General features: G+C 33.6%; 2 protein-coding genes across 2 annotated transcripts; one reads left to right on the top strand and one right to left on the bottom strand.

Moving 5' to 3' along the window:
- Nucleotides 1-49,230: 49,230 nt before the first annotated feature.
- LOC106715832 (transcription factor Sox-12) lies at nt 49,231-116,012 on the bottom strand. Its single transcript, XM_014509187.2, has 2 exons — nt 115,463-116,012; nt 49,231-50,040 (listed from the first exon to the last, which is right to left on the bottom strand). Exons 1-2 carry the CDS (start codon nt 115,580-115,582, stop codon nt 49,288-49,290), a joined length of 873 nt encoding a protein of 290 aa, XP_014364673.1. The 5' UTR covers nt 115,583-116,012; the 3' UTR covers nt 49,231-49,287.
- Nucleotides 116,013-123,450: 7,438 nt separating this feature from the next.
- Nucleotides 123,451-123,891, top strand: LOC123721819. The gene has a single exon (XM_045681701.1). It carries the CDS (start codon nt 123,456-123,458, stop codon nt 123,882-123,884), a length of 429 nt encoding a protein of 142 aa, XP_045537657.1. The 5' UTR covers nt 123,451-123,455; the 3' UTR covers nt 123,885-123,891.
- The last annotated feature ends 20,288 nt before the right edge of the window (nt 123,892-144,179 follow it).

Raw genomic sequence — 144,179 nt, 5'->3', positions numbered from 1 at the left:
CGTAGCGGTTTGGAAATACCGCCGAGGACAGACCATTCCATAATGCGGCATATTAAAGATAAGAAAAAATATTAAGAAGTACGTAATATAAATACTTTTTTAATGTAAAAATATGTTCATCTTTAAAGGAACAAAGTTACAAATATGTTTAAGGCAGTATCTAAAGCTACAACATGAACATTATTCGAAATTTTTGAAGTTATTTTCAATGTCTATGTTGAATTTTAAAAATTCATAAAAAGATAGTTGTTGTCCGCGACTTCATCCGCGCGGAATCAAAACAGAAACATTATCTATAGTAATATTTGTTATTTAAAACTATGTCCTATATGTGGCCAAATTTTAATGTTTATGTCGAACCGTTGCTGATCTATCTAGTAAATATGTTAATCGAACTTATCCCATGGGAACCTATACATTTTCGGGATCATAGGTATCCTATGTGTTCTCTTAGACAGTGTTCTACATCTATACAAAATTTCTTTGGGATCCGTTTCTTCTTTCTGGCGATACTTAGTAACAAATATTCATCCATTCAGCTAAACATTAACATTGAATAAGGGTGCTTTATAATTTCCATAAAATGTATTGAACAAGTACAATATTAATTAGTTTAAAAAATAGTTATTACTGAGTGCATTACAATTTAATGTTGTCACCAGTCGTACATCTTCCGTTTCCGCAGTATCAAGTGACGTGTTGCGTTATCTAATCTGGCAAGGTCGCCCGCATTGCCAATCAATTAGTCAATATGAATTTCTTTACAATGACTAAATACTCGATATATTTTATGGAACTTAATTTATCTTGCTTTGGATTCATAATAATCAAAGAAGACTTAAGGTCCTTCAAGAAGCGAGCGTATCACCATCTCAAAGGCCGGCAACGCATCTGCGATTCCTCTGGTATTGCAGATGTCCATAGGCGTCGATGAACACCTTGGTGTTCTCGTTGCTCGTTTGCCCCCTTCTCTTATAAAAAAAATAAAAAAAACACAGACATTTTCAAAGATTATATCTCGTTCACAAAAGTGATTTTGTACAGTAGTTTTGGAAGTTAAAACTCTAAGTACGAGATCTTAAAGTCATACAGTCCTGAAATCTTTAACAGATCTACAGTCGATCTTGTTGTTAGTCATTCTACGCTTCATTCGAGTTTTCTTGGCTACAATTCTAGAACTTTCGATCCACTTAATATTGACAATTCATTCGATCCTATCCTGCGTTAAAAATTGATTCATTTCAATTTAAATTCTGAATTGAAATTAAAAATCATTCAATAATAATAACGTTGTCATTGCGGTCGATTTCCGGTCTTTCTGGCGTTTCCCCGTATCACTTTTGACTAAGCAATTACGAGCAATCTTAACAAGCACGTTTTACATTGAGTATGCAAAAGAAATGGTGTCAAGTTCGCAAACGCGACTCACTTTTACTGTTAATATAGTTATTAACATTTTATTAAATTTCATATAAAATATTATTTAATTGCCAAAAATAATCAGTACATTAAATGCAAGTAACAAGGATACGAAAAGTGATGATATTTCACAAACACTAGCATAAGTTTAAGTCTCCCTTAACTTCATTTCATTCCGAATGAGAAATCTACACTAAGTGTGTGTAACCCTACCCTTTGAGTGTGACAGTTGATATAAAAGCACAATGTAGAACAGCACAATTTTAACAGTGGTAAACGCCAGCAACAACTACATCTGCACAAATTGGTCAGCTCGCCCGGTGAAATACCACGACCACACAGAAAACAAAAGAGGAAACAGTTCCGCGTTTCGTCTGATGAGTTTGGTGCCAGAGGTCTTCTTTTAGACCTCTTTCTCTTTCCACTCTTTTCTTATAAAGAAAGTATGGGAAGGGGAAGTAGAGTTGTCAGAGGAAGGGGAAAGATTTTCTTTCTGTGCATTCCCTCCTCAATTAGAGGTTGGCAACGCTACTGAAATTACGGCTGTCTATGTGCAGCGGTCGCTTCGCTATTTTGGCGAAGTAAGGTGGCCACTCGCTCGTTTGTCACCTTTTGTTATAAAAAAAAATAAGATCAACCATTCCGAAGGTCACGATGTTATAATTTTTTTTTAATTAAATATCTTACGTACAAGTATGAAACTTTATCGAACGTGGCCTTGACACTCAATTTATAAGTGAATGCGTTTCCCTGTTCACGGAGCAATTATCGTAATTTCACGTAATTGTGACAATTAATTAACTTATTAAAACTTATTTACTTGTTTTTTGTCATTCGATTTAAATTATTTGGTAATAATTTTTTTCTTGCCAACAAACTTTCACCTTTTATTCAGAAATTTATACCCATAACTTTAAAATTCCTATACTCATGTATAACTAATACTAAAACGTGCTGGAGGCCTAATTTTAGTCCACGTTCCCTTCCCACCCTTTTCCTGTAAAGAATAAGAAGAATAAGAATAATTTATTGGATTAACACACAATTTTACAAAGTTACACTTTACAAGTATAATAAAATGTTACAATAATATTTTTGCACACATAAAGAAAGGTTGGGAAGTGGAAGTGGATTTAATAGAGGACGCACAGAAAGAGGATATATCCTATTGCTATATTGTCGATTAAATGTAGGCTACGCATCTGTAATTTCGGCTGTCTATTGCCAACGGTCGCTTCGCTTTTTAAGCGTATTCAGATGGCCTTTTGCTCGTTTGCCACCTTATATAAAAAAAAACTAGTTACTAATTTAATTAGTTTTCTATCTCATAAACGTAACTGGTTATACATTTCCTTAGCTACCCTTAAAAATACCTTAAAAATATACATTATTTTAAAAATAATTGTTTAAAAAACTTGATCCTTTTGCTAAGGCAAACATCATAAAGTTATTAAATAATGTTTTATTTACAAAAGTACATAATTTAAAGTGAAAAGAAAAAGGACTTCGATTTCCACTTAGAAGTTCGCAATAACTTCTCAACTCCAAACAAACGCCTACGGATAATGCTTTTAAAAAAATCTCTCGTACTTTATTTTTATAAAAGGCCGAACAGTTATCTTAACAAATTGAAGATCTCCAATTAAGAGATGACTTTATTAGGCGGAGTCCCGAAGTCGATTAACTGATTTAATTTACAAGGATGATGTTCTCTCGCGGGGCTTTCTCTTTGTTTTTCAATAATTTCATTTCCAAAAGTTCGTATTCGTGTCATCGTTCAATTTCTGATTACAATTAAAGCAAAATTCTAAATCGCTGCGATTTTCAACGAACCCTACCGGTTAACGGTAACTCTGTATGTCGAAATGTAATTTTATGCCTTATTTTTAATTTGATAAAGTTCAATATGGGTTTGTGTATAATTTTATTGGTTTCTTGACATTTTAATTATTTTTTTTTTTTTTCATCGGTAACGGCGCAGGGGATGTGAGTCAGTCTCACTGATTCAGGTTACGAAGATGAGTTGGTACAATTCATTTTTTAATAAGTACTTTATGATGGTACCAAATATGGGTACAATTATTGGTCTTAACCACCTACACGGTTTACTGATTGTAACCACAGATAATATAATTTAAATATTACAACTTTTAAATTAATACGTTATTTAATAAATTTCGGACAAGAAAAATAAATGATTAAAAATATAATCCGACTCAACCGACAACGCATCAGGATTTCAAAAGAACAATAGTATGGAATAATAGCGATTAATATAATAAAATTTTATATGACAAAGATTTGTGCGTATTATGTAAAAAGTCATACGTCGAAGAATAACAACAACGCAACATGTTCCAACATGTTTATTTTCATTTATCTCGTATTTTTTATCGTTTGTTAACGTTTTCTGTATTTCATACATTGCATTTTATGTTGCAATAAATTTTACAGTGTGATAAGAAAAGCTGCAATGAATTCTTATCTTTATCAAATCAACATTTTAATTTATCAAAATGAAATAAAAACTTATTTCATATTAACGCAATTCTCATCAATTTAATGTAATTATTGTGTAATATATAATTAAAATGTATTTATTTTTAAACAGTCGTCGGTTAACTTTCGATGAATTTATTGTAATTTTCATATTTTAATTCTAAATCCTTTAAAAATTAATTAATATAGAAATTGCACAATTAATATCAAATGTTTCAATTCATGAGAACGTAACTGTAACATTCTTTGATGACAAATTGTAAAATTATGCCTTATCAAAATAATAGAGTTTAGGATAGTGACATAATCAGAACGATCTTTGTAACATAGGTAATTTTTTTGTTATGAGTAATATTTTTGTTATCCTTTTTTTTATTGTGCCAGTTTTCAAAAAAAAAAACGATGTGATTGTACAATACATCTTCTAACATATAAAATTCTCGTGTCACAGTTTTCGTCACCGTACTCCTCCGAAACGGCTTGACCGATTCTCATGAAATTTTGTGAGCATATTCAGTAGGTCTGAGAATCGGCCAACATCTATTTTTCATTTTTTTTAACTGCGCGCGGACGGAGTCGCGGGCGACAGCTAGTAGATAAATAAATAACTGCTATATAATAACAAGGCTTGTACATTTCACCTTGAGTCTGAGTACATTTGTCATTGCAACATAAAGATGTGGTACTCTTATGGTAATTTAAATACGAAATTCAATTCAAATATCATTGATACGTTAACAATACAGACAGACAGTAATCAACCTTATTGTATATAGATCGCATTTTGAATTATTACAAGATATATATTATTAGATTGGTCAATCATTTCTCATTTTGTTCCATTCATCTGGACGTTTGAAACGAGGCCAGTTTGAAACTTTGAAGCTCTCTGTCAATTAACTCTATGGATATTATGATTAAATAATAATGCTTATAAAAATTACGAAATTAATGATTTATTTATTATATTCTTTGTGAAATGTGAAAGATAGTTTACAGGTCAGCTTGATTTTATTAGGAATGGAATATGGAATATGTACGTGAATGTTTTAGCCGTTCCTATATTAGTTAAGGAATGAAAATCGTTTGTCAGGTGTTTTTTAGATTGTACTTATATATGTAAATACATTTGTATATAATGTACTAACGTTCATTATAGTTTGATCTCCCGATGTATATAAGACTTGACAGATTTTAAAAATTCTATTAATGTATAATAATAAATAACCAGAGTATCGTAGTGATAAAGTTATATTGTTTTTTTTTATTAAATTAAACTAAATTAAATTTAATATGAGATTGAATATGGATGAATATAACGGTGGAGGGAGACCAAAAAAGTATGGATAGATTATGTGAAAGAGGATATGTGTAAGAAGGGAGTAAATTCAGATGTGACGGCTGATAGAGATGTATGGAGGAGTAGTACATACTGTGCCGACCCTTCACAGGAATAAGGGCAGGTTGATGATGATTAACATAAACTAAGTTAAGATTGGTGATGATGATAATAATGATAAAACTAAATTCTTATTTTCATAAATTAATATTTCAATTTTAAATAACGTTCGGTGATTCAGTAATCACTCATTGCTTGGTGTTAACAAAAAAGTCAATTATGATATTTTTGTGCGCTTTGTGGCCACATCTCAATCCACGATAAATGTAGAGCAATTAATTTTTGTGGTAATTTTTAAATATCTTCATATATATTGTACATTCCGAGGTTGGGTTTTTTCAGCTGTTTTTATTGCCGGGTTGATTGAACTTTGTGTTACATTTGTTTATTTAGAACACAAGTTGTGTTCAATGACGGAGAATAAAAAAAATAAATCCATTAAAATTAGTTATTTGTTTCAACTAAAAAATGTAGATAACTACAAATACGTTTTATAATTCTAGTTAAATAAAATAAAATCTGTTGCACGAATGGGTCAGCTCGACCGGTAATATGACCACAAAGAAGACATGCGTGAAGTGGAAGCAGTTCCGCGATTCGTCTAATCAGTGTGCGTGCCAGAGGCCTAAAATTAGTCCTGTTTCCCTTCTCCCACTTTTCTTATAAGGAAAGGATGGGAAAGGATATCCTGTTGCTGTGTGTCCCCTTCTTCGTCAGTTAAATGTAGGCAAAACATTTGATATTACAGATGTCCACAGTCAGATGTCGCTTCACTATTCTGGCGTATTCAGCTTGTCCGTTTGCCATATTGTGGTTTTTATAAAATCCATTAATTGTGTCTCTCATATACTATTATTCCCATTTAAAGTTTTGCAGTAATATAAAATTTAAACTACTATTAAATTACTACTTAAATTTACTATTTGATATGGCATTGTAAGTAGAGAACGAGAACGAGTGCAAAGAGAACTTTAAGTATGAGTGTGGAGGTACACCGGTAGAGATAGGCCTAGGAAGTGATGGATGGATTGCGTGAAAGGTGACATGATCAAGAAGGGGATGACAATGGAGATGACGACAGACAGATTGATTTGGAGGACGGAAACCTGGTGCACCGACCCTACGTAAGTGGGACAAGGTCAGGTAGATGATGATAGCATTGTAAGTACCTTTAACCTTTATGTTACTAAACATTAATTAAACCTTGCCCTACAAAAGTTACGTTTATTAATAGCACGTTATAATTAAAGTAATTTAATTAATACATCACTTGATCCGTGGCCGCATATCGTGTATTAAATCGATCTTTACTTGTTTTTAATAGACATTTTATTAAAGCTTTACATACGATATTTTGTATATTATACGTAGTCATAAAACTGTGTATACAGTAAACATTTTCGCTATTAGTTTTAGAACTAAGTCTAATAGTGATCGATACCTAAAACACATATGTTTTTGCTCAATCTTTATAGATAACTAGCTTTTACCCGCGACACAAGATAAAAAAAGTTCCTATGTCCGTCTCCTAGTTCTAAGCTACCTCCCCATCAATTTTCAGCTAAATCAATTCGACCGATCTTGAGTTACTAACACAATACACAAATAAATATTCAAAATGTTTAAAAAACTAAAAGACCTACTACTACTAAAATACCAGCTTTAAATAACACAAGTAAGAAAAATCTTATTTACTAATATAATTTTCCTTAATAAAAATTGGAAATAAAAAATTGAATTGTTGAAATTTAAATTTAAAAAAACCTCATTCGTTCGTTTTTAGAAAACCTTGGATTCGTTAAAAATGAATCAGTTACCCTGAGACTGTATACAAAATTATTAAGATAATAAGCGGATACGTATATTTTGGTCACGAACCAATTGACAATGATCGGTACGAACAGATATTAGGGATGGGGATGTGTCGATGTTTCTAAAGTTTTTATAAAAAAGATGTATCAACTAAATTTATCGTGGGTATTACAATTATCTAATATTTCAACACCAATTCAAATAAACAGAATTTGGAAAACTATTTTTGACGATATTTTGCCAAAATGACGGCAGAAACTTAAGTCGGTTTCAAAAAAAGAATTCAAAATTTTAGGCTCGTGGAAACATACAAAATTTTGTCACAAATAAAAACTACAAAGTCAATTATTTACTGCTAAAACTTTTTCATTATATTATCATCTGTATTAATATGTTACATTGCTTTTTACTGTAAATTGAGAAAAAAAAATTAAACTATGAATATCGATCGAGTAAAGGCGTCACTAGTACTGACTAACCTTTACTCGACTGTATTTTGCTTTTGCAAGTTTAATCATGCTCCGGAGCGGGCTCGTGACGCAACGTTTCGCAAGCTTAATCATTATTTTATCTTACAAATTGTATTCATGTCGAGTCGCGGTCTATCGATACATTGTTCGTATCGATCGTGCGCCGTCGTATCGACAACAGAGGCAGTATAGTACATCACTAGAGCTATGTTTGTAATTGCTGGCCCGGTACTGACTTCCAAATAATGGGAAGCGCACGGATCAATGGATATTGCGAACATAAATCATATTTCGGTGACGACCCAATGCTTTGATAATGCATCTGTCTATTGTTCCCCAACTTCCGTGTTTGGATCTATATTATTATTGTACTGGATATCATCGTATCCATATATTGAGAAGCCATTTCTAAAAAATTAAATTTAGAATATAATAAATTCGTCGACTAACAGAATGTCTTCCATAACATTAAGGAGGTTAGAAAGATAACTTACGCCAAATTAATGCTCGCATAAGTATTGCGAATAACTTTTATTCGTACAGGTAAACCTCGGGGCAATGCTAGTTGTGTACATGTAATAAAATGCATTTAATATAAAAATTATCTATAACTTTGTCTGTATGCATTGTTAATACGTTGATGTACAATACGGTCACGTGCGTAGAGAAACATTACGAATAAAAAACTGTTATTAAATTTACATAAAATACAAACGCAGCTTTTGAAAAACATTATTCAAATCACATATTCCAATAGCAAACAATAGAGTCATTATTGTTACCCGCTGCAGTTACAAAGCATGCGATTATCGCCTTTATGCTATATTAAAATAAAATGTATTTCACTCTGTCTATATTTAAATTATACTTTAAAAGTTTTCAGTAGAATTTATTGGAAATAAATGTTTACAAATTTATACGCATAGCAATTTAAGTGTGGTCTAACCGCGTAGTGATTACAAAGTAAATGTTGTAAGAAAAATTGTTTTAATTTCATACAATACAGAATTAAAAGCGTTTTTAAAGTGAAACTCAACTAAATCTATGAATAAGTAAACATATTACATATCGTAAATAATAAAATACTACTGTATTGAGTTAAAAGAAGTCATTTCGAAGTCTAATTTCATTCAGAGTATCGATTTCTTTATTAAAAAGCGATCTTTACAATGGCAGAGATCATACAGAAAAGCGATTCGATTCAAGTTAAGCATAGATAATAAATAACAGCGACAAAGAGCGCGTATGTTGCGGCAGCGAACGTTAAACCTTGGCCGAAATCGCCTAATGAGCCTATCAAAGCTTGCGAAGGTTCAACTCATTTCAATGTACTTTTAACATTAAAGCTTAAAGGTAATCTAACAATTGACAATCATCAAAGTTTTTTCTTCACAAAACAATAGATAAATATCAAAATAAATAAAGATAAAACAATGTTTGCGTAGATTTATGAATGTAGAAAAGCAAAAGAGGATTAATTTGTTATATCTACCTAATTCCTAAATATCACTATATACGTGTAAAAGTATACGTGTAAAATATCACTATATGTACTGGAAAACATAGTCAAACAGTATAGAATACGTTAGCTAAAAGATGAAATCGGATTTAATGCGATTCGTGTTTTTACAATAAAATCAAGATTCAATTTGTCGAATATATCCGTACATAATTGAACAAAACATTGATTGCTTTTCCACGAAAATCTCCCGGAAAAATATATTCAAAGCGAGAAATCATTACACGAATGTTATATCAAAAGTTAACGCTCCGTTGCTGATAAAATCAACAACAATAAATCAAATCGAGTAATGTTTCACTAAACGTCTGCACCATGCTTAATCATAAATTGAATAATATAAATTTAATACGGACTCCCCGTGACCATAGCAGTGCCACTAAAGTAAGAAATTTTGATTGTATACAAATTAAATGGTATAAAATGCGGAAAATTACTTTTATAATGTGCCTATTACAAGTAGCAAATGGCAATTATGAATAAAAGGTGTCACTCAGGACTCCGTCCGCGCGGAATTAAAAAAAACTTAATTAGTAGCCTTTGTATTATTTCAGACTATGTTCTACATCTTGGCCAAATTTCAGCGATATCCGTTTAGTCGTTCTGGAGATACCTTCTAACAAACATCCATCCAACCATGCATCCATTTATAATATTAGTAAGATATAAAAGATAAAAAAATAAGATAAGTTATTTCTTTTTTTTTTTTGTAAAAATAAAATTTTTTCTATTCTTTTGTCACTAAATGTATATCAATAAATTAATTTAATGATAGGAGGAAGGAATCGGCTCCTGAAACACAGGGCTTCGCCCTCGTTCAGGCACGAAAGCTTCCACATAATTATATATGAGTGTTACAATAAAGCAGTTATTTATTTATTATTATTATTTATTTATCACACCTATACAATAAGATAGCAAGGGTCAATGGAATCGCTACTTACAGGACGACTTACCGAAGGTCTCTCCAAAGATGAATCGAGGATAACATGTGGGTTCCTAAAATCGTATTGGCTACGACCTACAATAACTTAAAAATTACAAAACATTTTTGGTTGAAATTGTGACATCCCCTATAACCAAATAATGGTGTCGAATTACAATGTTTCACATTCTTTAAACATTAATCATATGTTTCTGAGACCAAGTTAAGTAATGTCGACTAAATATTTAATTATGGTTTAAATGCGTATAAAAGGTACAACATAAATTATTGTCAATATCCGAGTGAAAGATTTAAAAAAGATACACTGTGGGCATTTGTATGTAAATTTAAATGGAAGCCTAGAATAGACTGCAAATAAAATGATGATTATCGAATACAATATTCCACATTTAAATAAAATAAACAACGCAAATTTACATTAATATTAATTTTTCAATTTATCATATTCCAAGAAAACAATATGATTTTTTTGTTTTATTTTTCCAAGAAAAAAAAATCGGTTAGAAGGTAAGCGATTATTAGGTTCTTTGACCCGAAGCGTTGAAGCCGGCGAGCCAACAACCTGCGTCAAACGCATATCCGGTCGAAGAATTTAATTCGCTTCCCACTTAAGATCCATTAACGTACAGCAAACTGTCACAATAAGAGCTATAATTTAACACTATCTAAGTTGCTATGACAAGTTTTTGACCTAATTGCATTCATTGGAATGGACAAGAACAAACTTTACGGATTGTCTCCGGATGTCTGTAACTAACTCAATAAATTAAATACTCAATTTTTATAAAATGTTTTAATTATAAAATGTTTTTTTTTTCATAGTTTAATTTTCAAATAATATTTGCTTAACGTCATTATTGAAAGAAATGTTTTACTGTGCATTTTATAAAGTAATTTTATTTAGTAATTATGGTTACATAAAAATTATTAGTTGATGTCAAATATCATTAAGTAAAAAACATTTACCAAAAACCTAAAGCTGCTACAAACAAACAAATAATTTAATTACTGGCAATTATTTCATAAAAGTGTTGCTACTCGAAAGCGCACGCTCGTTGGCGGATCGTATTTTTTTTTTACATTTGTCATTATTATGTATATACGTCAGTCGTCGGGAAAAAGCTGCGATCTTTATGCAGAAAAAACAATTAAGAAATATAAATATCGTTTATTGACCTCACCTCGCTAAGATTCATGCTAGTTTCACACGAGAGCAGAACAATTGACAGTGAACAGATAGTGAGGTAGACCGTAGATAGATTCATAGAACGGACAAATACTGCCACAGATAAAACAACTAACAGTAGTACAACAGCGATATCGCTAGTAGGATCATCAAAAATAATTAAAATATAAAGAAATAAACACACCAATTGGACGTATCAGCGAAAGACATTGTCAGTTTCATAGATTTTGCAATTTACGATAGTTATTGCTAATTAAATTATTGTCTACGGGTCTTGTTCTGTATTAATTGTAGTACTGCATAGTGCTACTGTTCTGCCTAGCTATAATGCCCTTGTGTAAGGCTTGCATAAGTGCAGTGTCGCATACTTCAGGAACACGACACGGTTTATATTGAAGTCAACCATTAATACACTGTCTTATCGATATTGAAATTGCTTTATTTCGTAAGTTTTAATACTAATTTATTACCTGATTGATCGGTTTAGTTTGTACAGTTTGAGAATATTTGCCATACTATAGGAACTGACATTTATCAAAGATATGAACCCGCAGTTACAATTTATTTGATTAGATCAAATGTCTAAATACATGTTCTTAATACTCCTACTATTTAAGTATGTAGGTTAGAAATAAAACCATGAATTCATTAATTTTACGTGCAAAATTATAGTGAACTGAATGTAGCTTCTGTGAAAGGTATTTTTAAAGTAAAAAATAGTACCTATAATTTTTGTCGACTTTTTCACCGTACAAAAGCTAGTCGTCTAAAATAAAATTCAGCTTTAATAATTATAAATTTAAATTTTAAACTTTAAAATCAAAGGTTTTTTAGATATATTATCTATAAACAATAACAAAAAATAAAAACTTGATAGGTGTCAAGGGACACCCGGATGGAACGAAGTTCCTATGAATTTTCGTTATATATTGTCACGTCGTTGCCATGGTTACTATAGCAAAAAAGTGTCGTGACAACTTTTCGTAAGAATTTTTTCCGTCTAGCCCCCTTTCACAACGCGCGATAAGGAACTTCATTCCAATCGTTCCAATAATAATAAAAAACCAGTAAGTTTTTCGAACATTTAAAGTTGTTCATTTTTATGTGCGTACCCATATAATTAGTCGCGATTTTAAGTTTTTACGATAGCATCGAAACGAGAAGGGAGCGTGTAAATTACACTGATGTTGAGCGTATATTACGAACTATTCTAGTTTAGTTTAGTGCAATAAACTCAGTGACGCATATCTATAAGTTCAGAGTGAATCGCAAAAGGTAATTGATTAAAAATGTCAAGATTTAATTACAGTAATAAAATTTATGGAGCATATATCTAATGGTTATTCAGTTTTTAGTATTTAAGGGGTTAATTCAAACGTAAATTAATGTGAGCTTTATTACCACACGATGACCCATGACTTATCCATTATCAAGGGTCAAAATACTAGACGCGAAATTAATTATTTTAATAAAATGCATTCGATATTTTATTTTGTGATTATAATTTATTTTAAAATTTAAATAAAAATTAAATTTAAATGAAAAATAAAAATGAAATCTTTACAAAAATAAAAAATAAAAATTAAATAATTTGATTTTTATTTTTTAATTAATGTGTGTTTATTTTATGTTTATTTGTAAATAAATAATAGTTCTTTCTGTACAAAAATAAATCTGCAAACATGTTTGGTTAAACCAATTTATTGAATAATTTAAATTTGACAATAACCAAGATTAAAAAAAAAATAATAGTTATTAAAATGAAAGATTTAAGCCAAAACTACCGATTTTTAAATTTGCTTCTAAATCTATATTTTAGACTATCATAAGGGCTTTTTTTTTGAGATTTGAATAAAAAAAATTTCACTAGTACAGTCGCATCCGTTCTCACAATCAATGCGGCAAGTCGACAATATATCAAATTTTCTGAATGTACAAAAACGTATTATTACGACGAAATGATTTCTTCTATGTGTTGCATCAGCCCCTTGTTAAAGTGATTCAGAGGTTGCGGTCACTGTCTGCCGTTTTCAAGAAATCCATAACACACATTCTCAAACCTGATGAGTAAACAGGAATGCCGTAGATATACTACCGGTTCAGGTCCTTTGTAAAACTAAATAAAAACAAGACTTAATGGATTGGATAGATTGTATGACGTATTAATTACTTTATTCCAAAAGATAGAATTTCATTGGAGTAGTATTTGGTGGTATGGTGACATTCGAATGATAGTCCAAGATACCTTTTACGAGTAATAAATAAATAGAACCACTCAGCTTCGCTGGCTCAGAGGGGTTAAGCACTTGATTTCTTAGTCCTGGATTCGAATCCCGCCATTATACATTTATCCGACAATCTTGCGGCGAAGGAAAGAATCGTGATGAAAGCTGCACATATCAACGAAGAAATTCAGAGATATGTGTGAAGTCAACCCACACTGAGCTAGCGTGATTGACTATGTTCTAATCACCCCTAACTTAGGGTAGGCTCAGAGTCCCTCAGTAGGCTATAGTGAGCTGAAGATGAAGTTATACAAGCAAAGGCAGCATGTAAATCACGCCTGAACGTTGGTTAGTTACCTTATACAAGAAAACAATTATTTTAACTCTGTTAGAACACTTACTTTCATCAACATCGATTAAAATTATACGATTTCTTAATAATTTTACACTTAACGTCTCACAAACCTTTAAGATTATATCATATAACAAATGTTTAAAAAGAAAATTTATTAGTTAATTATTTTTGTCAAGTTGCAATTTCTAGAGGCATTAAGTTAATTAGGTTGAAAGCGCGGTTCATCGACTCGAACAAGTCGTGACTTGCGCCAGCGCACCGCAGCCGAGCCTCAGCCGTGGCTCGGCCGTGGCTCGGCTGACTACGTCGTCCATCGCCTGTCCTACACGATGCATTTGTTTTGTACTTGTACGAGATAAGCGAAGGGTTCTTTTTTGAATTTACAATTCGATGTCAACGACTTGTGTACAAGGACTCTTACAACAGCGAAGATTATCTACAAATCAATATATTGTTATAAATGTCTTACTTGATACTGTAATATACGGGTAATATTTTGTTTAGCATCAAGTTTTCAAACAACTTACTAACTCCTCATCATCATCTTACTGGTATAGTCCCACTCACATGAGGTCGACGCACTAGGTTTTATAAACCTTAATTTACGTCTTATTTTTTTATGCCTGGCCAACTAATTATCGCTAACCCTAATTGGGAGGAAAACATCATGATGTAATCTGTAAATATCTACGAAGAAATTCAAAGATATGTGTAAAGTAAACATGTACTGGACCAGCGTGGTAGTCAATGGCCTAGCTGATGGAGGAATAAATTACTTACTCCTATATTACTAAAGCTTGCAATTTGCCAAAATTCCGATTTAAAGATAGACATACACATATAGAAACCCCCAAATAGAACAAGACTTAATCTTGAACGGAATTCGGCAAGATTGTGTGGTGATGTTTTACCTTGTCTATGCTAAAATGTGAGTCTCTTCTAACATTATGATGATTACCTGTTAACTAGTAGACATGCAACTGGTCACAACATGTTGACACGAGTCAGTTTAATACATACATTGTTGTAGTTTATTTTTGATAGCGAATTAAAAATTTTACATATCGTCAATTTATTCCAATTAAGTAACGCTTGCTTAAAGTGTATTTATTAAATTAAGCAAATAATGGACCGGATGGTAATAAAACAACGAACTGAATCATCGTTATGTAAATAAGATAGGTTATTAATTATTATCCTAAAACCGCAGATAAGCACCGCTTACGAAAAGGTGAGCTCAGCGACTGAGACGAGTACTAAACGCAAAAAAACATGATTTTTAAAATAGCACAGATCATAAAGCAGACTGATCATTCACTCCTAACCTTTTAAAGATCGATAACACGACATTTCATATGACCGTCGTCAGGCAGGACATATGACCGTGAAGGTTCTTAAAAGTAAAAGAAAAGAACACAGCAATAAATTTGTATTTGATCTAAATCTTTGCAAAATAAATTTCAAAGGAACTGATCTGATAAATGTCGCCGTGTGAGACCAGCTCGGACACTAATTAAAGGTTACCCAAATCACAGTACTGTTGTAAAGTGTGCGATACACACGCAGGAGGTAATCGAACCCAGGTCCTTGGCCTCGCCCTGCTCGCGAGCCGACAGCCTACCTGACCGTGCTTTACCTTACGCTGTCTTTTAAAACTGGAAGCGACACATAGTGTAATCTCTTTTATTCCAAATATGACATTTATATCTGATAACGCTGTTTCCTATCAGTTGAAAAAAATTGCACAAAAAAAATCCTAACAACCTACTACAGATTAAAAAAAAAAACTTGAGAGGTGTCAAGGGACACCCGGATGGAACGAAGTTCCTTTCGATTAATTAGAGAAGGAACGTGTGTTCAATGTTCAATGTTTATTCTATGAATAAAAAACTTAAGTCTTCACAAGAAGTACATTTTATTTCTATGAATTTTCGTTATATATTGTCACGTCGTTGCCATGGTGAAGTAGCGCTCATTCGTCGTTAACATACTTACTATAGCAAAAAGTGTCGTGACAACTTTTCGTAAGAATTTTTTCCGTCTAGCCCCCTTTCACAACGCGCGATAAGGAACTTCGTTCCAATTATATTTTTCAGGCGTTGACAAAGAAGTATGAATATGAAGGAGTGTTTTAATTTGTGACACAAATTCAAACTATAAATATTTTAAATCTTAAAAAGTTTTATAACACTTTTTTCACATCCAGCGTACAAACTACATCTGCGACATTCAAAGGATGAGCGGGTGACGAACGGCCGATGACTTTTGTTTAGTTTAGTTTAGTTTATTACCTGAATAAATATCGCACGGTGAGCGATGCTCGTTAACTTATAACAACAAAATCGTTACCTACCGTTAACTCGTCACTTCCGTTACGTTACTCAAGTTTTAAAGCTTCTTTTACTTGATTAACCTTGAATAATTTAGTACGATATAGGAATTATATCTCGGAAAGTTAAAAAACACAAGCTACATTCATAAATTCCCATTACTTTGATCATTTGCACAAACAATAGCGGACCCAAATGTGACCCTTGTGGCATCCACTCGTGTTACCTTGACATTAAAGGATAGGCATATGCGTATATTACGGTTGGATTTTGCTGCTCGTTTTAAGAGTAATCTCTCTTAAAATGCGTGCCCTCAGCTATTATCTTTAGAAGGGTGAAGGCCTTTGATCGCCAACGAAAGTATTTGACTCAATCTCCATAATGGAGTCGCGTCCTGAAAGCGGCCGACGTCGGCGTGGTGTCTGGCTGCCTCTTGTTTGTTTTAGCACTTCCCAGTCTATAGTCACAGGTGGCAATAATTCGTCTCCTTTAATACCTCTATTTATATACAGGATGATTTTTAATTAATTTACACTTTACACCCTTCAAGCTTTAAACATAAGTGATTAAAGTGAGTTTTTTTTATCAAAAACATAAACTTTGTATGAGAAATGAATTAATAAATTTTTAATTGTCATAGTATGTTTTTTTGCATTATTGATATATCATAGTAATGAAAAATAGAAAAAAGACTTTTATGAAATGTACTGGTGTTTATTGTCTTGAACATTGAAATAGTATCTATTTTTAATATAGATATTAAATATACGAAAAAATAAACAATGATGATGATTCAAACAATAAAGACGAATCCTTGTAGTAAAATAATAAATAATACTAAGTAATTTAATACTTTCTTAAATTTTTAAAACACCTTTTATACAATAAGAAATGTTATTGGAAGGAATGAGACTAAATCGCGAATGCAATTAGCACGTACACTGAAATCGCATTATTGAGGGTTGTGAGAAAAAAGGATCAACCTGTGTTTGGGAAAAACAGAAAAAATAAACAAACGAACCCTTGGCGTTGCGGTCGCATCAGCTATTGTTATTCGAAAACCCACCGTTCGCTTGTTACAATAATACTCTTTATATAAAAATAGATTTTTATCTTACGTTAATTTAATTTGTAAGTGTCATCGGGGACTAGACAAATTGTGTTGGTATTGTTGTCGATTTAATTCTAATACAATGTGACTATCAGAAATTCAATGAGAAAATTAATTCTCAAATTACATAATACAATTAATAAAGTTGAATGCAGTAATAATAATAATCTTTTTTATTTAAAACTTAACACAATTTATGCATACCATTTTCGAACTGTAATATTTGAACAATAATTATCTAAAAATAACTTTGTACAAATGTACATAAACATGTATATAGTTAAAAGCATATATAATAGAGAAACTTGAAAGTATATTAAATGAGCTTAAACGTTCAAAGCTTTTTCAGTCGCCTAAAGTTCAATTAGCTTATACTGAAATTTGATTGCGAAGTTCCACTCGTTCGAAGTTTTAAGGGGCTTATGTCTCTCTTCAAGTTTTATTCAGTGACGTTGCTTTTATAACATGGATTTTAAGTGACGTCGCTTCGAGTCCAGTTTGGCTCTGGTATTTAGTATTTGCTCTTTTTACTAGCATTTGTATTTGTCTGGATCCTAAAGACTGACAGATTCAAATCTGCATTTTCTACGTTTAGAGTTTTATGCTCAACTAGATGTTCTACATCTGTGCCAAATTTCATTGAGATCCGTTGAGCCCTTCTGGAGATACCTTCAAAAAAAAAGAGCGTTTTAAGATAAATCGCGACATGTTTCTAGGAAAGAATAGCGTTATTAAATTAACTTTAAGCAGTTTTTTTAACAACGGTTATAAATTTCATTGAATTAATTGAAATATTAATAAATTAATGACCACCATCATCATTATCAGCTCACCATACGTCCTTACTGAGGGGCTCGGAGCGTACGCCAAGTTAGGGGTGACTAGGACTTAGTCAACCACGCTGGTCCAGTGCGAGTTGGTGAAATCAATGATGTTTACTAAAAAATAAACAAATAATATGTATCATATTAATTGGGTAAAGAGTACTAACATTGATATAAGAACAAATGCAAAATTATACTGTGAGTTTACACTGACGAAATATACAGAAACAACATATTTACATCTCAGTTTTTATAATTAGAATGAAAGAGATGATATCTCATATTTGGACTAGTTTTTCGGCAGTGTAAATAAATGCCTAATCTAAAGTAAACATACCTGTAAGATGCTTAAAAAACAAAGCATAAAATCTATTTGGAGTATAAAAGTTCGTTGGCAGATATTTAACGAAAGTACAACCCCATTGTAAGCAGAGACGTGTCTACCTTAGCGCTGTTTAAGTTGAACAAAGTGCAAGGAAAAGTTGAAGTGTTGTTGAGTGCAGTCAGGCGCAGTTGACGCAGTCTGCGCAGTTAAGGTGGGGGCGTAGCACGAGCGGGGAAGACGCTTGTTGACGAAACAAACATGCGCAATAAAATATAGCTGTTTGTCTGTACACACTTAATTTGTGTGCACCACACGACTACTTATTGATATTTACTTGAGCACTGTCTGTAGGTAATGCTCTGTGATTTCAAACAATCTATATTTTCAAGTTTACTCGACGTTTTCCTTTAAAAGGGTTTCTTAAGAACGAAGTACTAAATTTACGAAACATAAAGTTATAATAAACGGAACACACAAAATAACTATGATTTAAATTTAATAAGAAAACCAAAATCTAAAAAATTCCTTATTTCCTGAGAAAAGAAAAAAGAGTGTACTATTAAAGCATTTAAAAACAACGAACATAACTGGAATAAAAGCCAAAAAAATTATACCTTAATATCAATTAAAAAAAAATCCAGTACAGAGAAAAATAAAATTCTATCCAAAAAATAAATAAATAAGAAATGACAAACGTTCTCTACGTACAATTCAACGTACGTACAATATTTACATGCTGGCAACGGATCCGGCGAAATTAATATCTATGAATAAATAATTACAGACCGTTCATAAAAACAATTGGAATGAATTTTAAATGATTTGCTTGTTTGTGACATTCTCTTTGTGTTTGTTAGCTGTGAAGAGTGAATTTTAGTTGAAATCTGAGAGTTTTTTGATTACTCTACACATAATATATTATTAATAACATAGCTTTTAGTGTATTACTTCATAATTATCTGTTAATTATATTATGATAATAGAAAAGAGATCTTATGCTGTCAAGGAAGTCGTACTGGCCACATGCACACGTCCTTGAAAAAAGATACATGAAGAAGAGACAATCGGCGAGGCGATTTTGATTCGTTTCAACAACCTCAATAGTCTAATCTGTTATTCAATTCATAGGTTAGGATTATTAGAAAGAAATCATACTTATTCAAACGTATAGTTTTTCTTTCATCTATTCTTTCATAATATTTGAATTTTGATATGAAATAGGTGCATTTCAAAGCAAATGGTAATAAACATTTTATTATATACTAATGCAAAACGGTTAGCATGCTTGAAAACTAGTAATAGCAATTTCTGTAACCTTTAGCTTTGCCAAGGACAGCTCGAACAAGAGGTCAAAGATCGCGGTCAAACTGAATCGCAATTAAAATTTTATTATTCGCAATAATATTTTATATGTAATGCTATGCGACAATTAGTGTAGTATTTAAAATCAATAAAAAAAATATTACCTTCGCTACAAGTATCTAACTACAAGTCAAATTTGGCGATACAAAAAACACTATAGTACCAATATATCTACATTATAAAAAACAATTTGTTTATCAAAAAAGTATACTATATGTTTTTCTTAATATATACATCATAGCTTGGATGTATTCAAACTTTTATAAGACGGTCTCTCTCTCTCTAGGTGCCTCTCCATTAATGGAGGTTGGCTGTCAGCTCAACTTTTGCCGGTCTTGTGCCAAGCGAAATAAATGTTCTACGCTGGCAATATTCGTCCACTCCTTGATATTACGCAGCCAGTCTTTCTTCGTCCAGTGCGTCTTTTGCCTGCAATTTTGCGCATCATAATAAGTTGGAGAAGGTCTTCCTTGTGTCGCAGAACATGTCCTAGATAGGCGACCTTTCTCTTTTGGAAATCTGCAATAGTTCGCGGCATAAGACAGTCATTGCATTGTAAATTGTTAATGTGTTGTTTTTTTCCATTAACACAGCAAGAATCGCCCGATAGCATATCTCCGTATCTGTTCCGTCCTAGAGCTGACATTGCATATCTATATTTATAATTATCCGTCTAGACATTACGCAATTTTTGCTATGACATTCAATAGTTCATTTTGTTCGGTCGACGAACTAGCTACTTCAATATGTGATTAGAATTACTTTGATGTTTGTTGAACTCGTTTGTATTGGTTAGTGTATTTTTAATAAATTACTTATGGAGATCTCATGGTTCAAGAACAACAAAAAATGAATTGTTCCAAACGAACTAATCATGGAATTTCAAAGGAGAAAGATCTTCATAAGCAGATATCCTTGAATAATTAGGTATATATGTAAGTCTGATTTGACTTTGAAACCAAAGTTTTATATCTATCAAAACGTTAAGGTGGTCACAATAGCACGGACAGACATTCTTAAGCACTGTCACTCAAACAAAAAATAATAACTGGTTGATGACAACTACATATATCAAGCAATCAACGTGTTCATTTCCCCTTTCGCTTAAGAAACTTTGATATGTAATTATAATTTGTTATCGGCCAGTGCTTCATTATTTCCACACCTACGTTGTTTGGGAGGCGCGTGTTTGTTGAGGCGGAGCCCCGAGCCTCGAACACAGCCGACAACTCAACAAATCCACCTCAATTATGCAGATAACATCGGCTGGGGCTCCAACAATTACTGAACAATCTAGAGACAAATCAACATGTACCGCACAAATAGATTTTATATCTTTCGCCGCTGCCCAAATTGTAAGCGGAAGCAAAAAGTAAATGTAAGAAGCAAATTATAATTAGTTATAAATTTAAAAAAAAACAACTAAAATAGGAAACATTAATTTATCTCTGTCTTAAAATTAACCATGTTAAAACTTCATTGTTAATAATCTTGCAAATAAAAAAATACATAGATTTTTAAATTACAATAACTAGTTTTATGTTTGTATCAACAAAAATAAGTGTCGCTAAATGATATTTCAGTTATGAATCTTAAAAGTAACTTTTTGATTTAATTTTTAATTGTACAAAGTCACTTTCGCTTCCGCTACATCTTATGTCTTATGCAATACATATTCCTTGCCATAAATATTTATTGCTCACGTCAGTTTGAGAGACTCAACGCGTCTACAGATTCCTTACATTTTATCCATCAAACGTCTATTTTTGTCACGCGAATTAGATTTACTTCAAACGTATTTTGATCCTTACAAATAAATCGGAAAATAACATAAAAAATATATTTCGGGACATGTTTCTGTATTATAAAAAACCTTTTTTAAACAGTCAATTATTTAGTAGTCCATTGCTAAAACTAACATACGGATGATCTTATATAAGTTGTCTTATCGTAAAGGCTTTCCGAAGTATTAAAGTCGATAAGAATTGAGTGTTTGCATTTTATAAGACACTAGCAATTACTAAAGCAATAGCAATAGCAATTATGAAATAAACCTATTAGCAAATAATGTATTATGAAGTGCTAAGTAATGTAATGTTCCAAGCCATTTTTGTTTCCAGCCAACATCAAATAATATAATCAAATCAATTTTTTTGCCTTATTTTTATTTTCACGCTTCTCACTTGTCAGATTTGATTTTGTGTTTCATTGAATGCTGTCTAATTACTTATTCACCCGGTCCATTGTAAATCGCTTTGTACAAAACAACTTGATTTTTTTTTGTATTTTTGTTTTAAAAATATATTATCACAAAAACAAGACAAAGATATGCATATCATTAACAAGGTAAAACATACAAAAAAACCAAACATCAAAGATACATCGAAGAAAAAAGCTTTAACTTAATAAGGACTATTACGTCATCATCATCTCCCTGTCATTGTCCTACTCACGTAGGGTATGCGCATTAGTTTCTGTCCTCCGTTTCGATCTATTTTCCGTCATCTCAGTCGACACTCCCTTCTTGATCATGTCACAGAATTAAGGAATTAAATAAGGAAGTTAATGATTAAAATAACATTAAATATTAATTTTTTTTTTTCACAAACAATTGATTCAAATATAGCAACAACATTTACGGCAGTCAACTTTTTCCACGAATGTTTACAAAGAACCGGTTTAGACCGGTTCCCGGCGCTTCTCGTCCAGACCAAACTGGATTTAAAAACATATGTCTCGTAGCTCGCAGCTCGCGGCTCGCACATCGCACGGTCAACTTCCCTACCACACTAGTTCAACGATCGATCTTATGTTATGACTTCGCTGTTATTAAAGTCAGCTGTGAACTGTGATAGTAATTTAGTGTTTATTATTTTATTTGGGTTTTTATTTTATCGGGTAAAGTACCTTTATTAATATTATCAAACTGCAACCGAAAGAAACGCACAACATGACATGATTTTGGAAATTTAGAAAATTTAAAAAGAATAAAATAGAACGTAAAATACATAAATAAACAGTCTCCCTAACGAAGAAGAGAATACACTATTTTTTCTACACAAAAAAATCTTATATGTAAAGGTCTTAAATCAAATTTATAAATGAAAACTTGTAATTGAGTTTAGAAATACACAATTAATAATATACTTTGTTATGTTCATAATAAAGATCAGTTTAAAATGAATTCTAACAAATGTTACATTTACGTAGATATATGAGTAACGTATTAATTATTAAGTGTACAGAAATAAATGTACAAAGCTTTTTAATTAATATTAATAATACTTAAACAGCAATTTTTAAGATAACCTAAAACCTTAGTATCAAAAGAAATAAAAATTACCAATTACTACAACGAGCAATAACTAAATGTATAACAAATATTTAAATTGTAGTCATACATCGTTGTTATTGTAATTGCGGAATCTGAAAAAGCATTCTTATTATAGTTTATCTTAGTTGTAAATATATTATTAATGTAAATATCGTATGAGAAGTTGCGTATAATTTACAACGATGTTGGTTCTCTTGCGATATCAAAGGTGGCGGTAATCACTACGGACCTACAACCTCATGTTACCCGTATCGTGAAAACAAACAAACACACGCTATCGTTCGTTCGACGTCGTCGAGTCTGCGAGCTCGCACCTCGGCTTTGCCGGCTGATCGTGATACCGCTATCGCTTGTGCTATCTAGTCCTGTGGTACAGGGGTAAAAGAAATAGCGAATTTATATTACTAAAAAAAACAAATACTACCAAATTTACTACTAAGTATAATTTTTATTTTGTATTAACTCACTGTTTTTTATTGTAATACACAGGCAAGACGATACTTTTTGTTAAAAGTAGGGAAAAATCTATTTATTCATACAAAATGTAGAGCATTGATTAAGCAAACCCGAGTAATAGATTCGCAATGATTAAGGTACTGAAAATCCTGTTTCAATTTACAAATATTTTAATTTTCAGTTGTACTTCCATTTCAGGAAAGAAGACCATACTAATTGTGGACATTAGATCTCAGTTAAGAAATCACACGTTTAAACTCAAACTGCTCTCGCTTCAGTCTATGACTTGTGTTCTCTCCCGCAGTAGCTCCGGGGTATCGTCCAATGAACCTTCCTCTGAAGGACAGAGGGGAAAGTATTTTTGTTGCTCCTTGTATTATAAAAACCTATTTTATATAGCCAAATGCTTTCCTTTTAATATTTCACATTTTGTTTAGAATTCAATAATAATGTAGTTACTTGAAAATTGCGTTGGTAGGGTTAAAGTTTGAATTTGATAAAGTTGTTCCTTATTAACACAAACTTTATCGCTACTATTTTTAAATAATTAAGTTGACAATATAATTTATGTTTTAATGAAAAATGGCAGGAATTTATAGTTTTATTTAAATAGATTAAGTTAGATATTTTTACTTGAGAATAACAACTGTCATGATTCTTGAGGTCATAGATTTTCTGTTAAAGTCGATTTACAACATTAATAAAAAGTCTACGCCCTGGATAAGAGGCAGAGCTTAGTCGCATTTGCAAGTAGGCGTTAAAATTGCGATAAGATTAGGCCAAATGATGTCATAAAGTAAAATTACCTTCTCGAGTGCCTTTCAAATGTCCCTCGGTGTCGCTCGGACCCGCCGGTGCTCGGGGACCCGCTCCATTGTAATTTGTACACTGTCAACGACATTAAAAAGTATTACGCAATTTTATCACACACTTCACCTCGCTACCAAAAATGAAAGTCCGCCAGAGCCCAAATCAATTAATTGAAATTTAATTACGCTTCGAAATCACAGCCTCATTTTTAAATATTGTATTTTAGATGAAATTATTAACACTAAATCTTGAGGCTAATAAATTTCAGCAAATATTTTAGAATTAAAATATTTACACTTGTAATTTAGACATAGTTTTTTTACTGTAATGTCTTTTTTTGGTAGTGGTTTGATTATAAAGTGTAAACTCTTTATAACGTTATCCTTTATAACAATAAACTCCCTGTAGCGTTGAAGTGAGCCCGACTTGGTTGGTTTGCGTTAGAACCCACGTATTGAAACACTCTATAGCGATACGCCATTCTCTATTACGAAGAAATGTGTTCATATTTGTAGACAGTAAAAATTTATTATCGATATTATTGTTTAGGTTATGTTATCTTGTTAATTTGGTTGTTTTTTTGTTCACTCCATATAATGATAACTCTCTATAACGACAAAAAATGATCACGACCAAAAATCAGTCCCTTGAGTTTCGTTATAAAGAGTTTACACTGTATTTTCAATCCTCGAAGAGAAATCGTGGACTTCGTTGGAGATTTACTTTCAATGTAAAAATCATGTGAACATCAAAATTAATCAAACATTGAAGAGTTATAAACTAACAACTCTTATAGACTTATCGTGCAAAAACTTAATTCAAAACTGCTTGCAAATTCTCGCACCTGTTTCGTGCTTGTTCGTTAAAAAGTAACAATAAAACCTCTTCACCTCTGGAATGAAGCTAAAAATGACAGCGACAAAGAAATTATCAGAATTGTTGTCTGAAAGTGTAGCTGGGAACGACAGTCGACGTTGTTATTTTAGGCATTTTCAATTATGTAGCTACGTACGATGGGATTTTTTTTTTTCAAGTCGCGCTCGTCGACTGTTATGCGACGGCGCGCTTTGCATTTGTACATAGATGTACGAGTGGTGCATATTCGGATTTCGTAACACGGAACTCTGTTTATTTTGAATTAAAAAAATTAGAGAATTTTCGTATAACAACGACTACTACCTAATCTATAAAAACCTTACTTTTTTTTTCAGAAGATAACTTTCGTGAAGATGTTTTATCACAATAATAATCTTCATTTTGAAATATTAGTTGAATAACTGTTGGTTTCTGAGACTAAAGTCCCTACCTGTATAAAACATAATATTGTTATCTCTGTTCTGTCAAAGAGAGGGATACAGGGATTCTGGTCTCAGAAACCAAATATTACTGAAATTGTCAACTTACCTTACATTAATTACCTGTTAATCTGTGCAAATAACAATCAATTGAAGCATTAAAAGTAATAAAAGAAACAGTAAAATAATCATCATTTTTAATTAAATTACATTATTTTGAATACGAGGCGAAAACTAGTCTCCCCCATTTAAATAATGTAGTTAGAGTGAGACAAGTCTATTATGATCAAAATAAACCCCAGGCGAAGTCTACCAAAGTTCCTCAGCATTGTCTTGTAAAACAAAACAAGAGAATTTTACAGAAGCGAAACTCTGGACTTTAAAATTACAAATGCTGCATCCAATAACAACTTGAAGGTAGTTTGAATTTTAATAAAGTCGTTCAAAGTTGAGAGCCGACGGATCGGCAACTTGATCGTCTCACTTCGGGGTTAAGGCTTTTTGTATTAAGTTATGCTAAATTGGCTACTGTGATTTTAATGTTACTCGAACCGACCCGAGGCGAAGTTTGTGAAATATTTTTAAGCCGCCACTTATTACTTGAATATTTCTTTTATGAAAATATGAGACAGCCTCCAGCTTAGAGCCTTCTTAATAAGATTTATACTAACCTGAATATTACATTCGATAAAGTAATTACTTTAATTTAAATATTAATTCCAATCTTATATCTTAATTATCACTTAAAACAATAATTATTATCTGTCAGACTTAGAATTTAATAAAAAAATATATCTGGAAAATTTGTTTATTTTTTATTAGATATAGCGACTAGACAAACAGGACGATCACCTGATAGCAATCGATACTAACATTATCTGAGATATAAAGATATTTATCAGTATTTAGTGCAGCAGTATCGCTAATAACTTGATGTACTGGTTCATAAGTTCAGTTCTATTACTCTTTGGCACCATGCACATAGAAACTACGATGTGAAATTATCTCTTCTAAAAGGATTTCTTGACATGAAATTAAAAACGAGCGACTATAATTAAGGCTTTATACGAATTTATTTCAAGAATAAAACATATTCTGCTAAAAAAAGAGCTTTATTTCTTTAGATCACAATTGAAAAAGTATCTAGAAATGAAATAAACGAAGTGGTAAAGCTCCTTCATTCAATTCAGCCTGTTTCGCCGGGAGTCATAACTTAAGCCGGCCCTGAAACGAGCCTAAGTCTGCATTCTGCGAAACAATAATAAAAATAATAAATCCCCTTCAAAGCGGTCTGACAGCCGCGAAACTATTCGCAGGCGATCTTAGTGTGACCATACGGTTAGGAGACCATGTATACTTCCTAAAATAAACTAAAATTTCTTCCCTTTCCTTGACATTTGATTTAAAATACATAAGATAAAGTATATAAATTCGCTATCTAATTGCACTAACTAATCAGATCTTAATCATGAGACTTATTCTTTTATATTAGACATAAATGAGTACGTGGTTTTTGTAAATAAAAATGTAAATGACGGAAACTGGTCGGGTGTCGATTTGAAATATTTTATAAAATAAAAAAGTATTAAATAATAAGTACTTTTACAAAAAAAAAAAAAAAACAGATTGTTTAGACAAAGTGGATACTTATAATATAAAAATACAAATGATGTTTGTTTAAAAATACATTTAGTTTTTTTTATTGCACTTGCGTAGAGTGAGGCAACTAAGTCCACTTGATGCAAATTGTTTTTGTCGTAACTTTTGTAACAAAGTGGACACCCTATTGAAATCCCGTCACCGCCAGTGATTTGGTGTGAACGAATCCAAACGAAAATACGGCACATTTTTGTTTTACATGGTAAAATAGAAAATTTCGCTCTTAGGGGTCCAACGCGAGGAAAATAACCCCCAAGAACAATTGAACGTTGACATTTCAATTTATGCCTGCCGTCTGACAGGTCATCAATTGTGAGGAGCAGCTTTGATTCCAATGCTGTCAATGTCGCTTTGTGAAATTCAGAATAAAAAAAGAAAAAACAAATAAGACGATGTTTTGTTAAAATTATACAAAACCTTTCTGTGACCTTTCAAAGAGTTTGACTGGGTAAAGCGATTGATTCGGGCTGAAAGTTGCAGTCAGACAACAGTCAGTCGCTTATTAAGCTTTTATCAGTGACAGTATTAAAAGTGAGCAAATCTAAGTCCGTGGGAAGCGATTCTCAGGACTGTTGCATTGTTAAGCTGGCGTGTGATTGTCCTGCTCCAGCAGCCTTCACGTCTGCTGCACTACGTTTGACTGAAGACAAGCTCAGATTAGAACTACTGACATCTTGTTACATATCAATTGAAAGATTTGCTTCTTCTAATAATGTTAACATACCAATAAGCTTTTTAATATCAAATTTTAATATAAACTATAAGAAAAAGCAATTTTTAGCCAGGACATACATGTCATCTTTGTGTTTGGCATAATTTTTTCATCCAGACTATAGTCAGTATATTTTAATGATCTTCTAATTTGACACTTGAGGCAAAGAGGAAACCTTCGTTGGGTAAAATCCGGACATGCTGTATATAGGTATTTAAAAGTGATTAATAAGTAGATAGTTATAAAATCAAAATAACAAGAAAAATGAAACAATGTGTTAAAAGTTGTAGAACGCAGCAGGTGCGGTCGCGGAGCTCTTATTAAACTTTATTTTAAAGATAAATAAACATCGCAGCGAGCGGATTCAATTTGAAAATTCTCCAACCGTTCAGTTGCAATAAAATAACTCACGTTACATTATTTTCTGTTTGCTCAAAGAATACCTTTACTGAAATTGTTTAGAAGCCACGTATCTGTCCGGACTATAAAACCTTAACCGGACAGACATTCTAATATCGCTTGGTGGACGTGGCTCGTCGGGACGGTACCCGAGTATGCTGTACTAGAATACCGTACATCTAGGGTTGCTGGGATTTTCTTAAAAATTCACTTTCAGAACATTTTCGATAGATATTCCGAAGTCTTCGTCGTCGTCGTCAGTCGACTCTGCAAAATCAGAGATAACTTTATTGTCTCCTGCATAAAACTCATAAAGATATTTTTAAACAATCACTATTTTCTTCAAACTCAGCTTTGATATAAAATCTCTGGATTCACTCAGAGTACATTTAAGAGAAATATTAAAAAAAACTAAATCCTTTTATATAATTTTATTTATCCGATTATTGCCAAATATACTCGTAGATTGAATCGTATGAAAGGTGATTTAAAAAGTAAAATTTTAGCTTCTTCGTAATTAAGTTGCTTTGGAATTTTGTTTTCAAAATGATCTAATTAAAGCTAAAATACGTGATTGCAAAGAATTTAAAACAGAGGGTTCTGCGACCCTACAATAAAAGGACTAATTATCCAAATATACGTAATCGTGCCAAATGTCGTGACCCGAAAAACGATATCACGTTGCAATTATACCTTTTATCGCCCCCTGTGTATTTCAAATGAATTTATTTCCTGATGTCTACATCCCACATATATTAATACCGGGCTCTAACTGTCCAGGCATATAGATTAGATAAAATTGAACTGTTGTTTTTAAAATGTATTAGTGAAGTTATTCGCGCGAGACGAGACGCCTGCACTAGCGATCCGGTACGATTATATTTTAACCTTATCTCGGATACTGTAACCAGAGACCCCTCTCCGCTAGTAGCCACAGAGCAGATTTGTATTACATTTAACAGGACAAATTAATGCAACTTTATTCTATCTCAATTTAATAAATGACATAATTAATTAATGACACTTGAGGTGTTACAGTTTTTATACTTTTTTGCAACTAAATTATTTCATAATCTTGATACGTAGTTGAAACTATCCTATCAGCTTTCTTAACTTCTTAGTAAGCTTCAATTGGCGAGAGAAAATCTTTTTTTGGTTTAAAAATTACCTGATCATGGTAATAAGTAATCGTTATTACTTATTCAGTTCGGAAAACGGATATTCCAACTATTAAAACATTACTAGAAAAAATTTGTTGTAAGGAACGTTATTAATTTTGGAAATAAATTTGCTGTACTGTATGTAGTTGGAAATTCGATTAATCTGTGACACACGTCGAGAACGAGGCGAGGCGGCACTGGGCATGTTTATATGCACAGGAAATGCACAAAAACTGCAATGTTCCCGGATGCCTCTTTAACATAATAATAGATTTCGGCTTTCGAGAATTTATTTTTAAATGGCTGGAGCGATACATTGCCCGTAGTGGCGGTGCTGTAAAAACTGCGCGATAAAACCCCTACGACTGTCGTTGGTCTGCGTAATATTACCTTTTAAAAAGCAATTGTTAATCCCGCCTTTTCTCTCTTCGTTCGATGAATGGAAATGACTTCGACTGTGAAATCAATTCTCTCAAAAAGCTTGATACATTTTTGTCAACGGTTTCCATTGTATTCTGTATGTGAAATTACTACGTTTTTTTAACAATAGAGCGATAACAATTCAACTGATTTCAGACTGACATACCATCGTTTGTTCTAGACATGTACAAAGTGGATTTACCCATCAATTTTCCGATCTTCATTAAATTAACTAATTTACCCATAACATACATAATACCCTAAGTATAATGTTGGACACAAAGTTTAAAAAAAAAAAGAAAATAAGAGAATATAACCAGAGATATGCATGTTATCATATGCCATTAGGTAAACATGCTCACTCGCGCCGTCGCTTTATGATATTAAAAACGACGAAGAATAGCAAAGTAAATGCCTCGGGCGTCATTTTCCATTAGAGCTGTATGTTCATTTGTTAGCCTTATTTCGTACACAACGGTCTGCAGTGAGCTTTATACGAAACGCGTTCGTCATTTCGAGCGAGTTTTTTTTACGATCGGGCCCAAAAACGCCGAGTTAATCAAGTGAGGCCGGTAATACCGCCCGAAAACGTTTTTAATTAAGGTTGATTACACACTTCTTTCTCTGTTAAGAATTTTATTATAGCATTGTAGCATTTGACGAGCGATTTCCCCGCTTTAAACACCTATACAATGGCTCAAATCTTGGCATATGAATGCCTTTCGGTGCGGGGCTTTATCACAAAAAATAAAAAGCAATGGTCACGGAGACTTTGCTGATATTGCATTTTTCGGTATAATAACACGACAGTAGCTCGTAAAACGTTTTCATTTAATAAAGTGAAGAACTTGAATAAGGTATATATGCATATATCTGGTGCTATGAGCTCCCCGCTCGCTGGCTGTATCGCTTCGTAGCGTTTATAGCTTTTACTATACGATGCCTGAATCATTTAATATACAGTTATGTATTTCGACGATATTAACTTTATATAAATAACGAAAATACCGCATTTTATAAATACTTTATATAATGTTTAAATTAAAAGTTTTTAAGAAAGGTTTTTGATTTGCAAAGGATTTGAATCCGTCTCCTCATGTTTACTTCATCCGTTTAAATTAAAGAGGCTGTTATTATAGCGATAGAAGAGGGAGAGAATTTTCCAGCATATATGCCACAATTCGTAATTTATCCCTCTTGTTATTGTGATATGAGTATTTCAAAACACGAAGATCCTCGTGATCCATTCGCCCTTCGCTCTCGCGGCCCCAAGCACGGCCCCTTAGCCCCTCGGCATCATGGCCCCTCAGGCCCTCTGTACTCATCGGGCCCTTGCAGTATTTGACGGCGTATTGTTCTTGACGTGTTAGCGAGCGAATACTTTAAGGACGGTGACAGCTGTCAGAAGTATACCTTTTTTTAATTTCGCTGAAAGATCTATTATTAGACAGACTTAAAATATCGAGAGTCCATCACGTTCTTTCAACGTTTAGAGACGGAACCCGTCCTAATATTGACTAATTTAATTTGCAAAATATTTCCGGCGGGTACTGAGTTATGAAATTCCCTCGTGCCAATCCTGCCGAAACTGGGAAATCCAATTACTGAATAAAACACTCACGCCTAAACAAAGATCACGTAAAACGTCTGCCGGAGAATGCTAATCGTCGCCCGCGGCCGGCTCAGCGCGTGACACGCCAGCTTTGGCAGGGGAAGTGTTATTTCTTCCGTGGACGGAAGTACTTGCGCTTACTTGATTGACAGTATTTATTCATCCCCTTACCCTTAAGAAGGGTGTTTGGTTTTACCCTAACATTATCAACACACGTGAATTGAAATGTATTTTAATTTTAATTGCAAAACAGAGCTGATTATCATCTCAGTGTTCTTATAAACACAGAGTTGTTTAAAGGCTCACTAAGCGAGATTTTTTGTGTGGATTTAGTATGAAATCTAAACTTTCCATAGACAGTGAGTGATTTTTTTACCGATTTCTATTTCTAATTAAATACACTTTATACTTTTGTGTGTTCGTTCAACATTTAAATGGCAGGACTCGGAACGTAACATATTATATAAAGCAATTAAATTCGAGAGTCTTTAAAATCTAACTAATATAATAAATGGGAATTAATTAATTAAGAAACGGCTTAACTCACGTTTTGATCGTCCGGTGGCGGCACCGACTAGTAAATATATGGTAAATATATAAAAATAAATGGGAATGTTTACATGGATGGATGTTTATTTGAAGGTATCTTCGGAACGGCTCGATGGATGTAGATGTAGAACATAGTCTGGATTGAACATAAAATTTGAATTTAGGCTATTATAAAGTTTTTTTTTTAAATTACGCGCGGACGGAGTCACGGGCGACACCTAGTATTGACATATATTCAGAATTTAACATCACTTCAATCAATAAAATATAATCTTGCTGATAAAGTATTTTTAAATCCCAGTAGCGTCATTGTCCTACTATCTTATAACCTTACTGTATGACCGATACAATAGTCCTTGCACGCTGAAACGCTGCAGTATTAATGCAGATTTTATTACGTACTTTTAATTATTTAGAATTGATGTCGATGACCTTAATTTACTTATAATAAACGTATATTACCTAGAAGTGTACTTATATCACGGATTTTCATTTTGTTCTATACTAAATGTCGATCATTACATATATTTGAGTCATAGCGTCGTTTGACTTGCCTAACTTTATAAAGGACGCATTGCATTTCAGAATTAAAAAAAAAAATACTTTTTGGGGAATTTAATCATTATTAATTGTATATGTTTACGTATTAGTACATACATATTACATATGAATTTGTAATTTCATTCATAATGCATACAACAAAGATCTTTCATAGTATATATCGACGCTGGAAAGCATAAACGCTGTAACCCTTATAGCAACCCTTACAGGGTTACAGCGTTTATGCTTTCCAGCGTCGATATAGGTAACAAGTTGCCAACGTAGTCGTCCAACTATGACGGATTCTTTCAAGGGAATAGTGGAAAGGCTAACACTAAACCTAAAGATAAACCTAATAGACTGTTGTTTTACTTACTTACTTGGGACTTCATTTTACTGTACCCTGACAAACTCTTTAATATTGCCGGTAATTATAATCCTTGTCTTTCGAGTAGCTTAGACGTTTCGCAATTTGCCGAGCAGAAAAGTCAATTAGTTCATCGGCTTTCAATTGCATTGCTATGGTTTTTCTTACAAAATGCTCAATGAGTAAATACTCTGATGCAATTAGACGTTCACTGCACGAACGAGCGTCTCTCTCCCTAACCGTACTAGGGGAACTACTTGTTACAATATACCACACTAAAATACTTTACCATTGAACATTTTCAAAATCACAGTGGAAACGTACTTTAATAACATACAACATACACACATATTTTTAATGAATGGAGAAACTAAGAATCTTTAAAGAAAAGTTGAGAATCGAGATGCAGACTTAGAACTAGGGTTAGATTAAAATTTGTTCGACTAGATTTTTATAATTATGTCTAGAAAGTCGTAGAACTTTATCGCAACACTTTCTTTCTTGACAACGTGACTCAAATGATACGATACAAATTTCCACATTTCAAGATAAGTTATTTTAAAATGATTTACCTTGTTTTATAGACATTGTTAAATCAACTGGTCCGTATAAAATCAAAGTAACATTAACTAGAGGATTCTAGACTCTTATATTTTAGATGAATAAATTCAGTTAGGCGTAAGTAAATATATCTCGTTTTTATCTAACACTTAAATAAGTAAACAGAAGAACGAAAAGTTCCTTGCATTTTTTCATTACAAAATTTCATAAATAAGATATTGGTAGCTAGTTTACACGAATAAATAATTTACATATTTACCTATATATATAAAGGAATTTCGCCAGTATTATTTTACTAACTTTAGGGCAATGATCAGTTTGTCTATGTCTTAGGGTTTTGATTAGAAAAAAGGTAGTTAAATAACGTAGAAAGAGGTTAAAAGTACAAAGAAGTGATGATAAATAGAACCAAAGAGAAATAGAAGAAGACCAAGAATAACAATGCAACAGATAAAGCAGAAAGTGGACGTTGAGTCCGTATCAGGAGGTCAAGGAATAAAAGAGAAATGACTGAAAATTGCTACATTGACATAGTCTTTTTTCCAACAATGATCTAGTAATATATCTTAGCCAAACGTAGGATAAATGCTCTGGTGTAATGTCTGGTATGAAATAATGTAATTAATGGCGAAGTAGCACTCAGGTAAACAAAAACAACTAAGGTGACACACTGATAAAAAATATGTTAATCAGGGTTCATTGTCCCCTTATCAGCGACCTCTGTATCACTGATAGCTCTTATCAAAATCTAAGCTTCGGTGCACGACAGTATCACACTGCTTAAACTCTTTCAAAAGAGGATTTAAGACTTGTAAGAGAATAATTTAGTGTGTTTGATAAGTCTAGGAAAATCTTAACACGTTTATTTTAGGACACTAGTATCATTTGAAACAAATCTATTAAAATAATATTCATTGTATTATTACGCTTAGAGAAAAATGAGTCCTGTACTTTTAACTCCTTTTTTATGTTATAAGGTAAAAATCGAGCAAGCGGCCACCTGAATTCGCCGAAATAGACAACCGCTGCTCTGCACATTTGCAATTGTAGATGCGTTACCTACTTTTAATCAACGCACAGAAAGAGGATATTTTCCCTTCCTGTGCGTGCCCTCTTCCGTTAAATCCACTTCCCCATCTCATCATTTCATAACAAGAAAAGGGTGAGAAGGATCGTGGACCAAAATTAGGCCTCCGACATGCACACTCACCAGACGGAACACGTAATTACTTCCACTTCTCTTCTGTCTTCTGTGTGGTTCTATTAGGGATACATTTGTACATGAAAATTCTTAAAACATCTTTTATTATCATGTTTTTGAATCGTTGTCATCACTTTAACAGAAATGCTTCACGCAATTTATTTTCAAGATTTAAATTCATCACAAAATATAACGATATGTCATTTTTATCTTAATAATGAAATCGACATTATTAATGTGTCCAGTACAGTACAGCAAAATAAAATTACTGATTAATTTGGATTTAACGAATATAACACACCTGTTTGGGTCATTCAAGAGGTAGTCTTTAATTGTCTTTAACTTTAGCTAAGGTTCGTTGGGTCGATTCGCAAATCTAGCTAGTTCTTTAACTTTAAAACAAATTGATGATAGTTTTATATTTTTGTCTTCTTCATTTAATATTACTCTGTGTACTAATATATTATGTAATACAACTGATGTTGTGTGGAATTCAATATGTATTTATTTAATTATAACAATAGTAGAAATAAAAAGATAAAAATCAGCATTACAATGTAACGTTTGGTACGTTCGTAGGTAAAGTTACGGACACAAACGAATGACCAAAAACAAATACAATCGTCGGCCGTGAAAATAAAACAATTAACCCAGATACATGTGGATCGGGTGCGCCATGAAATTATAAATGATGTAGGAAGTAGTGTTGTGCGGGGCTCGCGTGCGCAGCGCAAATGCACGTCTCTGTACTTGAATATTATAATTGCACTAACAACTAGTTTCACAATGAATAAAAAGAATAACAACATGTTTAGCAAACAGCAGAACACTAATAAACTAAACTAACCGTTGGTTTCTGAGACCGAAATCTCTTTATAAAACATATCGTCACTCACGACATTAACATTAACAAAACAGAGATAATAATATTTTTAACGGGAATTTCGGACTTTGCCTTTAATGCTTTGTAAGTTACTCGCAAAATTAACATATCAAGTCTATTTTAAATACTTATTTCAAAGTACCTGCTTGACTCATATTCCTTTGCGATGTTTAAGCTTTCAAACTTTGTCGTTTCGAAAGGATTACATCAGTAACAGTGAGGCGAGATCAAATGTCCTTCATTGTTACTTCTTGCAATAAAAGGACCTTTAAATAACTCAACAACTAAGCGACATAAAATCTTAACGAGTTAACACGGGTGGAACGTCTAGAACGAATTAAAAAAATAGTTGAAATTTTCACACTAGTTTATTGCAACAGAATAAGCCAATAGTCTACAACAATAATTGTTATTTATATTATACTAGCGACCCGCCCCGGCTTCGCACGGGTGCAATGCAAAATATACCTACTACAGAATGTCCTTATACACAACGTTCACAGCGTTCACATTAGAAAACTCTAAATTTATCAGTGTTTCTCTACTATATTATGCATTTTTATACATACAAACCTTCCTTAAGAATCACTCTATCTATTAAAAAAAACCGCGTCAAAATCCGTTGCTTAGTTTTAAAGATCTAAGCATACATACGGACATACAGCGAAAGCGACTTTGTTTTATACTATGTATTGATTAATCCACATATCAAATGTTCAAATACTGAAACGCATTCAATATTACATAGCATTTAAAATATAATAACTGTGCGCAAAAAACATATAAAAGTTCCCGTTTGCAGCGCATGCGATATATAACCTTGTAATTTATCTAAAAGTGAGTCAACGGTCGTGGTCTTCTGGTTTCTTCCACGCGCCCTTCGCGTCGCAAAACTCAACAGCGTTAGATCCACACACATACATACATACAATATACATACAAACTTAATACACGATCACACGAATTATAACAGAGGTTATCTAGGTCGATGATTCGGTCAAGATTTTCGATTAAGGTTTTATATTTTTTTTATTTCAAGGTCTCATGCAATTCCGCAAAACGAATTAGGGCCGCTATTTGATTTATTGACGTTAATTTATTTATTTTTTGCTTCGCTCTAATTAATCAGCATGAATTAAACGATTCTTGTAGTTCATGTCTGCCTGATATAATTATAGTGCAGTTTTTAGAAACATATTTTAATTAATTGTTTGTATTGCAGGTATCATTAATAACGATAAGTTTGTATTCATATTTTTATTTGGGATGTGGCAACAATTTTAAAAATAAATATAGGGCATAAGAGCATGCTTTTCTAAAATTAGCCCGAAAGATATTTTGTCATAAATTCGAATTAATAGCTGATGCAAGTAGTTGCTACGTTTTATTATATTTGCTACGTTTATTATAAAATAAATGTTCAAAAATAAAATGACAAAATATTTTATCATTGTAATGAATTCAAGGATGGAAATGGATTAGATTCTTTAATTTTCCATTTACAATTATAACAGTAAGACGCAATAACACGGCACGAGTAGAAACTCACGCAAATGACTAAGAAAAACAGGACTTGCAAAATAGAACGTCATTATTGATGTCACGTTGCCCTCCTGTTGATGTCAATAACCTATTTCCTGACAAACCAAGGTCGTGCCGTCACACGACGATAAACGATAAAACGTGTTTATCTAATTTCATTTTATTATCGCATTTCATAATCTTAGATGTTCACCAAGAATCTCTTATGAACAATTTTAATGCCGATTCATAATTAATTTCTCTTTACCATATCATTTTTAAATTTTCCCGTTTTCAACGATGCATTGGCATCGAAAACAATGAGTTGTTTTTTTGCGTGTGAATATCACTTAAGTATCAGCATGATAGGTATTTTTATGTAGCGTCACTGATACAGTTACTATTATCATTTCTCTCATCATTTACAATTCTCCATACAATTTAAATTGGAATGCAATGTTCATTGCGCTTGGCAACACATAATGAACATAACGCCTCTAAGTTACCCATGACCGAGTATCTTTAAAAACAAAAGAATATGTGCATTACCTGTCTAACTTTATCCATACTCTATTTATTCAAGTCATTAATTATTTTTTTTCCTACAAAAATAATACCGTAGTTTTCCAATTGTTGCATGTTAATTGCAATTGTTTGTATCCATTCTTTTGTTGTGAAAACTTTATCAATATTTTCAACGCAAGATAATTCCTTACCTTATAATGTAATGAATATAAATTAGTAAGTTTATAAGGCAAGGAATGAAGCAAGAAGGCGGATGGAGATGTCAACACGTGTTAACTCCGTCAACGAATTCTCTAAGATACGTAAACATTCTCATTGCTTTGAAACATGTTTTGGTTATAAAATAGTACGGGCTTTGCCTCGATATTGGAACATCATGTCGTTTAATAATAAATGTTTCTTCCCTACTTTAACAGGATGAGAATAATTTCTTGGCACCGAAGTAGACTTAAATAAAATTACTGATTATTTTTGAATATTCACCAAATTATTTCTGCTTACTTCGAAGTCAGTTAAATATAATAAAGACTGGCAACGCATCTGCGGTTCCTCTGGTGTTGTAGATGTCCAAGGGCTTTGATGATTTTGATGATATTCATATCAAAAATATATTCTACTGAGCATATATTGTCGTCTATATCGTCTATTGGAAATCTTTTATCACTGCTGACTCAAGGGTTGCAATTTTTTTTATTTCTATCAACACAGATCTACACTAGTATTTAAAATACTCTGAATCAAGTTAAACAGCTAAATATGTATGACGATCTACTTCCCCGTGTTATCAAGCGACAGTCGACAGATTGTCTGGCTCGGTGCAGCGTCGAGTGCGCGATAGCGGCAGCTTAGGACCCGATAACACGTGTAAGGACACTCACTTTTATGAGCAACGTGACGACGTTGTGTTAGCAGGTAAATTTTATACAAAAACAGAGGCAAGCTATTAAGTGATAGATTTTTTTATAAAGCATCAAATTGCTCTTACAAACTAATTATAGATCTGACTTGTAATTCTAATCTTAAGCTATTGTTTTTGATTCTATGATTGATGTATGTATGATTTTTTTGACATTTTTATATCTTACAAATTAGACGTTTCGAACACCTCGTTTGTTTCGAGTCTTTTCACTATAAAGCACCTTTAAATAGCGCTTAGATGACTTGACTATGTTAACTAATAGGTAGAAATATGATAATACAGTTGATCTTTCGTTATAATAACATATGCAAGTAAAACGATATTCTGTAAACATTTTGCCCGTATGAGAGATCAATGCATGCGGAGAGCGTTGCACCGCCATTAATAATACACGGACTTTTATTTGTCCATTCGATACTCGGATGTAATGACGTGTAAGTCGCGCCAGAGGCCGATTTTAAATAAATATCCAGGGATTTATACGTCGATTCCATGTCACCAGTTTGACGAGGGAATGTAAAGTGTATGATATTACACGTGGCAATTGGCCAGATTTCGAGAAATTTACCATCGTTATTATCAATCACTTTTACTTGTCCTCTAGCATTTTATTGGCTTATTGTGTTTTTTTTTATTAAAACTTTGGCAATTCATCATTGCTCGGTCTGCCAAAAGCAAAGTAATTGCAGTAAAATATTTACGAGCTTGTTACGGATTTGACATAGAGCCGTGGTCCTTGGTTCGAACCTGACTATGTTGGAAATAGCAAATATTTGTTAACCTTGGCTAGATGTCACATTAAAGATTTTCTATACGAAAAGAACATTATCTATTTTATCCTTCTTTCTTTATCTATATATAGTTAGGAAATGGGTAAGAGAGAGCGTTGCATTGTCCTTTCAATTACTATAACACAATTCGTGAATTCGTGAGTCCAATCGAATCGAGCACAAATCTACGTTACATCGTCCGGAACTTAATATGTTCCTTATAAAACCTCCCCTAACAGGAGCGGGGGCAAATTAATTTAGCCTCAGCTATTTGACATTCATTTCGGACCGGCGGCACCCTTGTACGAGTACGCCTTAATATGTGCCAATTGAATTAATCAACAGACGTATCTGATAGTTGGTATCTTGTGTCGCAAACGTAAAGGGTGCATAGTAAAACCAATTAGTGGGGGAATGTGATTTGCCGATAAACAAGAAGTTGTATTTCAGGATCCAATGGACGATGTATCGTAATAGATATAGGCTTTACTCACTGAACATTGAATGGATATGAAATGTTTTGTTATAACTTTTTTTTTATAGGAGAAGGGGGCAAACTAGCAACGGACCGAAAGTTATTTGATCCGACGCCCACGGACATCCGCCTTTAACTGCTCGCATGTTTTAATTTTAACAGCCTTAAGAAGGTACAGGGGCCTTAATCTCTTTGAAGAACTGTGTTTTCTGGTATCGCACTCGAGAGTGAGGGTGATTCTTCGGGTGAAGTGATTGAACACTACCATTCAATACCATCACGCAGACTACATAAGTGTACTTTTAAGAACTAACCAAAACTTTTAGGGTTGTTTTCCAACTTATATTTCGGTTAACAATAAGTATCTTAGGAGGTTTGTTTGTTAATCAATGATTTCCTCGGAACAGTGTATTCTAAGGTCTGTAAGTCAAGCCTAAGGACGTTACTTCGGCTGCTGAATAACAAGTCCCCGATTAGCATGCAGTCCGCACCGACACTGTCGTGGGACGCGGTCAGAATCGAGACCAGAGACCAGAGACAGGCGACCGGAGACCGCAGACGGGCCGGTCTCGCTGTAAAGTGATCAGCTTCCAATTTATACTTTGACATGTGATTTTTATTATTGATGCCATCTCACCTAATATACACTATTTACTAAAGTTAAGGCTTGCATTGAATTTAATATTTTTGTATGAAAAGCCAAATTTAAAAAAAATCTTATTTGACCTAATTTCTAAGTTTGTGCGCTTTTCTTATTTAAACTCTATTTTTATTTTAATTGATTTTTTTTTTGTATAAAAACGTTATTATTTTTAGGCAGTGAAATTCCCTGTCATCGAGCTTACCTCCTGTATTGTGGATATGACATGAGTCTCGCGTATTCTTTGATAGGTAACGAAGGGTCCGGAGGGGTCAACGGACCCTAAATGGCTTTTATAAAACTTTCCAAATTGACATTTGCTTAATTGCTGTTGACTGGATGACTTCAGCCCACGTCAAAGATATGAGTGTAATAAAGTGTTTATTTTTTTATAATTCATCTCTCGAATGTAGCTTAGTTTTTAGTTGCTCATGATAAGATTTTTTTCAGCTTTTTAACACCTTAGCTGCGGCAAGTAAAATCTTAAACGTTCGTCTGGTGCGGCGGCGGGCCAAAGTGTGCCCCCAATGATTTTTCCGCCAGTGCGTGGCAGGCCTTTCTCGACCCACCAGCATAAGGTTAGATTAAATCGCTATAACTTTGCGAAAACATAATATAGGTGTGTACTTTTTGGACTGTTAGAATAACCTTGAACCCACCTTCTTTAGAGTTGATTCGCCCCGGGATCTGCCAAACAGGAAATGAGAAATGAACCAGGGAAAGTGGCGGGTCGATATCGACCAGCACCGCACTAGAAAGTATTTTTAGTAGTGATGGTAAAGACAAAAATAAGGAGATATCGAAAATAAAATAGAATCGTAGAAAAGAAATGAAAAATAGTTTATTTAATTATTTATTTATGCTTGTCTTTAAAACATTTCGCACAAAGATTTTGTGTGCACATCCTATTTTTTTTTTCTTGAAGGAAAATATCTATTTTTTTCTTGAAGGAAAATATCTATTTTTTTTCTTGAAGGAAAATATTTCCTCACTGCTGTCACTATCACTTTTGTCTGCCTCGCAAATTAGTTTATTTTCCAAAATTTGTATTTTTCTTTTGTTTCCTGCCATCGTGCGTCGTTAATTTTACGAAAAGAAAAAACGCGACGCCGACGTTCAGTGAGATGGCTCAACACTAACTAGCAAAGCGGGGCGCTCCGTGCGGTATCGGGTCGCCAACCGCCTGTTGGGACGGCGGGCCGCGATTGACCCCTGCCGCACCGAGTTGATATTTTTCACCATCAGTGCGTGGTAGGCCGATAAAGGCCTGCCGTGATTTTTTATGAGATAATCGTACCGCACCAGTGAGAGGGACATAGTTTTCTTCGTCCGCACCAGCTGAAATTCCGCGGCAGGTCGATCTGGGCCTGATCCGCAGTGAACGTGTTAAGGATTAATAAAAGAAAAAGTAGCCTTTCCTTTACACCTTTTTATGGAATTAATTTTTTCAAATATTTTCACATTTATGTTATAAAAGATGTCAAAAATACATTGTTTTTAAATAATAATTTGTAATTTAAAATGCTTATATATTTAAAGATCTTTTTTTTATACTTACCTAACATTAGAACATCATTAATATGCTATATCAGTAATTCATCCTGACCTTAACTTATCTGACAGATCTATTTACCTACTGGATGTAACGAAGGTTCGACATCAGAACATAAGTGTATATACGAGTACATAAGTAACACATAAGGTGTGCGACCACAAACCTGTACTTAATTAGATAAACATCTTCATTATTTATTTAGACTCATGAAGATTTGCCAGAAAACCAGTATACGTGAAGATAATGTAATTTATATTAAACTAGCTTTTACACGCGACTTCGTCCGCGCGGAGTAAAAAAAATGCACACAAGATAAAAAAGTTCCTATGTCCGTCTCCTAGTTTTAAGCTACCTCCCCATCAATTTTCAGCTAAATCAGTTGGACCGATATTGAGTTATAAATAGTGTAACTAACACGACTTTCTTTTGCATATATAAGACTAACTTTTACCCGCGACTCCGTCCGCGCGGAATAAAAAATAGAAAACGGGGTAAAAATTATTCTATGTCCGTTTCCTGGTTCTAAGCTACCTGTTCACCAATTTTCAGTCAAATAGATTCAGCCGTTCTTGAGTTATAAATAGTGTAACTAACACGACTTTCTTTTATATATATATAAGATAGATATTACTGCATTATCGAAGTGTAACGCGTTGTTAGTAATAATGTTTGAATTGTAAAGCATATTTTCTACGTATTCAAATGTTTTTTGGGTCTTTTACATTCCAAAAGCGAGTGGCAATACCTATGACGACCTTCTAAAGATCGTTTAATTAAGCAAATTCACAAATAAGATTTTGAGTGCCCCCAGCGAACCCGCCTCGACTATTATTCAAATTTATTGCTTTAATTTTATATGCCCTTCCTTATATTAGGCGTTTCATTACTCCGTTTTGATGATAGCATCATATTTTGCCACTCATAATTTCTACTGTCCTCGAATTTTATGTTTGCACTCAAATTTTATACGTTCTAAGGCTTTAGATAATTAGGGGTTGTAAATTTTTTATACTTAAACGATGGGTGATCTTGGAATAAATTATTTTGGAAGTGTACGGATTCATTAGTTCTTCTAGTAGCTTATATTTCTGCTGATGATGAAGTTTCGTTGAGCGTTTATTTTATAATACTTACTTACTTTTAATTAATAGAATTGCTCTAGTGTTTGTCTGCTGTTTGAAACAAGGTTATTTTTTCATCTAACATTAAGGATTACTTAATGAAATATTAAGTGAAGTAGGAACGCTATTTATATTGTATTTTTATATCTACAAATATACTTTTGTGTGTCGTATGTACTTACGAACTCAAATCTAATATAACTATTTTTTAAATGAGTCAATTTGCATAATATAAAGGTTATTTTTAATGAGTAAAATATTGTATAGGATATGGAAAGGATAATAAAAAATCAGGTTATTTTTTATAAACTGGATGATTTATTTTTACCATATATAATATTAATATATATTCATTATTGAAACAAATTACGATACAAAATTTACACGTTCATCTTAAATCCATAACTACAGTATCGTTATTCCATACTTAACAGTTTAAAACACTACGTACATTATATGCAGTTACTTAAAAGGTTAATTTATAATTTATACAACGGACGTGGGGACGCCATCGCGTCGACTGCGGCGCGGCTAACGACGCCACGACAAACTTATACTTACAAAATAAACTATTGCAGGACAATAGATTATAATAAAATAAACCCAGTAAAGGGTAACATTTTTTTTTTCATTCGTTCAAAAGAACCGTGCGTTGTATTCATTTCGCTTAAAACAAATCTGTTCTTCTAATATGTACAATGTTTTTAGAACGGATCGCTTGGGGCGCTAGGGTCGGGCGCCTCCGCCCACGCTATTTGGTAAGCCGAAAATCAGAACAACTGTTTAGAGCTACTTAAAAGAGATCCATCGGTAACGGTATTTAAGAGCTTCATTAGTTTTTGGTATAAATTGAAAAAAAAAAACACTAATTAAAAATCAGGTATCATTGATGCAAGGCCACTACTAATTGTAAACGCGTACGAAGTGAGACAGCTCTATTCAAAATAGACGGAGAGAAGAGAGTACGACAAACTGAATTTGTCTAAATTCGACCCAAAAAATGTTACAAAAGACTAGAATTGCTCGGAACACACGGTCGTTGTGTGAAACAAAACACATATGATGTGGCCTTATGAAGTTTATCACCAAGTTATTTACAAAAAAGGAAACCAACGAGTGCATTTTGTTGACAGAAATGACTTCAGTCCAAATCCTTGTATACTCGTTAAAGCCTTGTTTTATTAGCTTCGAATGTAGGAATTCGTTTGCATTGTGCCACTACTCGTATAACCTTAAAATTACTTGATAATTTTAATGGACCATTATTATTTTTTTTTGTTCCTAGAAAACTTGATCAAATAAAGCATATTTACAAATTAAAATAAACGAATAACTTGTAAATTTCAAACTTTAAAAAACTGCAAAAATATAATCGTGAATTAAATTGTAAATTGATTCAACAAAATGTATTGGAATTTTTGTAAAATAATAATAATAGATATTAAGACGCAGAATATTTTCCTTTTTTTTACATTAACTGAATTGACAAAAATATTTAAAGAAAAATGTAAAAGAATTTAAAATTACTTTCAAAGAATTTATTATTGTAATGTTTAAACTTTCGTCGCTAATATTATTATTATTATTAAATATTATTGTTACGCCTATGTTAGTTCCTTGATTCTGATTGTGCGAAGTTTTCCTTTGTTTTATAATTATTATTAACTTTATCATTATACCAATAAATATCAACGAGACAGCTACTTCAACAAAGACTTTATTATACCACATCTCTAAAATATCATCTACAAGTTGTTTCCAACGTACAATAAAATGCTTAATTATTGTTTAATCTTATAGACACCAATTAGACACAGTTAATTACAATTAATTAAACACAATTTATATGTGCCATAGCCGTAAAACAATATTTGATGTGTAAAGGAAAATAATTATAGAGCCTACGATAAACAGCTTAACGATTAAATTAACAAATACATACATATTATACAGGTATAATTACGTTCAAAAATCTTTTTTTTTTTTCAAATAACATAACAAGAATATTTTTAACTTTTCAGTTCTGTGAATCAATCACTAACAGTTTTTTTTTTCTCAATTGAATCGTATTTATAAAACTTATACTACGCATATATATGTTTTATACATTTTAATTGATAATGTTTTAATCCGAGAATGTTGAACTACTTGTAGGAGAAGCGATTTAGAAAGCTTTTGTCAAATGCTGTTTATGTGATCTTAATCGTGAGTTTGCACTACCCAAAACATATATCAGAAACAATTATCAGAACAATAAACATAGTTATCAAGATGTTAATATCCTGTTGGATTAGAACGTATATTTTTGACAAGCGTCATCGTAGCGTCGTCGACAAAATTAGTATTTAAAATCGGTTGTAAAGTACACCAAAAACGTCATATTAACTTTCAAAATAATTGACGATGAAGATACGAAGGAGCTTGTCGCAAATATTCATGTTAGGCCCACGGGTATTTAAAAGTGGAAACTCACGGCAACATTAAATTTCAATTATATTTTAAATTGCACACTGTATTTTTAAATAAGGTAAAATATATCCGTCGAGACTCAAAATGTTGAGACCACAAGTTTGTCTAACAATTGATTTGTTTTATTTAAAAAAAAAACCTAAAACGAATCAATTGTCAAATATTTGAGTTAGAGCTGATTACACTGATAGATAACATTTTTCTTTATATCATATTATATCTACTAAATACATACATTATACCCTACAATAACTACCACGTCTTCTATGATATTTACTTTCTTTGAGACGTTTATATTACCCTCTAATTTTTTGTCACAGTATCGCTTTATTTTGACTTTCATTTATATTAACAGTTTTCAATACTTATTTACATTAAAAACAATACGACAATTTCAATGAAAACTTTACAAGAAGGCTACGAAGGAACAAAGCCTGTGATTGAAGCACAAAAGATTTAACTTCGCGGGACATCGGTTTATACCGAGAAAGGCATTCAATAACATTTTTTTAATTATTTTTCAAATGGGACTTTATACAATCTAATATTTAACACAAAATATCAAAACCCTGATAATTCCAAACATTATTGAAGAACCACAACAAGAAGCGCTAAATTCCGACATTAAATTCGATGTTGTGCTAAATGTATTCGGGGTTTGTCATATTTTCTTCTTTCCACCGATAAAAATTGAACACACAATTTACCACATCTGTGTTCAAATACCACGGCTCTAATTATTTATCAATTTACAAAAACAATTAACGGTTTCATCTTAAAGCATTCGAACTGTATCATATTAATATACAATAGAAATATACAAACTACAAAATTTGAGCGTTCGTGTTACTATTTAAATATATTGCTTTTACTCGATGAATCGACTCAGTGAAAGCTGAACTTACAATACTTAGATAAAGGACTGCGAACGGAAGAGGACAAACTCTAAACATGTATATAAAGCGAAAGTTGTCGCTAACAGAAAAGCGAAACGTGAATAGGTCGAAGTTTGAAAACAAGGGGGAGTAGAAGTCGAAGCAAAGAAATGGCGGCCGTCAATACCAGAATAAAGAGATCTCTTCACGGAATCAACGGAGGTAATTTGGTTACGAGAACACAAGTTATGATACCATCTGTCGATGCAAAGGAAACGTGAGTTCGAGGCCGGCAGGAGGTAGATGTAGTGGGTTGTGCGTGCGCGACTTCTTGTCCTAAGCGATGGTAATAAGAAGTAGAATTGCGTGCGGCTTGCGACATGTGAGCTGCGGCGTTGAGGGCTCCAGCTGGAGCAATTACCTCCGCGTACAAAAGTTCCGTCATTAGTCGTCAGCGGTCGTATGACAAAGCGCAGCGCACATGTCGAGCCGCGAACAGAAATCAATATGAAATGCAAGTCTGGCTTCCGAAGAGACCTTAAATATAACATTACAGAGTTCAACAGCATCTATTATAACCACTACTCGCTTATAAAGATATCTTGAGCATCGCTAAAATATACACATCATGAAGAGTTCCGAGTTATTTATTAGGCACAATATTTTTTTTTAATTTAATTATAATACATGTATATGAAGTAGGTATATCGCTCTACGACACAAGACAATATTTACTTACGGTTGCATACATTTATGTAAAGATAACGCGCATTTTGCGTATTACTTTAAAAATAATTGGATTTCCATAGACACTTACTAAGAATTACATGAAGTTTTTACATAATATATTTATAAGAATATAATAATATAAGTAAAGCATTTTTCTTCTTTATCGATTAGAGCACAACGGATCCCATACATGTACTATCATTTAGGGACACAGAATATTTACAAATATTGGGACTTTGTTATCTGAGACAGTATATTAAGAAGGTTTCTTAGCATATCTTAAAGTGACCGAGGTAACATTACCCCTCTAACTGACAAAGTTACATGGAATTGACAGATTTCGCGAATTTCTTATACAATTTAGCGGTGCCGCGCTGTGGAGGCCGGGCCAGCAAACGCCACAACATTAAGTACAACATTCGCCGACAGACGGACTCGTGAGCATGCAACTAACTACTTTTATTCATAAAAAGTTTTATTAAAGTACAGACTAATTCGTCGAACGGACGCCCGACTTCCACAGCAAAGCAAATTATCAAAAATAGTTACATTATTGTTTTCCTTCTTTAAAATTATGCCCAGTTCTAAAAATTAAAAAAGTTAGAGAAGCTAGCGCAGCTAAAACTAATCTATGCGATATCAGTCTCCACTAGAACCTTACAATTTAGAAATCCATAAAGTAAATCACAGAGTTTGAAACAGCAAAACATTTGAGTGAAATAGAACTAGTGTTTTGTTCATAACTTTACTTTTACCACCGTCCCGCGATACATCAGCTCCCCTCTTTGATATGTATCATCCCACAGACGTTCTCGTCGAAGTAAGCTTGAAAAAATTAGAGGAATTTAACAGTGTCCCTTCGCATACTGATGGGCCGTCACTGTACGTGGATACGACGCCAGAAGATCATACCTTATCACCGATCGAAGATAACCTTACCTTAAACGAACTAACGTACAAATAGCAAGACATATCAAATCGAAACACCTGCGAAGGCTACACCGAGAGGGGCCCCGCGGGCACCGCGCCGGGAACGACAAGCAGCAGCACTGCGGGCGCGGGCCGGGAAACCACGCTCGGCGTCCCTACGCTCACTCCAATGTGCCTACTCGAAATATCCACACTCCCAAATTCTTTCAATGACATACCGATTAGCTTCCGAAAAGGAAATTATAAATGTACTATCTACTATGTGTGCATCAAAGTATAAAGTGAACTTACGTACAGTTAATAGAACGCAAGGCAAACTTGACTATAACCTAGTCTTATTTTTCTATTTGTCGAATGATACATATTTCATCTATTATTTCAGAACATAAAATCTTCCTTAAAGTAAATATAAAATGATAAGACGACTGCAGAGTTGCAAACGAAGTGTTTAGAAGCCAAGTCGAGTAATGTACACGTAGAGAAAAGGGCGCGGGGCGCGGGTCGAGACTCGACTGGGCCGGGCGGCCGGCGACGGACAGATGAGACGGATAGTTTACTGAGATGCGTCCGAGACGTGCCCTTCGGAAATCGAACCGATCGTGTTCGTGTCGAACGTAATTCAACGAAAGCAACACCGTAAAAAGAATTAACTCACAGCCTATGTATAAAAGAAAACTCTTCGCTTCTCGTCCTCGGCACACTCGTGTCGCGGCGCTCTACAAACACTAATTGAGAAAACAAGGGAACCGAGGAAGAATGCGGTCGCCGGCGACCGGTCGACGAAACTATAAAATTTCACCCTCGAACCTTATTAAATAACTTTGTACATTAAATCCAAAAGTCGACACGTGATTTTGGATGTAGGCACTCTCTAGGCGGGCGGCGAGCGGGTGACGAGCGGGCGGCGAGCGTGCGCGGAGCGGCCCGTGCTGCCCCGTGCGGCCCCGTGCAGCGGCTCGGCAATGAGATCAGGGGAGTGGCGGCCGCGCCCGGCAGCGCGCCCGGCACCGCGCCGGCATTACGTCAGGTACGAGGAGAACGTGTGGTCCACCCAATCGCCCGCCACGCCGATCTCACTCAACATGTCCGACACGTCGGGCGTGCACGAGAACTCGAAGTGCGAGCCCGACGACGAGGACGCTGTCTCGAACGATTCCATGTCGGTCGTGAGCGCGTCCAGGTCCACCTCGCAGTCCGCCGGCAGCGGCAGCAGGTCCGTGATCGAGTACAGGTCCGTCAGGTCGGCTTGCTCGCGCCGAGTGCTGTCGTCGTAGAAGCACGCGGACTCAGGCGAGTCGGGCGCGCATGCGGGCGAGGCGGGTAGCGGCGGTGGCGCTGGCGTCTCGACTGGCAGACCGGGAAGGCCGGGCGGACCGGGCAGACCGGGCACGCTAAGCACGGCTGGCGCTGCGGGCGCAGGCCTCGGACGCCGCCGGCCGCTTCCCCGGTTGTTGTTGGAGTCGGCGCGCTGCTTGCGCTTCTGCTTGGTGACGGCGCCGGTGCGTTGCGCAGGCTTTCCGGTCTTCTTGCGAGGTCGGTACTTGTAGTCGGGGTACTCGCGCATATGCAGCTGTCGCAGACGCTCCGCCTCGTCGATGAAAGGCTGCCGCGCTTCGTCGTTAAGCGTCTTCCACAGGCGGCCCAGGTTCTTCGAGATCTCGGCGTTGTGCATGTCAGGTGTCTGCTCGCATATTTTTCTGCGCTCGATTTGCGACCACACCATGAACGCATTCATCGGCCTCTTTATGTGATTAGGGTTGTTCTTCTTCGTCTGCAACAAAAGAAATATCGTTCGTTAGTTAAAGTCACGATTCCAAACGGAAAACGGCTCTACGGATCGTCAATTTAGGTTAAACTATAAATCGGAACGATATTCCAGTCCGAAAATCAGCGTTATCTGTTTAATTGTGGCGAGCGTAATTATTATTTCAGGCATGTCCGATCCGCCGAGCGCGCCGGAGAGCCGCTCGTGGCGAATTAGTATGCATGACGTTGCACCATTAAGTCTGCGTCCTTACTATTAATGATATTGTTATCATAGGAATTATTATTATTATTATTACAAACAAGTCGAAATCATAATATATTCTAATAGATCGACAGCGGAAAACTTTACGTCGCTCTCGGCGTCGGAATAAGTAATGGAGCTAGTGATGGTCGGCTTAGTGCGCGATAGCGGAGAGATGGGCGACCTGATTTTAATTATATTTTTAGGGATGTGGTAAGGCACCACGACGCAACGAGTCGCACTTGCCCCGCATTCGCGCCGCACTCGCGCCGCAGTCGAGTACGGCGACGCGGCTAGCCGCTTCCGTATCGGATGTACGATGTAAACATTGACGAACGAGGATAGTAAAGGACGGAGGAAGTTATTATCAAATCGTGTAGGAAGTGCTAAGGACGCGCGCATCGAAACGTTCATTTTATGTTACTTCTAACGTCGAACGGACAGCGCCCGTATTCGTATTTGTCTAGCGTACTTCGAGGCATCTCTAAGGAAAAAGTTTATCTCCCTATCTTGAAATCCTCCGAGGACGTATAAAAGTAACACCGCACCATGAGAACATAAGCGAATATCTCTTTTATTATTCAAATCTTACTTTCGCTAAACTACGTCCCGCTGGTAACGGAGAGAGGGAAAAAAACACCAACTCGTCTTTTTTTGTTCATCTTATTTATATTCAGTACAAAAAAAGGGTTTGTCAGTCGGCGACTAAATCAAGTTCGGAGCTCGCTCCGGCCTGCGCTCAAGGTGAACCGAATAGAGGTAGACCGTTTTTTGCTTCACCACTAAAAGGTAGCCCGGCTGACGCGAAAATTATTATTACTAATTGTGTGATACGAACATATTGGTCATGCGGAATACTTTGCTTCACAATATTATCATCAACCTACATTTCTGTTTCAAGGACAATATGAGGCTAATGGTTGTTAATACACGTGCCATTTTTATTAATTTCATTCACATTAATTATAATGTTAAAATATACTCAGTTTTAATATTTACAAACTTAAATAGTTTATTTATACCATTAGTAACGTTTGTCTTAGTACAATTTTGCTTAAAACGTTAGAGTGAGCGAAACAAAACTTGTTTAATTAGTATAAATCTGACAAAACGATCATGAAACTGCTTAATGTTTGTTTCACAAATACGTCTCAGACAGACGCGTTGATCTCTTTGCGAACAGACGACGTATTAAAACAGCTAAGGAGAACAAAGTGAGAGTAAACTTGTAGAAACAAATGTGTAGGATGAAATAGTTACGAGGGAAAGGAATAAAAATTTGGAGTTTAAAACATCCAAAAAAAAATTTATACGAACTTTCTGTAATACATAGAGTAGAAACATAGAGTGTTCGCGTTTTAAAAAGTAATCAAAGAAACCTAGTCCGTATTATACAAATGTAATCCACAAAACTTCAAATTGTACAACTATATTGATAATTGTTTGTGATGTTTTTACCATTTTCATAATATTAAGATTGATTATAAAATCATTTGTACTGCGCGGAAAACACTTCAATATGTTTGATGGCATCGCTTTAAAGTGTGTACTCACAACACAACTCTTAACACTTTAATCCTTCTATAAATAAGATAATGAAATCCTTGCTGATTACCAGTAACGGTCATATTAGATAACAACTATATAGAAAATTCTATGCAGTATCCAAAAATTTGCAATTTCTACTATACTAGATAAATTACAAAGCTTGTTTTGTTTTAAAACATAGCGAGCACAAGATTAACTTAATTTAATTTAATTCAAATTTCGAATTCTTTTTCGATCCCTTGTTCTAATCCCAAGACTAATAACGTGTATTAATAAATCAAACTTGTTGTAAATAAAAAGGTCCGTCGTTTAAGGGGCGACGTGGACATACGAGTGCACGATCTCAGTTATCCGTCATGTTCAGGAAGCGAAGTGGTCGCCCTTGCAGCGGCGCGGCTACGTGGCCCTCATACAGACTAGATACAACCAAATAGAAGGTTGCTAAGCCATACCTAGCCCCAGGATCACGGCCTCTCTACTTTTTTTACCTCTTATCGTATCTCGTGTCTTTCGCTTTTTATGTCAGGAAGACTTGTATGATCGATGTATGTAGACTATATTTGCTCTGCATATGGACATTGGTTGGCTTGTTCCGTCATAAAACTGTTATATGATTTAGGTATACGTATTTGAAAGGTTGTTATTATAATTGACTAGTTCACTTCCTTTTAAAGTCGATATTATACTTGTCTGTTATGGAACTAAATTAAATTTACTCCATTTTTAGATTCTACCAGTACTATAAGAAGCAACTCGATATGACCCTTGGTGATTTAATTTAGTACAATTCAATAAGGAATGAAACAAGTAGGTAATCAATGATAAAATCACATACTTGGATACATAACAAGCAATTAATCTGTTCCATATATAAAAAAAACCAAGACGATAATATTCATAGAGTTGTTGTTTAAGGTAGGAAAAGTCCGCATAAATCATGAACACAGAAGTTCATTAAATCACAGCCGTGCATTGCCCATAATCGCTCGCCGATTGTTTTTAACAAAACGAAAATGCCAACATCGAACAAATTAATAAATGAATTTACGATTATCAAGCTCGAAAACACGCAGTTGAAGTTTCCGCGTATTTAAATAGCACGTTTATTCAATTCCGGAGTTTTCGCAAACCGAATGGAGGTCAGAGACGCGATAAGGCTCTTATAAGATGATTAATAACGACTTCCTTCGAGGGAACTGGTTTTAGCTCATGTAGACAACCGGTCTCGAAGTCGATTCCTTCGATAATATTTTTGACATCGCCTTCTTGAGGCCTATTTGTTAATATTATTATTTTGAAATTTTAGTAGTACTTATAGTACAATTAAAGCAGAATCGATTTAAATACTGATCGAGAAAGGGTTAAAAGTGGAATCAATTCCACAAGGAGAAGGCATAAACGCCGCAGTAGTCATACAAAATTTGATACTCTCCATCAAAGGCTTAAGCACTTTAGAGAGGGGGGATTTTAACACATTATGAGATCTACGTTAAAGGGCACGAGAAAATATTAATGAAGATGTTAGACAATCCCAAGTCCTTTAGACCAGAACAAAGGGCCCCAGGGACGGCGATTAGGCCGGGCCTCATTGTAATGACGCCCCGCCAGATGAGGCCTTTTGTGTTCCCTGATAATGACTTATAATAGTCGAAATGAAACTTTCTGAAGATACGCAAACTGCACGGACGACTAGATATTATTGTTACTGTTTCACTGAACTGAATTAAATAAACTTCTGATTTGAATTGATGACTTTATTTTGTTGATACGCGGATTACTTTTTTGTGTGTTAAATAAAAGCCAATGAAAATTACTAATAAATATAATACTCTAAATATAGAAATGTAAATTAAAATCCACAGAAAAAGTCTTATTGTGATATTTAATTTGTTTAAAATGTAAAAATAGAAAACGATAGATAGAGGAGTGGGAGGTGGGGGAGAGGGTTCGCGCTTCACCGATCCTTTTATTAACACGGAGCCTTATTACCGAAGCAATTGGTTCGTTCGTTTCAGAATAAAGAATCGACGACATCTTGCGCTTTATTAACTTGGAATCGTCGAGTTTGCTGGAATTATTACTGTGTTAAATATGAAAAGCATCCAGAGCCGGCGTGCTGCAGACTTTTATAAAGATATAAACTCACTGAATATTTAAACAGTCGCTTTTGTCTAGCGATGTTTATTCAAAACTTACAACGCTACGTAAATGAACTTGCAAACTTCGAATTGTCTTTGAATAAAATTTCCCGACACCGCAAAATACTTAATACTACTACATTTTATGTTGAAATGACCTCGCTGAAAAGAAGTCGTCTTTCATTTTATAAGTTGACAGTTACATTGCTGAAGTGAAACAAAAGAACGATTGTAGAGAGCAAACACAAAGAAACAGACCGCTCGCGTCGAGGAAAAAGCTAGTCTCTAAATAGAGAAGAAGATATCGAGAGGTCTTGGATTGTTTTAAATTTAAATGTCTGTCGCAGTCGGAGCTCGAGCCGCTAGTGTTGACGATATATGTTAAGTAGGGCGTCTAGAGAAAAGGCTGCGGGCTATCGCTGTATAAGGAAGAGAATATAAATTGCTTATAAGTCAAGGATTCTCGAACGACGCAGTAGGGACATATCAACTCGTAACGCGCAATTATTAACTCAAGGGACACTCACGAAGGTTTATTTTACATTTTATTATAAACTGAACGTTTTGAAATCTAGCTAATTACGTTTATAGTAGGCATTATGTTTATTTAATAGAGTAAGTCTTTACAGTAATGTGTAATAACTAATCTGTACACATTACATATGGTAAAGTATGTTAATATTAAATTACATAGTTAATGTAAATTACTCTGTACTTTAGAAGCTGAGATAATCTTAAATTATCAGAAAATTATCATCATCGACATAGATATAGTCAAAACAAATTGTGAGTGATAAATCGCACAGCGTTGTGAGTTTTGAGCAAGGCTTTTTGTCAATCCAAAAGTCAGAAATGACAGCGAATCAGAATGAATTTGAATACGCTGTAGCGAAGCAATTATTATTTGAGTTGAACGGCTCGCAGTCAATGCGGTGGGCGTCGCAGCCATCCATCAAGTTTCGTAACGCTCAGGGTTACGGAATGTACTTCAATAGATAATCATACCTACTATTGTTGACTTATGGTCCTAGATCTAATCATTGTCCGATTCCCTTGGGATCGAACACTACTTCAACGTTGGCCAATATTTACTGCTTCTAGTTGATAATTTAATTTGCATAGAAAACTAAACTCTTTTAACTTAACATTAGATTTGAAAATTATATACTATATTATTTGTTCATTTGAAATTTATATTTGAAACAAGGTCTTCACTTAAACAGTTAAATGATACAAGAAACTAGTAACTTTTTACTACAGAATCAATTATAAAATTCGTTGCATTGAACGTGCTTTATATAATTTCAAAGAAACATATTACTTTTTTGCTACAATAAAACTTTCGCAGTTCACCTTTGGAATCATAGAGCGTTACATGCGGGCCAAGGATTGTTATAATGTAATGTGTAACATCACGTACTGCCTTTTGCTTTGAGGCTTTTTATTCGTTTGAGGTAATAAATCAGTCGGCGGCTTTGCTCGCCTACATTGAAATTCACAAACGGTTTATTTTCAATAAAGGATGCCGATTGAATTTTCTGTTGTTATACGAAAACGAGGGTGCCTGATGGCGGCTTACAATTTTCTTCGAAGATTTTTGGTAACAAAAATGCTGTGACTTAACTTTCTATAGCTTTACTGAATTAAAACATAGTTTCTTTGATTTTTTTCTTTACTTTTTTACTGATCTTATATAAAGGGTTCTTTTTAATATGTTTATTACAAAGTACTTACTTGCTTAATATATTTAGACCCGTAGTATTATTAATTGATTGAGTACTTATATTTGATTGTTTAATATGAAAGGTTCAATGTTCATTATCTAAACCAAAAAAGGGAAGTATGGAGTGTAATGTTAAACCGCAGAAGCCAGCTTAAATGTTTATATAAAATAGTGTTAATATGCTACTGGTACGAAACAATTTTACATAAATAAATTTAAACTACAGCGGAATGTATGCTTTAAAGTGTTGTATTTTAAAGCGCAAAATCCTTTGAAATGATTGATACGTTGTAATGTTGCTGTTTGTACATTGAAACAATAATACTGGTGTGCTATATATGGTGACGCCAAATTGGTAAACAGAGCCATGCATATCGACATACATTTGTATACGATTGTGTATGGACTGAGGGTTTCCTCGTCTTTAATCATTATCATAAACTACTCGCGTGTTTGTTAATTTATAATTTATAATCTAATATATAAAATTCTCGTGTCACAGTTTTCGTCACCGTACTCCCTCGAAACGGCTCGACTGATTCTCATGAAATTTAGTGAGCATATTCAGTAGGTCTGAGAATCGGCCAACATCTATTTTTCATTTTAAATGCGCGCGGACGGAGTCGCGGGCGCAGCTAGTTTTTCTATAAATGATACTATATCCCTATGACACTCAGGGAAAGAATACGTGATTGGCACCTAACCTGTCAATATCGTTTCTAAACGGTTAGATCAAAATAAATAGATATTTATAACAAAAACACAATAAAACAAAACACAATTCCCATTAGCATTTGAATATTGAATAATATCCAATAAACGTTTGATCCATCGGATACGTAGTTATTAGCGCTGACATTAATATAGACAAAGTTTCGTGTTGCAAATGTCTGCGCCAATTCCGGCCGGGGCACGAGTGGCTAATGAAACTCCCCGACTTGTCATACTACTCACTGTTACCATAGCAACCGCATAGATCGCACATCTCGCCCCTTTGTTGTACAATAATGAGATGTTGATTTACATAATTTTGTTTAACTAAGCAGTCAAGTTTGAACAAAGTATCAAATCATCTTAATCACATTACAATATCAAGTCTACCAGACATTTTTCTTGACAACGAACTAACTGTTGCACTGAATAACATAAGAAGTGACATCAAATGACTATAAAATTTGATCTAATGTTGATTTGAAATTTAAATAAGTCAAGATTTCTGAAATAACAACAGTTGAAAATAAAACAGAACCCGAGTTAGAATAAAGAGAGGGATCATCTTAAGAACAAGTTGTGTGGCCTAAACATATGAAAATTGAACTGTCACGCGCAGCATGAATGAGAACGTCTCACAGTAGACGCGACTCTAGATGTGCAGTTGAAAGTTGCTTATGATAAACTTTGTGCATCCCTTCAAATTATAAGACATATAGTTAAGGAATACTCTCGTGTATTTTATTTTAATACAAGTCAGAAAGCCTGTCTTTGAACTGGTGACGTTATAAATATAGTACGCAATACGTATTGAGATTAGGGTACAATATACCTCACTTTATGTCTAACTCAATAACAACACGACATCCGATACTGGAAAACGGCCATTCTTATCTTTGTTGTTTCATATAATATTTAGTGTGGGTAGAATGCACACGTATCATATCATACCAAGTTGAAAGTCACATCGTCGTGTAGGTACGTGTACAGATAATCTTAGATCGGACCACGCGTGATGTAGGTCACAGCTAGTTTGAATTCACGGCGCGTGTCCATATGAATAGACGATTATGGAGGAAAGGGGTCAAATTGACGGATCTTTAGCGGAGGTCCCCGTGTGCCCGCGGCGCTCGTGACTGCCGGGACACGTGTCGAATTTCCAAGCACATGTAAATGTTTTGCTGGGTACGCTTTGTTCGCTATATTAATGTCAAAGGTTGGGGGAAATGAAATCCGGTAAAACTTTATAGGTTGGGGGAATTTGTTGACAGATATTCGTACTATATCTAACTTATGCAATGTTGATTTTAAGTAATTTCTTGTCTCACCACCTCTCAGAGAAGTCACGTCGGTTCCAAGGACACCTCTTAGTGTGGATTAGCTACACTAAGGGACGGTTTAGGTAAACTTTAAATTAAGACTCAGTGGGTCAGTAAGTCATAAATGTATGTTGCACAAATAACTTAAACGATTTAAAATATAACAATATTAATAATGTATGCAAGTCTGTTTATAATCACTTCCCGACAGCTGTTCACCAACATGTGTTAATTTGCCGATATCGTTTTTAAAGTAGGTCAATAATGTATTCGACAATCCACTAATTGTAACTTGAATAAGTAATTATTTAATAATGAGTTCACATACGTCTAATAAGTTATTGATTATTTATATAGATTACATTCGACTTTCAGAATATAATATAGTTTTAAATATACTAGATAAGGTATTATCAAACACATTTAGCAAAATTCTAGGCGTTTAAATTTTATTTTTCTTAAAAAATCACATTTGCAATGAAAAGTTGAAATGAAGCCAACTAACAAAACTTTGATGGAACTTTAAATAATACTGGCTGGATTTTATTTCAAGTAAAATACGAAAAAACAAAATAAGCACGTAAGAGCAATGGTGAAATTTTACTCCCGATATATATGTAATAAAACATGGTATTGTCTTTGTTTCTATAAATGTTTTTCTACAGTGTAAACTTACAATCAATAAGGTAAGATGTCTGAAAGCGTTAAAGTCGTGCACTGTGCCACAAAGGCATTTTGCTTTTTGTTAAGCTGCAAAACATGAGCAAATCGTGTTTTACGAACGCGCCTACGGGACCTTCATTTCACCTACTGCAGTGTTGAGTTACCGCCGGCACATTATTTGTGGCCTGACTCTAACAAAAAATATAAATCCGACTTTATTACTTCTCGCAATGATTACACAGTTTATGGATGGATAGCAAAAAAAAAACAGCTGCTAACGAGGTTTAAAAGTTTTATTCTGTTATAAATATTGCTATAATTAATAGTTTATTTGACTCTGGATAGGTTAATGAATAAATCCTACACTTTTGTGTTCATTCAATTAACTTCTTTATTAAAAACTTTCGGAGTGATAACTCCAAATTAAGAAATTATGTTGTGAAAATAGTGGTACTAACTATTTTTTGCTACACTTTTTTTGCTTACTGTACTTACAATAATATCATATATAGAGAACCCGGTTATACTAAAGTATGATATTTATAATTTTTGTCTACCATATTATATGGCTTGTAGCGTTAGTTTGACCTTGGTAACTTGTCTGTTGGTACTCGTACCCTCCGGCGACCATTGTTGCTCTAATTAATGTCAAAATATGTCGAGATAATTCAGCATTATGTTTCTGATACGTTAATCAGCAAATCATCATATACCACGGACATCGATGTAATTTACCGCAAAAAATACTAAATGTGACGTTGCAAAAATAACTGATTCGGCATTATTAAAACCACTTTATTTTCTCATTAACTTAATTTTTATTTCAGCCAGTGTTTGTTTTTTTTTCATTCTTAATTTTCGTATTTTGGTTATCTTATCATTATGTTACTTTTCATCTTAAAAATGGAGTAACTTTTCGCTCTTATATTTATTTAAATAAAAAAAAACCTTTTATCAAATTCTTGTATTAGTTCCCTCACTTCAAATCGATTCGGGTTAATGACACGAGACGCTTCTCTTTCCTAACTAATGATTGTTATTTCTACAGTGAAAGCAATTCCAGTGTTGGGCAATTTTATTAATACGTAGTTGCCATTAAGAAATTCGACTTGATTTATATTATAAAGGGACCGCCCGGGGCTGGGATTATTTACGTAGTACCGACATCGACTTGCTAGCTTCGTAATACGGTATTGCTTTATCCTTACTATTGAAAAATTATTGCACCTTTCTCTCTAATGATGCACAGAACAGAATTAGTATTTTTAAAATGTCCTTTAGTGGAATAAAATTGGCATAAAGAGAATGGTGAAAAATATATAAAATAGGCGGGTTGTAGATCAACAAAGAAAATATAAAAACAAAAAATAGAAAGGCATTTCCTGACGATGTTACATGACCGCAAAGCGTTCGTCACGTTGCTCTTGATATGTTGGCTGTCTTCATCTTTTGCTTTTTCTGAGGCGTTTTAAGTTTGAAATAGAGCCAAAAGTTACGAGGCTACGCCCGTGGAGCCACTGAGCTAGCTCCCAGTCATGTCTTTGCCAAAAAAGAAGAAAAAAAAAACATCGGCCTAGCGCGAAATCGTACTTGCCTTTGATTCGAGGCGAGGTCTCGCGCCAATTTCTTTAAAAGCTTCTAATTTGAATAGAACCAGCAAGATTTGAACTGTTTTCATTTGAAATGCAACGTTTTATAAAATGTTTCTCACGCGCATTTCGAGAATAAATTTATAATAGATCATGTCTAACAGTTGGAATATTTGTTTCAAGATCACGTTAACTTTTGAGATCATCGATATAAATGATTTATTGTGAAATATTATTTAGTTATTACTAAAATATCTAGGAAATTGAAATATTGCTAATCTACGTATAGATTTTTCATCTAACGATTAAGTTAGTTAAGATTAGTTTACTATATTTTTGTCTTTCTGATTACTTTGAAGTCTAAATCATAACTAAGTGAGCATTTTAAATATCATATCAAGTGGATAATGTGATAAAACATAAGTCTAAAATGATGTGGCAACAATTCACATATCATTGAGGTTCACAAAGCGATGTTCATTTGAGTAGTCAGAGCGGGGCGCGCAGTATTGACATATTTATAGTGTACCTGATAAGGCCGGGGGCAGATAGAGCCGAATGGGGGTAGAATTAATTCAATAGGCAGTTACAGACAGCTTCAGTTGACGGGATATGAGACCCCGCAGGGTGAACTAAGCCCCCGGTTTATGCTCACTACTGTATACGAAGGTAATCAACCATCAGCATATAGTTCAACTTGACACTTTGATGTTCAAAATACGATTAAAACACACTAGTTTCTTGTTTATTTATAACTAGCTTTTACCCACGACTCCGTCTGCGCGCAATAAAAAAATAGAAAACGGGGTAAAAATTACCCTATGTCCGTTTCCTGGTTCTAAGCTACCTGCCCACCAATTTTCAGTCAAATCGATTCAGCCGTTCTTGAGTTATAAATAGTGTAACTAACACGACTTTCTTTTATATATATAGATAGATTTGAGAGAAATAGAAGAATAGAGTGAGAGAAATTGGAAGTCTTTAGTAAAATATATTTCAGTTTTATTAGTTAATAATTTTATATATAGGATTTTGTGATAGAAAAGAACGAACAATCTCAGATTTTAAATATATTTTTGTTGTTAACAAACGTGTTCAAAGCTAGAAATAAAATTATAAATAAACATACACAACTACAGTTGATACTTAAATACTGATGTGTTATTTTTATGTATTTAGTCTTCATAAAATGTCTTGATTTTACTTGCATTTCGCATAAATCGAGAATGTAAATAGTTAGTTCCCACAGCGGCGCAGCTCCTCGTTTATAATTAAATAGTCGGTACATTACGCAGATAATCCAGTTCTCAAGGCACTGGGTCAAGTTAGAAACGTACAGGAACAGAACTCGAGACGCGACAATTATCGATTATTAACCACTTAACTGGAGGTGAAACTTAATATTAACCAGATCTTAGACGCCTTTCGCCGGCCAACAGCCGCTGTATCGTTAGGTAAAATTGTGCTCTGCGCAACTTGCGATATCCAAAGTGAACCGATTTGATATTAAAGTTGAAAGCATTCAGAAAATGTTACCTGTTTATGATAATAACTGGAACAGTGTAAATAAGGAATTTAATTCGAAGTTAAATGTATACTTAAATGCTTAAAACATGCTTACTCCCAGTAACTTAAAGTTGAAAAAACATCTGAGAAGTGTCCAAGGATATTATAGTATATTCGAGTGCTAATTTAAGATTCTAGTAGTGTCAAATCCGGGCACCTGCAGAAAGCAGCTGATAATCAACAGGTGATTTTTATGGAAATTAACTTTACATTTTATATGATCTACTATCGAGAATCGTTTGAAAACATTTGAGAACGTTCAAAAAACAAGAAGTTGACAATTTGCAATTATTTAATAACAGTCCGAATTTTTCTAAGTACAAAATGTAAACAAATATAGAAATAAATGGAATAATAATGAATAATTCCAAGTGTATCGGATGCAAAGTATCATTACTGTGAAATTTATGATTTTGGAAGATAAATTGAATGCTGGAGCTGCGGCTTCCTGCATCGTAATGTGTGCGAGAGCGGCCCGCGGCGGCGGCGGCGGCGGCGGCGGCTTGAAGGTTGACATAGATCAAACAACCAGAATACCGAATTTTTTTCCTTTTTGGAATTGATTTTTATTTGGTATAAATTTAATTAAACTTCACTTTCAAAACAGCTTATAATTAACTCAGAATAGTCTTATAAGAAATATATTCCTAAATTCACATTTAGATCCTTCGAGTCGGATTTTAAACTTTGACTTAGAATTCATCTAATAGAAGTACCTCATACATAACAATGCTATGTAAGTATTAATATATTTGGTAAAGGGCACATCATTTCTAAAATTGTTTTATCTAGGACTTCAATATTGGCTTCTAAGAGTCAATGGACAATTAGGTATAAAACGATATTCCGTGCTAAACGTTCAGTTCACAGATCACGTAGCATTTGGATGTGTGCGGGGTACAGATAGGTGGTTTTTTATGCCCCACCACACAATGTTTATTGAATCTTGTACCGCGTTGCATAGATCAATCTTACGACTTGACTTGCACAAATGATAACGTTAAACAATAAGCAAAAACATAGAACATACTTTTATGTATATTTATTAGGACAATAACAAGTTTTGTATCAAGAAATAAAACTCTTTAGATGTCTTTAGTTCTTTAACTCTATGACTTAAATGTAGACAAAATTCAATCGCATCAACTTTTATTATGTATCCTGAATATTACGAAATGTACGCTTCTTTACAATCGAATGCTTTGACATCTAGAAGATATCCGAATGGGATCGGACCAAAGGTTGTATCGATGTAACTTTGAGCTTCAATTTATGACTATGTAAGAGTATACAGTCTGTCTGGGGACTCATTTTTATGAGTCCGACCACCTCTAAAAGTCATTTAGTGCGCTTCGTAGATTTTACTTTGTGTATTTATTAAAAAAAAAACAATTTCAAACAAAATGCACTCAAAAGTAACGTAAAAAAACAATTTCAAACAAAATTCACTCAAAAACAAACATAAAAAAAACAATTTCAAACAAAATGCATTCAAAAGTACCATAAAAACAATCTCAAACAAAATACACTAAAAAGAAACAAAATAATGTCATGAAAACTTCTTTCTTTCTTTCTTCTCTCTTTCAAAAACCCTCTAAACTCTAAAGAAAGTTCTCTTCTTTCTTGTAACATGTCTATATTGTATAATTATTGTTATTTCGCAGTCGGTGTCGGCCGAAGTAAATAGGTGACATTTTATATTTGAGATGTATTAGACATACTTACGTTTATGTCCCTACTTAGGCCGAAACCGACTCCAAAATAACAATAATTATACAATATAGACATGTTACAAGAAAGAAGAGAACTTTCTTTAGAGTTTAGAGGGTTTTTGAAAGAGAGAAGAAAGAAAGAAAGAAGTTTTCATGACATTATTTTGTTTCTTTTTAGTGTATTTTGTTTGAGATTGTTTTTATGGTACTTTTGAATGCATTTTGTTTGAAATTGTTTTTTTTATGTTTGTTTTTGAGTGAATTTTGTTTGAAATTGTTTTTTTACGTTACTTTTGAGTGCATTTTGTTTGAAATTGTTTTTTTACGTTACTTTTGAGTGCATTTTGTTTGAAATTGTTTTTTTTTTAAGTAACTTTTGAGCGCATTTTGTTTGAGATAGTTTTTTTTGTTTTGAAGTCGGCTATTTTTTTTTCTTAAAATGTTTGTTTTATTTCTCAATTTTTAGTGAATTTGAAGTTTAATTACAAATTTCCTTAATACGTATAAGGACATAAATAAGACAAATAAAGAAAAGGACTTTCCTATTTAATATGTGTGTACTTCAATTCAAAAACTAATTTAGAATACACCAGATAACCACTTATCCTTTAAACAATGAAATAATTATCAAAATCGGTATACAAATTGAAAATTAACGAACTAATACATCGTAGCGTGCCTTTAATTTTGTCCAGCCGCGCGCCGCACTAGCATTTTTCGAATGCGCGTAGTTTTTAATAATTTAATATCTTCCAAACTATTGATCAGAATTACATAGTTTAAAGGCTAATGTAATCTGCATTTAATACTCTAGCCATCAAACATATTTATTTGGATAAGGATTCATATCGAATATAATATAATAGCGCCGTAAGCTTACGACGCTGTTTTTCGTGTGCAATTTAATCGAAGTTTGTTCATAATAACATGGTTTTTGTGAGACATCCATAGATGATAGATATATGCCACCTGAGACTTTTATTTAGCAAATTTAAGGATCTATAATTACTCGATACATCATTTTAATGTAGGTCATATAGTTTGACCTTCGTAAGCCCAGAAAGCAAATTTGTGCTATTCATTGTAACGCGATGTAGCATTTTTCGTTTCCGCGTAATTTTATTCTTACGATATCTCCTAAACTATTAGACAGAATGATATAGTTTCAATTGCAAATATAATCTACATTAAATTCTCTTGATAATGAACATATTTATTTACATAAGGGTTAATACTGAACTTGAATAATAGCGTCGGAAATAGGGCATGAATTTAATTAATGTTTCTAAAGAAAAAAATGGTTATTGTGAGAAAACTATAAAAGATAGATATATGCTATCGCGGACTTTTATTTAGCACATCTAAAGAGCTACAATTCGCCATACATCATTTTTATGTAGGTCCTATAGTTTAGCCTACGTAAGCGCTGAAAGCAAAAATGTCCCTAATTTCCGCAACAAATTTTGAAGCTATATTCAAAATCTACTAGTCTTCTAGTATTTAAAAAAAAAAACAAAAAAATGGGACCCACCTGCAAGCACTTCCTTTCGATTAAAATAATTTTTATCAAAATCGGACCACCAGGGGCCGAGTTTCGCGGTAACACACATAAAAAAAAAAAAAAAAAAAAAAAATACAGTCGAATTGATAACCTCCTTCTTTTTGAAGTCGGCTAAAAATAGTTGTAAAATTATTTCCAATCTCGCACACATACACGCTCTCTGCCGGAGGGCTATCAATCAGTAATAAAAGTCAAATAATAAAACTTCAACAAAATTAAATTATTTTATATGCTTCCGTTTTGAAAACGTTTGTGAGGTTTATGACTTTAACATCAAATAACTGAATAAATATCAGCAAGAGTTTAACGCACCGAATGTTCTCGAATATAACATGGAAATTAATTATATTAATAATTTTATCCATTGAAATGTACAGATATTCAAAAAACTTGATATTTGATCCTCAATCCATCGATTGCTATAAAAAGAAGACTAGATTTACAATCAAATTCCAATTTTTTAAGTGTTCACATATCTCTTCATGTCAAATGTAAGTGCTCAAGTTAGTACATCTGTAGTTAGTACAGTCAGAGAAACTTGTACTGTAGTGGTGGCTTTAAGATTAACTCTAGGCGTTAGGAAACAGCGCGACTATGCATAATGCAGCTAACAGGTTGAATTGCACACGTAAATCCGCAACTGCATCTAAATGTAAATGCAGAAAACACTATCCGAGACGTGACCGCGCCCGTTATTTCATCTTAAACAACTCTGTTTGCCCAAATGCGATCCCTCTCTTTGTGTTCGTGTTTGTCCATTTACTTGTTTATATTATATTTCCTATGTTTCCTAACAAATAGCTGAATTATTTAGTTCGTAATACTTTATTTGTTTCGCAAAACGTCTGTAAATTGTGCGAACACGCGCACTACAATTGCCTTTCATCATACACAAAACTGTTAACATTTTAACATTTTCTACCTCATAAAACATAGTGAGACTGTTGATCCCACCGTCTGGATGGTCTGTGTAAACACGCTCGCTTGCTCGCTTGTCTGCCACTACACAGAACATTTGCCCGATAAGACATTTTAACAGTATAACCATTATCATACTTTATATGTAGATGTGAAAAACTTCTACTCTGTAGCCTTAACTATTACAACAATATTAAAATAAATGATAAGATTCGTTTGCAAGTATAATTTGAACATTTAAAAAAAAGGCAATGTTACACTAAACGTAAATAAACAATTTTTTTTTAAACAAACGAACGGGCGAAGTAATATCTTAAGGAAGCAAATTCGAAAAGTTCCGCGAAATAATAGCAAGTTACCGTTGCGTTACAAGAAAGAAAATAAGGCGATCGCTCGACGATGACTATAAAACTCTGTGGAAAAAGATAGAGCAAAAAAAAGTTGGAAACAACACGACCGAAGGAAACTTCGCCGCCCGAACTGAAAGCTAACAACTTTACAAACGAAATGTATGGTCGAAAAAAGGCCAAGATGAAATGTTATTTTCCAAATCAAACAATTTTCAAAGAGCATTTTCTACTCGATTTTTAAACTTGATTGAACTGAAATGAAGCTGCCAAAAATTATAACTTAATAAAGCTATTTGTCTGAAATTAAAGATTTATGAATTATTTTGAACTAAATGAGCCTCACATAACTTAAAAGCAAAAAAACATAAAGTTTAATGTTCGTAAGAAACGGGATTCTTACCACGATTAGGCTGTTTGAGCTCCCGATATTTCGGCACAGTTGCATGCGCCATGTTCACGGGTTGACAGCTCAAACAGCCTAATCGTGGTAAGAATCCCGTTTCTTACGAACATTATATAAGTAAAAACCACGAAAGTTTGAAGTTAAACATAAAGTTACCTAAAATAAGTTGATAACAAACAATGCTTGAAAATATGTAGAACTACTCTCCCCAATGAAGTGCAGAACGTTCGAGATACGAATTAATTCTCGCAGAACCTTGCCTTCTTTACAGCTGTATCAATAAGTTAGTCCCTATCCGGCGTATGAAATATTAAATTTAAGCTAAAAATGTTGAGCTCATCTCACAGACAGAGAGGGGAAGTCTCGTAAATTCCCGCCGCGTCGATGTCGCGAGCGGCGAAGTTTGCGCGCTGTCTGACACTTTTTTATTTTATTACAAAGTCAAAGAATTTCTTCAAGACCACAAGCAAGCAACGCCGCCGTCGCTTGACGCCGTTCTCTTAATATGAAACTTTCCAAAAGGTGCTCCTCCTGTAAACTCTAACTTACGACTTATTACATTTTCTAACTGAAGAGTATTCATTTAAAATATATTCCTAGAATAGAGAGATCTATGAACTATATGTTATATATCAATCAATGATAATGTTATAAAGTTATCACAATATCTTGAAGTACAGTATTAAAAAGACATTTAACCGGACTTAAATTATCTGAAACATATGTAAATGAATGTATTTAAACGGTGTACATTTAAAACCTAAATTACTCGTATTACGATTTCACACTGTTAATTATGAAATCAAGGCTATTACTGTACGATAAAGAGGCGTGTTAAAGAAGAAAAAAACGTGAAGTTATTTACATAAGAGTACACGGCACAGAGATTGAATCTCCTAATAACAGCCGCAGCCTACAGCGAGGTAAAAAACATGATGGTATCGACAAGCAAAAGAATATATTTAACACTCCAGAGAACTTAAGCGTACGTAAAAACTTTTGACTGCAACCTTGAACTTATTGCGTATGGAAGAAGGCAATTTTTTAATTGTTTTCGACTAACTGAATTTTTTTTATATATCTTGTGATTTTATATTAGTTTAACTAGTACTTAATCATAGTAACTCAAAACTTAATAAATATTAACAAAATAATTTTAAGGTATTTTATAGTAACAAATTTAGAAGAAGATCGAAATAAGTAAGTTATTTTAGTTGTTCCACATATGACAAGAACAATAAACTCGTGATGCATAAAATTTTAAATTAAGTCCAAAAAGGTATTGCTTTGAACAATTTCTCTCCTCACCGCAATAAGTAATACCGTTGATACAGTGGCCTTAATCATGTTAGGAACAAAGGCGTTAATCTACATAAATCACAGACGTAGGCGCCGAAAGCTGTTGCCACTCGATTTATTACGGCGAGAGAAAACGTCATTATCGCTGTATTATTAATGTTTATTACACGAACGCACCGGCGGTGTTAGGACGTCCGGAGAGAAGACACAATGTCTCTATCTCATAGCTTGAACTGATCTCTGATACATCTTAAGAAGTTATAATCGCACTTAAGCCAACACTAATTCAACTCTTAATTAAGTTAGCTGTAACTTTCACGAATGCCCCAATTCGGTGCTCGGCTGACGCGAGCAAAGTTATCAGGGGGTTTCAATGAAAATTTATTAGTCCAGCAACTATTTGTCAAAATCCTAAAGGGGTCCGGACGCCGGAATTTTAGCAAATATCTACTCAAACGGTTTTGTTTAAAGGGTCTCAGAGAACCTCGACCTTAAAATATTTTGGTAAGTATTCTTGTAACGTGTTTGAATTTTAATTTGTATTTACATTTTTTGTTTTTTTATAGCATATTTAAAAAAAAAACCGTTGTGCTACGAAAAATCGTTATTGAAAAGGAGCGATTCGTTTGTTGGCGCTAAGAAACGATAAATTCGTAGCAAAGATGTCTAAAGAGATTTTCTGAGCAATAACACTAATGTTGATGCATTTCCCCTTTCGAACATATTCCATAATAATGTTTGGGTTGTAACAGCGTGTAGGAGTTAGCCGACGCAACAAACTGTTGCCTGCATTTTATTGTTGCGGCAGGGGACGGGAGAGGTGCGACGGGCGGCGGGCGGCGGGCGGGTCGCGGTCGGCCGGCGGTGGTCGACATGCCGAAGTATCGACAGGGAAACTTTAAAAACTCGGATGCATTTAATGCGGTGCCGCCGCTCGCTCGACTTAAATAATGTACACACAGAAGTCGTTACAAAGTCGCGGCAACCCGCCCCGAGCCGGGCCGACTCGCTTTACTTCCAGCCATTGTATTTCTTCCTCTTTTTAAACTGAACTCTTTGCATGTCGGTTACCGTCGAGGCGAATGGTTTTTAAAGCGGACCGTTCGGAACGCTTTCGAATGGAAGCTTATTGCCTTTAGACATTCGTGATTCTTTTAGAAAGACGACCGCCGATTTGCCTTTCAACTTCCGTCTCGACTTCAAAATGTCCTACACTTATCTATTTGTGGGTTGATGTAAGGCTCATCGTCGACTTATAAGTGATGAGAGTAAACAAAAATCAGTACAATTTGTATAACCGAAGTACACAGTATTCAAAACAGAGGGCGGCCTAATGATATTCATGAATGTTAAATCGAAACACCGCCGTTTTGAAATGTATAGCTGAGCTTGTAAGTTACAAAACAAGTGTCGCGCCGCTCGGTCGGGATGAAACGTTGTGCTACATCGCCAAGATAGCGATTATATACAACAAAATCTTTATATTACATTATATTGCACAAGTTTTAATAAAAACTTAAAACGTTTAACTTTCTAATTAATTTATTCAATTTCATTTATCTTATTCAAACTATTAGTACCTAAATTATAAAAAAAAACAAAGTAAATCATAGAATAAAAAAATAATGGCGTCTGAATATAAGCTCCGGTTTAGACGCTTAAACAAAATCAGCTTTTATAATCTCAAGAAAGAAGTAAACGGATAAACGCTTCAGACAAACATAAAAGATCAAGTGGCCTGATCCGCGTCGGAAAAGAGAACAAATTAAAAACACGAAATTGGTACATTGTTGTTATTACTTCAACGTTATTATAATCCGTAGCTAATACTTAAATACGTTCAAAATAGATCTTTCATACAAAATTGGCTCAGTCATTCAAAATAAAACTGCGAAAGCGAAACGATTTGAGGATTAAAATGTTCTGAAAGAGATCTAACAGCGATTTATATGCGCGTGCGATTTACCCGTCCGTTCCATCAGGGGACAGGGTACGTGATAAATATTCTGGGCCTTCAAAAGAATGGCACTATAATCCCCTGGTATATTTCACAATTTCCACCGGCCGGCACCGCTAGAATAGTGTATACGCGTCGTTATCTCCGCGTCTGCGAAGGTTCCTCCCGACCTTTTTAAAGTAACGCATTAATAACGAGTCTAGACCATCTATGTTATGTCTCTGTCTAGTTTTATGTTCACATCATTTATGCAAAATACACATTCAACCGAAGTATTCTCGGTGAATTTTCATTTTAACAACTGATGTATCGGGCATACAGGAGTTCACTAGAAATATAGCTTTTTCATAATAGTATTGATGTTGTAGTTTAACGTCTTGTTCATAGCTTTTTTTAAGACGATGATTTTGTATTCGTATACAACTTTCCAATAGCGAAATTTCTATCTCAAATAAGCAGACGAGAGAATTAAAAAGTCTAAAAAACATAATGCTTCCAGAGAGTCCATTTAGCAATTATGCCAGTAATAATAATGCATGATTAATGCAAAGACTGAATGCATATTGCCTTTCCATTTGCCGGCGGGGGGAGGGCGGTAGTCGGGGGGCGGCAGTCGTTGCATTAAAACAGCCTGCAAACGGAATTTTATAACAGCGACTTATTGAAAATAAACGTATAGAGTTTGGTGTCGGAGCGGACGTTCTAACAAAACCTACCACTGGATACAATTTTCCATTTGCAAATGCTTCACTTGGGCCGCTATAATTTAATATTACAGTAGAGGGGTTGAGGGGCGCGGGCGTGGCGTGAGAGGGGCTTTGCTCGGATTGCGAGAGTGAATAATTTGACTATGGAGATTTAGTCAGCGTGCCGGCGGACGCCTCGGGCGCAATTTGTTTCTAACTAACAACTAATAGGACATTTCTATTACATTGTTTATAAATAATTGCGCGATATTAACGAGATATAAGCAGACATTCAGTACCATTCATCATACGAAACTATTGTAAAAATACACTAACTGTACTTTAGGACACTGCTAGGTTACTTTTAAATGCAAAAAACAAATATTACCGAGAACATAAGATCTAATGTAACAAACTAACAACTAAACATTGGTACTGAAATGGATTAAAGTATAAAAAAGAGGCTGCCTTTTCGTTATGTATAAGGTTTGTTCATAAAAGATTTGTACAAGCTACCGCAGTAAAGCAATCATTCAATACTTTATATATTTATTCATATAGTTGCAATAATGATTATCAGAGTAAGCGAGTGCAATCTAACTGGCATTAGTTTCAATAAACTGTGCGGTTTCGGATCGGATGTGAGTCTGAACATTGTGTAATATCTGCGTAAATTAATAAGTTATATTTATTAAACCTCCGGCTCCATAGACTTTATGATTATGTATCTTAGATAGACAGAACATTGAGTTAATTAATATTTTATTTAACGTTGTTTATTTAAGAACTAAATTAACACCAGTAGCTGATCTGATACGTTTTCTATCGGAAATATAGATCAAAGTTATAATAGAGGTCCACATGATTGGATACTAGAATACTTCTCGATATAATTAAGATGTCGAATGAACTTCCCGAGTGCGTGGTAAGGGCTAGTGGTATGACATAAACCTAAAGATTGTCTTAATGTAATTGTCATTTAAACATAATTTTTATACGAGCTATAAAAATTAAATAAGAAAGTTATAATTAGTGAAAATCAATTTGCTTATAATAGAGTATTGTTAAACAATATATTAATATTAAAATAATAGACTAGTAATAGTTGGTCCGTCGTGTTTCGGCGATTGAAGACTCGCATAAGGCAAAAGGCTTCCATTACGAGTGAGACAATGTTGACATTTGAATAATTCAGCGATTATTATTTAGGTTAAGCGGAATAATAAATGAACGGTCATTAGTTTCACTTCATAAATAAGCGAATGCTCATTCAGTGAGTTCCCTGACATCGGTCACGTCGGCCACGTCGGCCACGTCGGCCACGGCAGCCACGTCGGCTAAGGCGAAATATGAGTTACGTCGTTACACTATTCGTGTGCGTACATCGTCTATAAACAGTTATGACAGTCACTCGCACACACACAGGTCATTCACCCGACAACCTTGTTGTTATCGCGCCCGCGATAATATTCAAACTTTATTTTTAAATCTTAATATGCGTTAAGAAAGATCGATGATCAGCAATCGATGTCGCGGCGAATCGATTCCCGATGTCAACCTTCTGATCGATTAACAATACGCCGGCCCTAACTGGGCGCGCATTTTTTGTTTGTTGTTGACATTTCACGGTAGTTCGTTTCGACTTTGTTTCAACCTGTCACCGAAAACATCACGTCTTCTAAGTGACATTCGAGTTTTCGTTAATTACGAAATTATTCGTGACGATGTCTTCGGTTGTCGTGTTCTTTTTTTTGTGATGATTACGTTTCTTTTTTAACTTCGGTCGCCGGTCGTCGGCTTCGGACAGGAAAGCAATCTTGTTAAAATTTAATAAAGCATAGTGTCCGCTGCATCAACATGAGTTGCGCCAACATTTATAGTGGAAGCAAGCCGACAGGCGCCGCGCCGCCTCTCTTACTAACGTTACTTTGAAAAATGAAAACAGCCCCGCGGCGACGTCGTCAAAAAGGCTTCCGCCCAATCATTTTAGCTGGTTTTAGAAATATTACTGCTTCAAACATAGAAATAGTCGCTGTTTAGTTACGGAAAAAATCGTTTCGTGCACGCACCTCAGTCAATTTATAATCAATAATGTTCTAGTATAAATAAAAGATATGTAAAATAAAATAACGTAAATCCATACCCTATCTAATTAAAATAAAAGCTCGCTATATCATTCAGTTAACATCTATTAGGAATTCAATACATCGAGCTCTAATTTGCCCGAGGCTTCGGATTTCAAACAAACCACACGAACCGAGTACTGCGAAAATTAATTTACCGCAACCGAACACGGCTGCGTTGATAAATAAAATGCAAAAAAAAACAACACATAGCTACTGGCAGTTTCGTATTGCAGTCATAACAGGGTAATAAAAAGCCTGCGCCAGATGCGAAGCCTCCGATTTCAGAGGAATAATATAAAAGGAGCATAAAAAAAAGTTCACTCGCAGTTACCTGCGCACGTAAGGTTCGGGGGTTGTGCGGTTGTAGATATTTGACTGAATTTACAACGAAGCCCGCGCCCTATTGGGGGATGATATTGCAAGCCTTCATCTTTATTCGCAGTGATGGAAATGATTCAACGAAACTTATTTTTATAACATCTTGTCAATTTGAGTATAGTTTTATTCAGGTGTTCTGCTGTACATGGAAAATATACTGTTTCTATTTACTTCGATCTTCAAAGTTTTATTAAAAAGTGTTCTTATAAAATAAAATTCCGCGTGACACGTTTTGAGCGGTATCTCTTTAAAGTAGAGATGAGTTCTCTAAGGCAAAGACAATCGATCCTCAACGCTCCGGTACTCGAGTAAATTTTCTTTCACGGGTTATTTAAGTGTAACAAGAGCAAAGGTAACCTAAAAACAATAAACAAGTAGATACCTAAAATAGAATTAAAAATAAATATCAATTAATAGATTAATTAAAAATTTGTAAAATATATAAATAAGTAAGAGTACTAACTTATAATTAATTATTTCATAGATTAAATTTATTAACATATGTTAGCATTAACTTATTATAACTATTCTTAAATATAAACGAAACCCTTTAAGAAAAAATCACGACCATAAAACTTTTTGTGTTTATGTTTCTCTCTTTATTTATTTCTCTTGCGATGTCAATAATTTTAAGTGCCCTTTTAAGATATTGGCAGAGGAGGGGATCACTCTAAGCTGTCCCCTCCCTTGAGTTAAATCGAACGTGCAGCACAAACATTAGTCGATTCCACGTTCTCCTCGATTATTTACACTTCATTAATGTTAGCTTTTTTTTAAAGCGTTTGTAAATGGATCCCGCGTGACGTCACAGAACGATTTATTTGTACATTACTTGAAATGGTGTTTTAAAAATAATAAAAATACTCGATGTGTTTTAAACTAATAATAAAACACAAAAAAATATCGAAACGCTATATAAGTACCTATAAACATAGTATTTATTCTATTTTTAAGTTCGTATTTCGTCGTAGTCGTTAAAAAAACTTTTTATTTTTGGATATTTCTTGTTTACAATTAATTTTATTTTAAACACTAATATTAATATTACTACTGCCAACGAATAATAGTGACAAATTAATTGTAACACGCGGAATAAAGGATCAAAAAAACAAATCTAAATTCTTTCCGTGTTAAAGAGCCGGAATTTGTATATATCTTTAAATGATAATGAATCTTAAACTGTTGGACATAAAGAGGGTAGTATTGAAACAAATGGGCGTGTAATCATCTCTAGGGGTGAGAGAGACATTTATCGGACGACTGCGTGTAATGACAACGCACGACATAGCGGCGTCTTTACAACGAACACCAAAATTGAGGACTCGACTAACGATAATTCTGAACTTTCATATTATTCAGGGCATCCAATAACATAGAAGTACTAGTAATTTTACTTAACAAAAGCTCTTACGTAACATGTTGAACAATTTCAGAGAATTGTCTCCCTTTTGTGTGATACTCTACGAAACTTGTTTAGGTTCACATTTCGCTTTATAACTTTATTTAGTTTTACGCAACTGTTTAGTATTATTAAATGAATGCATGTTTATTTATTTAAATCTTAATGTTCTTTACTGGAAATATTTTGTTTTTATTCCAAACAATTTATACTTTTAAATCATTTGATTGTCATCTCTTATATCAACCATTTCAATAGGTATCAAAGGCAGGATTAACAAAACAATCTTGATTTAAAGGTTAAAAAAAAACTAACATCATCGTCTCTCGATAAAATTCCAGAAAGTAAAAAAAAGTAACCGGATACCGAGATTAACAATATCATCCGGGGTGTACGTCGGTGGAAAAATTCGCGGAATTTCGTTATTGAACGAGACATCGACGGGACGAGCCGGGACGCAGGGACGCGGGGACTCCGGGACGCGCGGATTAAAATGTCCGATGTCCGGCATCGAGTGCCGCTGCCTGCCTCGCAACGATAAACGTAGATTACACCCGCAGTGATGGCAGCGTAATCCAATGCTGATTTAATGCTACGATTTTAATATGACATACAATTACGTAAACGAGTCATATGTTATGCAATAATTTTCCTAACTCCTTTCACCTAATTATGTTTATTTAGTTAAGGCATTCATTGATACTATGTTTTCAAATAACTAAGATAATAAAAACAAGGGGAGTAAAACCTTCAAATCACTTGCCAAAATTCAAATTTAATTGTAAAGAGTCGCAAATAGTCGATGTTATAACTTCTACACTTTTTGCTAAAGTAATAGAAGTGGTAGGTATATTCAAGCTAACTGATGGCCGACCATCTGTAACAACAGTCGCACAACTTTCCTCCGTTCGATCGCTTTGAGCCAATCAAGCCAAATAAATCACCCAACTAAATGACGTATACTACAAAAGTTTCCAATATCAATCCAATTTATTAGTTCGCCAAAGAGACGAGACGTCTCACTTCTTTACGATTTCCTTCTCCTTGATGTTGTCATTTCTGTAATATTCAATGAATATTTATGTAGATCTATTGTTATAGAACTAAATGTGATTGATATCTTTGTCTACTCCACTATGGTTAAAAGTCGCATATTACGGAGAACTAAACAAAATTTATTTGATTCATTCTATCATCATCCCGTCCTTTCACCTACTTAATGTCTACACAGTACATATATACTACGAAATAAATAAATATCTAACCAAGGTTTGTATATATCTCTATTACCCATAATATCTAATCACTCTATAGGCATATCCTCTTTCGCAAAATCTATATATACTTAAGTTAAAAAAATATTCATGCTTCCATTTTCCGTCAACTAACGCCATCTAGTTGAACGAGTGGAAGTTAAAAGTTAAACTTTACGTCAACTTAAGGACCTTATTATTACGGAAAATAAAAAACATTAAGCATCGCATTTAAAAAGAATAAGTTATAAATAAATATACTGAGATAATTCCAATATATTTCATAATAGAAATTGTTACAATTTAATAGGATTTAACGAGTGTATCCATTTCACTGATAAGTGAAGTGCCCGTGGAAAGTGATAGACAAGTGGTGTAGATAAATACTAGGTCCATGTTAGGTTATCAATCCGACACTGACGGTCTTACAGTATAACTAGGTCGACGTTAATGTACTAATAATATTATTTAACTAGCTGCCACACGCGACTCCGTCTACGCGAAATTTAAAAAAAACTTAATTAGCATGTGTTCTTCCAGACTATTTTCTATTTTCTATTTTCAAATTTCAGCGAAATTCATGCAGTCGTTCAGGAGATACAACACAAACATCCATCCATCCAACTAACAAGTAAGATTACATTTACAGTCGCGTAATGACCAGCTTTCCGCGAATTCTCCCTCAAAATACGACCAAAGAAAATGGTTATAACAAGCTATTATAATTACTTTTAATTTCAATATTTGGTGTATTTAAAAAGAGTGACAAAAAAATCAACTTATTCAAAAAATATATATAAAATAGTTACTTAAAAATTTCCTTTAATTGGTCAAATTTATGCAATTTAACTAATATTAAAGCACAGTTATGTGTATGAATTTAAAAATGTATATATTCTGTAAATGTTATTTTTGCGGTGCCTTGAGATTTTCTTTAACTGTATCCTTCCAACCAGAACTAACTAAAGTTATTTAAATGCTGATAAACACCAACTATAATTTCATCTTCCTTAATTATTTTTAATACAAATTTAATTTTTATTTTACATTATATGACTAACGTCCGTCAACAAATTAAACTTATAAACATCTTAAACAAACGTGTTTAACAGGAACCTTTTAATGTTGAATCAACAGCTAATTTTAGATTTAAAAAAGATATCGTAATGATTAAAAAAGTGTAAATTTTTATTTACTTTTGACATTAACAATATTACACATACGTTAAGATAAATAACGTGAACATGGAAATATGTTTAAAGATTAACAGCGCAGAAAATATTTTTTACAGTTAACATCGCAACCATGCATTTTTATGTAATATTAAATATATACTAAAAGTTTTTTAAGGTGACACCAAAATGGTGTCAAAAGAGTTTGAAATAAAAAAAGAACTAATCAATGATTATTAGCAATTAAAAAATCACGCAAGGAATTAAGCGAGCAGAACACAGCTGTGCACAATGGTGACCAACTGTGACACCGCAGGAGGCCAACGAACCCGCTCTTTAACTACGCAATTGTTGAAAATAACAGTCGGACAAACATACGGAAATAGTGAAAAATATTGCAACTGCCGACCGATAAAACTGTCTGCGTCCAAATACTAGCTACACGATTTAAAAAAAACAATATTGAAACAATTTCACTATTTAGTTGGCGAAGTCTTGGATTATATTTAAATCTAAAATGTATTGGCAACTAATATTTATTTATTGTTTGGAATTTTAAATTAATTTTTAATATTTGCAGTGACCGTTTGCTTCTTGTCCGAATCAACGATCCTAAATAAATATCAAAGTGAAGAGTAAGAAATCAGTACGAAAAATTCAATAGATGTTAACTCTCAAATGGAATGCTGTCGCCACAGAAATCATTTACCTCGAACGCATCACTCAGTTTAAAATGTAAATAAAATCAATATCACATCTGTCATACGGGATTTCGGGTTCGTATTATAAATCGTCTAGCCCCGGAGACGAGAATCGTAATTATGTAAAACGGGCCGTGATTGTTTTAAATGTAAAGTCATTGAACGTCCTCCCGCGCCGGTTATTAACCTTTAACCTTACGCCGACACCTCGTCAAATGAATCACAAAAGTGGACACATTATAAAAATTCGAATCGATCGTCAACGAGTCTTGTGACGAAATGTGTCGAAGTCCGCGCGAAAACTGTCCTATATATTATTCGCGAGAGGATGATAATGAGGCCAATGAACTCGAGCCGTGTTTTGGTAACAATCGTATGCGATATACGTTATCGAGGAATGAATCGGACCGCGCTCACACTCGCGTAAGAAAAATTTTATAGTTGACAAAAATTTATTTGCACATTTGTCGAGTGTCGCGCTATCGATTCTGGTATAGGAAAAGTTGTTTGTAGGACACAATGATATTTATATTTCATACTTACGACCGCAATTTTCCTCGTGTATTGCTTACCTGAAACATGCAATACATAGTTAGAGACTATGACAACATGTAATATATAATATATATACTTATATGTGCATGTTAAAACATCGCAGTTGAACGACCGGCTAAATTTTTATAAAGACCCGGCCAGATTTCAAAATCAAAAAGATGATAATGTTATGTATCGCAATGCATTATTCAAAGCTTACAGGCCATATGTTCGGTGCGGTGCTGTCTCTATTTTTCACGTGAACATCATTCATTTATTCCGACGTTTCCGATCTAGATATTTAAATTGTGATAATCTCAGCCTGTGCCGTATAAAGAATGCGTATTATTAAAGTTTATGGTAAACCGACATCGACGTAATACAGGCTGCGAGCAAGGCGCGGGGCGCGGCGCCCGTTACGGCTCCGCTCCGGTCTCGTATCCATTGCATGGTTGGCTGCGCCCCGGCCCCGGCTGCGGCTCGCCACCCCCCGGCGCTGCGCCCCCCATGGCTACTCCTGTCCCCTGTTCCTCTAAATTACAGCGATGCTCAACGAAAGGCGGAATTGCACGAAGTTAACATGAAATTCGCTCCGCTTACCTTACCTTGTGTATTTGGTATGCTCCACGTAATATTATTGAAATATTTCTGACTACGAGTATCGTTTCGGCTCAAACAAATATTTCCATATAATAAAAGATAAAAGAAAACACGCAGATATCAACTTTATTTTTATCGTTGAGTTAAAATGCTTAGAACTTTTATCTTTGTTGACTAAATATAAACGATATTAAATTGAGAATTGCCACAATGAAGACCAATTAATGTTTTAACTTTCCGAAATAACAAACATAAAATTCAAGTTTCTATTCGAGTGAGCTTTCTAGAGCATTTTTTCTATATTTCTGTCAAAAAAACAAGCTCCAGTAAATGTCTAAAGCTAAGCCGAGACAGTGTAGGTACAGCTTCCAAAGTATACAGAAGGATATAAGCAAGTATAATATGAACATCAAATAAAAAGAGAAAGTCAACGTTCCATAACAGATACGGTACTGCGTAAGGAAGCGTTTAAGGAAGTTACGACGATCCCCGTTAAAGCGCACGCCGACATAACGAAAGAAAAACATTGAAGGCTTTTAACATGGTAATAAGTGCTCGGGGAAAATATCTTTTAACATTATCTAAATGTACAAAAATTGTAAAAGATATGGAAGATGAAATACCTAAGGTATTTAGACGAATAATAATATTATGACATAAAAAAAGAAGCCAAATCTTTAAGGTTTATAAAACCTGGTGTGCCGAACTCACGTGAGAGTAAGACCTTACTCCATAGGATCATGTATATAGTAAGTTCTTCACGAGACCCCACATGTGTAGGATAAGGCCAGGGAGATGATAATCTTATGACGTCATAGAAATTGATTTGTTACGAAATTATAAATTGAAACATTAATATAATTCAGTCATTCGATATAAATCAGAGTCTCTACCTCTTCACAAAAAACTTTCAATACCACAAAAAACTTTCACCAAACTTCGAGGAAAATTGACTCTGACATTATAGATTTATTGCTTGAAGTGAATATATAATTTTTTTCAACAAAGGACAAATAGCTTTGACGTTCAGTAAAGTTTAACGTAAGGAAAGGTTCATACTATTTCAAATACACTGTATTGATTTTAAAAAAAAAACTTATAGACTACAAAAAAATCTACAATGATTGTTTTTATTCCGACGTCATAGTTAGATTTGTAGGCATAATAAAAATGCTATTAACTGAAATATTAAGTCTAAAGAAAGATCTGAACTTTCATATAGAAATTTCCCGTTGTAGTCAAAACAAAGATAAGCCAAACATACGAGTGAGTAATCAATTTATACGAAAAATAATGTCTTAACACCGTAATAATTAATGCCTTTAGCATGAGGATGTTCAGAGTTCAGCGAGCGCCCGTCCTCGTTTGAACACAGCCGTATAAGGCAGCCTGTACACGTGGGCGTAAAGAACCATATTATTTCACACACGTTCAAGTGAACGTCGACTTGTACAAGGCAATCTAATCTTGACCTTACTAGGAAAATTCTTGACTATAATTTAAGACAACATTATGAATTTTCAACGGGTATAACAATGTCAAAGATTTAATAAATTTAATAACAGAAGCTCGTGTTATAAACAAGTGATTGTTATCTAAATAATATTTGTTTCGTTTTAGCATATTTTTAAAACATAACACGGTCACTTATCACTAACACTTTAAATGTAATCTTTACCTATCTAACTCTTGATAGGTAAATTGAATTCTTCTCGAGTGCCTCGTCCCGTATTTAACTCTGTTCGTTCGACAATAAATTGTAAGATCTTTATTATTATAGAGAGTCGCGTTCGGATGCCAAGTGATACGTGAAGCGGTGCGTTGGTGTGGAAGAAACGATTAGTAAACGGTCCAGGGATCATATTTCGAAGACCTTGGCTCGTTAGATCGCTCCGATAACGTCCGTGTTGTATCAGGCTTTCACGGAAGAGATTAATAGTGATCAGTTGCTGTGGGTTTTTTGTACTCTTTACGTTCTATGAGCGATTCGTTGCGGGTACGAGGTTTTTGTCACTTTGTTAGAACACTTGTTTTATTTTGTTATGACATAAGACTCTAAGTATGCTATAATTTTGTTAAGGTAACGTTTTGTTTTTCTTACGGCATATTAATCTAATTTTGAAATGAGTTTCTAGTTTCATTTCTGGATTATGATGGCAGATGATAAATATTTCTTAACACTAAAGTAACGTAACGGTATGCATTATTGTAGTTGAAAATAAATTTTATCACAATAATAAGCGAAGTGCCCAAAGTTGCTTTATTGGGCAATATATTGCGGGGCTCGAATTAAAGCTAACTTTTAGTCCGCTCCGCCGGCCGCTTACACATCATAAATCTCAGGACATAATTTACATTTTAGTGAGTTTTAACAGCGACACAACAATGCTATAGCTGCCAGGGGGAAAAGGACGTCTTGACCGGAATTTTTGTTGTTATATATTTACCTAGGTACATAAGACTTTATTTACTACACGGCAATTGTGTTTTGTAGGAGTAGTGATTAGAAAAGTATGACAAATAGTACGTAAACAGTAACGCAGCTAAATAAACTCTAGAGACAGAAAATCTTTAATGCGATATCTTCAATTGCATTTCGACAGTGTAATTCTGAAACAAGTCTAGCCGGAAAGCGATACTTCACAGTCGAACATTCCTTCTCTTTTTGCCAGAGCAGATGGCACACGAGCATACGATCGAAATGTTTTCTTTTTTCCCCACTCCCACAAAGAGCTCGGCGGACGGCGGACGCCTAATTGTGACTTAACTCGTTTAATAATAACCGAGAGTTATCCGAAGGTCGGTCGGATCGTGAGCAGTAGCTTTAAACTGGTCCATATGCCTATATTATTACGATAATCCAGTAACCATGAATTTGGTTACTATGTACTAGGTAATTAGGTTCAAATTTTATCGGTGGACATCTCACAGGTGTTGTTTGGTACCAATTTTGTTTCTTCCTAGTAACATAATCTATTTAAAGCAATGATTAGGTTTTAACGACCTCTCATATCTGATTTGTAAATCGCTTATTGCTATCTTTTAAACTCAATTGTGATGTGATTTGAACATACTTCGTTCAAAAACTTTATCTATGTTATGTTTGGTACATTTATTCCTATTGTGTACCAAGGCTGTATTACCGATCCTAGTATCCCGAAAGACAGCCTTTTGCAAGGAAAACCTACTCATTAAATGCTTGTGCAGTCACTTATGCGGTTTCTTAGGTTTTACATTTTAAAACCCATTGAACGAGTAGTCGTTCAACTAGCGTAAGACTACGTTGATAAGATTAGTGTCGCACGGAAACCTAAAACTAAAGAAAGGATAAATTAAAAAAAAACTTGCACGTTGTATGAAGTTATAGTTCTATTGGGTGTCTTTTTAATTATTTACTGTGGGTTTCTGAGTCAAAAACTTCCGTTTTAAACACACTGTTATCTCTGTTTTGTTAAGTATGTACAACTAAATAAGTAATTCTTCTCAAATAATAATAGATACACGTAAAAAAATTCAACTTACGTTGCCTAGTTTCAGATTTCTACTTACAAATATAACCTTCAGTGAATCGTGTTTTGTTTTTTTAAATCCATTCCGTAACTATATAACCATCCATTGAACAGATAAAATCTTTGGATGGAATTACTTTGCGTGTTACCACTTCCATGTTCACAATTTAGAGGGGAGCTTGTAGTTTGTTAAAACGATTCGTAAACTCTGACCGCTATTACGAGTTTGTTGAAAAAAAACGCAACGATTTTTCAAATCGACCGCCATCTTGTTATGGAATAATTTGCTAGTTAATAATTTAAATAAAAAATAAGTTGTAGATGGCATATCAATTATTTGTAAAACTTTTCGAGTAGAATAGTAGTGTAAGAAGGTATAAATAGAAAAAAGGTCCTCAATACTTGAAAAGTTACAGATGTGTTGACAGCTCTTTTTGCAATAAAATACAAGAAAAAGATACAAAAAAGATATTAAAAATGCGAAAGGTGCAAATTTAAAAAATCTTCATCTCTGCTTAGATCCTGAGTTTAAAACAGTAATTTTGAAGGTATTCATTTAAAAATTACATTTACAATTTTAAAGAATGTTGAAATTACACATTAAAAATGTTTATTACGTAGTGAATGTATTATTTTGGTTGAATATAATTACAGTAATTACTTTCTCGCGTCTGTTAACGTTACTGTGATACTCGTACTTGTCCTATCCGCTTTTAGGGATTCCACATTCGAGTTTTACCTGAAAACTTCGAGTTTGCATGGTACATATTCGAACTATGGGTCAAAGTGACTTTGAAGCAAATCACTAGATACCTATTCTTTTGTTTCGTCGACTGCTAAGGAATCTAGGGTTGACAAGTCGCTACTTTTCTTTATTTTTTCGCCGGCAATATTTTGGTTTATTAAAAGTTGGCAACCCTATTTACTGCAAGTTGGAACATGTTTCTGTCGAAGCCTCAAGTGACTCACGAACAACGCATCGAATATAAAACAGCTATTTTAATATTATTATTTTTAACCCGTGCTTTATCAATTATAGCTACGAATGGTTGTTTATTCGTTTGCGGTTACTTGTTAACGTTTCCGTTTGTTATTAATGTGATAAATTCATTTAATTATCCAGATTTATAAATGTAAATAAAACCAATAACAAATAATTGATTGGATATGTTTTCTGTGACAACCATTTTTGTCTGTGCGATGTAATAAATCAAGTTTTGCTTCAAGTTACAAGATAAGTAGCGTAATTAAAAATTCAATTCAGAAGTTTTCTTTTAAATTTGGTATTTGTAAGATAGTTGAGAATAAATCAAAATCAAACAGGAAGACGGTATTCAAATTGCGAGCACCGCCGCCGCCGCGCCGCGGAGACAGTTTCTCTAAAAATCCAATTTACTTGAAGCACTTACTTAGGACTCACGTACATACGATTTGTGTGGCTGGAATACTTGACTTTTATTGGCCGTTACACTGATAATATTAGGAGAACCGTGACAAAGGTTGTACTGCCACTTTTTAAGTTTATTTCGCAAGACCTTCAATCTCTAACCTTTAATATGACTATACCTACGTATTATTACAAGTATCTTATTAAAAAAAACCTTTTTAATAAGTTAAAGTTTTCACTCCCTGTTTATATGTGCGTCAGCATAGTTATATTAAGTTAAATTAAGTCTATATTAAGTTTACTAAAACAGCAAGAAATAGAATATTATTTGTAAAATGATTGCAAAATTAAAGTTTACAAATTGTCGTCTCTATGTATTTCGTAATTCAAAACCATACAGTTAGATAGAGTCGACACGATAGAAAGGTGCGATGGTATTTAAATTTCAAGGCTTTATTCGCTCCGTTAACATATAACATGACAATATTATATTAAGAATATATTACAGAAGATAATATTTGACAATAGTACAGAACAGATACTATTATTGCCAAATATATTCTACTGAAGACTGTAGGAGTGAAAGAGAGATAGTTAAATTACAGACAGAGAAGATAAGAGATGAGAATTCATATATCTTTCGAGTAATTACCTAAAATGTGCCCTAAAATTCTATTCAGGCATTTAAGTGACAATTTAATATTTGTGTTCTCACTAATATAATGATTTCTAATACACTTTGTCATGAGTTAGAAAGAACTAGCTATATATCTCAATAGCTTACTAAAAGAAACATGGCTTTTTAAATGTCGCAACAGTAATTTAAATCTTAGTTAATGTTAGTTAGGGTTCAACAATAAAATTGAATTATTAAGAAATATGATTTCTTCACACGGATTTGCGTGCAAAGTTTTAGGTCGCGTAAATTTATGTGAATATATTTTAAATTAATGTAATTTATTAAGTAAAGCGAGCTAGTTTTGCATTTTAAAAGCTTTCGGTCACTAGCTTGGTGACTGAACCTATTAATCTTTAGCTTTAAATAAAACTAGAATAAGTTGTGATGAAATTATAAATAAATTTGATTTCACACGCTCCCCTTTTTTCATTTAAACGACCATTAAGCGATCACTAACAAAAAAATAATAATAATAAAAACGCATTCATTATTTTGCATTAAAATTATATACAAAGCAGTGAAACCGAGCACTATATTTTATATTAAAAAAGTTATAAATTTACTATTATTACTGAATAAAATTAATTCGAAACGATCATTTCATTATGTTTGTACCAAAGAGAAATCATTAATTCTGTTAATAAAAATAATAATGACAATAATATGGGGAACCCAACATGTTAAAAAGCGTTCGGTTTCTAAAAAGTGTTTGTACCATTCGGACAGTACGTTGATTACATGACGTGGTGCGTTCTCTCATTACCAGGGCCAAGCGAACTGACGCCAATATGACCTTCTTAAGTTTTTTATCGCCCGATTAGGAATTGTGTGCATTTAGAAAATCAACGCCCTTTTTTATTTAATTAAATCAAGTGATTTTTTACATTCTCTTGTAGATACTATTTGACTTCTGATGAATTTAAAAGCCACTACTTTATCAGGAAATGTATGTTAAATTGCGTTTTATAGAGTTTTAATTTAATTAAATGAATTTTTAAATGTTTTGTAATTGAAAATTGACTTTATTATCTTAGTTTAAATGCATGAAAATAGAAACATAGTAAATGTTAGGATACTAACAAATTGAATATTCATAAGATGAGAATAAATTAAATTAATTAACTTAGTAACATAACATGTATGTAAAATAATCATTTAAAGGCGAATTAAAATGATATACGGTTTATTTGCACTATATTAGAAGTTGCTAATTTTTTTTTCTGTTTAAAAACCAGACAAGTTGAAAACCGGTCTTAATTTTTACATAAATTCAAGAATTAGTAACTGACTAGATTTTGTTGTTCATTTAATGTCTCATATTATTATAATCCAAAACTACACTTTAACAACACATATATACGAAATGAACACTTAATACTTGAAAGGTGTGCATCGCCATCTATCGGTAAGCGGACGTCATCTAATTTATGGCGGGTCAGATATCCGATGCCGGCGTAATGGGCCCGATGGCGCCTAAAACCGGTTACGAACAAATCACCGTTAATAAAAAATATCGAATTTAAATATTTGATCGAAGGGCCGGCTTATTGCGAATTGATCCGCGCATAAATAACAATAAACCTTGGACTGTGGCACATAAAACCACAATTAATAAACAGATTAGCGTCGCGTCGTGTTTACGTTTATGATGCGCATAAACTAAACAGTCAGCTGTTACCGCCTACAACTGTTTCCAGCGAGATAATATTGAATATTATTGTATTTTTTGTTTATTTATTTTTAAATAAATTGATAAATATAAAATGACATCAATATTTTATCTTTATTAACGTACCGTTTTTATTTATTTAATTAGCAATGATTTAACAGTGAAAAGTCTTAAAAAAAACTATTTTGTTATCATCATCATCATCAGCTCACTATAAGTCCCCACCGAGGGACTCGGAGCCTACCCCAAATTAGGGGTGACTAGGCCATAGTCAACCACGCTGGCCAAGTGCGGCTTGGTTGACTTCACACATATCATTGAATTTCTTCTCAGATATGTGCAAGTTGCATCACGATGTTTTCTTTCTCCATAAGAACGTCGGATAAATGTACATATGAAAATCGAAAAACACATTGGTACATGGCGGGATTCGAACCCTGGACCTGCAGATTGTACTGCACAAATCAAGTGCTTAAGCCCTGAGCCACCGACGCTCTCGTTCTATTTTGCTATCGTCTTTGATAAATTAATAGTTGGTGTACACAACTTCGGCTGTTTATTACAAATTGTTATCAGTAAGAGACCAATCCTGTAGTATAATTTAAATTCGAAAGGTCGTTTAGGCAATTTGCTGAGCCTAGACATTATGCATAAACTAGGCTAAGGTCTTAAATTATAACTTATGAACCTTTATAATTAATTTCTAACTTAAAGCTGCCTTAAATTTTCAATTAAAGATTACATAACTTTTTTTACTTGAATTTTAATAAATTAAAATAAGAATAAGTTTGGATTTGGACGCAGATTACACAATTCCTCAGTTATTGACCTTTTTACGACTACTATTCTTTAAAACATGTATTTACGAATTATTTTTATTTGAACAAGCGTTTAACTTTAAAGTGTTACAGAATGTAGTGTGTCATTTTACAAATAAAATATATCCATTAGACTTTAAAGTTGAATATAGCTGTAACAAATTAAAACTAGGTAGAGTAAACCTTCGAACAATAATCTCACAATTTAATGTTATAGATTATACGCAACGAGCGGAGTCGGGTACTTCTGGTGCGTGGGCGGACCAACATTCGGCGACATTTCGCAAACCTTTGCGCAAACATTGGCCCAACTAAAGGACATATTGCCCAATTACACTTATACCTTAGAATTTATACCTTATTTCTTAGATAATAAAACAGTAAGATATTTAAAAATACACATTATATAAAGAAAAATTGCCCAATTACACATATATAAATTACATGAATTTAAATGATATTAAATTGGCTTCAATTTCACAGAATTAGAGTTAAAATAATTCAATTAGAATTTATACCTTATTTCTTAGGTAATAAAACAGTAAGATATTTAAAAATACACATTATATAAAGAAAAACAATTTTAAATACTTTTTACGTCAGCAATTACAAGTAAGTTTAAATCGATATCAAAATACTTAGTCAGAAAAATATTAAACGAGTGATAAAACTCGAACGAGAGATCGTAAAAGCTTCGAAGGTAAATTTAAACGAGAGAAAAAAAGCGCAACAAAACTTTTCAGCTCTAAAGCCTTGAAAGTTAATAAAAATCGTTCCCAAATGACTCCGACAAAGTTGGCCGTAAACAAACCGATACTGTGCCGATACCGTATATCTCCCCTAGCTATAAACAAGGAAAGAGAAAAAGTAATTTGTCAAGTAAATCCTCCAGGTACCCCCTCTCCGGTTAGTGAGCACGCGACTCGGAGAGGGAGGACTCAGAGTTGTCCTGATTTATGATTAATGCTTCATTAATGATTAATGAGTCTCCTCTAACACGAGACGTTTAATTCACTTAAACACAATGATATCCTTTCAAACGGCAAATAGGCGCCGGATTAACAGACGTAGACACAAAAAGATCCGATTGCTGAACGAAGGAGCATTTCATTTGTCAAATTATTCTGAATCCCGACTCAGTTTAAGATCTCTAAGGTTTCTTTTTTGTCTGGAGCCACTCGGAAAGTGACTTATTGAAAATTCTTTTCAATTCGTCTTTTTACAATTCATTCTAAGTGAATATAAAACTTCATTCTCTTACAATATGAATATTTCATCGTTTAAAATATACTCTTAAAACTATAAGCAAGTAAAAACATAAGACAATGTATAAGGCAAAAGTAAATTAAAAAGAGAAGCAAGAAACAAATCGAAGCAGAATTTTACGCCATTTGTTATTTCTCACGAAATTGTTTGGACTACACCCTCGGCACTAATGAATAATGTCCCGGATGAACCGAAGCCCAACAAATACAAAACTTCGCATCATTAGCAAATAACTTTGCCTCGCCTAACGATACTCCGCGACCGTATCGCCCGCCTAAGGATTACACGACGCAAAAAACTGTAATCGCTTACGTTGAAATTACATTATTTAGGTTACAAAAATATATAATACTATCAAGGCTAATAAGACAAACTATTCACTAGTCATCTTATTCTTTAAATCACCTTTTCCATAAATAATGGTCGTATTATAAATCAATTTTTTTATCATCCTGCATTATCATATTAGCGTGATAAAATTTCGTACCGTCACAATAAAAATAAAACTTTCGTGTCCGTACACACCGGAGTAGCGGCGATCGAGCAAGGCGTCCCCTCCCCTGTCAATTACCGTGATTAATGAACTCGCTGAATATTGAAACGTTTATTCGACCGACGCGAAAGTATTATATTACTTGAAGTGGCCGCCGTTGTTACCTGTTACCTCCCCTGTGTCGACTTTTAATAGAGTCACTTCGAAATTTACACCCGAAATTAAAGATGTTGATTTTATTAAGATTGATCACTTAATAGTTACGATAACTTAACTTATTCTGAATTGTAAACAGTTTAGAAAAATAATATTAGGTCATTATGGTCTAGTTATTGTTGCAGCTGTTAGCTTGAATTCTAAAACTGTTCTGATATTTTGAAATATGTGTTTATTTCCATTTAAGTAATAAATTGTCATTGTTTTATTAAAATGTTCAATTGCTTTATAACAACTCTCTGATTTAAAGTATTCTGTTATAATTAACAATGTATTGTTTGATTAGGTCTACTTATTTTAATAAATAAAAGTTGAGTCCAGTTAATATTGTATTGTCTCAGAGGTAATGTAAAGTGAGATGAACAACGAGCAGTATCCCCGGCGTGGGCGCGGCGTGCCGGCTGCTACAGCTCGCTTTATTAAATATTTTCAAAGTAACGTTGGCTGATTAATTAAATTATAAATTCAGAATTGATGCCTCTCTGCTGTACTAATAAAATCTTTTCTACTGAAAATGGATTTGAATACGTCTTTCCACGGGCTTTATTTACGGTTAGTTTGCTTAAAAATAATGATATGATAAACCTCAATATAAATATTTAAAACATAATCTTTGATATCGACAGCAATAAATATCTTATAGAATATAAAGACGTCTCAAGTGGAACCGATTCATATGCAAAAGTATAAATAGAATAAAAGTTTTTCCATCAGCAAATTCAATTTCACACGAATAAAGTTTGTTGTTGTTGCTGAAAGAAGGAGAGCATCAATTCTCGACCACTTAAAGCCTTCCTGAAGGCAATCGTCTAACAGTATCAAGAGTCTGCCAGGAAAATAGTCACTTTACAGAGGCATCAGTTTTTTTTTGCAAGTTGGCAACATCGAGACATTTTATGGCGACAGTTTACCGCAATCAAGGGGATCATTAGGCCGGAGCTGTCTGCCAAATATCTTTACTCCGTTCGCAATGTTTTCTCACCCTTCCTCAGAAAGACGTTGTAACACACACCTTCTTTAGACAAATCTTTGTTTTCCTGCCAACTTTAGCGCACTACTTGTTAGCCGTTACAACGGAATGTTTTCTTTTACTTCGTACTAAAATATTTTTAACTGAATGTTTTGTTTGCGATGTCTTTTATTTTTAATTACCAGTGTAAGTATTTAAGAACGTTAATATTTAGATAAATTAATTAAAGCAAGGCAACGGAGCAAATCAGACTTTGGGTTACAAAAAGTCAAATGCAAAAGCAAAGAAATCACTGTCGGTCGGGCGACGTAGGAAAAAACAAAACATCAATTTTAATGAGTCGAAAACCGAGAATTTTCTCTTCCATTTAGAGAGCAATATTTTTTCTACAACATTTAATCAGAGTAAGAAGTGAAATGGTAATTTGTATGGACCGCTCGATGTAAATTTTATGCAAGAATTCGCCCGCCGCTCCCCTCTCCCTAAAAAAGGGGAAGATTTTTGCAGCGGACATAAAATTTTGCTTAGCCAAGTGAAATTTTAACTGCCTTGACAGAGACAGGTCTGGAAATGCGAATACTTAATGCTAACTTACTACCCGCCGGTTCATTATACTATATAATTTTAGAAGGAAAAAATGAAATCTAAAGGGTGACTTGCTTTTGAACATTTTTCTCTGTCAATTATTCTGATCGATCTCAAGATACTTTGAGCATTCAATTTTGGTAGCATTTTAATGTTAAATCACATTACTACCAATTATTATCGTCAATTTCAAATATTCAATTCTCTCTGTCTACCCTCTCAGATTCAAAAGGCGCCTAAGGCTCAAAGTTGAAGTAGGATAAATATTAGAGAGAATGAATTCAAATTTGCAGTATATTATTTCAAGTCTTCCATTCGGCTCTCGCAAAGTTTCAAACTCCAAATTTCCAGTTTGTTTCAATTTGTCAAGACTGATGGAAATTCAATGGGCATGACAGCGGGGCTCTGTTCTACACAAACAGACCATAACCTCTTTTATATAACTTTAAGCAACATTATGCTTGTTACGTTTTCAATTATAATTTTACAACGAACGAACTTTTGAAGTTGAAATGAAAAAGTTTTGTTCTTATAAAATTTAGAAAATAAACATTGTCGTAACAAAAATTTATAGGATTAATTACCGTTGCTAATATGTTTCAAAATACAACTCGGCTAATGAGGACTAAATGTTCTATTAAATATGAAGGTAAGTTCAGAAATGGAGTTAAGTGGCGGCGACAGAATAAATAATAACAAAACGGTTAATGAGGATGTCGCTACTTAAGAGCCGACGAACGAATTAAAATGTCACTTAAAAACGTAGAACAGGAAACGAATAATGTTTAACGCTAAACCTAGTACTAGATTAGCACTTGTTAGTGCCGGACGGGAGTAAATGTAATCTGCATTCATCTATGTCAGCTTAGGTAATTGATAATGAAGATTAATAGCATTGTGCCAGAAGCCATCGAGCCGCTCCAATACACTAATATACTCAATGTACAAACGAACAAACAGCAACAAAATCTAATAACGTAGTCAATAACAAAGTAGGCCAAAGTAATAAACACAATAGAAGTTTAAATGAATTACACAGAGTAATTCATAACTTTTTAAAAGCAAAAAATTAACAAGAGATTTAATTGATGGAGCGAGTCTATAAAAAATGTATGGAGAAGTAGCGGCCAAGAGAAATATTAATCGAAACTTTTGTTGTTCATTTACAAAAGGAATTGCTGTTAAACGCCGTTCGTAGTGCGGGAGAAGTTCCTCTAAATTTATTGTTATAGTTTAGTTAAAAAAGGCAATAGCTCTCGCAGGTAACACCGCTCCGAGCCGCCACTCGTTAAGGACTCGATATAAAATACGGAAAGGAAAGGTTAACATACGACCATCTCACCGTAATGCTAGCTGTAGGTACACCGGAACTGTTATTTACCTGAAAATAAACATAAATTACAATTAGAAAGTTAATTCTTTCATTGCCAAAACATTTAGTAAATTACATCAAAGAATAAAACTTAGGTATGTGAATTTAAAAAACATATCAATTTCTAACAAATTATAGTTTTCTTTAGTTATCGTAATAAATAAATCATATATTTAAGATGCATCGCGTTTCTGAAACGAATTTATTTCACAGAATATAGACAAAAAAACATAATAGCCTAGAATCAGTTGTGCAATTTGGTGTTTTGAGCGAACGTATGATTTATAAAAGTGAATGGATCGTTAGAGTTTCCTTGGATCGGAGCAATTTGATGTACGACGAGATGAACAAATACATCATTTTAACTTATTGAAACATTATTCTTATCCTCTGCAAATACTTAATCAATTGACTATCTACAAAATGCTGTATCTTCTGAAATGATTCATAATAGTTTTTACGAACATTAAGTTTTAATTTTCATTACGCTTCTGCTAATTTATATCTGATTGTATAATTAACACTTTGAACATGATCTATGTCAGTTTATTACAAACATGCGGAATTAGATTATCGTGTATTTACGTAATTGTGTATATAAGTCCGCTTCAATTACATAGATCTGTGCGCCTTTGATCTTTTCCATATTCATGAGTGATTAAACGTCATTGATTGCCACTTCTCATCTTTCTGAATACGTTAGCTTTGATACCGTTTTACTTATCACATGATCAGATTTCTTATTTATTGAACATAGATACATAATATAGGATAGTTTAAATAAAAGCGACAGATTATGTCAATGTTTGGTATCACAAGTACAACAATTAGGTACAATATATAGACTGAATTATTGGTGACTACATCTTTAGGTTTATTTTCGCTTTTCCTTAATTTCGAACTCTTCATCCTTATTCATTTTAAATGGATCAAACAAAATTATTCCTTAAAATTGTAACGGAAAATGCTTAGTATTATATTCAAATTATAACATCGAAATGAGGTAAAACGGCCAATTTGATTGTTGGAAACAATGTCGATGAGGTGTTGGAAAGATTCGATAAATTCAAAACAAGTACACATTAACATGAACGAGCCAAATACAGCGGCGTTTGAACGTTGAGGCTAAGTTATGCGTTGGCACGGAGCTGGCCGAGCAAGGAGCGACTCACAAAATGAGAACACCCCGAAATTTCCTTTGAAGAGGTTTATACAATAAATCTTTTAATCCTCTTATACAATTTTATCGAGATTGCCCGGACTCGGCTGAGACTCGTTTTTATTTTTTACTGTTTTGTTCATAGCTGGATTCGTTTTTAGTTTTTCCCGGTATTCCTCTTTAGTAATTAATTTGTTTCGGATTTCCACGAATTAGCCGTAGTTATTTATTTTCTTCAAATAGTTTCTGTTTATTTTAATTTAGAACAATAGACTATATCTCCAACATATAAAAAATGTATGTACAAGACAAATTACATTAGTAATCTGTTAGGATATAACAAAATAGGATAAGATACAAGTCCTTGGTGGGTTAGTGAGCACATCAATCAATATGGCAGCCGTTAGACAATGTTAGACAGGAACTTGCTTCGTAAAAAAATATTATTGATGGAGGCAGGTAAGCCGTTCATACGTCACGTGTACAGGATGTTCAGTACATCACCTCAGTCACACTTTATTTTAAATACAATTTATTTTACTAGCCTCTTAATACACATTACACACTAGCCTTGCAAATATAAGAAGTTTTATTATGTAATTAATTCATATTTAAATTTTAATTCATAAATTTAATTAATTCATTTATTTCACAATAAAAACGTAATTAAATTTTATGTTGAATGTCTTTGATTACTATTAACATAATTATTTAAAGTTCAAATAAAATAATAATGAAGTCTCCTCTCTTTTATTTCTAAGAAAAAAAGTAAACATAAGTCAAAGAAATTTAGAAGTAACTCGATAGCGAGCCTCCTGTATAGAGCCAGTTTTTTTCATATGTTTTGTCGCGCCCCCATGTCGTGGCATAATAAAACGTGGCCTTATCTTCTCCACTATGTTTTCGTTTAAAAACATTTTTCGTTCCTTCATTTTTTTATTCTGCGCTACCGCACTTTACACGGCCCACATCGTATCTCGATAAATTCATACGATTTTATGCTTTATTACCTTACAATAACAATTATATTCCATTATTCGTTTTAAATAAAGGATGGATCTTTTGTATTTCGCTATTGCTCGTTTTGTTCGTATTAAGGATGTCTATGCATTTAGTGCACCATATTTCTATTGTTTAAGTCTCGCCTTTCACTTCAATATAAGTTCAATTGTCTCAAGAAGTTGTAAAATTCAGTGCGTTTATAAAAACAAGTATGCAGGAAATATACCAAATGTAAAGCTGAAACAATATTTAATCAAGTGTAGTTACAAACTATACGAAATTTTTGCACTAAAATTTTACACATGTGTTTACAAGTGTTTCTTGTATGGAAATCATGTCAGATGCATTGACAACAAAATTAAGTTCCTTTACTTAGTGACTAATACTTAAGCCATACATTATTGTATTAGAAAAGCTTTTATACACATTTCCTACTCAAATACTTGAAGTATCACGGACAGATATTGAGGTAAGGCTATTATGAAATAACGTCAGTTTCATACAAGATTAATACTACGATCCTAAAACAAATATTGGTTAAAGTAAGAGATTAGGTAATGGATTAGAAGGCGAGTATCACTTAGTTTTATCTGGGGGGCCTATAAACTTTTATCGCAATCATTCAGCGAGCGGTTTCTCAGTGTAAAGCGGTGTTTAATACGATGTCGACATCAAGTGGGGGCTCGCGAGAAAATATTGTTTGAGCAAACATTTATGTTGGGCCTTGCAGCCTAGCAGCCTTGTGCTCCGCTTATCTATGTGCAAATACTATATGCTGCGAGAGAGCCGTAAACTACAAGCCTTTGATAATTGCGATTCCAATGATTGCGACACTATTGTAAAAAAATCTGACTTCCCTAAAATTATATAATCATGTCAGTCTTAACCGACATACTTTACAAGATCCTCTTCTTATCCACACTATTCTTTAGGGTCTAGTGTCCTATCCACGTTTTACAACTTGACAAAATATTATTCTACAATTTATAGTAGACTAGCTGTACCCCGCGACTCCATCCGCGCGTAATTAAAAATAAACTTAATCATCAAGCTCCGTTGAGCCGTTCCGGAGATACCTTCAATCAAACATCCATCCATCTAAACATTCGCATTTATAATACAACTAGTAAAAATAAATGTAATATGTACTTCTATTTTATTACCAAAATCGAGTACCATTGGTATTTATTAATTGTAATTATTGTAGTCCTTTACAGAGAAGAAATCTCTGTCGGCTTATGACTTTAGACACAAAATTGTGTCGGTTAGTTAACCATCAATCGATATGAAGCTCTTGATTTAATCTTCTCGCATAAAGGCAGTGTACATAGTACTTGTACAAGTACTCACTTGTACAACTATTAATAATTCCTCAAGGATAATTGTATTACATACGGTTGAACGGTCGTTACGATCAGGATACTCTATCGATCGACAATATATCTTATGTCAAAGTGATTAAGTTTAAATTGATATAGCTACGAAACGCCGGGTACGTAGTCGAAACTTAGATTAGTAGTTAGTTGTTTTAGCATCAATTATGTACATATGTTAGTGGTCTATTAATAATAGGAGAAAATGTAAACATTACTAAAAAGTTAATCTTTATATTCTAAAGGTTAAAATTTAACAATAACTTTAAATAAAGTTAAACGATGTAATTTAAACTCTAATCCTTTTGTCAATAAAGTTAATTCGTATGAAATGCAGTCTTTCAGAAACAAAACTAGCTGCAACGCTTAAAATCGACTAAATAACTACAGTCAATTAACTTTTATACTGCATCGTTGGTGTACTGCTTATTGAATGAATCAGGTAAAGAGAAATGTAATTGACTAGATCAGTTGCCACATCAATGGAGCCGCGTCAGATATTTCCAGCACGCTTCATTAGTGCTACGGTAACGAGCTATAGAATTACTCTTTATTAGCTTAGCTTTGCTATATACATGTTATGTATTGTATATTATATACTATACTACAGTGTAATTTACTTACGAATATTGTAGCTTTTATTAATTTTGATTAAATCTATGCTTGTTTTATCTAAAAATATTTTTTCACAGACTGAGTGGTAAGAAATAAATATTGTAATATTGCAAATATAAATACATAAATATTTATTTTATTCCATTATTTTTACACGCGCTATTTAGGTCTTGGTTTATTAAAAATGTTAGCACATTTTGCGAGACCTATTTAATTAATAAATTGATTTTGTAAACATTAATATAACAAAAAAATACTACTCGAATTAATTTTAAAGAGCGTTAATAATTTAATAATTAAAAAATAAAACATATTAAGGATTTAACGCTCTTAGCTTAAAAATAGAAAATGTTAAAGAACATTTTAATAAATCAAGTTGGAAAACTCCAATTTCATAAGAATATTAAATCGCGACTTAAAATTAAGAAACTTAAAAGTTGTCGGGCGCGGAAAGTTTTTAATCTTTTGGAGTCGCGGGACAAGATATTTTACTTATGCCGAGATAAGTAATCTTCACGTCAAAATGTAAATCAACTCCTTAAATTCACTCTAATTGTAAGTTTTGAACGACTCTAGTTGTTTTAGTTTTGCATGCTAATTTTATTCGAGCGAGTTTTATCTAATGCAACCATCGAAAATTATACAAAAGATAGGCAATATTCCAAAAACGGTCGTTGCCCATATTTATCATAAAGTTTCATGCAAAATTTTCCAGTAATGCCAGACAAAAGATTTCTACTTTTTCTTTTTAAAGACACTGACTTATTAAGACTTTGCAGTAAACTGAAACACCCAGAAAATAAACGTTGACAATCTTTATGAATATTTATTAGAGATAGTAAAAGGAAATGTGAAGAATACAGGAAATTTGTCCAAAGAAACGGTAAATTATGTTTCACACGGCAGTAAGATAAACTCAACATACATCTCGTATTTATTACGCGAGTGTTTTTCCACAAAGCTAGTCAGCCTCGTAAAAAATTACACACTAGAAAAAAAACACCGACATAGGAACTGGTTCGGTCAGGAATCGGTATGCACTAGTCAATCAGCAGTTGGTTTACAGTACTTAGTCAGCAATTGCTTCGAAAGTCAGTAGTCAGCAGAAGTCAGGAGTTTACAATCGACAGTCAGCAGTCAGTTACTGCACGAGCGAACGTCTCGTGTCCAAACTAATAATAACAATGTTTAGGCCTTGCGCTTTACACTGACTCAAGGCGTTGCCACAGTGTACGGTAAACAGATGTTCCACTATCTAACTATATTAACGTTGAACTTCATGACTGTCGCCTATAAATAACGGTATTACTAAATTTGTAAATAAACAATCCAACGGCTTCTAGATTAAATTGCAAACTGTAAATATTAAACAGTTTAGAAGTAGTTTTTATTGTGTATTTATCCTTATTATGCAGTGGATCTGTATTCACTGTGCTAGAAATTATAGATCTCTTAAAAAATATCAAATTGTTTTACAATGTACGTCAACATATTGTATTCATTCAGTTCATTGTTTACTCAAGATTAATTGAACTGATTGAATTGATGCAAAGTTCACGCTATTTAATAAAAAACAATACAGAACTATCCACATATACATCTAAAAATCTAACTGTAGGTAAATCCATATATTTTATATACATATATTGCTTGCACAAATCACTACCATTTGGCAGGGAATTTCCAATTTAAAACGTCCACTTCGTCCATTCTCTTATCAACGTTTCCTTATGTTAACAGTTGCAACAGATATATATGTAAATATATACTATATGTTAATATAAACTAAATACAGCTGATATATAACACTGAGCTGTGGCGTGCCACTATCAAACTAACACGAGATATCAGTGGCAGCTGATATGTTGCGCCATCTAACGTAATTAAAAATAAACTAAATGATAAGAGATGTCTAGGGTATAGAGTTGGTTATAATTTAATTTTACAATCTTTACAAAGGTTTACATTTTAGTGTATCAAAAAAAAATAGTATAATATTAGTACAATATTCTTTACTTCACGTCTTCACGTCTTCATGTATAAAAAGTAAAAGACCAAAATTGTTACCCAGCTTAAGTCACTTGACTTACTAACCGTGGGTTTTTGAAACCAAAACATCCGTTTAAAACATATTTTTTGGCAAAAATATTAATAGGGATGACACGTTTCATACAGAGATTTCGGACTAAGAAGCCCACGGTTAGACTAGAAGAATTTCACTATAGCAAGAATTAATTCTCCAGGGAAAAAAAATCTATTTAAAACAGAAAGCGTTATAACACTTTGAATGGTGTACGTTTTAGTGTGTGTATAAATGTGTTTATAGTAGGTATACCTATCCGCTACTCCTGGTCCACTAAGCGCACACCTTTAGTTGTCCACGCGCAGAGGTATCGCACGTGGATGTTTATTAATACACCCGCGCGGCGCGGCGCAGCGGTGCGCGTGCGCATGCAGTGATGTAACTCGCCGCACCGCGTCGCTACTGCATTTTGTACTACACAATGTTGTTAGTCTATGCAACACCACGATGTTTGTATTGTACATTTACACGTACGACATTATTTATTCAATATTAATTATTTACTTGCATATCGATAAAGGAACAAACAGTTCTAAATTAGGTTCGAACTGCGCAATTAAAAGTTTTTACTCAACATATTTATTTATTTAATATGTGAGTGCATCAACCTAATATTAAATATTGTAAAGTTATTAAAATAAGTATTCATTGATACTAATAAATATTGAGTTTCAGAATAATATCAATATAAACTAAACGTAAATTCTCTTCGAAAGGATTTAATAAGCCATAAAATCGTTCTGGAATAAGAATTACATTTAAAATTACAATAAAAAGATAAATGCTTGCAATAATAATCGTTAAATGCTTGAATTTAATCACCGTGAGCGGGTACTTTATCGTATAATCACTTCTAACTTTATCCAGTGGAAATTGCATCGGCAACTTTTTGGTTTCCAATTTTAGCATAATAAATCTGACTTTTGGCACGGTCTAGCCGGCGATATCGACACAGGATCCTACTATTTCCTTGTAACCAATCTTTTACCAAGATAACGAGAAATTGGAATGGTAGTATTCTACGTATATGGTTCTAGTTAGTGTTCTAATCTCTTATCGAATGTAACGCCTCTCCGCCAATGCTTTAGGATTTAGTACATTACTCTAGTAGTGTCGATTCTACCAAACTTTACTTAGGAGTACAGTATTTGTCTTTAAATTACTTACAAACTAAGTTTATGAAAACTATATGTCGATAAACACTATTTTGGTCATTAGGTTTTATTTATTTATTTAGTTTGCAACCGCAAATATTGTTTATATCATTTGCTTATTATTATTATTTTTTCGCTATTAAATTACAACTTAGATAAATCCAGTACGAGAGCTTCTTTTAGTTTAGTTGTTACGTTAAATTCCGCAAAATACTGAAGCGGGTAAGCATTTGAATTCCAATTTAGTCCAATGTTGCGATTCGATCTTCATTGCTGAACCATAGACAAGATGAGCGTCATGGGAGCATCGAGAATGCGAATTATTAACGTAGTGGCCAATCTAACGTAGTGGCCATACTCTGTGCGTAATAGTAGCCGATTTGTGCGCAGTAAAGTCCGCGGTGGCCACACGTTTCGTCCGACACGTGGCAACGCTTTCGCAGCGAAATGTTCTATTTTCGTGGGCGATGTGTACCATCGAATTCGATCGTTCAGATCGCTCGTGTAGTAAATACGACGAAAATTTAAAGATCGGATGCGGTAATTTGTTACAAAGACACTGAGTCATACAATAGCTACAGTTTTCATGCATTGTACAAAACTTAACACTGTTAGAAAAGAACATTAAATGTAAAATAATATTTGTCCTCTTAAAGAAATAACTTTAAAAGGCAAAATAAAGGAAAGCAATAAAGTTTTATTAGTGAAAGGTGAAACGTAAGCTTCGGTTACAGACACAGGAGACAGCGCTCGTGTCTTGTGTCTGATAAATTCGATGTCTCGTAGACAATAGGCGACTCCCGCGGGACACTCGCCTCGCTTCGGCCGGACAGCTCGGAGCACTTATGATCGTTACTATCGATTACGTTGTTATTTAAAAACAGCCTACAATAACTCTGGATTACTTTCATTTCTATTTATTATTTTTACTTCGATTAGATTGAATTATGGTACGTTTAAAAATTCTAGGGTACTCGAATGAGATTCCGTAATCTTTAGTTATCAAGTTGGATAGGTGTCGCGCGTGCTTCAAAATAACAAAGATTTAAAAGCCCACTTTGTAACATTATCAAGAGTCCAACCTTCGAGTGAACGTTCGTCGATACCATTAGCGGATGACATCATTACGTATTAATTTACAATTTCATTCGCCATCGTCGCACCGCGCATGGGAACAAAAAAATGTCGGTCTGTACACACTACAGTAATTTTCCATGTATTACTCGGATAATTCCAATGCGACGCGCACTATATTTGTCGTAACTGAGCTAAATGTGGCAGCGGCCGTCTCCCGTATGCATGGGAACGCACTCGGCCCGTTTATTGCACGCCGCCCCTTACCGACCGTTTAACACTGGCTCAGGGATTTAATTACAAACGTTAATGGCCATTATATAGCGAATAGAAATTTCATTAGGTTCCAGTCGGTCGCTACGGCGTCACCCGCGCGGAGAGACGCTTCATTCTTTGCCAAGTCCACGGCCAGTCTCTATTGTTATCGCGATGGCAATTGCTGAGCGATGAGCGTCTTCAACGACCTCGCCACTCTTCTGACGTCGTGAGCCCGCACTCACCACGCAATTATAAACACATTAACCTAACAGCTCTATCGTACTGCAACTCGCCTGGAACGAAGTTTCTTTTCTCTATATAAAATGAGGCTCATGTTTCCAAAAGTGCTTTAAAATATTCCAACGGGATCCCTTTTAATCTCTAAACGAATTTCCGACGAAATATAAGCGTTGCCGCCTCAAATGTCAATTTGCGAAATAGGCGCTCGCGCTAAACTGCTTCGTATTAAAACTTGTATACTCTTTTCACGTGATAGATAAAAAAAAGATTTTGTGCTCAAAATTCAATATCTCCAGAATGATACGGCAGGAAGGCAAAAAAGAAATCTGTCGGAGCGGCCAACGGACAAAAGGATAAGGGGGCCGTAATAAAGAAATCATAGATGTCTCGTAAGTAAATTGTTCGATCAGCTAACGCAGGCGACACAACAAAAGGGGAAATCAAATCGAATATAAGCGAAAAAAAATTGTTGCCATCAATGAGATCGTTGTAGTGCGAAACAATTACTTTAATGACGACATTAGACGGGAGGGCGACGACGACGCTACCGCTGACTCGGATTCACCTTGATTTCATTCCTCGTTCGCCTCCATTCATTCCCCGCACGATCGACACCTCAATTCCGTCTGTTTAACGAATACAAATTAAATTCATTAACATTCAAAGACGAAAAGGTAAGAGGGATCAAATTAACAAGTATTCACAATAGACTTATTTTGTCGTAAAGAGTTTCTCTAAGTTAAAATTAGTCGTTGGATTCCTTGGGGTAGCAAACAGATGGTCGTGTCCGTCTTTGAATTCGAGTTAATTCGAACTTTCGGCTCCCGGATCAAAGGTATTAAGTTTGGGTTCGCATCGGAGCGTAAGGCCTCTTTCTTTCATTTCCTCACCGAAGAGGATGTCGGAACTTTTCTGATTCCGAAAGCCGGTGTTCGGGAAATGAGAAGCATTACCGAGTAGATGGGCTCGCGTCTATCGAACGAGACTACGAGACTCTACTGAATTCTCAAAGAGCAGCTTCGTAACATTACCATAATTACAGATAATTACGACTAAAAATGTAAACAAATTTACTTATCGAAGTAAACAGATTCTAAACTATTACAACATGATTAGTTATATAATTTATTACAATCAATACTGATTACAGTTATCAGTGTCGTGACTGAAGTCAGGAAACGCAAGGGAGAAAACAAGATAAAAGATAGACACGACACGGAATTATTGCAGTGAGTGCTCTTGGAAATTCCTCAAGATATAAAGAATTCTTTTTAGTAGCATGCCTTGCGCCCTTGGGATATCTCCAGTCCAAATTTCTAGTAGAATACTTCAAGCTGAGATGTCGCAGTATCGGTAATTCGACGGATGCACGCACGAATTGTTACTGGTCTTTTGTGAATTCAACTTCTTATGTCTCAACTTAGAATATAGAAATAAAAGTATAATAGGATATAAATTATAAATGAAACGCGAAGTTGTCAAGTGCAAAGATTTATGTCAAACCATTTAATTGCTTTGCACTTTTCCATCCGTTTTTCTTACTACTTGCAAAGGTTTCGAACTTGAAAAAAACAATATGAAATTAAGTTAACTTTCGTAGAAAAAAAATGTTTACATTATTTATTTTTTATTTATAATTTCATGTAATATAAAATTGCCAATTCTAAACTTAATGGCATTATAATAATTGTTTGAAAGTGATTCATGAATATATTTGAGAGTCGTTTATACAAAAGCCATAACCATTTATTTACATCTTTCCTGCATTGGACAAAGTGGTAAGTGGCAACGTTTTGGACCTACGGTATAAATGCTAAATTTATAGCTCGCGTGCGCTTCATAAAAACGTAGTGGCTCATAGCTCGCTGCGAGTCGAGTGCTCGAAATGCGAGTGCGTTTTACGTCCATTTGCTTATTAATGTATGAGTTTTAAAAACTCACACTAATTTAAATATATTTTGTTTATGATAATTACCTTTTATTTTACATTAATTTAACAATTTCTACTTAATGTATGTGTGTAATAAATATATTACAATGTAAGTTAAACGTATGAGTGCAAACTAAGTGTCCTATCTCTTTATATCATTGGTGTGAAGTTTTTCATCAGTGCAAAAACATTGAGCTAACAAATGTGAGTCTCTCGATTCCCGCAACTCATTTCGTGCGCGATTGTACGTCCAATTACGAAACAGACAAGTTGTCAGTTAGTGTGAATTAATTACAAAACGCATCAGAGAACTGACATCGATACAATCGTTAATGTCAATTCACATCGCATACGTTTTTTTATACAATTTGCGATTATAATACAGCGGTAATCGCGTTTTTATTCCTTTATTGAAATTAATTCATTCGTTAAAATTAAGATACATTTTGATATGTCACCTCTAGAAGTTTCTTAGTACTACATTGTAGTTGTTACCTCCAGCTGCATATCAATGTCGGACAAACAGTAAAACACGATGGTGTATTCTTAGCACAATTAGTGTGGACTCCCGCGGGACGTCTCCGTTCGGAACCCATTCAAAGAGCAGAGACAATGTTTGTGAGGCGGACGTCCGCCGGCCCGGGGGAGCAGCGGGCAAATATTGCCACTGCATTACCGCCTGCAACGACTCGCTTCTGACCCTAAAACGAATTACCTTGACTTGAACTTTTTTCCCATAATATGTACAACGCCATCTGTTATTATTTTTTTTAAACTTTTGATCGTGAGTATCGGATCTTTTAAAAGATGTTACAAAAAATATAAAGAATAACAAATTGGAGACTTCGTGCTGATTATTTATTTGAAACAATGTCTTAGATTTATGTTTCTTTGAGTTGTTAGTATTAATGATCGTTACAAGTTTTATTTAGAAGTTTGTACATGAATGTCTCGCCGTGGTTTTGTTTGGCAAAGAATTCTATATTTAGTTTCTACTCGGACTAACGATATTATTAATATTGTAAATTTTACTGACGATCTATGAAACGTTAAATAACGTATATCAAAGGTGAAATGTTGGCGTAATTAAATTTTACTTAAATTTAAAAATTAATTTATTTTCTTCTTGGTATTCGAAGAAAAACAAGTTTACGAGGAAATATTTACATTTGAATATAGTCTGATATAAATTCTGGCGTCGGGTTGGTCCTCCGTGCTCTATTTGCAAATTTATCTTTCATCGAAAGGGGGGAGGCAGTAAAAAAAGTTTTGTGTCGCGACGAAGCCATATTTCTCCCGGCTTTCTTCATAAATCGTCAGCATGAAGTGATCTACATAACTCCAAGAATTCCGCACTCTCGGGAACTCTGTATTATATTTTTAAAATCACTTCGAAATCGCAACTGAATTCATTCCATTCACTCGAGAATTAAAAGTGTTTTATTCTTAATTTATAAAAAAAATAATACACGTTTGCTATAATAATCAGGCCAATGTCGTTGCTAAGTCGAAACAAAACCGTTCATTACCGTAAATATAAAATAACTTTTCTGTTAAGTTACAAAGCGAAGTTAGCGAGCTCCGAATTATAACTTCGCCGGACTGCCGAGTTACTGGGGGCGGCATTTTGTAAAGCGACGAAGACATCGCAAGACTTCAAAGATATCTTAGTTTAATACTCCTTTTGTTTTAAGCTTACATTTATGAGAAGGTCGGAGGTGAGGGAAGGGGGAGGTGAACATTTTCTTAATTAAATGAGAAGAATTGTTCTTCTGTAATCAGACGGATTGTTCGAATTAATTGTTAATATTTAAAGACGTCCTCAGGTTCCCGCCATTAACTGAGCGCAATTCGAACGCTCTCGTCTTCTGAATATGTAATTATACTCAAAGTGCTTCGAGTTATTGAAATCTAAATCAATCTTATCTTCGTAAACATTAATTACTTTGATATATCTTACTATGTTACTAATATTATAAATGCCAATGTTTAGATAGATGGATGGATGGATGTTTGTTTGAAGGTATCTCCGATACGGCTCAACGAATCTTGATGAAATTTGACATAGATGTAGAACATAGTCTGAAAGAATACACAGGCTACCTATTAGTTATTTTTCAATTCCTCGAGGACAGAGTTGTGGGTAGTTTCTGTATAAAACACAAATGCTATTTACCAATAAAATTTATATCCTAAATATTTTCTGCATTTATTTAAAAACCGATTCTTTGTCTAACGCACAACATTTATCTGTAATCTAAGTCCGCTTTGAATTCTTTTGAACTTGATCAAAATTCGATTAAAGAGAAACAATGGGGTCCGACGTATCGAGCAGACACGTAACGTGGGAACGGTTCTACGTTTGGGAGTCCGTAAATAATCGAATCGTCTGTTACTACCGACGGATTTGTTGAAAACTAACCTTAATATGTTTATATCACGAACGGGCACTCGAACTGGTAGCCTGCCACTGAATTAGAAACGCCTCCGGACGTTTTTCGGATCGACTATCGAAGTCGAAAAGTTCAAGGTCAAGCAATTGTTTCATACTTGTTCAAATATCTTCCTTATATCGGCTGACGTCATCTTTAATTATAAATAGTCACGCTTCTTGTTACTATTTCAAAAGTATAGAATTTACTTAATAAAATACAGATTGTCGTTTTTATACCTACGTGAAATTATTTAAAACTAGCGCCTTTACAAAATCGTAACGTAATCAATCTAACGACAACAGTATCCAATGCTCGTTAAGTGATAGCATTAAAAAAGTAAACAAGTCAAAAACCGCAATGTTAGTCGCTGTTATCTTGAAGCCGTAACTCCAACGATATACTTTTAACCGCGCGAAAGCAATTTTTATTACCATACTTCCTAAAGGGATGCTCTCAATTCAGTTTTTATGTCCGTACTGACGCAAATATCGAATTGAATTGATTTAGATGATAATACTTACCTACAGATGTATTCTCTATGGCTTAGTGACGCGGATATTTATTATAATATTACTAATATTTATAAATACAAAAATTTTAATGTATGGATGTTTGTTATAAACTATCTTTAGAACAACTCAACGGATCTCGATGTAATTGGACGAATAAAGGCTGCAAGTTTTTTTTTGTTTTGTGTCGCGGGACAGAGTCGCGGTCGACAGCTAGTTATTCATATTAAAATGAAGACAACGACTCCAAGTTAATACAGATGTTATAAATTAATTAAATTTATACAACGCTTCGTTTGCGTCTCCGCAACAATTAATAAACGTAACATAAACAGCAATGAAATTGTTCTGTATTTATTTAACATGAAATAATTATATACTAGTAGTCACCTGTACTTTTTTATCTCTTAAAAAAAACAAAAGTAATATGTAAAATTATTGAAAATAGTTTTGATTTTGTAATTTCATAATCCTATATAAAAAGAAACTAAAAAACTTCTGCTGCATTTTTTTTCCGGTTATTTGATGATAGGTTATTTAACATCAGAGGGAATTTTAAAAAGTAGGTCAACGTAAATTTCCTATGAGATATTAATAAGCGGCTTTAGTAAATTTATTATAATTACACAAAATTGTTATCGAGAAGCATATGTCAGTGTGTGATAATTGTTAAATCACTTGCCCCAATTAACTAAACTGTACAATTAAATTATTATTAAAGATTTCGATGCTAACAGTATTTTTTTTATAAATGTATAGTGATTTAAAAAATCATGTTAATTTTATAAATATTTCTAATTTACTGTAAATTTTAATACATTTCAATTAATTAATTCGTAGTTATTAAACATTAATGGAAATATATTTAATTATTATATTTTAAATGACTTTTATATTTTTAAATACAAAACAAATATTTTTGGACTATAATAATAAATTCCATTTTTAAATGTGTTAATGTTAATATTAAATAGTAGTAATAGTAATAATAGTAGTTGCAAAAGCGCCATACTCCGAGCCGCCAATTTAATCTGGTAGGATTATATTATTATGCGACTAATGCGGCGAAGGGGTCTGAAGTGCGGGGGAGGATGCGCCTGCACACTGTGCGGGGTGTCGGGGTCACTCGCCCAAAAGTTCTTACAGCGGACGGCCGTCCGTTGTAACCGAAGAGGAAAGTTCCAGAAGTCAAGGTATTCTCATCAACAAAATGTTTAATTATGTGTATCCAACCAGTTTATAAAATTGAAGTGATCTTTTCGATTTAAAAAAAATGTCTCATTTTAATTTGTATTTAAAATTGTATATTCGGAACTGTTTAAAATATATTCATCTATCGTGTTACAAATTCGCGTCGTTATCCCCAATAATGATAAAAGATGGTGAGAGCTTATATTTCATAATAAGGTATTAGGATAAAGGACATAACAACGTTAAGATTACGAGTATATTCAGAAAGTCCATAATCTCGCAGCGGCGCTATGTTAATCGCTCGGGTCTACTTTGATAAATTGGGATTTTTATTCAACATGAAATTACGCGCAACATAATCCTCGCAAAAACTCTCTAGCAAAAGCTCCTCCCATTACGAAATTTATGTAATCCTCCCCGTCCCCAACAGGTAGACTTATCTACCTGGAACAATATTGTCTCTAGCTTGCTTTTATTTATTTTTTTAGTGAATGGAATCGATTAGTTGCGTGGTATTTCTGTAGGCAACGTGTGGGATGCTTTTGAGTTACCGTTTGATGTTCCATTTTGAAACTAATTTGTAAATAAAGACTCGTAATGTGTACGTACAGTTTACCATACGTGGTTTTATTTGATTGCTATGAAGTAAAGTTACATACTTGCTGAAATTTTTTTATAAAAAAAAATTAACCAAATGTCATTTTAAATGACAAATTCGTGATCAAATTAGACATTAAACATTATAAAATAAAGTTTAAAAACATCAACCCAATTTAGTGTAAATTCATCAGCAACATTGTATAAGACCTAACATTCCCTTAGCGATAAGTTAACCGATTTTCACTTAGTTGAGATCGTTAAAAGAGAATTTTGAATCCCGCTTTCGCGAGGGGAGTTTGAGTGATTAATTTCCACAGGATTCGTTCGCTCTTGTACACTTGCTGACGTCAGCTAAATCAAACATCAGCTCTTAAGAACATCGCATGTAACTCAATTCACTACTTTACCTAGAAAAATAAAGTTTAACACAATATTGCTTCATGATTAAATCTTAACGATTCTCGGAAATTCAACAAATACGTACATGAAACAATTTAATTTTGAATATGAAAAAAAAAAATCCAGTAGGTGATTTTTTAATTTAATACTAAAAAAATACACCATTACATTAATTAAAAAACATTCTTAATTTTAAATCAACAAAACCAATACTAAGCATAGAAGCTATTTCAAACTCAATAGTCATAATAAAGAAGCCACACTTTTAACCACTGCGCCTCATGTAAGTGACTAAATATTTAAATAAATTGAATACATTAACCTCGTTCCCGCGGCCATTTACAACTAGCTAATACATAACAGCTCTGTTTACACAAACGTACACAATTTGCACTGGAAAATATACAAGCTAATTTCATTTATCCACGCAAATGCTTCTGACAAGTCTAGGCTTTTGAGCAATACCTCGGTATATCTAGGTAGCAACTGTCGGCCGCGTTAGACCCAAGGTCTTTTGTCTATTGTAGACAAAATTACTTAAAATGAGAGCTAGTATATTTAGGAAATTAATTATTAACTGTAGGTGCCTAGTGCGCCAGAATATCGTTTATAATATCTAGATCTATTTTAGATTTACGCTCAAAAATATCCTTACTTACTTTTCAAGTTAATTATGAATTCAAAACACTTTTTATGATATCATTTACCGTAGGTTTCTGAGACCAAAAACTCTGTTTAAAACATATTTTTTTCTCTGTTTTGTCAAAGATTTGGTCTCAGATACCAACGGTTAGTCGAAGTAATACCTGTATTCGAATGTTTCCCTTGCAACTATCGGGATTCGAATGCCGATCCCTTGCCCAATTTCCTGAAGAGGAACTCCCTCCCGAAGGGAGTAAAATTACATGTTTGCCCTCCGTATTATGAGGGTTTTAGGGTGAGGGCATATTACAAAATTATATTTACTACTTTATCGATTGCGGGATTGTTCGTTATTTGGGACAAATAGTTTTAATAAATACGGACGTGTCAGTTGTTAAAGTACCAGGACTTCATAAAAAAGCATGTCTAATATTTATGTAATAAAAACGAATCTGTACTAAGTTAACTGCTAAAATCGCTTAACATCTATACCCAATCTGTTCTTCTTTTCCATAAACAAGTCTACTATTTTACTTAACCATTTTAAATGAAATGTATAACAGAAGATTGCCTATTCACTAACAGCATTACACAAGTAGTAAATGCTAGGAACTCCGACGCGTGACAATTTACAATGCCTGCGAGTTGACTGCTCACGAGATTATGACACCATTGTAGTAAATGTAATTATAGACTTAGGAAACAGAAAATCAATACAGATAGAACAAGTTAAAAGAATTAAAGTAAAGGGTGCGGCAAATAATCTGCCTCTTTAACCAATTAGTCATTTACTTTTATTATAAAGTAAGTACGGGAAGGGGAAGTGGATGGGACGGTGAAAAAGATAAGAAGGGAAAATATCATCTTTTTGTGTTTCCTCTTCCTTCAATTTAAGGTAGGTAACGCATGTGTAATGGATGTCTATGGGCAGCGGTCCCTTCACTATTTCAGCGTATTTATGTAGGTGGCCGTTTAATACCATTCGAATAAAAAAAAAACACGTATATCAGATCATAAATATCAGCATAATCTGTGTCCACACATAATAAAATACCAATCGAAATAAGAATCTTCTCCTTTTTGGAGTAGTTTAAAAATGTAAATAAGACGGAGTATTGCAGGTAAAACAGACACATTAAAAGTGTATAAAAAAGCATTGAACTTGATATTGACCAATATGTATTTACTACTCATGACAAGTAGGTATGTGAAACAAAACAAGTTTATAATGTCTGATAAATCACGTCATATGTCACCAAGCGATAACTAGTGCACAGCTAGCGTACACTGCTAGCGAATAACTACAGCTAGCTATGCCTACCTATAGCAAACTGGTACGGCGAGTGCGCCGCGCATTGAAACCAGTTCCCACAAACCGGTTTCAATTGAACCAAATAAAAGTAAATTGTAAAGGTCATTGCCGATAGCGTACTATCGACTTAGCTTTACTTTGCTTTGCTTAGCGGACCAGAATATTAACTTAAGTAGATACATTATCATGCAAAAACGGTTTTTTTAACTAACTAAGCTTGTTTTCAATTTTATGTTAGTAGATCTCATTTAGCTAAAATTCTTATCATTTAAAATTTAAATTTATCAATGATAACGAAAATTGTAATGTCAGTTCAAATAAGTGTGTTAAAAATCCACAATAATTTCTATTACCCTTTGATTTTTCTAGTTCAAGAGAAACGTAATTTCAACCGTCAATCCGCTCTTTCAATCTTGTTTGTTTGCTATTATAAAAAACTATATAAAAGTATAGTCACTGTTATAGGTAATAATTTGGTAACATTAAGATCTGGTATGGCGTACGTAGACATGTTATTTTATGAAGTCAACATAAATTACAGCAATAATACAGCATTATGTATCTAATATATTATCACAATGTAAGCTTAGTGTTTATTTTAGATAAAAAAATGATTCACGACTTTAGTCTAGTCTAGGTAATAATATTTTCTTGGCAGGTGATCAAATTCAGGTTTATTTTAATGTTGGAATCGAACGTGAAACTTCCTTCGGTATGCATTGATCCGGACGATAGTATGCGCCGCGATGTAGTTAACTTGAACACAGTTATTCGATTAAGTTTACATTAAGACCTTTAAGCTCAGATGTTAGTGTCTAGACGTTGCATCACACGGATTATGAGTACAATTCTCAACTATAGGGAATTTCTTTTATTACTTGTCTACTCAAGTTTTTTTTTTGTTTTATTTCTTTATAATTGTGGGGCGTTGCCGTTGCATCGTATAAATGAATTAATTCCAACATCAAGGCAAGGAACTGATAAGAAAAGCTATAAAGATTCAGAGCTCGGATGTGTTGGAGATTTCTTTTTGGAAAGCGGCCGTGCAGTTTGAGAGGCGGTCGTAAACTTTATCGCTTTCGGTTCGATGCTGAATTAAACAAAGCGAGACTATTCGTCTATCGGGCTTGGATAAACGAGTATTAGGTACTGGGAGTACTTTGAAATAGCCCTTTTAAAAATTATACCTATTAAACCCTGAATATCAAGAAATAAAGATCATTTAATTTAGTTTTGACTGGGGTATTTTGCATTGGATTTTTGTATTAGTAACTTAATTTCATTTATTGCATAAACCTATCCTTACTTATTTTATTAAGTCCAATATAAAATCAACAACGAATGTATAGCTATTTTTAGATATAGTAGAAAAAGAACGATATTGTAAGTAACTTGATCACTTTCCAATCAAAGTTGAGTGATAAAGTTGGCAGTTGTGAACACGTAATCAAGTCAGGTCAGATTAGGAACGATCTGTTTGGTAAAGTTTTCGGTTAACAGAACTATACGTAAAACTTTTTAATACAACGATTTGTGTAAATAATCCATTGATTTTATTAACTCGAAGATATACAAAAAGATTACACAAGAAAGTCGAAAAAAGTTAGATCTCTTATCGGAGAGATGTAACTCTTTACCTCGCATATGTCCAATATTATTATGAAAGTAATAATGATGTGACTATATTATTTTCTATAACGAATTATATCTTTACTAGCTGTCGCCCGCGACTACATCCGTGGAATTAAAAAAAGAAACATTAATAAATAGCCTGTGTTCTTCCAGACCATGTTCTACATCCATGCCAAATTTCATCTTACAGTTCCGGAGATGCCTCCTAACATCCATCCATCTAAACTTTCACATTTATAATATTAGTAAGATTTAATCCTATTAATTTCACGAAAATTGTTTCTAGTCGAGAAATAAGCTAGAATCAAAGTAAATTTCTCTAATTAGTTTGCAAGTTGATCATTTGAAAATATTTACTTTAGTTTAATTAGTTTTTGGAAGCTTCTCAGAAATCGTAATCTTTTAAAAAGTACTTACAAAATAATTAGTTATCAATTTTGTTATAAAGGGAAATAAAATCATCATGGAAAACCTTGGAAAGTAGCTTAATAAATAACCAAGAGTTGTTAAATGGTTACTATATCCCTTAGTGTAGATTTCTCTTATTAAATCTACACTAAAGGTCGTTATAGATAAACATGCATACACTATGAATTTTATCCTGCTATTTCGTTTGAATTTCAGTGCAATTTTGCTGTTGCATTGCTGCAGAAAATTTATTGTTGTTTGTGAGAGTTTCTGTAGGTACCTACACGTCAGGGCTAGAATTTCCCAAGTTGCAGACTTGTGTAACAACCATCCAGTTTGTTGAACAGTGGCCGAAAACAATAGTTTTTTTTCTTTCTCTAATATATTCGACACATTTAATTACGAGTATTTTAAATTGAACATGACATATAACATAGTATGTAAATAATTGAATTTATTTTATTATGGTATATAAAAAGCGTAATTGTGAACAGCATTTGTATAGAGCGAGAGGCGAGGCGAAGCGAGGCAATTCTCTTGAGCAACAATCACCGTTCCCTAACATAATGGTGCCATTAAAACACCACCCACAAGTGTAGAGCAAATTGCATTCGCCGACGTCGCCATGTATTTTACAATCAAACCTTGATTTGCGCACAACTGCTCAGTGCTCACTGCTCACGGTGCATTAGGGTACATAAATTTGTTTACTTAAAACGATAAACTTAAATACGGAAAGGTTTTATACGAAATTGATTTCAAAGGACCATCTTTACGAGCTATTTATTTTATTTATATTTACGGCTTCGTTAACATGAAAATAAAACACAAAGTAAGCACTAAAATATTAATGTTGATTCCTTGATATTTAATATTAAAAATAAAAATAACAACAAAACAAGATGAGCACTCCTTAAATACCCGAGGGAGCTTTTCGTGATTGGAAGTTGTAGGAGAACACGAGTCAAGTTTATATTAGATAAGCACGAAGAAAAAGTTAGCAGTGCTCTTACAGGACGCCTTTTATTTCTAGCGAACGCTTAAAGTAAATTAAAAAGGCGGGCGGAGCGAGTTTTTCAGTCCCAATCGTATAATCTAACAATCGGTTTGGAGAACGGACAATCACAATTGTAGCAATAAAACGAAACGGAGGCGCCCGCAACCTTGGCGGAGTTGTCGCCTCGAACTCGAACTCGCGATACGCGCTGGGTTGCGTGCTCCTAAAACACCCATTAAAAAACTACAACCGATGCGACTCACTTCGCCTCACACACAGATCACAATAATCCCAAAATACCTTTTTTAAATCAACGTAAAATCGCAAGTCTATATACTAGTTAACGACGGAGATCTATTTCACAATACTCATTCAATTAAAATCAATTTATGTACAGTTATAATTTTTTTGTCTGTGATCATCTCGTGACTGTAGTAAATCTTTAGTCATTGTTAAAGTGTTTCTCTGAGCAATGAATCAATATTAATTGATCGCTTCCTTGTCTTGCAGGATAATTTCAGAAGACTGCAACGATGGTGCAATATAGAACCACAATTCGATACGATAGCCGAAAACGATTTTCCTGAATATTCCGTAGAAATGGGCGACAATAATGCACCGTGATTACAATTTCCTAGTAGCGAGCCATCACACGGCCATAGCGTACGTACGAGTAATCGCGCTCGAGAAAGGCCACACACACACGCAAGAGGATGACTAAAAATATTACGAGTTGACATTGAAATGTTAATGCACTCTGCGCTGCGCCGGCGCATTTTACGGGCATTTCGCTCGATTCTTGGCACAACATAAATATCTTGACTACATTTTTATTTTATTTTATTCATTGTTTTGACTGCTATAGCTTCATTTGGGTACTATCGTCCGATATAGTATATTTGATGCGATAATTTGAAAAAATAATGATATCTCGTGTCGTTGCACCAGTGGACGTTTCGCTCGAGTCGAATGGTCGCCGCGACATTTGCCCGATTGTGTTGTTTATCTGTGACGTTTTCGTATCATTTCCTATCACACGATTACTTTCATACGAACTCTGCTGTTGCCACTTTCTATGATCTTAAAAATTTCTAACACCTACTGTTTAGGTTTTTATTAGCTATAAATTTTAATTTATAAAAGCCAAGGCACGTGATGTTCTCGAATACAAGAAACACAGAGAACTGAGAATTGCCTACGTGATTAGAAGCACTTGTGTTCAAAATTGCACAATATTTTTGATAACACATTTTTATTGAATATATTTTAAAAAATGTGGGTAAATTACTATCATCTATTAAAATAATGTTAAATATATTTAAATTATTATTTAAACTAAATGTCTACCTGAAAATAAAAAATATTTTATATTTTTAATTGGTTAATTTTAAAAAGCAATTTAAAATTTTGAATGTAAATTAAAAATGGTAATTTTAAATCGAAAATAAATTAACCATTTTTAAAACAAATTCAATTTTAGTTTTTTGAAATAAAAATACTTCTTTAAAATTAAATTTTTAAAGTTTTTTTTTTTAATTCATAGCCGTTTTTAGCATTTTTTTCTACAATTCTTCTTAGAATAAATTCGTGAAGATGGAAGGGACTTGATCTGGGTCTAAGTGGGATTCTGTTGTAATTCCTGTGCTTCCGTCCTCACTGGATCGCATGCTACAATATCATTATTCCTCGTTAGTAAGCCGTTTAGCGAATTGAATTTCTGGCTGTGTAACCGCCGCGCCGCGTCGCGTCGCCCAATGGATGTTTATTAAGATTATCTGCACGATAATACTCGAACCCTTTTTTACCGACCATTACCTACCTACCGATTTTTATACGACATTTACCTCACTGAATAAATATGATTTTTTCCTTTTTAATTACACAGGTAAATTTTTAACTGGCGTGTGCAGTTCACATTAATAACAATTTATGCAGATTAAAAAAGGGTCGTTTATACGCTATTTAAAAATTTTCTTTTTAAAAAATAAATACGAGTAAGTCGTAAAATATTTTTCTGTTTTCAAAATAGCATCATTTTGTTTTTGCGTATCGATCTACTTATCAATTTTTAGATACGACGCCGCGACTAAAAACATGTTTACAAAACAACTAAAGCGAACGGCGCGTTTTTATAAATGCGATCCTAACAAATCTACGCATTATTTTTATTAATAACACTTTTGAAAGTATATTTTAATTTATATTATTCTGTCTTCATTTCTTCTTTGAAGTTTAAATTCGAAACTCATCTTTGATTATTAACTTGTGTCGAAATTTTAATTATTTTATAGCGAAGTTGAGAGTTTGATGGAGTTACGAAATTGAAAGCAAGTTCCGCAGTTAATTTGATCAAGACGTGTCTACCAAAGTTTTTGGGACTTTACTTTTTAACGCTGTATCCTTCATAGTTAATTATGAAAACTTCGTATATTTTTTTTATTTAGTTTGGACGGTAACTTCGGTCGGTAGTTTTGTTTTCAACTTATAAAAAGTTTTAATGTTGGATTTTATACGCGTTCAACTTTTTTTTGTCATAAAATTATTTTCCATGTTTAATTTGGATTTTTAAAAGCATAAAAGTTTTTCGAATGTAAAATTATTTTTTGTTTGTACTTTTGACTTTTAAATGCATAAATTAAATTATTTTATCTTTGCACTTATAATTTTGATTTTTATTGGCCTAAAACTTTTTAAATATTAAATCATTTTTTCTAGCGCACTTCCTTTGATTTTCGAGTTATTATTCCGCACCTTCTCTGTTATTTTTAAGGGAAATAATTCAATGTAATTGAATTTATGAATGAGCATTTTTTTAAACGTCCCTTATTTTTCTTCTTTATTTTAAAATTTCACTTTGAATTTTTCTTTCACTTTAGGTCACTTGCATAAAGTTTTCACTCACCTGAGTGGCATCAGTATAAGGTGTTGAAGAATTCTTGTCGACCAGTTGCGAACCGAACACCGGTACGCCGCTCGACGTGGGCGTCAAAGACCTCACTTCAGAAACTTGCTGGGGCACCATTTTGCGTTTATCCAAATAAAAAAAAAAAAAAAACCCCAGAAACTAAACACAAAACACAGTTCACGTATTGCACTTAACACTAGCGACTGATGTTCGCAAAATTTTTTTCAAAGTTTATTACTTTCGGTTTAAGTTTTTATAAGAGTCCGAACGGGGAAATGAGGAGCAGCTCGTGTGGAGACGAGGACTGGGGCCTGGCGGCGGGCACACTGCCGGCGACCTCCCAGTACCTGGACACTATCCTCAACACCCGCTCCGGAACGAGTGATCTGGCGCTGCCTTCTTCGCCTGCGAACGGTCCAAAAGTCATAATTTCAGCGGGACGGGACCGCACGGCGAGCGCAGCGGCGGTTGCATTAACGGCGGCTACGTGCGCACTCCGCGACGGCAGTGGATGTACTAGCGCGGCGGCAACGTGCCGAGTGCTGTCAATATACCCGCTCAGCTGTTCGCCCCGCCGCCCGCGCCGCCCGCACCCCGCACCCCCCGCCGCGCGCTCCCCGCACCCGCCGCCCCGCGCACCCGCCGCCCCGCCGCCCCGCGCGCTCACTCGCGTGCGCGCACATATCGCGAGCGCACGCATTATATTTGTATGTGCATGCCATGACTCTTTACACGCGTCACTTCACTATCTCGAAGACAACGTACACACGACCGCAGATTTGACAAACTCGATGCCAAACATATATCATTAATTTCAGGAAATATTTATTACAAGAGTTGAGTACTTCGTAATTGTCATGTTTACAATGCAATTAATTGCGTTTTTCTCAAATTAAAATAATTACGTGTAAAAAAAAGTTTTCAACAAACTTTGTACAGGTATTTTCAATAGTATTTTATAAAAAACTAACTTGTTAGGTATCTCATAACGATCTTAATAACTTTAGGTACCTAAATAAGACAGGATATATTTTTGCGACTAATTTCAACGAAGTTTTTTTTTTTATCAGAGCGTTATTGGCTTATATTCACATAGACCTTTTTTAATCGTTTTTATTTGGCCTTAAAGACTATATACTCAGTTAGTACTCATGATCATGATGTGCGAAAAAGAGTGTGAGGGTGTAGACAGGATTGAGACAAAAATCAATATGTTATTATTCAAGCCAACGTTATAGTGGGATCGATTCTGTCATGTCTTTACAACCGCTTGACTTTGTGATTATATTATCTGGTTTTTATTACCATAGTGTGGATTTGAACTTATCTTTTTCTAACATATTATTTTTTTTATAAAATGGACATTTTGGATTTCTTAATCTAGTTGTACTTCAGTCTACATGTGAATATGTAAGGATATTGTAGACAGGTATGCCTAGCTAATTAGTCTAATTAATTTCACGAATTTGCTTGGACTCACGAAACCCTTTTAAAAGTGATGTATACCTAATGATTAATATTCATTTGGATAGAATTGGAACCTGCAATAGCTCGATGATGAGTCAAGTGCGAAGCTATTACTCCACAAAACCGATACGCTATTAATTTTGGAACCTCGCCAAAGAGACATTTTCGTAGAATGTAGACAGTTTGTCTGTCATAATTACAATATGTTGTGTCATTTATATACAAAAAATATTAATATTTGTGTTGGAAGATTGACTATGAAAGACTAGTGACGCGCTCCGAATTCACATGAGTACTTATAAATATTGAAGGAAAAAATTAAGTTGTTGAAAAATTAACAACTAAAATAAATAATTTTACGTGTCTAGAAATTCTACCGAAGTTTATATTCAAATTACAATGTTGCTGTGGTCATAAAATCAGCTGACCCGCTTGTTCCTTTGCCTTTTTCTACAAAAAAAAATATATATATCATGACGGTTGCGCAGTCGCGTGCGTTAAAATGCGTGTATTAAAAAGTTTAACGTAATAACCCACCTGATCTGGACACAGGTGAGCAACAAATGCGGGCCGGCAGATGGCGTCTCCCGCCTACCAACAATACTTGATAAATAAAATATTACAAGGACTTATTTGCAATATCCAGTAAGAAAATTTTAAAGCATTGACAAATTAGTAAAAGTTAGTAATCAGTAGGTAAGTTTGGTCGAATATTATTTGATTCTTTTTTTAAGACTTTATAATCCGAATCCGAATTTAATAAGTAATTTTAAAGATCTATATTAAAATTATAAAGCGTTAATAAACGTTAATTGGAATCCAATGTATTTTTATTCGCAGGCAACGTTGCACTTTACAGTAAGCTAACGCCATCTAGTGGCGAAAACTTGGCACTAAGCACTTAATGCAAATTCAAAATGTAATTTTTGCTTATATAAATTAAGAGTACAAATTAAAACAAAGTTTTCGTTTTTAAGGTAATTTATAAAAGCGTTAAATTTTTTAATTCCATACCTAATTATCATAGTTTAGCGTTATTATTTTTTGTAATCTTTTAGACATATAAAGGACTGCGATTATCTTATGATCAGTGAAAGTTCATGTCAACAAATTAGTGCTCGCTTTCTAATTTTGCCAGAACAGTCAAAATTTTCTAAGATCAAGTAGTCATATAGTTTGAGCTAGATTTTTCTCAATACGGTTCACATTAATCTTGACCGGTCGGTTTTAAGACCTTTTTATAATTGAAATAAATTTAAAAATTAATGTTCAGTTAACACACCGGTTGTAACATATGGATTTAATAGCAAGTATTCGTATATTTTATAATTACATCAAAGCATTTGGGTTCAAAGCCGCGACGATATCAATAGCAAAAGATCAACACATAAAATGTAACGTCCATACCACACATGCTCTCCCATTCACAGGCCGATAGTTACGAGCTTTTTTATTAATTTTATACATGTCACTGAAAAATCTTGTACATCGCCCGTTTGTAACTTGTCTAGGCGAATTGTAAACTTGACAGATTGTATATCAAATGAACTCATTTACACATTTTACATGTTATTCCTGTGACTTGTGTTTTTAAATTGGATTAGGTACTTCGACTTTTTTTACGCGGTGCTGATGACAATGCAAGCAATGAAATCTCACCTTTTCAAATTTACGAAACCACGTGACGTTGTAAAATTTGACAGTTTTCACAATTTTTAGGCAATTTAGAAACGGGCGGCATTCACGTTTTGTTGGTGATACATATTTTTATTACCTTCCCAATAAAGCTTACACTGTAGAGGAATGCTTTATTTGAAATTCTCTTTGATTTAAATGAGGGAAATGTTTTTGTAACCGCGCGGCCGCCCGTACTGTACTGCGCCCGTGCACGTTGCAATATTGTTTAGATTCTGTATTGACTCTGTTATTTATACGGTTGATTATATTAACATCTGATGAAATACTTCCTGGGAATTTTAAATTGTAAGTTCAATCGGGTTTTATAGATAAGTAACGCACTAAAGCCATGCTTGATTCCGCGGACGAATCGCAAATGTAGACATTTTGAAATAAATAGGTAAAAACAAAACATTTGTATGAAATCATATTTTCAGACAACTCATTTATGTAGAAATAAATATGTTTTGAAACAAGTTTTTGGCAGTGAAAACGGAACAAAACTATGAGGTACATTACTTGATGCGTAATTTGGGTCAGAGAAATAAATTGATACGTCGAATTTGTACTTGATGATTGAAGCTTGTCATAAATTTAAACTAACTTGTCACCCTTTGACCTTTCTGAAACCTGAATTAATCATAGATTTATATCATCGTAACGCATGCGTCATACAACGTGCGGACATAAAAAAATAAAAGGTAACATTTGAATCTTTAATATTTAAGGGACAGGACCTGTTAAGAGTGCATTTCTTTCCGTCACATAAAAACGGACGATTAGTTCTAAACTTGCTGACTTGCTGACTGACTGCTGTGCACATTTTATAGTAATATTTAAGTTTTTTATATTAACATGTTCTAGTAGTGTTAAGTCGTTTCAATTTTAAGTTACTGTAAGTATAATGTGCACATGATGTGATTATCATCAACCCTGACGAAAAGAGGTAAAATTTATTCAGTACAATGACTGGTCTTTGTCTAGTCCATAATCATCATCAACCTGCCCTTATCCCTATGGAGGGTCGGCACAGTATGTACTACTCCTCCATACATCTCTATCAGCCTGTCTTTGTCTAGTCCGTTTCTATATATTCAAAGATTTGAATCATCGCTTTTCTTCGCTTACGATGCACTATGCTTTACAGACGTCATCATCTGCACGCTATTGCAAATTATTATTACAAATCCAATTGATGTAAGTTAGTATGAGTAAAACGCATATGAAAACTTGTTTTATTATTTTTTTATAAATAAACCTTTTCTTTAATCTAACTAGCTTTCGTCCCTGACTTCATTCGCGTCAAATTAAAAATGATTAGACAGTTATATATGTTAGACCGTCTGGTACAATCCATATCACCCTATTTCGCTGCATTTCCTACCGAGCACAGCCGCGCTATGGAACGGTCGTCCCCGGTCTTACGATCCCAGTATGACTTAGGCTCTTTCAAGAAGCAAGCGTACCTTTTACAAAGACCAGCGACGTCTGCAGTTCCTCTACTGTTGCGAATTTGCATGAGCTTTGGTGTTCTCGCCGCTCGTTTGCCCCTTCTATTGTAAAAAAACTTCCATTTAATGTTGTGAGATTTCTTTTTTCATGTCAATATAGTAGAAATTAAATCTTTCTACTTAAATTTTATCGATGACAAAATATCGGTATATTAACTGTGTTTTCACTACCGAAACATTTGCATACAACAATATTTTCTATCTATTTTAACCAACAGGATGAAAGAGATGGCTTATGTATCGTTGTTACGTCAGTGAAATCCAACGTTGTTGTTTTCCTGTTGACATTCAATTACGAAGTCATATATGTGATAGATTTGATCCTGTCATTTTTGTGAAAGTGCCTTTAGTTGGTTTATAATATAACGATACTTTCTCAAGGAAGCCGTGACCTTCGATAACGGAGGTCATGTTAAAGTGGTTTTTAGAAGTGTTTTGTTTATTTATTTAGATTTTTTTATAATGTCTCGTTTCAACTAACAGTATCTATATTTTACATTTGAAATATTGGATTTAAATTATTGGGTAAAAAATCATTTTAAAATTAAAAACATTAATTAAAAATGAACTAAAATAAATTGAATATGTATTTTTTTTCTACTCCATAATGAACAATACTTTTATTATTTATTTTAAAGAGTAAATAAAATAGTCAATATTTATTTTTCATTATTATTTTTTGAGTTTTCTTTTCCAAAAGGTTTTTTTAAAGCCCTTATTATAAAATTATCATGCTAATATTATAAATGGGAATTTTTAGATGGATGGATATTTGTTTGAAGGTATCTCAGGAACTGCTCAACAGATCTTGATGAAATTTAGCACAGGTGTAGAACATAGTCTAGAAGAACACATAGATTACTTATGTTTTTTTAATGCCGCGCAGAGTCGCAAGCGACAGCTAGTATTAAATATATGCAAAACATACATAAATAGACAAATTTTGTCGTTGTACTCTTTTTCAATTAGTGAAAATGATTAGTAAGTGACAAATGATGAGGGCGGGGCGGTTTCGGATGTCACCATGGAATCACGTACCTTGACCCGGTCAGCGCGATGAGTCAAACACTTTGGTGGCACGATTTAGTTTTGATGATTAGATAGGTACTTTTTATGACTAATTAATTTTATGTCAATTGATGCACTTTTGTTACGTAATGACATCTTTGTGTTTAACGAAATAGTAAAGGGGTATTGGAATATAATGCTACATGTTTGTTCACTTTAATATACTGTTGGTAGGAAAGCTTCTCTGTTAGTCTCTTTTATATGGTGTAAAATTTTAAATATTGTCAGCTGTCACTTGCTTGTAATTTCTATGTTGACGTCGCGTGATTACTTTTTTTGACAATTTTCAATTTTCACAGCGGGATATTAAAAAGATCGTAATAAAGGGGTCAACCCTAAGCTAGGTCCCCTTTAATTTTTGGACCCCCGGGGTAAAGCCCTTGCGCTTTGTGTGCAAAATTTAGGGTTTCCGATGTACTAAGTCCTTAGATTTGATTTCATTTCACTTCATATTATATTTAATGTACATAATATGGAATGAGAAGTAGTCAAAGAGTCGTCTTTCTACATATATTAATAGTCACTAGAATTTCTTAGTAAGCTTTATAAAACTTAATTAAGTTAAATAAGTACCTTTATATAGTTAAAATTTTAAATGTACAATACACAATGCTATCTTTATAAACTCGTGTTAAACATTTTATTAACTCCCCTATCTATGTCAACTTTTTAACATCCACATATATACACTATATATCTTGTGTTGACTAACACATATTGCTGCGTACCTACCATTGTGCGCAGATATCCTCTCTACTAAACCAGAAATGGACGTAGATAAATAGAAAGCGATCAACAAAACAAAAAAGCATACTTATCGACAGTCGAAGAATACGAAATCCCACTACGAAAATGCTGATAAAATCGTATTGCCCATTATGTGTCAGGGTGGCTGGAGTCAGGCTTTCTCATAAAGAAACGTAACATAAACACAATTAGAACGCAAACTAAATTACACTTTAAAATTTCCGTATAAGGTTGAATTTTCAATGTGGTATGGAATTGCAAAATGCAACAAGCTATAATTTTAGAGGAATACGTTGGTTGTTGCAAGCGTGTTGTGTTCCTAGTACACAGATTTCACCTCTCTATCGCACTTTATACGATATGGAAACTATCTCGCTCACACATTCAGTAACCGGTCCACTTAGATGTCTTCGTATACAAGAAAGTGGAAGTTAGACGAATTTTTAAATATTAAATCACTTTATGTTGACAATAACTTCGTATTTATGTTTAATAATTAAATTGTCTTTAGGTAAAAATGAGAGTTGTTAAGTCAACCGCTTAGTGCAGTTTAATTCTAAACGACCTATTTTCATTAAAGTTGTAGGTGACACGAGTAATCTAATACACATATTAACAAAGCCCACTTAGTGTTGCTATCGTACAGCAAATAATTGATATCTGTCTGTCCGTTCGGTGTGGGAACGACGGCCAAGTTTGACCAATCGGGTCATTTAATGAGGTTGAACGGTGATAAGGAGTGTCTATCGTGCTAGACTTCATAATTTAAATATGCACTAATTGTTACTTATGTAGCGAAGTTTAATGTGCAAATTTATAATCTTAATACATATAGTAATTTTTGATAACTTCAAAATAGGCATAGGAATAAACTTTGGAGTTATCTTTTCCTATATTAATAAAAAAAAACATCTAATAGATGTTTAAAAAGAGACACGATTTGGTGGAGTCTACGGAAAAAGAGAATCCCGGAATCGTACATCAATATCATAGCCGACATGTACAAGAATGCGCGATCAATGGTTCGGACTGTGGTGGGCGAAACCAAACCGATAGCGGTCACAGAAGGCGTGCACCAAGGCTCTGTACTCAGTCCCTTTCTGTTTTGTTTGGTTTTGGACTCACTTACCGAGTTAGCGCAAACTTCGGCCGCGTGGACCTTCATCTATGCAGACGATATAGCTATCTGTACTGAGAGCCACGCAAAATTACAAGAGGCACTCCTGGCTTGGAAACACCAGTTGCAAACCGGTGGCCTAGTGTTGAGTGTTGCAAAGACCCAGTACATGTCCTTTAATAACCCAAATTCAAGCGACAATAGACCGATTTCCATCGACGGTCAACTAGTTACCATGTGCGATCAATATAAATATCTGGGTGGCATGATGCACATTTCTGGGAACTTGGAATGCAACATTCAACACCGTATAGCCGCAGCGTGGCAAAAATGGCGAGAGTTGACTGGTGTTACTTGCGACAAAAGAATGCCAGTGAAACTTAAGGGTTTGGTTTATAAGTCCATGATAAGACCAGTCCTCATATACGGCAGTGAAACGTGGGCCATAACTCAAAAGAACGTGCATACCATTCAAGTTGCTGAAATGAAGATGTTGAGATGGATGTGCGGCGTAACCAGGCTCGATAAGATCCGCAACGAGTTCGTGCGAGGTAGCCTCGGTGTGCGCGATATCGCTGATAAGATGCAGGAGAGTAGGCTGCGATGGTATGGTCACATAAGGAGGAGGCCGCCGGACTACGTCGGTAATTTAGCACTACATCTTTCCCTTCCCGGCTGCAGATCCAGAGGCAGACCCAAAACTAGATGGAAAGATGTAGTGCTAAAAGACATGAGTGAGTGCCAAGTCTCAGATGAAGATGTCGAGGACAGGGCGAGGTGGAGGAAACTGATTGGAAAAGCCGACCCCACCACCATGTGGGATACGAGCTAGGCAGAGAGAGAGATCTAATAGATGTTTAAAAAATATTATTCAAAAGTTAATTTCAACTTTATCAGATTAATTTACTAGTTTGTATTATTTAATAAGTAGATGCTTGTGTAAGCTAAATTAACTTTCTTCAATAGACACTTAAATTTGTGTCATTACATTATCTTAAAGACATTTTGTTTCAAGAAATTTTATTCATTGAAACAAATGAAAACAAGTGAAATAAAAAACAAGTTTATATTTCACTGTATAATTATTCTCACTCCTTAAACTCTATCTTCCACTTTAGTTTCCCTAAATCGACTCTGAGCGAACTAACATTGTCATCAACACACGCATTTGCTGACTTACTTAGTGTCCTGATAATTGTGCCTTTGAAACAGTAACTTATACTAGTTCCATTTTAAACTCTATTCACTTTAGGTAAGGTATAATTTTGCTTGTATACAAAATAGAACTAGGTAAAGGCAAGCAAGCGTGTGAAGATCAAACGTTTGTATGTTAAAGTTGTATGATTTATCACTTACAACTTCATTTATAACGACTTGATAATCGAATTAGAGTCCCTTATCAAACTATTATATATACCCAAAACCAAACAGCTTATGAAACTTTACCTAAGTGTGAAGATTTCTAAAATTATAAAAGTTCATTTTACTAAAACATAAGTTAAACTAATCAAGTATTAAAAATCATTTCAACTCATGCGTTTCCGACGTCTAATAATTAATTTAGATACTTAAGTTTCAAGTGCTTTTTAAATAAAACAAACAGTAGTATAAATAAAAACACATACACACACAAATACTCAAGCACATATACAAGCATACTGTATAAATAAGTACCTATTTAAGACTTAGATTAAGAGAAGACACTACCTCCAGGCATAGGTCCCAACCTACCACAGGAGGCAGAGTCCTAAGAAATTATAAAATTTTGTGGGTCAATGTATTTTTTTTAAATTGTTTTTTATTGTCCATATCGAAATAGCTAGAGATGTAGAAGTTCAAAAATAGTATATATCTAAGTGTCCAACTTTCTAGGTGGAATTGTTAATAGGTTTAACAGTGGTAAACGACATCAACAACAATATCTGTTGCACGAATGGGCCTGCTCCCTCTTGCAATACCAAGACTAAATAAACAGAAGACAGGTGTCAAGGGGAAGTAATTTTCTTTTATTATAAGAAAGGATGGGAAAGGGAAGTGGATTTGACGGAGGAGTGAACGCATTGGTAGTAGAATAGAAATATCCTTTTTCTGTGCGTCCTACGTCAATTGAAAGTATGTATCTGCAATAGGTGATAGACAGCGGTCGCTTACCAATTTCGACGAATTCATGTAACCGCTATCTCATTTGATAAGAAAGTAGGTACCTATATTAAATAATCTGTGTATAAAAAATTTAAATTATTAAGATCTTGCTAACGTCATTAATATAATAAAACAAAATATACAATTCTTCATTTTAAATTCAGCAGATGCATTTACTTAATAAGTCGATTTATACTTTGTACTATTTAGTAACACAATACATACTCCCCCATTGAAATTCATTCATCATACGACATAGTAAACTAAGTTATTGTAGAGGCAACCATAATAATACTGTTATGTATTTCAAATTAAGTGGGTATTAATAAATTTATTCAAAATCAACGTGAACGGGAGCACATTATACGAGACTGTTTAATAATATTATTTCAATACCAGAAGCTAGAAGCTTTACAACTGAACGGAATGATTGTTAAACTTACATTGTAGCGGTAACTCGACCGCTCGAGAGTCCCTCCCCTTCTACCCTGTCCTACCCCCCCCCCCTCGCCGTAACAAAGTTACTTTATAGTAAACAATGGTTCATTTTATTCGGCCATAACTATTATGAAATTCATCAAGATGCTTGCTTTTGAATTATTTTGTTTTCATTAGGATTCATTTAGTACCAGTTACATAATTAACATATATAAAATGTTAAGAAAATCTGTCTTTAAGTAGTTTGTCTTTTTACGTGGAATTTTACAAAGCGCAATTCTTACGCTTTTTTCTGTTTCCATGGAAGTTAGTAAATTAATGTCTTATAGATAACTCTAATGTATGGAAAAAAAAACTTTCCACCTCACGATGACTAACACTTAACATGCAATTGTATAAAATTATTTGCATTTTCCTCAAGCAATTTATTTACTTTGCGAAAAAATTGTACCGCGTACTTAGAATTCTTACATTCGTATTTGCATAGATTACATAGACTGAAACAGCCTCCGTTACCTTAGGTCATGCTACATTATTCTTTGATGATCTCATCATGTTGTTGCCAATTGTGAAAACCAGTACTTTCTTTAAATAACTATTTCATATTTTAAAAACAATTTCAAGGCTATTTAAATGAAAATCTTTTCATATTTTTATTGTAGGTAATTTTATTTAATACTAGCTTTTATCCGCGACTCCGTCCGCGCGGAATAAAAAAATAGAAAACGGGGTAAAAATTATCCTATGTCCGTTTCCTGGTTCTAAGTTTATTGTATTTCTAATGCCATCTATTATCTAAATTCTAAAACCAATAAGATATGTAAAAATGAAACATAATTTTTAATGACACTTTAACAAATTATGGTGCAAGGTAGAAAAATTATAATATATAACTGGAAAATATACGCTTATTATATTACTCTATTATGTAATACATTTCAACATATATATGCTTTATATAATTACAATTATAGTCGTTTAACGTATTCAAAGTAACCGGTTATTGTTTAATCGTTTGTTTATTTACAACGTAATTACAATGTTAGTAGCGTCTGTTGTGATTAAACGCGTTATATGATAATGTGGTTAATAGATTATTGTCGTGGTTACGAAACAGATTCTGCTTTCAATGTATCATTTAACATAATTGAAATTATCTTATCTCAAGTTTAAAGAACCCAATAAAAAGCCACTTTTGAATTTCCTTTTGATAGTATAAATAATATAAATTTGAAAAAGATATTGTTTTTTTTTGGTTAAAATAGCGTTATCATATATCTTTTATTCGGCATTGAAAATCTATGCTAAAACAAGACTTCATAATTAACATGTTCTAACATATTTGTAACAAAATATATAGTTAAATTAATTTATTTAGTACATCACCTTTTTTAATGCACCTAAAAATTAGTCAAAATTCAAATAACCTTAAAATCTAAACGATCAGTAACATTAATATTGTATATAAATTTTGTAATAATGTAAATAAAAGAGAGTGTATTTACATTAGGAATATTATAGATAGTAAGTTCTGCTAATTCGTTATCATCGGATGCCGCGGATGCTTGCGCGCGCACGAATTGTTCAGCAATTGCTTGATCATATTTATATTTATAATAATGATACATTTCACCGTTATCAGAAGTATATAAGTATATATATATAATATACTCAACCAGTTGCACGACTTGTCCTGACGTTAATGTCTTTTTTCCACACTGAGATGTGCGTACGTGATTTTTACAACGTTATTTTGTATCATTTGAACTTTATACTTGGAAATCGATACTTATATTATGAATGAGTTTTTTTCTACATTAAGTATATTATTTATACTTTTCTAAGTAATATGTTTATGGTACTAGGAGATCAGCTAAAAATATTAAGTGATCATCTCCAATCGTTATTCATATGAAACGATTGAATATCGATATTTTTTTTTATATCACTAGAGTTCACCGAAATAGCGAGGCGACCGTTGTCCATAGACATCCGCAAATGCAGATGCGTTGCCTACCTTTAATCAACGGAGAAGGGGACGCCCAGAAAGAGGACATTTCCTCTTCCTATGCGTCTCTTCCGCCATATCTACTTCCCCTTCCCATCCTTTCCTAATAGGAAAAGGGTTGGGGGGGAGGGGTAGAGGACTAAAATTAAGCCTCCCGTAGTCGTTTAAACCAACCCCATAAGACAAATTAACGCTCGAGTGGCGTGATCACTGATTAAGTCAAAAATGTATGGAATAGACATTAACTTTAGATATGTCACACGCTTTTTACTATATTTTGAGACATTTTTATGATTTTACGGGATACCCTAATCGAATATGTCTACCGTCAATGGCACACTATATAGTCGAACCTAGATAAGCGATAATCCATTTGTAACAAAAAAAAACATTATAAATAAAATTTACTATTGTCATTTATAATATAAAAATATGTGCAAAAAAGAGTACGGACCAAGAGTCTGCAGATGTCCTTTGATGAAATAAAAGAAAAAGCGAGAATTCAAGGGTCCGCGATATTTTTATCGCTTATATAGGTTTCTGACTTGTCTGTCTGAAAGTTGACTATCGGGGCTGGACAATAACCCTCGTTTATAAAATTTCCTCACTAGTCCAATCGATTGTATACGTAATTCAATGCTAACTTGACTATAAAAACACTCGAAACAACTTGTTTCCAGTACCTAAATTCTTGAAAAATGTGACAGGACTGTGCCAAATAAATCAACTTCCATATTTTAATCCGACGCATTATTGATGTTACACTTGTCTTATTATAATGTGAGAATATGTGAGACGCGGAGATATTCCGTCTCCGAATGATTAAACAAACAATTTGCTGACTGACATCACGTAGACTTCTTAGAATCAGATGAAGGCATCGTGACGTAGGGTGGTGTGATCTCTTCACTACCACGAATTGACTATTCCTTATCTCTATCTTTCCATAGCTTTATCAACTTCAATAATGTTTTAAAACACTCATCTCTCCAAGAACTGTTGCGTTCGTTAGGTATTTTTTTATTCATTGCCCACGTATGTGAGTTCCGAACCGCTGATGAACCGAACTAGGGAGATGTCATTCGATTTGTATTTTCTTCCTGAGTCATAAGGCTACAGTCAGTTCTTTTTTATTTTTGGTTTTTAATTTTTAATTTTAAGTAATTAATTGGTCGTATCTGTGTATTGGAAGTGGACAATAATAACATAACAAACGCCTGTTACCCATTGGGGGCGGCAGAGACCACGGACGTCCATTTGGTGAGGTCCTGACACACTTGTCCCGCTTCTTCTACATACATCTAAGCACACATGCTCCTAGGTTTCGAGTACTCCTAATATTGCCCTTCTCTTGTGAAAGAGAATATCATCAGAAATATACTATAATGAAAGTATGACTGCGATGTCTAAAATGGTTTCATATCATAAAATTTTACAATCTCGTCTGAGTGTCGTTGGATTACGGGTGGAGGTCAAGTTTGGAGGGAGGAGGAGGTCTCTTCAAGCGGAATCGAAGTTTAATCGAGTGTTTTGCCTTAAAACAATTAAGGTGGAGTGGTCTTCATAAATCCAGAGCCCCTTTTGAGATTTCTCTCCAAGTTATTTATAACGAAAGTTTTTACGAAGGGAAATTTCAATTCGAGCATTAAATGCCTATTGTTATAAAGGATTAGTGCGGATTTGTTTTTTTTATTCTTTTTTTCTTTTCTTTCGTTCCCCGGCTTAGTTGGAGCTCGAGTTGGGAGTTAATTATTCATCGTTTTGTTTCTGTTTTTCTTTTATTTATCTTTTTTAACTTTGTTACGGAATTTGAATGACAAAGAGTTTACGAGTCTGAACATTAGCTGTTTTGTTTTATCATTTATTAAAGGAAATTATAAGTTAGTTAAATGTTTGATTTATAGTCATTAACAGAACACGGTCATAGATGCAAACTGCTATGTAGGATTAGACTACCAACATTGAATCTTGTTTCCGGGAACTTACAACTCTCTACCGGTACCTATCTCCTTAAAACCTGATTATAACAATAAACCGTACAACCTAACAAATGCTATGGAAAACTGGGAACCAAAACTTACTCCACAATCATAGTTTTTTTCTAGGCTTATAACTTTGTAACTCACCTAAGTAGTAAAGCATAATTGATTTAAATTAACTTCCAAATAAGTTTCACTAACGTATGTTGATTTTTCGTACAAGCAATAGCTAACGACTAATAAAGTTTAATATCAAAAATAACATACGAAGTAATTGAGGAACGTATCCCTAACGACGAAACTCGCCGACCGCCGCTGTCCGGTCGCTGGTCGCCGCCCGGTCGCTGAGCAAACAACCAGAGAGAGAAAAGGGTCGTTTAATTAAAACTAAACCACTCAACAGTTAGTGGCTATTATTTCTTTGTAGGCTTTTTAATTTGCGATATTTAATGTAGACTTCTTAATAACTGAATGTTTATTCAGATGTTTTTTATGAAGTGAACTATTTTATGAAAATACTGTCCGCAAATCAAGACAAATAATTTAGCACAGGATTAGGAGTAAAGAAAATAGAAATTAGTTGAACTTACAATATCACAACAATCATAACTGAACAGCTATTTGATAGTACAATCGAGTAATAATACAGTAGTAAAACTAAAGTTATCAAATCATAGTACAGTATTAAGGTACTTCTGCACGAACGCACACAGAACGCGCAGTAATCAGTTCCACCTACTACAGAATTCCGGCCTGTAACAGACACAGGATATCTTTCCAGCAAAACGAATCTCACTGCCCTGCCGCAATTACAAGGGAGCTGAGGATTTCATTGCCAAATATTTTCCTTTATCCGTAGGGCTGTTCTCCGAGGCACAAGATGAAGCGGATGCGAGGAAAGATTTGATGTGTAGAGTTCTTTTCACGATGTAATATTGTTACTCGTTAATTAAACTTAGCTTAAGAAAGCTGCTTTTTAACGACAACTTAAGTGTGTATCTGCATTCAGTGCGGTATTGAAATGACATCATTAAAACGATGTCACTAATGAATGGGTATACTCGTAAATATAGACAGTGCTAAACAATTGCTTGGAAAAGTGTAAATTTATACAAATTTTATAAACACAATTCATTGATGTTACGACACCAAGAAACGAACTACGGTGGTTCAAATTCAAGCTGATGACCACTTTCAAAAGACTACCACCAGTATACCGCCTTCGCTCGCAGTCCAGGCAATACCTTAAGCTTTTCCCCAGTCTTCATTATTGAAAGGTCGCAATATAGCCGCCCCCTCCCCGCTGCCCCACAGCCCCCACCCTTGTCACGTCGCCTTAATTAGGACATCTGCTGGGTGTTACGACGAAAAGGTGTGCGCTTTGCTCCACGGCTCCGACACACTGCTACCAGATAAAGTACGAAGACTTGGGCGTCAGTAATTGATAAATTAGTTTTTCATTCCATTGCCTTACTTTATTTATGAAATTGTTGGTGAAGAAGATGCATAATAGTTCTAGATGTAAGAAAGTACAGATATGCTGACACATGCTAGTAATTCTTCAATATGACAATGTTCTAGGACATTTATACTGTACTTTAAGTCCAGTTAATGACCACTAATTTTTTAATATTGAAAATGTGAGAAAAATTTCTAATTCTTTAAGTTCACTTGAGCATAAATCAGCTCCCATCCCATATACAATGTACAACATACAATTTTGGATTTTTTCTTCTCTGTTCTACAAAGTGAACGCTATTTTTTTATATTCCGCACGGGAGAAGTCGCGGACGACAGCTAGTTCAATTTTGGATACAATTCTTGTAGGCTTTCTATTTACAAATACGGCAAATCTTTTAAATGGTATTTACTTAGTCACAAAAGAAAATTGTTTGTGAACGTTTCCTAATTACATCAATTGAAAACCTTGCGAGGGACGTCCTCAAAGAAACTTACGACATTTACTGTAATTGTTATTGAAAGTAAAAAGCAGGCATGAAATGGTTTTTTAATTAAAATCAATTGATCTATTTCCATGAAATGTTTTTGAAGCATCATAATATATAGGTTAATAAACAATTTTAAATAATTTCATTCGTGACATAAAAAAAATTGCTACGCCTTTAAATTTAATTTACTATATTTTTTACCAACACTTAATTAAATCCAAAACTTTACATTTGATTAGTAAAGTGGGGACATATTTATTTGTAATGGCACACTTCCCAAGTCGGTATTTTACGTTGTCTAACTATACCCGATATTGTTTCCTGCGAAGCAGTTTAATGAAATATCTGTTAATTTGGGCACATTTTTTCGCTAAATCCGATGCGAAATATTGCGCGAACCCAATTAAGACATGTTCTTTGTGAGCCACATCATTTTGAACTCAAAAGACATTTGTCTAAAGCTTTGAACATTTACAAAAAGATATAAATTATATGTTTAACTGCTTTATAACTGTTTTATTAATTGAACTAGGTATCGACCGCGAACTTGTCCGCGCAGAATTTAAAAATAAATAATTATTAGTGTGTCGTTTCAGACTATGCTCTATATTCCCGCCAAATTTCAGCGCTATTCGTTGAGCTGTTCTGCAGATACCTTCTAACAAACTCCATACATCCATCCATACATCTAAACTTTTATAATATTAGTAAGATTAATATTTTACATTTATTAGAAAACTAGCTTTTACCCGCGACGCCGTCCGCGTGGAAAAAAAAATGCACACAAGATAAAAAAGTTCCTATGTCCGTCTCCTAGTTCTAAACTACCTCTCCATCAATTTTCAGCAGTTATAAATAGTGTAACTAACACGACTTTCTTTTATATATATAGATAACGACTCCATAACAAAGAATAAAAGACTTGAAATGTATTAATATTCTTTGTCAATATTATCTATAAAGTTTGATTTTGAGAACTAAATTATGACTTTAGTGGATCCATCAATTTTACAAAAGTTCTGTTAATAGTCCGGCTTTGAAAAGCTTTCTTATACATATTTATGATTTCTCTGAATAATCTTGTACCAATTAACCTTGGATACAATTCACTCGCAGAATTTTCTCGGTCTGAAAGCTCTGATTAATGCTCTGTGTAAAATATATTTTAGTAACATTATAAATGTGATTTGTTTAAACATAACGCAATATAGCAAAAAAAAAGGCTAATCAGATCTAGATAAAATTTACAGCATACATAGGTTACTATCTGAAATAACACATTTGATATCTTTTATTCAGAATAAATTAAAAACGGTTCGTGTGGGCTAATTTTTGGAACGAAGTTCCTTATCGCGCGTTGTGAAAGGGGGCTAGACGGAAAAAATTCTTACGAAAAGTTGTCACGACACTTTTTGCTATAGTATGTTAACGACGAATGAGCGCTACTTCACCATGGCAACGACGTGACAATATATAGGGTAAAGGCGGGATAGATGCCCCACTTTTTGGAATATACTCCTAATTTAAAAAATATTAATTTTATATAAATAGTGTTTATTAATATAGCTAGTTTAATTCTTTATCTTTTACTATGATTTGTCTTTTTCGGCGTATAAATGACAGATTTTGCAGATTTTAGCTTTTTGTGGACCTCGATTTTTGAGGATAGATGCCTTCCCGTATGGATAGTTGCCCCACGATGAAAATACTAACAAGGATAGATGCCTGCGGCGCGGGATACATGCCCTTCATACTGTAAAATTATAATATTTATAATATTTTATTTTTGTCTTTGTCTTTTTTTATTTATAATGAAAAGCATCTTGCAGTTTTTAAAATCTTCTAATTGTCATACAATTTAATTCTAATTATGAGATCAAATAAAATTATCATAATAAATTTCTAATATCATTTGTTCAACAAAAACAGAAATTCTAAATTCTTATTATAACATACAAATTATTAAGTTTCAACACGCATAAACATAAAAGCCTTTACTTAAAAAAATTTAAATACACAAAAAGATCTTCATCTTGTAATTCTACTGAATACTTAATTTATAAATAAATTAATATGATACTTAACCGGATAGAGCTTTTAGTTTTCCACATCTTGAGCAATAATTTATGAAGAATGTACATGTTTCATGTAGCCAGTTTTGACACTCTACACATTGTATCCAGTCGGAATGAGACTTCGTATGTTTATAATTTTCAAAACATTCTGTGCAGTTATCTTTGTATTTTTAGGCTTATGCTGTTCATCTCTTTTAGTTCTCTTTACCGGCAAACCTTTAGTTTTCTTCCCCTTAATTTGTATTTTTGTCCAATTCCTCGAAAGCTGACTGTAATTGTTCTGTAGGCCAAGAACATACCTACTCGAGCTCGGACTCCTTCCTTTCTTTTGTATTTTCGTGACATAGTTCTGCTACAATCAGTAAAAAGTCTAAATATGAATATACATAAACACATATAAAATATAATAAAACATAAAAATATGTTCAAAGCGCATTCAGTACAACGTGGTGAATGGAGGGATAGATGCCCCTAGGGGCACCTATACCCCGGAAAATCAGGGCAACTATCCTTTTTGATAGGGATAGATGCCCAAGTAGTTTTTAAATAAATAAAAAACAAAAGAGCTACTATTTCCATCTAGATGCATACTTGATGAATCAGTATATTGATGTAATAAAAAATATAACGGAATTAATAACTACTTATAAAGATATACAACAGCAAATACTTACCTTTAAAACTTTGACGTGTTTGTTAAGTTCGCCGCGGACATAAATCCACAAATAAGCGAAATGCTTCTTCACCGCACCTCGGCCCATTGCTAAATAAGGTGCAGGGTACCTGCGGCTCTTAGTTATACTATTGATTTTTATTCGCGAGTTTGGGAAGTTAGGTTTTATGAAAATGAGGCATCTATCCCACTGAGGCATCTATCTCGCCTTTACCCTAACGAAAATTCATAGAAATAAAATGTACTTCTTGTGAAGACTTAAGTTTTTTATTCATAGAATAAACATTGGTTCCTTCACTAATTAATTGAAAGAAACTTCGTTCCATCCGGGTGTCCCTTGACACCTCTCAAGTTTTTTTTCTTTTGTTTTTCAACGAAATAAATACTTTTTTAACTCTATGCGGAATAAGTGGCGGTCAGTAGCTAAATTAAAAATAAATTGATAAAGGCTATGTAATGGTATGGAATTTTCTTTTAATAAATAATTCTATTTGAAGAAACGGGTCTTAATAATGAAACTCCACTAGATAAAGTATACAAAGAGAACATTACAAACGAACTACCTAATTGCTTTCAACAAAGTTTTAAAATGATCCACCTTGTTTTACAAGTTCTACATTACATTTAAGATAAAATAAAATAGCTAAAAGACGTATTTTTATATTACACTAGTTTTTACCCGCGACTCCGTCCGCGCGGAATAAAAAATAGAAAACGGGGTAAAAATCCTATGTCCGTTTCCTGGTTCTAAGCTACCTGCCCACCAATTTTCAGTCAAATCGATTCAGCCGTTCTTGAGTTATAAATAGTGTAACTAATAAGACTTTATTTTATATATATAGATTTATATATGACTTCTAACATTAACATTTTCTCATCTTCTAACGAAAAATCTTCCGTAAAATATTCTTAACTAACTGTCCCATTCAGTGTCACTAAATTATACATTAAATAGTTTAATGAAGATTTATATATTAAGGGGCTCCTTTAGTAACGATTGAAAGAATCAAGTGCAAGTTATTATAATTGCAGGTATGTTCTTCGGCAAAAGTAAAGCTCTTACCTCATTGCGGCCGGTCTCCTCAGATAATATTTCCTCAGCTGTAAAAGTATGAATTTTTAAGTTCTATTCACCTCCGTCAAATAAAAGGAGAGTAAATTTTAATTTTACTTCGCCAGATGATTTTGTTTTAAGCTGAAAGAAGAAGTTAATTAAAAGCTGATTTTATTTCTCGTCGCCCGCGCCGTTGCCTGTGTTATTTCAACATTCATATTTTAAATACTAATTGCCAATTTTCATTTACTCAGACCGAGCTCACTTTTGAAATTCATTTTAGTGTTTTAAATTTAATATAATTTTTTTATAATTTAACTTCTTAATTAGTTAAATTACCGAGCACTAATCCTAAATCAATGTTTAAATAATAAATCCTCTTTCCTAACGAATGTTTTAATTTTTCAATATGAATAAAGAATAAAGACCGTTCATATTTAATTGTGTAGTTATTACATTACTAGCTGTCGCCCGCGACTCCGTCCGTGCAGAGTTAAAATAAAATATAATTAGTAGCCTATGTGTTCTTCCAACCAGTTCTTCTACATCTGTGCCAAATTTCATCAAGATCCGTTGAGCCCTTCTGGAGATATGTACTTTCAAACAAACATCCATCTAAACATTCAAATCTATATATATAAAAGAAAGTCGTGTTAGTTACACTATTTATAACTCAAGAACGGCTGAATCGATTTGACTGAAAATTGGTGGGCAGGTAGCTTAGAACCAGGAAACGGACATAGGATAATTTTTACCCCGTTTTCTATTTTTTATTCCGCGCGGACGGAGTCGCGGGTAAAAGCTAGTTTATAATATTAGTAAGATAAACATTATTTATTTAGATGAAATACGTTTTTTTATATTTCGGTTACATTAAGTATATCTGACTAATTTATAAATCTGAAAACTCCGAGTATTCTAAAAAAAAAAGCCAAATCAGACATTTTTTTCAGTATTATTAAATTTGTTAGTGTACTCAATTCATACGAGTATGAAGCAATCATACAAAAGTAAATTTAAAATGAACTCAAACAAAAAGTTCAAAGTTAAATAATACATTGTGGCATTCATTATATTTGTTCAAGTATACGGTCAAAAGGAATTCAAATTTCCCTCCGCCAGTTGATAAGGCTACAACTGAGTTGACGTGTTGAGCTAAGAATGCTTCAAATTTATGTTATTCAATCATTTCATACAGTAGCTGTGCAGTTTACAAAAAGTTGCAGCAACTCCTGCCGTTTGGATAAGGGCTTAAGCGGATCTTGAAGTCAAGCAATAATGTTTCTTTGACTCCTAGACAGTAAGACGAAAGTAGACTGAAGATTCCTGACTATTCATTCGCGAGTAACTCTTTTGAAATGAAATATAAAGGGCTTTTGAACGCAACAATTTGCATAGGTTTCATTTGGTGATTTGTTAATTACGACATTAATATTAAAAGGATAAGATTGCTAATCCTTTGCTTTGATGTTCTATAAGGATGGTTAATAATAATAATTTTCATGCCTTCAACTTAATGTCACCTTCAGAGACGCTTTACCAACATTTGCATTAAAGTAGAAACTTCGTCTTCGCAGATGTAATATTTTATAATCTGACCATTTGTAGGAATGTTCCCATCGCTGATATCGATAGCTGTCTACACCCATTTTAACACTATATTATTTGAAGTCATATTAAATTTATTTAAGTATCACTTTTGTACACAACTATTGTAATTCTTGTTTTTATTGTAGCGTAATATATCTAATATTTAACAAGTGGATCTTTAATGAAAAATTCTCTCGTTTTATTTAAATAAATTATCTTATTATAAGTATGAGAAATGAAATACTTACGTGTCATATATTTTTAAATTTGGTACATCGACACTAACCGCATGCATCCCTAACTACAAGGATTGTGGTGAACTGTTCAAATATTGTGTGGAGCGCGCAACAGAAATGTGTCCAAACACGAAGGTGTTTTGTTTATTTGACAAGCAATAGAAATAGCAATAATATATCGCGGATTTGAGATACAACGAGCGAGTCCCCCAACACTACAACTTTGCAATTTCGAATGTAAACCTCATTTTAACACTTGTTTTGCAATTGTTTGAACTATAGTTCATTCCAACATACAACGGTGTTTTCACTGTCAAAACAAAAATAAGAAAACATTTTTCCATCTCTGTCATTAATTTTGCAAATACAGATGTAACAATGTCAAAATTGTTGTCATTTAAAAAAAAAGAAATGTTCTTATATACATAAGAAAAATCAGAATGTTCTTATGTATCTTAATTAAGAGTATATGTATATATCTACTTCAGTATTCAGTTTTTATAGTAGTATATAATTTTTATTGTAAGTATTTAGCATCAAAAATCATTTTAATTAAAAATTTTACTCTAAAACCCCTTAATTTAACACCAAAACGATTTTTATTTTATTCAAAAGACGAACGTTTTTATAATTTAAATAATTACTACTGCTATTGAACTATAAAGTGAATACTTAACGACTACAATTTAAGTAATTTTACATAGACCCTGTGATATTATATTCAAGGGATAAAAATTAAATTACAAGTTTTTTTAACTATAAACATTTTAACAAATACAGTTATCGTAGTCCAAAAACTGTTTATATTTTACTAGCTTTTACCCGCGACTCCGTCCGCGCGGAATAAAAAATAGAAAACGGGGTAAAAATTATCCTATATCCGTTTCCTGGTTCTAAGCTACCTGCCCACCAATTTTCAGTCAAATCGATTCAGCCGTTCTTGAGTTATAAATAGTGTAACTAACACGACTTTCTTTTATATATATAGATATAGATAGATTTTATAAAAGATGTTTTAACATTAGATTATTCCGGAGTGTTTCATGTGTTAAATCATAGGAATAATTGAAAACAGTATGTTTACGAAGATGAACACCTGTTACTTAAATTACTTGTTAAGTACAGTAACCCGCCCCGGGGTAACTCACACCGGCCGCTTTTCTTTTACCACGTCTCAAGTCGGGCTACGATACTACCTATATCTTTGAATGCGAATTAAAGCGCAATTATAGCATTGAACGCTTTACATTGCGTGTTTACTTATTCAAGTTTATGTTTTTTATATATTTTTATATAGTCACTTCAATGCATATTTTAAGGATATATTCTCAGAAAATTTATTGTGTTTTCGAAAGTTTAAAGCTTAGCAGTCAATGGTTATGCTACATTGCGAAAACATCGTAACAATATAACGTTTACTAGCCTCTGCAATTAAGGGCCGACTTTATCTTTTTTCCCTTTAAAATGAGATTTGATTAGGTACGGTTCGAAGGCACCCTTTTTTGTTTTAGTCACGTTTGAAATTAAGCCCACAAAAGGTTCCAAAGCCTTTAGTATAAATAATTTATTGGCCATTGAATTTATTGGTAGCTTTTATTTTGTGTTGATGACCAAAAGAAAAACTTTGGACCAATGTTTTCTTTAAGGAAATTGATTTAAGCTTTTTTATATGATAGCTAATTTGAAGATACTGTTTTCCGATTTGAAAGAAAATTATAAAAGATGTACACGTGAGTTTAACTATATCACGCTACTTGCCTTGTGTTGTGTACATTTTTTTATTATTTATCATTGTTCCCATCAACAAGGTAATTGAAAACCGTCTAACTTAAAAAATAAAGTTTTTCTCTTCATACGAACTAATTTCTTTGTACTCACCAGACGGTTAAAATTATTGACATCATTTTATTTAGGTTATAGTTGAAGCTTACAAGTTTATGAACTTGATTCGTTATATTAATTTCAGTATACTAACTCTAGTAAATTAACTGAAAAATATAACACAACGCTTATTTTTTTTCTTCCTGTTTGTTGTCAACGTCCTGTTAAAATGCTAGCTTGTAAATAAACATATGTGAAAGGTGCTTGAAGTCAAATTGATTCATATTAAAGTTTCAATTTATTATTTTATATTGCATAATTTGTTTAATGCTTTGTCCCATCGTTATATTTTGTGTTTGCGTGTTTTTTCTTTTTTATTTTAATTGTTTCAATTAACCGCTGCCGATGTCCACGTTTAATTCTCCGTTATTCCATTATGAGTATAGTTAATTTGTTAACCGTTAGAAACAATTTGTTGTAAAGTGACGAAACATTAATTTACGTTTACGTTTTGTAAAACGTGTTTAATATTTTCTTAGTATTGAGATGAAACTGTTTCAAGTATATTATTATTTTATAAATTAGTTTTCTAACCTTTTCTTTCAGGCATATTAAAGCTAATTTGGACGATTTTTACAAGATAAATTTTACGTTTGCAAAATTGTGTTTTGAAAACACATCTTAGCAAACACTTTAGCCAAGTTGTAGTAGTAGTAGTTAGTTCACTCTTGTGTGATACTGAAACTAATTTTTTTATCATAAACTTGGGGTGAACATTCAAAACACATAAATCGAGGGTACAATACCGAGTACAACGATAGTGTTGAAATTAATATTTGTAGCTGAAATCTAGTAAGAGATATGTTAATGAGAGGGACAAACTGGTCTAGGGCAAACACAACTTTGTGGTTTATACGCGCAGTTGGACATTACGCATCACGGAATTTAATACAAACGTTAATTGTCCACTCGCCACGTTCCCTAACGATAATAAGGATCGCTTTCGTGTAAAACTAGAACTTTACGTTATTTTAGGATTGTATTTCAATTGTTTTATAGAAAAATAAAGCCAAATTTTATTGAAGTAATCTGCGATTTTTCAGCAGCACGCAACGAACGCATCTGTAGTTTCTCTGATGTTGCGGATGTCCATGGGTGTCGATGATCACCCGTCACTCGTTTGCACCTTATTTTATATTATATAAAAAGACACCAAATTGCGGTTTTTGTGAAAAAAATAACTATTTAAATAACGTAAAAAAGTGTAAAATTATCCCCTACCCCAATTCATTTGTCAGTTTACCTCCGTAAATATATTACATTAAATTACTCAAAGAATCACTAGACTCCTTCATGGTGTACGGGTGAAACGATTTCTTTCGACTAACAAAATATGCAAAAGAGTATTTCCCTTTCATTTGTAACTTCCTCGAGTGGTGACTTGAGTAAACGTGTACTGGTCACTTATACGAACGTGTTTAAATGAATTAAACCTCGAAAAATGATGAGGTCTCGCGTGTTCCAGACAATTAACTACCCCCTTCCCCGCCACCGCCCCCGCCGGCTCCTATCTAAATTGTAAATAAGTCTGAAGGCAATGCAACGACGTGTTAATAAGAGCCCGCCAACAAAAGTATCAAATCATTGTAATTATTTTGTGTTTGTTCGCATGTTCGCGTCACGGCAGTTTACCTTCTCGGTGTTATTGTCGAGTTAGCACATTAGTTTGTTGTAATTATAACCTATTTATTAATTTATAAATTAGTTTTTTGTTCTCGTTTACAAATTATTCGTTAATATGTTTTCTACTTAAACCCTTGTTATAAGTTACTGAATTAAAAAAAATATGTAGAAAAACAGTACTCCTCTTACATATTATTACGGATTAACTACAATCACTGATTACAGACAAAGGTAAGTATTATTTTTATTTATCTTGATTTAAAAACTATAGATTTTTTTTAAATATCTCAAAGACGATCGTATTCATTTATTTAGCATAACAAACAAATTAGCGTCAAGTTAATTCAATAGAAAAAAAACGACACAGCTCGTGACAGGTGATGTTAAATAATACAAAGTTAACAATATGTAAGATTAACATATTTTTGTTCTTGCCTTTTTAAAATAATCAACATAAACCGACCGTAAAAAGATAGACACTTGACTAGAAAATTTATGCGTGTGATAAGTAGCGGCTACCAAATCTTTAACACAGTGGTTTGAATTAAATAAATAAGTTAAATAAAGGGAGCCATACACGGACTACTTCAAGCAAGTCGGTACCGACAGGTACGAGCGGTAGGCGTAGATCAATGATGCAGCAGTTGAGGTTCTCCATACACGAACAGTAGTTTGCAGTCGTAAAAAATGTAGCCGACTGTACGTTAACCGTTTGAAGTGTGTTCCGGCTGCTTCAAACAGTCAGTGTATAGCGGATTTAATTGTTAAAACACTGGAAACGTACAAACGCATTCGTTGCGCTCGTGCACGGGAATATATTACAGTCTGATGCAAATCACTTGTAGTAATTATACTGAAACTAATTTTTGAAGAGGAAATTAAAATAGTAACGACGCGTTATCGAACATCCTGTAGTTTTTCTCTATTTTTACGAACTCGTATAGTAATTAAGACTTTATTGATTTTTGATAAAGACACGACGTAGTGCTAGTTTATCTAAACTATATTGATACGGAAATGCACGGTGTTACATATCTCTTTATCTTAAATTATAACGAACTAATAGTACAAAATAGTGTATAATTTATTCCACTACGATATCTAAAGTTTTGTAAACTAAAGGAATTTCAATTTAACTTTTTAATTTAGGCAAAGATTTTTGTATTCCAAAGTATATTAAGTCACACAAAATTATATTTCTGATGGAATGAATAAATATCTAATGGCTAATGGTTTCCAGCTTAGAGTTGCAACAGAACTTTTTTATATTAAACTGAGGATTCGAATAGTTAGGAAAATATCAAAAGAAAAATGTAAAAATATTGCTAGCCATTACAAGGAACCTAGAGCTAGATCTATATTAGACATTTATAATAATATGGATCTTTGTAGTCTGAATTAAATAAACATTATTATTATTATTATTATTATTTCTTTTATATTAATTCTGTCTCCGCCTGGCTGGTTTTTATATGATAGATAAAGTAAATAAATAATGGTAAAATAAAAACTAATAAATATACTACGTATTTACGATAAATACATATATATAAAACCTAAATTACACACTATACATACATGCATAAATAATCCTAGCCAGGCAGGATTCCCTCGGCAGGGGAGACCAGACGGCCAAGGGTCAGGGAGAAAGGGAAAGAAACCGGCGGACAATTCGGGCGGTATCGAGAAGCACCGCTTTCTGCATTTGAGCTCGGAGCACACCGTCCCGGAGCCCCAGCCTCCTCAAGTATCCAGAGAGGCTGACATGATATTGACATTATTATTATTATTATTATTATTATAAGGGATTTTTACACAATGTAGTTAGGCTTTGAAGAATTAAAAGAAATAGGTATAGTTCGTGTTCTGAGGTCATAAAGTGATATAATTAGAAGCATACATGCATACGATTGCTTTCATTCTAGTCACCGCCGTGGGATTTCCCCACAATGACCAGATGGTTTAATTTTTAAATATTCATTTGTTTCAACCATTTCGAAGATTAAGCGATAAACTATTCCTGCCAACCCTTCCATTTCTATCTAATTAATTGTCTAGCGAGTACAGTCGTGTATAATGCTCTAATAAAATTATTTATACTTGCCGATTCCGTATATCAGAGCTATTAGTATTTTTATTATAAATATTTCTAATCCACCGTGTACAGTCGTGAACTAAATTTAGCATATGTTTAAATACACGGTTTAAAATAATGAATATATTTATTATTTACATATTTACACAATCTGTTAATTTTATTAAATTTTAATGAAAGAAAAATCTTATAATGGATAAAATAAGAGGTGGATATAAAGAAAAATCGTAAACCGGGGTATAAAGATTACAAAGAATAAAAATTTCTGAACAAACTTTAAGGGCGAATTACGTAAAGGGTGCGAGACTTTTCAAACGTCCTCACTGACCCCTAAAAGCTCCACTTGCCATGTCAGCGGACGGTATAGAAATATGCAAAGCAACTTTGAAACGTCGCAGGTGGTTCGTATTGCGACGTCTCCTAATGTGTTTTTTTCCTAATTAATTTTCAACCGTACATAATGGCTTTTTAACGCCGCTGTTATATTTTTAGGGTGTAATTCACCCGTTGCGGAGTCGTGTTCGATTCCCGGGTGAGACATTTTTTTTGCATGTTTATTATTATTATAACGTAGGTACAATGTGGACCCCGTAACGTTATTCTGTATGATTGCGGCACCCTGGGGGTGTTTCTGTTTTACATTAAGTGTAATAAATTTCAAGAATCGTGTGGCAATGTTTACGTAAATTCTTCTTATAAGCGAAACGCCTCCGCCGCGTTACTCGCCACACCTCCCCTCCAGTCCCTCCCCTCCAGAGAAAGGAATATTATAAATTTAATTTACGATATATCTTATTTAACTTAAATATAAATTTTAATTTGAATAAAAACAGATATTTTTAATTAAATTGTTTTATTAAAGAATAAAATTGCATTTGAGTATATTAAAAATGTAGCAATTTATTGCAATATTTATCCACAATAGACTTTAAACGAAACAACTATATCGGATCATAATTTTCTGTGCGCGTTTTTTTTTTCATTATGTTCTATTAATTTTTAAATGGATCTCTTTGAAGTTGGCGAATTATTTTTATGTCCATGAAATCATTGCATTTAAACATGTATGCAATGGTCAATATTAAATCGTGCAGAATGTACTTCTAGTTGCAACACACAACAATAAAAAGCACTTTCCGATGTCCGTTACATTGTACATTGGGTATAACACGTGCGCCTAATAAAATCCCAAAGAATGAAAAACAAATAACACTCTTATTCCAAAGTCTTAGTGGTCATATTACCTTAGCAGAGTAGCCGATAATCATTGAACAGAGTAACTTTCAAATAAAATAGGTTAATAGGCTTTTTAACGCCGAAACTTAAAATCTTATAGTTTGTTTTAAACGTTTACCTTTTAGTGCAAAGATTAAGTCGCCCAGAA

The sequence above is a fragment of the Papilio machaon genome, chromosome 16 (assembly GCF_912999745.1).
Source record: "Papilio machaon chromosome 16, ilPapMach1.1, whole genome shotgun sequence".
Classification (NCBI taxonomy): Eukaryota; Metazoa; Arthropoda; class Insecta; order Lepidoptera; family Papilionidae; genus Papilio; species Papilio machaon.
The sequence above is the reverse complement of the archived record's forward strand: the minus strand, read 5'-3'. Positions and strand labels throughout refer to the sequence as shown.

Excerpts from the sequence above, each read along its gene's own strand:
- LOC106715832 (XM_014509187.2), bottom strand. The coding sequence starts at position 115,582 with ATGGTGCCCCAGCAAGTTTCTGAAGTGAGGTCTTTGACGCCCACGTCG. Across the intron at positions 50,041-115,462 it reads CTTATACTGATGCCACTCAG|ACGAAGAAGAACAACCCTAA; the intron begins GTGAGTGAAAAC and ends CTTTTGTTGCAG.
- LOC123721819 (XM_045681701.1), top strand. The coding sequence starts at position 123,456 with ATGATAAGACCAGTCCTCATATACGGCAGTGAAACGTGGGCCATAACT.